This window comes from Phacochoerus africanus, chromosome 2 (genome assembly GCF_016906955.1).
Source record: "Phacochoerus africanus isolate WHEZ1 chromosome 2, ROS_Pafr_v1, whole genome shotgun sequence".
Classification (NCBI taxonomy): domain Eukaryota; kingdom Metazoa; phylum Chordata; class Mammalia; order Artiodactyla; family Suidae; genus Phacochoerus; species Phacochoerus africanus.
In genome coordinates, this window is record NC_062545.1 from 145786399 (window position 1) to 145929860 (window position 143462).

Genomic DNA, 143462 nt, shown 5'->3' on the forward strand with positions numbered 1-143462 from the left:
CAGGCTATACCACAGCCACAGGAACTCGGGATCCAAACCATATCCATGACCCACACCACTGCTCATGCAATGCCAGATTCTTAACCCACCAAGTGAGGCCAGGGATTGAACCCACGTCCTGGGTTTGTTACTGCTGAGTTACAACAGGAACTCCTTGTTTCTTCCTCTTCTTCTTTTTTTTTTTTTTTTTTTGGTCTTTTTGCCTTTTCTAGGGCCACTTCCCCCAGCATATGGAGGTTCCTAGGCTAGGGGTTGAATCGGAGCTGTAGCCGCCAGCCTACGCCACAGCCACAGCAACGCCAGATCCTTAACCCACTGAGCAAGGCCAGGGATCGAACCTGCAACCTCATGGTTCCTAGTCAGATTCGTTAACCACTGTGCCATGATGGGAACTCCTGTTTCTTCCTCTTCTGATGTCAGGCTTTGGACTTTGCTGTGCTTCCATCAGATGGTCCCCTGCAGGCATCAGCAAGATGATGACAACCCTGGATGTCAGGTGCTCAGGCCCAAATCTCATCTTCCTTCTTTCTCCCACAGGCCACATCCACCAAAACCAGCCACTGGTCCCTTTACATGTGTGGTCATTCACTCTCACACATGCATACGCACCAGGCGCCATGTACTCTGCTTCAGGACACCTCCACCTCTCACAGAGACCCACTTCCTGCTTCCCCAAACACCCCCTTCCATATGACACACAGCAGGTCTCCAGTTAAAACCCACATTGGGGCTTCTGGCATGTTTCCCACATCAAGGAATTCTCCGATTCTGGGTGGATGACTGGGTGTCCTGCAAATTTAATTCAATTCTGACACCACCTACCTGGAGAGACCACCAGCTCCAACAGGTTAGGGGCTCAAGCCCACAAGACCACCCCCACTTCAGATGCCAATCCAAGTCCAGGTTGTCACCTGTGCTTCTAACTGGCTATAAATTGGAGGTTCCCAAGATCCCACCTCTTCAGGTTTGATTAATTCACTCAAGCAGCTCACAGGACTCAGAGGAACCAGTGTAATATAAATGGTGTATAAAGGATACAGATGAAGAGGTACCTTGGGTAAGGTCTGAAAGGGTCTGAGTGCAGGAAGTCTGTCCCTGTGGAGCTGGGGTATATCACAGACTAGTAGGTGGATCTGTTCATCAACCCAGAAGCTCATCAAATCTCCTTCTTCAAGAGTTTTTATGGAGCCTAAGCTGCAGCCCTACCCCTCTTCTTTGAGGTCAGTGGCTGGGGCTGAAAATTCCAACCTTCTATCTCGTGGTCTTGCTGGTGACCAGCACTATCCTGAGGGGGTCTTGGGCCTTACCCTACATCACCTCATCAGCATAAGCTCAGGTGGGCTCCTTAGAAAGAACAGAAGACACTCCTGTCACTCAGGAAATTCCAAGGGTTTAGGAGCTCTGCTCTAGAAATCAAGGACAAGACCAGATGCAATTCTTCTTATTCCCACCGGGCCAGTGGCCCTCTGTCCCTCCCACACCCACACCAACCTCCTCCATCTCCAAAGCTTGCCTGTGTCCTCTTTTGCCTGGAAACACTTTGCCCAGATGTCTACCAGCCTCCTTAACTCATCTTTTTCAGGTCCTTAGTTAAATGTCACCTATTCAAGGGGGCCTTCTTGATCAACCCCTTCACAAAGAGCATGCTCTTCACTGAGGGTCACCTTCCCTTCATTACAGTGTTTTTTGTTTTTTAGGGCTTCACCTGCATCATATAGAAGTTCATAGGCTATGCGTCGAATTGGAGCTGTAGCTACCAGCCCACACCACAGCCACAACTCGAAGACCTGCACCAAAGAGCATGCAACACTGGATCCTTAGCCCACCCAGCGAGGCCTGGGATCAAACACACATCCTCACAGATACTAGTTGGGTTCGTTTCTACCGAGCCACAATGGGAAGTCCCATTGTTTTTTTTTTTTTTTTTTTACTTATCACCATCACCACCTGACACAGGGGCTTAGGAGTTCACTGCCCCACCCCCAGTTAAGATACAAGCATAAAAGTGAAGGCTGCCCTCCCTCCAGTGATGCCTGGGAGAAGTGAGAAGGCCCCTTTCCTATGGAGGATCACCAGGCAGAGGCAGGGGAAGGTAATGATGGCCTGAGAGAGCAGCCCCTGGCAGGCCATTGAGAACCACTCACTGTGGTCTCTGAGGGTCTAGGCCACACTGACAGAAGCTTGGAGCTGAGTCACCCTCCCCATAGGCAGCACAGTGGAAAGGAAGAAATCACTAAAGCTGTGAAAGCCATCCAACAAAGGGACCTTTGAGAGGACAAAGCACTGACACTGATGTGTGAGGCCCAGAGCCAGGCTATCAGCTCTTCCTTGCCTGGCAAGCTGGGCAGGACATGCATGCGAAAGGACAGGGTCTGAGGCACAAAGAGTTCTTGGGCCACAGGACCCTACTTCACAGTGGCTGGTGCACCTTGGCCCTACAGTGAACTCACCCCACACCCACCGAGGCAAGCCAGCTCTCATCCTGATCAAATCCATGGTCCTGCAGCCAGTCTCTTGATGGCGGTGAGTGTGGTTTTCAGCACCTTGGACACGGTCTCGGAATAAAGGGAACAGGCCTAGGCCTGGACCTAGAGCAGTGGGTGTCCAGACCCCCTGGGGCTAGCCTAGCTCCTGCAAAGGACAGACTCTCTGGTGCTTTGGCACAGCTGACTCCAGGGTCCCAGGATGTAGGTACCCCGCCAGGTGCATTTTCCTCCCTAGGAGCTGCTGGGCTGACGGGCTCCTCTGTTTCCATAGGAGGATGGTAGAGGGGGGCTTGGGTCCACCTCTCCCTCTCTGACAGGCACCAACCTCCTCCAGGGCAGCCTGCACCCCTGCCCCCCCGCCAGGAAGGCAGTGAGAGGGAGTGAGATTCTGCCAGGGACACACAGGATGCTTCAGCCAGGATGAGGCTGAGCCACCCCCAGGTGTCTCCAGGGAAAACCTCACTGAGGCTGCAGCCCCGCCCAGTGGGGTGGATCAAAGAAAGCTTAGTGTATGAGGATTTTGTAGGCGGCAGCAGGGCTGGCCCCCCACACACACACCTTCCCAGGCCCAGCAGAGGCGGGGTGGTGGGGGCAGGGGGAGGAAAGGCAGTGCTTGCACCCACAGGGTGCCTGTGGCTTTGAAAGCCAGGCTGGGCCCTTTGGGGCTCCTGGGCACAAAAGCCTTTCTGTGTCCCCCATTTCTTGTTTTTAGGAGATGGGCCTCAGTTCAGCCTCCATGTCCTCCCCTGTGTTCCAAGGGGCAGGTTCAGACAGTTGATGATAGGGAAAGAGAGGGGATACAGAGACAAGGGAGGAACAGTCAAAGTAATAATAATGCAGCCTTGGGGCAGGATCCTGGTTCCCCCTCAAGGGCTATATATAATGACATAGGCATTTTATACACCTAAGAGAAAAGTTATATTCCTTATGCTCCACAAGTTTGGAGCCCTTCCTTGTGCTTCTCCCTCTTTGATTGCACCCTAAACACAATTACCTGAGCTAAAGATTGAGCACAATAGCCTGTGGGTGAAAGATTGTAAGCACATAATGTTTCTCAGACACTTTCCTAGTTTGTTCTCATCTCTGATCAATACGCCCTTTTCACAAGTATTGTTATTCTAGGAAAAGTTAAGATGCCGTCACCCAGAGGACCACCACCAGGATCATGCTGAGATCCCTTGAAACCAGCTTCCATGATTAAGATTCCCTGAAAGAAAGAAGAATGCCTGTCTGCCCCAATCCTGATTCTTATCTGAAACTCTGTTCTCCTTTTAGACTATAAAATTCCCCTGCAGTTCCTCCCCAAAGAAGGGCACTGGCTTTAAGGCACTAGCCTGCTGTGGCCTCCTTTGCCTGGCAAAGCAATAAAAACTGTTTTTTCCTCCTTCACCCAAATCTCTGTTTCCGTGTTTCTATTCGGCATGGGTGGACAGAGGCTGAGTTTCTGTAACAGCTGCCCTGGGCATCTTAGTGAGGTCCCCTCCTCCTTCTTCGTGGCTTCTGAAGTCTTGGCTTCCTGTGGGGGTGGGGAAGCATGGAAAACAACACCATTCCCACCCCACCCAAGCACCATGTGTTTCGTGGTGGAGACCTGTCCAGGCAAAGGCCTTATCTGAGAGATCTAGCAAATTACCGGGTAGCCATCGGAGCGGAGCCCAAGCGCAGACGTGTGTGCAGCAGGCTCCTTGTTAGGTTAATTATGGCTCCGTAGCACATGGATACTGGTGTCGGTAGAGAGGGCAGATCCAAGGTTATGTTTTCCTTGTGAGGAGTTTTGCCAAAGGTCCTCCCGCTGAGGCAGGAGGGAGAAAGATAGAGAGAGTGGGGAGACCCCACAAAGAGCCGAGGGGGCTGTAGAACCCACGCTAGCCCTCAAACCTGGCAAACTCAGTCCCCTTTTTCATCTATAAAGTTCACCCTTCTACACGTATGATGCGTCAGAAGCCACTGGCCCCTGAGTTTGGCCCATAGTAATGATATTATTATGTTAATGACATTGGCTTCAAGCTGTACAGAGATCAGCGCATTTCTTCCTGGCAACAAACCCACCCTCTTTTCACAAATGAGGAAACTGAGGCCCCGGGGGATGGCAAGTGACTGCCTAGCTGACTAGGCTTCAGAAGCAGGTTCAGGAAGCTCCTAGAAAGGACAAGTGTGTGGGCTATGGAGGACTGGGGAGTCCCAGCACCCCTCCCTGGAGGGCCAGCCCCACAGGCTCTCAGGCTGCTTAGACCTCTCAGCCCACAGTGCCTGCTCCCCACACACCCAGAGGGTAGTGAAAGCTCCACGCCTCAGGCCCAGGCAGGCCCATGGGTGCGGTTGGTCGGCTGCTCGCTTGGCTCTGGTCCCGTAATTATGTCAGGCGTGGCCCTGGGCCAGTGCCAGGTGACCTACCTGCCGGCCAGGCGCTTCTGCCCCTCCCAACCTCTGCCCTGGCCTCAGTCTTGCCTTCCAGGTACCTCCTGCAAGACTCACCCCCACACCCCTGGAATTTTGTCCCTGGGCTGTCCCTGCCACAGTGTCAAAAGAAAAACATGGACTGGAGGAAAGAGGAGGCTCACCGGGCTCATGGAGGTAGGGAGGGGCCCCTGCACCCCACTCTCCCAAGCATAGCTCAAGATTCCCATGGGAGGCCTCTCTGCCAGCCAAGATTCTGCCTTCCCTCTGCATGTCCAGTCACCTGGTCCCCCTCCTCTCCTAGCACATGTGTCACCCACACAGTTTCAAATGGCTCAGAACCTCCAAGGCCCAGCCTCTCTCTCGAGGCCTGGGAGCTCCCCATGGTCTGGGAAGCTTAGAGGATCCACCCAGTCTCCCAGGGGGGGGCCTGCCAGACCGAGATAGCCAAATGCAGGACAAGATAAAGGGCCCCTCCCTGGGGGACAACCAGGAGTCACTCAGAAATTTGGGGTCCTTCCCCAGGGTCCCTGCATGACCCACACCATCATCCCAGGCCTCAGGTCTTTTAAGAAAAGGAGTGGGTGGAGCTCCCTAGTGTCTCAGCAGGTTAAGTATTCAGCGTGATGCTGCTGTGGTGTGGGTTTGATTCCTGGCCCGGGAACTTCCACGTGCCACAGGCACAGCCAAAAAAAAAACAAAAAAAAGAGAGAGAGATAGAAAAGGAGGAGTTCCCGTTGTGGCGCAGTGGAAACGAATTGACTGGTATCCATGAGGATGCAGGTTCAATCCCTGGCCTCCATCAGTGGGTCAGGGATCTGGCATTGCCATGAGCTGTGGTGTAGGCTGCAGATGCGGCTCGGATCTGGTGTTGCTGTGGCTGTGGTGTAGGCCTATTTGACCCCAGCCTAGGAACTTCCATATGCCATGGGTGCGGCCCTAAAAAAAAAAGGAAAAGAAGAGGAGAGGGCAGGTTGAGCTCCAAATGGGACCTGACAGGCTCAACTGGCCTTGCCCACCTCCCTTCTTTCCTTTTCCTTTCCTTAAATGAAAAGAATGAAGGGGTGCAGCCTTGTTTCCCAGCCTTTGGTCTTCATGGGGAGCTGGATGGGGTGGCAGAAGAACTGGTGGCAATTTGCAGGCCCTCCCCAGACTTCTGCGGAGGTGGGGTCAACACTCTGCTTCACGGCCCTCCAGAGGCCCCTGGGTGGCTACAATCTGAGACCTCCCGGCTCACAGCTTCCCTCTCCCACTCAGACATGACCACCACTGACTCCCTCTGTCCTTCCTCTTGACCAGGCGCTGTGCAGACCCATGGTTCCTCCAGCTAAAAGCCTCCTCCAGCTCCTTTTGTCTAAAATCCACACCAGGCTTATGCCTCGAACTCTTGATCTGTCGGAACTGCACCCCTCACCTATGGTAGGTCTTGGGCATGTGGGAGGCTTTGGAGTCAGATCCCCTTCTCTGCTCACAGCTGGAAGTCCCTGTCCTGGGGGCATCACCATCCAGCAGAGTGGAGGTTATAGATCTTTGCCAGTGTCTGTTCGCCCTACTTCAGAGGCCGCGCCAAGCATCTGAGCAGGGACAACACAGAGCATCCTGCACTCCCGGGCCACTTGAGAGATAAGGGACAGAAAAGCAGTGGGGCAGCTTTCAGAGTAAGGCACCCGGACCTATGCTCCAAGAAGCCACTGTACCCTGCCTGCGCAACTAGACTGTCCCTCCACTGTCCCAGTGTACAGGGTCGGGGTCCATAGGATGCCCTTTCATGGTCCAATTGGTCCATTGCCCAACACAAGGAGGCGCTCAGCCTACCTTCCCTCAGCCAAACCAGGCTGCAAATTCGAGCTGAGTTCCTGGGGTGCAGAAACCCCCACATCCCAGAGATAGAACCCCCCACCCCCACCCCAAGTCCTTTAGTGGGCCTTGCCACACCTTGATTACCCTTTCTGCATCTCTGTGCCCAGCCAAACCAGCTGTCAGCATAGCCCTGCAGTCAGATTGTGTCTGTGCCCTGTGCTGGGTGAGGCCCCTGCCTCTCTAGCACGCAGACCAGGCTTCCTCCTTTACTCCAAGTCTGCACATCTGCCTTTCCTTTTGGAGCAGTACCTCATGTCCCTGTCACCTTCCTGACAAAGCTCTCCATCCCCTAAAGACAGGCCCGTTCCTCCCTTGAATTTGTACGCTCCTCCCAGCCCTGCCACCAAGCCAGGCACACAGGGAATGTGTGAGTCAGAGACCCCTGTTCCAACCGCAGCTCTGCTCCTTATGAGTGAGTGAGTGACACTGGCCAAGTGAGCCCAGAGGACTATTTTCTCACCTCTCAAGCGATGCTTCCAATACATCCTTTATTCCTTCATGTACTCAGTGAACATGAATTACGTACTTACTCGTGTAGCAGACACTGCCTCAGGCACCCAGGAGGCATTTGTAGACACATTCTGAAGGAGGAGACAAGGGATGCCCAACAAAGAAAAGGTACAAGAAATGGCAGCGAGGAGAGAAGGAAAGAGGATGCAGGGGGCTCCTTTCAGATTCTTTTTTTTTAATCTACAGGAGACCTTTGTTAATCCCCAAAGGGTACATGTTATGAACAAAATGTAGAGCTTATTTTAAAATGTTAAAATATTCAATGTAACAGTCACAAATATAAAGGTCTAGTTCTTTAAGTTTTTTTTTTTTTTTTTTTTTGACTGTAGCTGCAATAGTGACAACCCTGGATCCTTAACCCACTGAACTGCAAGAGAACTCTTTCTTTTTCTTTTTTTTTAATTTGGCAAAGAGACCAAGAGTGGTGAAACAGATAAAATGTTTGTTTTTTGTCTTTTTAGGGCCGCTGCCATGGCATGTGGACGTCCTCAGGCTAGGGGTCTAATCGGAGCAACACCTGCCAGCCTACACGACAGCTGCAGCAATGTAGGATCCAAGCCGCATCTGCGACCTACGCCACAGCCCACAGCAACGCCAGATCCAAGCCACGTCTGTGACCTACACTGCAGCTCAAGGCAAAGCCGAATCCTTAACCCACTGAGCGAGGCCAGGGATTGAACCTGCGTCCTCATGGATACTATTCAGATTTCCACTGAGCCACAACAGGAACTCTCTAAAATGTTTTTTTAGAAAGAGAACAGGTGCAGATAGATGCATGGGAGGGCTCAGACAGAGTCAGTTGCCTTTCTTTAAGCTTTTAAGTTCAACTTACTCTTTTTTTTTTTTTTTTTGCCATACTCGAGACATGCAGAAGTTCCTGGGTGAGGGATGGAACCTGTGCCACAGCAGTGACTCCAGCCACAGCAGTGATAATGCTGGATACTTAACCTGCTGCTCCACAAGGGAACTCCTCATGTTCTTTTTTTTTTTTTTTTTAAGGGTCACAGGTATGGCATATGGAAGTTCCCAGGCTGGGGGTCAAATCAGAACTGCAGCTGCTGGCCTACACCACAGCCTCAGCAATGTGGGATCTGAGCTGGGTCTGCCACCTACACCGCACCACAGCTCACGACAATGACAGATCCTTAACCCACTGAGCAAGTCCAGGGATCTAACCCTCATCCTCATGGATACGTCAGGTTCTTAACCGTCTGAGCCACAACAGGAACACCTGTGCTGCTTTTTGATGGGTGCACAGTACTTCCTGGTGGGGATGGCATGCACCCTGGGAACAGCCTGTTGCTTGATTCCCTGGGCCCAGCTCTAAGGGTGCCCTCTCCCTTCAGCTGTGCTGCTGGTACTTGATTGTCCACAGACACCTCCATCTCCTCATCAGTAAACCAGCTGTTGCAGAATCAAGCCTGTTGACACAGGGCAGGGGTGTAGAACAGTGTTTGGGTTATAACCAACAGGACTTGATTAGCAACTCTCATTATCAGGACCCTTGTCTTCCAGGTCAAGCCAGTTGGCTGGGAGGCTCTGCCTGGTATACCACCTTCCCTTTGCTCTTAGAGGGCAGAAGAAGCTGAGCTCTGTCCCAGAGCACAGTGAGGCTGAGCTCAGGAAATGGTGGAGACTAATGAGAGCAGAGGGGGACTGCCTTGGCAGTCAAGGGGTCAGTGCATTTTGCATCAGGGTGGATGCTGGGAGGGGCCCGGTATAATACGGAAGGTGCTGTTTTTTAGAGAGGGTTCAGGGAAGGCATTTGAGTGGAGGCCTGCAGAAAGTGCGAAGGCCCTGGGGAGGGCCTGCTTGCTGTGTGACAGATGCTGCAGGAAGGGCCCAGGCAGATCTGGCTGGGTGGGGGGCAGCGATGCCAGGTTAGGTGGGGTCTAGTGCTGGCTGGGAGTGGGGGGCCATCTGTGGGTTCTCATCACAAAAGGACCTGTCCATCTGCCTCTGAATGGGAAAGGCTTCCCTGGGCTGGGCTGGGAATAGGTTATATGTAGCCTGTCAGTGATGGCTGCTGTCTTAGTTTAGGCAAGAGAGGGTAGAAGCTGGCCCCAGAGTGGCAGCTACAAAGCCTACAGGGTTGGATCTGCTTTTTTTTTTGTCTTTTTGCCTTTTCTAGGGCCACTCCCTCGGCATATGGAGGTTCCCAGGCTAGGGGTCCAATTGGAACTGTCGCCGCCGGCCTACACCACAGCCATAGCAACTCAGGATCCGAGCCGCGTCTGCAGCCTACACCACAGCTCATGGCAACGCTGGATCCTTAACCCACTGAGCAAGGCCAGGGATCGAACCTGCAACCTCATGGTTCCTAGTCAGATTCGTTAACCACTGTGCCACTACGGGAACTCTGGATCTGCTTTTTAAAAAAAATTTTATGGCTGTACCCATGGCATACAGAAGTTCCCAGGCTAGAGATTGAATCTGAGCCACAGCTGCAACCTAGGCCACGGCTGCAGCAACGCCAGATCCCTTAACCCAATGGGCCAGGGATTGAACCCATGACCCAGTAGAGACCCCAGTGCCTGCAGTCAGGTTCTTAACCCACTGCCTCACAACAGGAACTCTGAGTTGGATCTGCTTTGATTGTGAGGCCAAGAGAATTGACCTCTACCCATCTATGTGCTGCAGGACCTAGCTGGGGTCTGGGTGTCCATCCAGAGTGGTTAGCCACAAGCCCACGTCTGTTGCAGGGCCCTTCTGGAAGCTTGTAGGGTGTGTAGGATGAGAGGGGCAACCAAGTCCACAAGTGTGGGCTCTGGGCCCAGGCCCCACTGACCCATGTCTGGGGCTGTGCAGAGACCATGTTGAAATTACATGACCACACTCTTTTTTGAATTTCAAAACATCACCTTGCCCGTGCCATTCTGCTTTGGGTCCTCCCCACAAAATCCCCAGGGGTCCTCTGGACACTATGGCCAGCAGAGCTGCAGTGGCCCTAAAGGATAGGCATGAGGTGGTGAAAGAGACAGTGTGTCTGGGATGCCCTACAGGCCTTTGCAGAGAGCAGGTCACCACTGAGCAGGTGGAGCACAGGGCACATGCAGTCATGGACCAGGGGTACCTGGGCAACTCTGGTTACACAGAGCTAGTGGGGGGTGGGAGTGGGGAGAAAGGGGGCCACACTCACTATGGATGGACAGCCAGTCAGTGGCCTGCTGAGCCGCAGTGCCCCTAAGTGAGAAGGATGGAGTCTGCTTCCTCCATCTGTCAGCATAAGACCAGCTCCGTGAGTGAAAGCACCATAGAATTACAAAGTGCCGAGAATGCACATCATTATTACCCAAGGCTGTGGCATCATTTTTCTACTGTGTGTGTGTGTGTGTGTGTGTGTGTGTGTGTGTGTGTGTGTGTGTGTGTGTGTGTGTGTGTGTGTGTGTGTGTGTGTGTGTGTGTGTGTCCCAGAGTGGATTCAACATACTCTCAGACCCAGAAGGCAGAGAAACACGCAGGGTTGAGGGGATTAGAAATAAGAGTTGCTCAGGTGAGCCAGGTGAGCTGAAGAGGGGGCGAGAGCGTCGCCTCAGGACCATCCCCATCCCAGTCAGGGGAAGTGGGAGGAGTGCAGGAGGCGGAGGGGGCGGGACACTCCAAGGGGTGGGCGGGGTTACTGGGGCGAAGGCTTGGAAGTGCTGGGTGGTGACCACTTTCCTTGGAGCCTGGCGCCTGCAAGGGCAGAACCTCAGAGATGGGCGGTCCCGCTCCAAGGGAGTGGCCGGATGGGAGTGGATAGGGCCTCCCTCCCGCGCCCTGCTGCCACCCGAGCTGACCCGCCCAAACAAGAATCCCGAACCTTCCGGTTTTCTACCAAAACAATCCTCTTTGTACAGCAGAAATTAACACAATATTGTAAATCAGTTATATTGCAGTACAATCAAATTAAATTAAAAGAAAAAGAAAATCCCCTTGCCTGGAGCAGATCATGAGTTCCAGGAACTTACTAGAGCTTTGGGAATGGAGAAAGAGGCTTCTCACGCCCCCTCTCCTCCTCACAGACCACCTCTCAAACCACCCCCCCACCCCGCCTCTAGGAGCCCCTTTCAGCCTGGACAATGCAGTGCCCCCGTCCCCCTCCCCACCATAGCCCCTCCCACATACACCCCTGAAGCCTCCCCCGCAAAGGTATGCTCCACAACTTTCCCACAGGTACATCCCACAGACTCATCTCCCGGTCCCCCACAGCCCCCCGCCCCCTTCACAGCCCCCTACACCCCAATCCCACCCGCCAGCCTCCCCGCAGTCCCCCACAGCCCCCCACCTGGCAGAGAAGGTTCATGGTTCTTGTTTCACCAGCCTACTAAGGGTGAGGACTATCTGCTTCTGGCTGAGGGACCATCTTCCTGGGAACAGGGATGCCAGGAAAGGCTGGAAAAGGACGTGCTCTGGGTCTTTGAGGATGCATGAGATCTGAGTAGAGAAGGCTGTTCCAGCTCAAAGCAGACCAGGAGGAAGGAGGGTGATAAATCCAAGGATAATCCAGAAGAACAGAAAAAGTGTTAGAAGACAGGAGGGGTACAGAAACTTGATTCAGTAAGTCTGCCTCCAACCAATGTGAAACAGACAAGTAGAGAACATGGAGGGAGGAAAATGAGCAATAGAATAACAGAAGAAAACATTTCCAGACTAAAGCGAGTCTTCCATGGAATGCAGGATGAAGGACACAAGACCCACCTGTAGAAGTATCTCCATGAAAGTCCAGAACAACAGTGTAAGAAAAGATTGAAAAATTTCAAAGAGGGTAAAAGTAAAAGGTTCACTGCAAAGGAGTGAGAATCACAGTGGCTCCAGACTTTCCATGGGTAGCAAAGAATATGAGAAAACACAAAGTAATTTTGAACCTAGTTTTGTACACAGGCAGACCTCAGAGAGACTAAGGGTTCAGATCCAAGTGCTGTGAGTCATATGAATTTTCTTCTGGTTTTCCAGTGAATATAATTATGTTTATACTATAATCTATTAAGTGTGCAATAGCATTGTGCCTAAAAATGTATAGGAGGTCTCCTGTGGTGCAGGAGGTTAAGGATCCAGTATTATCACTGCAGTGGCTCTGGTCACTGTTATGGCAAGGGTTCGGTCTCTGTCCTGGGAAATTCCACATGTGACAGGTGTGGTCAAAAAAAAAAAAGTAAAAACAGAAATGATAAATGATTAGCCCTGGAGTGGTAGACTTTTGTGTGTATGTAGTGGAGGGGGGTGTCAAGCATGGGAGGGGGACAAGAGAGACATTTTATCACTACCTGGGTATTATTTGGTTGTTTTATCTTGTTCATATGTATTACTTTGATTGAAATTTGTAAATGTGGGAGTTTCCACCGTGGCGCAAGTGGGTTAAGGATCCAGCATTGCCGCAGCTGTGGCTTGGATTTGATCCCTGGCCTGGGAACTTCCATATGCAACAGGTGTGGCCAAAAAAAAAAAAAAAAAATTCTAAATGTTAAAAATGAAATCAATGGGAGTTCCCATGGTGGCACAGTGGAAATGAATCCGACTAGGAACCATGAGGTTGCGGGTTCGATCTCTGGCCTCACTCAGTGGGTTAAGGATCCAGAGTTGTCATGAGCTGTGGTGTAGGTCACAGACGTGGCTCGGATCTGGCATTGCTGTGGCTGTGGCTGTGGCTGTGACCGGCAGCTATAGCTCTGATTAGACCCCCTAGCCTGGGAACCTCCATGTGCTGCGGGTGTGGCCCTAATAAAGACAAAAAAAAAAATGAAATCAATGATCAAATTACTTCCAAAGTCCTTGAACTTGACAAAATTGTGACACTCCATAAAGCAAAGTAAACACATTTTGCTGTTCTACTCTGTAAAGCGTTTTCATTGGCACTTTCTCAGTTTTAAAACCATCACCAAGTGTATACAGAGCATGCATTCTTTACCGTATTGTATACAGGAAGGGAAGAAAAAAAAAAACAGTTTAAGTATTTACCTAAAGGCACAGTGCCAGCTAGGGTGAACAATAACAGCTCCCCACACCTACCCCTCAAGTGAATACTTCCAGGTACCAGAGCGGTTGACTAGGATCCCTCCCTGCACCCAGAGCCACATCCCTTCCTAGTTGTAGATCAATGAATCTTTCTCTTATTTCAGAGGCTTCCCAGCAAGGAGTTCTGCCCCTTCTTCCCCTCCTGCTGGAGCTGTTCTATTTTTATTTCAGGTCATTGCATATGGCTTATGTCCCAGCCAGTAGCTACGCTCCAGGTGCCAGGCTCCCTGGCAGCCGCCCCTATTTCGGGAGCAGAGCTCTGCCTAGGGCAGGACACGGCCTGGCCACGGCCATCTCGGCAGCTTAAGGCTGCAAGTGGCGCGACAGCCTGCAGGTCTGCCCGGAGGAGCTCGATGACTCGCATGGGCAAGTCCGTGGACCATGTGAAATTGTTTGACATTTCACACTTGGAGCAAATATGGAGAAAGAGACAACCCCAGAGCTCCCAACCACCTAGTTTTAGTCCTAAATAAAGTCCATGTTGAAGGTATGGATGAAAGTCCCTTGGGCCCTCCTCGAGGGCCTTTGTACTCCTGGGCTGTGGGGACCGATGCACAAGGAACAGGGCCTTCACATGCCTCCAGCTCGTACAACCATGCCCTCTTTGCAGCTTTGTGCTGCACTGGTTTAGGATATTGCAAAGCTGAGGCTCTCAGTTCTCATTGCACTTGGACGTATGTGGGGGACTTTGCTCATGTCTGGGTTTTGTTCTTCCCAGGCACTATCAACACCGCTGCTCCACTTTCCCGGGGGGCGGGTGCTCCCCAGCTTACATGGGGCAAGCTCAGCCTCCTGGAAGTGCCATTGTGATTTTAATTCCTGACATTATACCTGAGTAGTTTTGAAAATTTAGAGAGAACTCTCTGGATACAGGACATCGCCAGGCAGAAGCCAGAATATATGCTGAATTTTTCCACTGACTGTTGGGGTTGATAAGGTAGAATGAAAATTTAGAGAATAAACAAAAATAAGTAAATAAAAAATAATCTGTTTTCCACTACCTCGAGATAATAACTGCTTGAGTTTTATGTCTTTTAAACAGTATTTTTGTGCATATAAATATATAATTATAATTACATAGCTCTAGAGAACATTTTTTACAAATAAAATGTGATTATACGCCATATACTGTTTTATAACCTGCCTTTTCATTTAATAATATATTGGATATTGGACATATTGGATGTTACATAGTTTACTTAACTAATCCCCTATTCCTTTTTTTTTTTGGTCTTTTTTTGTCTATTCTAGGGCCGCACCTGCGGCATATGGAGGTTCCCAGGCTAGGGGTCTAATCGGAGTTACACCTGCTGGCCTACGCCACAGCCACAGCAACACCAGATCTGACCCGCATCTGCGACCTACACCACAGCTCACAGCAATGCTGGATCCTTAACCCACTGAGCAAGTCTCGAACCTGCAACCTCATTGTTCCTAGTTGGATTAGTTAGCCACTGAGCCATGATGGGAATCCCCCCGCCCCATTCCTATTTATGCTATTTTAAACATTTTGGTAGTTTTCTCTCAGGCGAGGGTTTGAATCCAAGTTGCAGCTGCAAACTAAGTCACAACTGCAGCAATGCTGGATCCTTTAACCCACTACACCTGGCTGGGGATCAAACTCAGACTTCCTCAGCAACCTTAAACAACAGTGCCACAGCAGGAACTCCCATTTTGGTAGTTTTAATAGATAACTTTAACTTTTGGGGGAGTCCCCTGGTGGCTCAGCGAGTTAAGGATTCAGCATGGTCATTGGTTACTGCTGACGCATGGGTTCAATCCCTGGCCCAAGAACTTCCACATGACCTGGGTGCAGCCAGGAAAAACAAACAAAAAAATCAAAACTTGAACTTGTTACTTACTATTTGCTGCATTAATAAGAACATATGTAATGGAAGTGTGGGTTTTGACCCCCATCCCAGCAAGGGTCCATCACCGCTGGCACTTGCAATTGTGCCTCCCCTGGCCCCGTGTGCTCCACAGCAGAGGATCTGGGGTGTGTTACATTACCGCCAAAGTTCATGCACTAGCAGCTTGTGTCCCCAAAATGGAAGCTTCACATACGAAATTTGCCAGACTGTGGCTGAGAGAGAATGGCAGAGCCCTGGAATGAGCCGCCCTCCTGGCTCTGTGTGTCTGATGCACACAGTTAACTCTCTGGAATGTGCTTATGGTTAGAAACAGCAGGAGACACGAAAGAGAGGGGAGTATTGGATCGTCATCAGAGCCCACACTGAGTACCTATTTTCCCAAAGCAATGATGGATCAATAAGCAGCCCTTGTGTGGCTGATGAGTGTGTTGATGACTCTTCCTAGGAGGTCTAAGGGGAACCCCATTGATTATGCAAATCACCTTGATATTTACTGTTTATACTCACCCTGGGCCCCTGTAGACTTCATAAATAACTCAGTGCCCCATGGTAGATGTTGGAAATGAAAGATACTCTGATGGGAACAGGGCTAGAAATTCAGCCCAGAGTGCAGCTTCCCTGGGTGTCTCACTCCTGTGGAGCCTCGTTTGTGAATGAGGGCAACCACCAGCACTACGGAAAGGAACACAGGCCCTGTGCTTCCACAGGGCAGAAACCTGTGGCCCTGGGGCCATTGCCATGGGGTCTCTGATCCATGAGAATGCAGTCAGGTGCTGTCACCAGGTCAAGATGCTTGGAAGGCTGTAGGCGTGGTGCTAACGGCAGAAAGTTTATCCTGGGATAGAGGAGGCTTGATTGGAGAGACTGAGCCACCCATGTCCCCAGAAAGAGTTACATAGTCTAATCTGTTATTCAAGGCCCTCTGCTATGGAGCCTAGCTCACCAAAGGCCAGCCTACACCCCAAGAGGACTGGCAAGGCCTTAAGGAGATAGTTTGGGATTTTCCCCTGAGAAATACTGTGGCTCTGACCAGGCTCCCCTGCGAATGCAAATCCCTCCCACCTGGGACCTCCCACAGTGGGGCACTCCCTGCCTGCAGACCCTGCAGACCCGTGCTATGTGATGATGGAAATGCCTTGGTCAGCTTCTGCCCTCCAGAATGACATTCCCTCCCCCAGACACCACCCCCCCACCTGTTGGAAGATGACTGCTCTCCGGTTACTCCCAGGCCCTGCAGTCCCCAGAGACCTGCTCCATGCTAGGCTGGCCCTGCTGGCTCTCCCCTATACTGAGTTCAGTGAGATGGTCTGTCCCAGCCAACTCTGGTCAGGGACTTGCTGTCAGCCTGTTGGCTGCTTTGTTTTGTTTTTGTTTGATGTTTGTTTGCTTTTTAGGGCCACACCCACAGCATACAGAAGTTCCCAGGCTAGGGGTCCAATCAGAGCTACAGTTGCTGGCCTATGCCACAGCCACAGCAACCTGGGATCCAAGCCACATCTGTGACCTACACCACAGCTCACGGCAACACCAGATCCCTAACCCACTGAGCAAGGCCAGAGATCGGGATATGAGTTGGATTCCTTTGCACTGCGCCACAATGGGAACTCCCCAGTTGGCTGCTTTTAATTCTCTCCCCCATACTCACCCACAGCACCGCACCTTACTGCCTTACATCTAACCTTTTAACCCAAGTCCTGATAAAAATGCAGAGGGGGTGGGGCCCAGGAGTGTCCTGGGGCTGAGCCCGGTGACACAGTCACTGCCCAGTCCTGAGGTCCTGTAACCACAGATCCTCCCCCCAACACCAACTGCTTCTGCTGTTTGTGGACATAACCTAGCAGATTTGTTTTTCAAGCACCAGGAAAACCTATTGTTTACTCTCTTCCTTCTACACTATGGGGCAGGGGGTGGGGAGGAGGGGGTTGGGGGGCTCTCCTGAGATGGGGGCTTTCTGATGCCAGCCACTGTCTTCGAAAGGAACCCCAGCAGAGCCCATAACCTCTTTCAAACCTTAGCAGTGACATCACAACTGATGGCTGCTTTTCCCCCCAAATATATAATGACTGCTCCTGCAGCATATGGAAGCTTCCGGGCCAGGGATTGAATCTGAGCCACAGTTGCTACCTACACCACAGATGCAGCAACGCTGGATCCTTTAACCCACTGCACCAGGCCCGGGATGGAACCTGAGCCTCCACAGTGACCTGAGCCACTGAAGTTGGATTCTTAACCCACTGTGCCTCCTGTCCTGTCAATATTTTTTAAGCATTTGGGCTCTCAGTGGCTCCATGTTGCTTGCTGCTGTCTGGGAGTTCCTTATTTATTATTATTATTATTATTTACTCATGCCTACAGAGTCCCGGGGCCAGGGATTGAACCTGTGTCACAGCAGTGACACACTGGCTCTTTAACCACTGGGCCACCTGAGAACTCCAGGGCATTCCTGAACAGTCAGGAACTATCTCCAAGAAGGTACAAACATGGCTGTCCTCGTGAAATGCTCCAAGACTGGGCTCCAAATATCTGGGCACTAGAAAGACTGGTTTGGAAATGTGTGTTTGTTTTCCTGACAGTTCAGCGGGACCTGGGGCCCCTTCTCGTCCCAGCCCTCTTCCTTAGTCTGTAACGCAGAAAAACAAGCTTTCATCAGGAAATGCCTGCCAGCGGAGAGGAAGCTTTAGGCAAAAGCATCTTGGATCAACTGCAAATGTCTCCTGTCGTTACTACTACTTTAAATGTCTTCATTGTTTTCACGTAGTAGCCTATGAACAAGTCATAAAGAAGCAGTGGGTCTGTGCCTGGTGGGGCAGCAGCACAGCTGCGGTTCAGGCCCCCTCCTGGCTCCTCTCTAGGGCTGTGGGCTCTCTCCCAGCTCCCAGTGGCCAGACCCTGCTTCACGGAGAGCTGGGGCAGTTAATGGGTTCTAGTATCAACATACACCATCCTGCTCCCTAGACCCGGGGGACACCTGTCCCTGTCCCCATAGTGCCAGATTGGCCCCAGGGCAGTGTGCTTTGAGGTCAGCTTTCACAGTGGGCCTCGGGGACTTAGGTGGCTGCATACAGGGCACTTTCTGACTCCAGGCAGAGGGGTGAGGGAAGCAGCCACCTGGCTGAGGGACAGAGTGGTCCAAATGCCTTTCAAACCTCCAAGGCCCATTCTGGTGAAGAGAAGCTGCTGCGGCAGAGGAAGCTCAGTTGTCTATGGGAAGTCTTAGGGACAGCCTTGCAGCCCACAGGGGAACCTGGGGATTGGATTTGGGAGGTTGAGCTTTTGGGGGGTAGGAGGAGGATGGGCTGAGGGGTGGGAAGGCGAGACCAGAGATGGGTCCCAGGGAGAAGGCCAGAAAAGCACGTGCCCCCTGCAAAGCCTCCTCTCCTAAGGCCTGCAAGTTCTAGGCTGGTGTCTGCCTGGCGGCAGGTTATATGCAAGGCTTGAGCTGGGGCATTTTGGTTTCCTTCCCCTCCTCTCCCAGAGCCTCTCCAGGGCATGCCTGTCAAAGGACCAGCTCTGGCAAAGAAAATAATGAATCATAAATTTTATTTCAAAATGTAAACATCACTAAACATGCATACACGTTAAAACAATAAAATTTACAATTTTTAGTTAATTTTTTTCTTTTTGCATAGGACATCATTACAATATAGAATCTATGCCTTACAAAATACATACAAAGTTTTATCCGAGCAAGCCAAGGCCAGACTGGAAACTGTACAACTGTAATACTTCACTGTAGTGATCCAGGAAAGATGAAATGCAGTCTTCGGAAGCATGATGTGGTGCTGGTTATAAAAACAACAAAAAACGTTCCTACAGAAAAGGAAAATGTGTACTTGATGGAAATGGTCTTGGACCCTTGGATTCTACCTTGGGATTTTGGCAAACAATTCCAGAGAAGCTCCATCAATGGCTTTGGACGGGGGAGGGGCTGTCTGTGTGGAGTCCGGGTGGCTGTGGGCGCAGCACTCGCACACAGTAGTTCCGGCCCCTTGGGAGCCACAGTTGGCCCGTGCCGGACAATGTACAGCTGCTCAGGAGAGTGATGCCTTCCAGCCCTCAAGGTCCTTGGGACCTGGCACAAGGGACTCTTCAGAGTGTGGCCTGGGGGCAAAGCCTCCCAACCACAGACCCAGAGACAGGCACCCTGACCCAGGAATGGATGCTGCCCCATCTAACCAGTGTCTGAGCCACCGTGGGAGGTGGTCTCCTGCTCCATGGGGGGCAGGCTGGGGAGGGAGGGGTCCAGCACAGGCACCCCTGTGCTGAGTGGGAGAGACAGCCTTCACCCAGGCCTGTGGATGCTTAGCAGGCATTCAGTTCACACACTTGGTTTCCAAAGGAGCATGTGCAGCAGCCTGTTGCCATGTCACTGGGAAGAGTTCCCCAATTCTGGGAGAAAGTTGCTCTTGCATTCCCTTCCCTGCCCCCATGCTTCCTGTGCCCCCCCCCCCCCCCCCGCCCCAGGGGAAATGCATGGTGCACAGGGCAGGGAACACCACTTTCTCCCATCCTGTTCATCTTTAAATACAAGTAGTATGGTTTTAAAGCTGCATGAGAAGGGCAGAGGCTGGGCAGGGCCAGGTGGCACACTGCAAGTCCCATATCATGACAGGGGGTCAGTAGAAACCAAGTGTGGTCCCCGAGGCTCATGGCTCCCACCAAATCCAACTCTTCCAACAACTAAGACAAAGAACAGCAGGTTGGGGGGAGGGCCTCTCCCTAAACAAGGTTCAGCATTTATCAGTAGTAAGCTGGATTGTGCATCCAAATTCTGGTACAAAATTCTCTGGAATGTGTCTGGGACAAACCTTTGAAACCCAGCCTCAGAATCAGGAAAATCAGTTATAGGATCTGGCTTTTCCCAGGGCAATCCTGAATTCAAAGAAGTGTCAGCCCACATGATTTTAGCTTTGGAAAATAAGTCACCACAATCATACATGGAATCTTTGGAGAGCAAAGATGTGGGTGACCTGCAAAGATTTTCTTACAGGTTGCAACGTGACCGATACATCAGGGCCCTTCAAATCTTTCAGTACTGAGTCTTTGAATGACTCTGTAAAAAGGGTTTAAAAAAAAAAATCAGTGATAGCTGTCTGAAATAAAAAAATTCAGGTAGCCTTGTAAACACAGCCGAAACCAGGAGTTAAGAAATGAGGGGACGCTATTGCTCAGATCATGCTTCCCTGTGGCACACCCGCTTGCTGAGATCAAGGGGCGAGTCCAGGGAGTGCTCTGACCCTGGGCAGCCACCTTAGCACCTGCTTCTGGCAAGAAAAGCAGCCGGGTCTTCTGGAGACGCTATGCTGGGGGCAGAAGACGAATGGAGACCCCACCTCTGTCCCCCTTCACTTGGACCACAGAAAGCCACCTGCCCTGTCTACATGTCCCAACTAGCAGGCTGGGGGCCACCTGTGGCCTGGCTGTCCCCACCTTCACATCACTTTCCATGGTCTGGGGACCCCAGCGCTGTGATGTTTGCACCTGGAGGCTGCACCCTGGCGAATCCTGCACCTGCCCGGATGCATGGCCTCAGAATAAAAGGGAGTTTTCCTGCACCTCAAGGGCTGCAGGTGGGGTACAGGTAGGGCACCTCCAGGACCGCATCCCCATCAAGGGCATCACTGCCCATTCCTATGTAGCACCCAACAGGAGAGGACCCCAGGGTCCTTTGTGGAAGGGGCTTCATCTTCCCAGATGGCTGCAGGCTTGGATAGGCATATGGAGAGCCGACAACCCTAATATGATTGATGCAGAAAGGGCTTCCTTGTTTGGGGCATGGCTAAAGCCAGTCTCTCCTTTTTTTTTGAAGGGGAACCCCTCTTTCACTCCGGAAACCTTCATCTGGAGATCTCTGCCCCTCGGGCCTGCTTGAGAACTGGGGTCAGCTGCAAAATAAAGGTTTGTTTTCACTATTGTTTCTAAGGAGTCCTATGTGTTCCTCACACTGAAGCCAGCAAGCATGGCCATAAACCAGAAAAATGAAAGACCCTGAAACAGACCCAGGCTGGGAAGACACTCTACATCCTAGAAAAAATGCAGGCTGCTCAAGAGTTCCCTGTGGAACTGCTTGCTGTGGGGGCCTGGGCGAGGGCAGCTCTCCAGGGCCCACCACTCTCTTCCACATGCACTCCCCACACCCTGATGATGAGATGCCAGCAAGAGCCCACTCGAACCTAGCCTGAGATTCATGGAGTTTTCCCACCCTTTAAGTGAGATAAATTTTAGCCCCAGATGAGTCAGGACAGCCTGCTGGCTAGTGCCCCAGGCCAAGTGCTGGGCGTGCTGGGCAGGAATTCCCTCCAAGTGCCCCAAATCAGAAGAACAGTGGCCCATCTCCCAGGCCAGGCCAACTTTGGAAGGACCGCACCCTGCCATTAGACCAGAACTACTTTGGGAATGAAGACGCGCTCATCTGCCAAAAATAGCCAACACCTGCATATTTCTGTTTTAAGGCAATGTTACCCTTCCATCTACCAGACGGAACAGCCCTGGGTCACTTAGAGGAAAAATTAAATTAAGTGCTCTCTTTGGAAACAGCAAACGCCCACTTTCCCTCCCCCACCCCCCATCCCACCTCTAAAACAAACCAGCTCTTCTTTTATTCCAAGATGACTTGGTTTAGAGTCCTTTTCCCCCTTTCTATGTGCAGAGAGACGTGGGTTTAGAAAGTCTCCATCTGCAGTGCAGTGGGCAGGTCACAAGGAGACACCTGGCCCCTCCAGGGGATGCACCGTGTGGCCTCCCAGAGACACACAGGCCCCTCTCCCTGCCTTCGGGGACCCATGGGCAGTGAGCGCACCAAAGGACTTTGGAATAAAATTCCTGAACTTGGAATGTGAGTTCCTGAGTCATGAAATGTATTTCAGAGTGTGGCTTTCTCTGCCCCACACAGAAACAACTTTGGGAGGGACCTCCGAGGGCACTGCTGGACCTCTCTTTGGATCCGGGCCCAGGTACTCAGGGCACTGCTCTGTCCCATGTCCGTAGCATATCCCGTTCTCTCTCCTGAACCAAATGCAAGCAGGGCTGTCATGCAGCCCAAACAGAGCCAGGGCAGCCAGCTCTGCACCCAACCAGGTGCACATCCCACACTATTCCCACCCACAGCAAGAACAACGCTACTGCCCAACCTAGTACCTATCATGCTACTCAGAAGCCACCATCACACCACTGGCCAATCCCAGGTGACACAGAGTAGAGTGAGAAATGGGGGCCCAGAATGTTGCAGATGGCAGACTGCCACCCCTGGTCACTATGTACAGAAGGCACCCATCTACTCTGGAGCTGCCCAGAAGCTATGAGCACCAGCTGAGCTGGGGTCTCTGGGGCTTCTCTGTGCTGCACCCTTCTCCGTGATCAGGTAGGGGTGGAAGCAGGATGGCCAGAACCAAGGCACTCTGGGCTCAGGGAAGCCCACTTACAGCCCTCTGAGGTCCCAAGGGTCATTCCTCCTTATCAAAATGAAGAGAGGTCTCTGTAAGATACCCCATGTCCTTCCCAAACCCACACCCTTGCCCCAACACGTCCACACACACACCCACACCCACACACACACTGTCCAGGGGACTTTATTTACAGGCCCCAACTCCCTGGAGGAAGGGAACTCCCTGGGCAATGGGCAGAGGAGTCCACAGAGGGGCACGCTAGAGCCCAGCCTGACCCACCCAGGGTCTGGGCTCTGGGAGAAATGTCCAGGATCTCCACCCCTCCTCTTTTAGCATGGGAAGGCTGGCAATGGGGCCCCTGCACCCTGGTGCCCCACAGGCAGGGGGGAAGAAGCCAGAGAGGAGGGAGGGGTCCAGGGCACAAAGAGCTTGTGGAGAAGCTGGGGGTTCGCTAATTCTAAGATGGGGACACAATGGGTCTGAGAAAAGTGTTTCCCACAACTTTTGTCCAGTGTTGCCCCCAGAAGAAAGAGAAATGCACATTCTCCGACCTCATTTCCTATAACATGCGCCTCGCCACACCCCCAAAGTCCCAAGTCACAATGTTCCAGTCTCTTGGCGTGGGACAGTCTCTCTGAAGTGCCAAGTGTGGTTACACGCACAGCTCCGCACATGGGAGAGTGGCCCACCTCTATCCACCAGGTCAAACAACGGTGTCTTGAGAGCAGGGGTGGTCTGGAGAACATGGGAACTGGATGCACCAATGACACTTCCCTTTGTGGAAGGCCAGTCAGAGAACGTGGTATAGTGGTGGAAGGTCCCCAGTGACTTCTGCAGGAACACAGCAACGGGTGGCCCTGTGCTTGAACCACCTCAGGGCTTGTACCCCTGGCTATGTGGATATCAGACCGAGCAGCAGCCTGCCGAACCCGAGCTTGCATCTGCTTCCAGCACTGCAAGAGGCACCCAAGAGAGGGCCAGGACTTCTGCCCACTCCCTGGGGAGTGCTCCTTTGCCCATCATGGCGTAAGTCCCTTTGAGCCGCCTGTATTCTGAGCCTGCACCGGCTTCCCAGGCTGAGCCTGGGCAGGAGGACAGGAAGAGAGAGCTAGGCCCTGCTCAGGGGTCTGCCCTGGAAGCACAAGGTCAGTAGCCAAAGTTGCTCTACACTGCCCACCGGCTGACCCGCTGCCCACGCTGAGCTCTGCCTGCGCTGCCTTGCCCCAGTGTGTGCCCGAACCTAAAAGAAAACTCCAGAGTGCAAATCTATGTACAGAGTAAGGCGGCAGGAAGGGGGTGTCCTCACTGACCTCGTGGAACATGTCCATCCCTGAGAAAGGGGGGGTTCAACACCGCTGAATCTCACCTTCATGGTATGTCTCTTGTGCAACTGTGGATGGTGTTTTTTGGAATTTTTTCGTTGTTTTTTTTTTTTTACAAATTTACTTTGACACCTGAGGTGAAGAAAATTGTTTTTTTCGTTGCTGTCGTTGACTTCATAAAGTTCTCTCTATTCTTATTACAAAAGGAAAAGACACAGAATCACGGGAGGAAATGAGAGCATCTGCTCATGGCTGTCGTGAGGGTCAGCGGGTCCTCAGGCGGTGCCGCGGGGCGGGGCCATGCCTTGGGACCGGGGGCGGGGGGGGGGGGGCCCACATCGGGCGGGGGAATGGGGCAGTGCCTCTGGATGGGGCGGGCTGTGCCGCAGGACCCGCACCGCCCCGCCCCACCCCGCCCCGCGGGTGCTCAGGGCGAGCTTGCCGGGCTGATGGTGGGGCTGCTGGCGTCCGAGCGGCTGTAGTCGCTGAGCGAGCCGGTCCGAGAGCCCCCGCCGCGCCGTTGCAGCATCCCCGGGTGGAAGTTGGCGTGGCGGCGCGCGTGCTTGGTCAGGTGGTCGCTGCGCATGAAGCGTTTGTCGCAGATGGGGCAGCTGAACTTCTTCTCGCCTGTGTGCGTGCGGTAGTGCCGTGCCAGCTCGTCGGAGCGCGCGAACTTCTTGTTGCAGTCCTGCCAGCTGCAGGCGAAAGGCCTCTCACCTGAGGGCGAAAGGGACAGAGGGTCAGCCTTAGCAACCATGCAGCCAGCTAGCTACACGACCCCCGGGCAGGCCACAAGACCCCAAACCCACTCCTCCCCACCCCTCCTTGTGACCCTCTCTCCGTACTCCATTTCCACCAGCCTCTGCAACAAACACTTCAAGGCAAAGGTGTGGGTGCCTGCGCTCTCCCGCCTACACTGCGGATGGAAGCAGACATCTCCCAGGAGAAAATGGCAACATCTCAGGTGCTGTGGCCCCTCAAGTACACTGCAAAGTGTGCCACCCAGCACCCTATGCAGGGTTAACTGTCCCTGGTGTTGACTTAAAAAATGCACAACCTTAAAGATTTTTTTGGGTTTTTGTTTTTTGTTTGTTTTTTGCTTTTTAAGGGCCACACCCAGGGCATATGGAGGTGCCCAGGCCAGGGGTCGAATCAGAGCTACAGTGGCCGGCCTGGGCCAAGCCGCAACAACGCCAGATCCAATCTGCATCAGTGACCTGCACCACGGTTCACAGCAACACCAGATCCTTAACCCACTGAGCAAGGCCAGGGATCAAACCTTCATCCTCACGTATGCTAGTCAAGATTCCTTTCCATTGAGCCACATTGGGAACTCCCAGAGAATTAAGTTTTACTTGGGGCAAAATTAGGACCTAAGCCCGGGAGAAAGCATCTCAGGTAGGCCTGAGAAACCGCTCTGAGAAGGCGAGTGGATAGCTAGGATATATTGGAGTTTTTGTAACAGAGTGAGTAGTAGGAACAAAAGAGGTCTGGGCTCACTGAAGTCATTCCTTTGCTATGCACCTTAGCTAATGGGGCCAGAATCCTGAGTTTCCACAGCCTGCGGGACTACCGGCTCTCACCCTTGGAGGTGGCTGCATTTGCAGAAGACTGAAATACGAGGCAGGAGAAAATAATATCAGTGTATATGATAAAGGTGAGGGGGAGGTTCCTACAGCCATGCAACATATTTTACAAAAGTTTGTTGCTGGTCTCCTGAAGGTTACTACTAGTCACAAGGAGCAGACATTACCGTGAAGGATTTTTGTGCGTTTCTAGATATGAGAAGATGAAAGAACTGGGCACGTAAAATCTTCTCCTAAAAATATCTGATTATCTGAAGACCTGTTCTTCCAGTTTTCCGAGAGCACTGAGATTCCTGATCTCCACCCTGAGCTCCATTCAGACTGTGCTGCAGGTTGGTAGCTGCAGTGGCTCAGGACTTAATCCATGTAGAGGCTGATGTCAAGTGCCAAACTTCAGTTCATACTGGCCAGCGGGGAGCAGAGGCCCATCCTTGGGCCCCAAGAATGGGAGCCAGGAAGAGAGGGTGGAGTGGTCTGGAGTGCTCATATGCCTGTGAGTTTGGCTATATCACCCTGACCCCATGGAAAGGCTACTCCAGAGCCCCTAAACTTTGCAGGGCCTGGAGACAATTCACAGAAGTCAGTGCCCACTCACCATTCAGACCCTCCTCAGTCCCCTTAGACTCCAACTGGAGTTTGTTGCTCCTCCTCTCAGAGAAGTTCCAACATGACTACCAAGCAGCAGAGACGGAGATGGAGTGGTGACAGAAAACATGGCTGCCCAGAACACCCAGGAGGAGGAGGTAATGATGGCTGGCTACAGTCATGACCTCGCCCCTCCCTCCCAGCCCTTGCAAAGAGCAAGGAACAGGCCAGCCTTTAACCCCCATTTCCCCCCACTGCAAACTCTGAAACACACACACATACACACACACACAACTACACAGGGAGAACCAGCAGGGGGTTCTCGAATCCCAGAATGCAGCCCTTCTGGCACTGGGGTGGCCACACAACCACCCTTCCTGCCTTGTCTTTCCTCTTCCCTCCTAACTCTGGCCCTGAAGCTGAGAACAGGTCCTTGAAGCTAGCCCACCAGCGCTCAGCAGAGGAATCCATACCACCTACCCCAAATGAGCCCATCAACCTTAAATATGAATAGACACCCAAAGATGGCCAGACAGCCAAGAAAAACCAGTGGCAGGAAACAGAAAGGCCAAGAGCAGAAAAATCACTGACTCCAGAGGAAAAAGAGCAAAGCCAGGAAACAGAAGAGAATACTAACCTAAAATTTCTAATTAGCATTCTTGAATAAATTTCAGACATTTTATGCATAAAGCATGCATTAAGCAAACAGGATACCATAAAAAGGATATTCAGAGAACCAAAAATAGTGTTTAGAAACTGAGAGTATGGTTGCCCAAACAAAAATTCCATAGAAAAACTGGAAATATAGTCAAGGAAATATTTCAGGAAAAAAACAGAACAAAAAACAGCTCTAGAAAATATGTGAATGTCGTTGTGTTCTCTGTCTCCCAGTAATGCTGAAGCGGACAGCTGTGTATGGCTCTTTTTGTTCTCTTCTCCTCATTGATTATATTATGTTTGGGACAGAACAGTGCGTGTGTGGGGGGCGGGGGGAAAGTGCTGGTGGTGGTGGGATTCAAAGTCAGGTAGGAGAGCAAACCATCATTTCCCAAACCTGTCTGATAGTTACAAGCAGTATGAGCTAAAAGTTCAGAGTCACAGGGAAGAAATCTTGTAGGTGCAACATCTAGCTAACAGAGGGCATTGAATAAAAGAACAGAAGAAAAACGGGAGAGGAAATTACCAAAGAAACAATAGAGCAGTATTTGTCAGAATAAAAGAGAAGACAGGAAACTAACATGGAAAGGATTTTAGCACAGAGGTGTGCAGGATACTGCATAAAGGCTCCTGAATACTAGGTAAAAAGAGGAGATTGCAAAACATACTAGAGAGCTGGGGGGAACAAATACCAGGTCACCCATGAGGGAACAAGACTGGGACAGACACCAGACTTCCCATAAGTCACACTAGATTCGAGATGACAGAGTAACAGAGCCTTCCAAACTTACCTCTTATACTCCAGCAAAAATAAGGAAAAACTGAGAAGTCAGGGAAGCGAGTGAACAACAAAGGGTCATCCTAGGACAAGAGTGAGGGAGAGACCTGGTGGGCCACTGGATCAGTGGAGCAGGGATCACAGAGGGATCTTTCTTCTTTTCAAGAAGAAAGTGAGTTCTATGCACCAGAGTAGGATCAAGAGGCCAAAGAAATTTCAGGACACAGGGAACATAACATACATACTATGCTTTGGTTAAAAGAAAAAATAGAGGAATTTGAAAGCCCAGGAACAACAGAAAATGAGCAAGAAAACTGGCTAAATCAGAAGAAAACTAAAATGCCACATGACTATGAGCAATGGGAAAGAGCTCTGAGCCAAGCACTGTTTTAGGGGCTTTTTTTTTTAAGGACCACAGGTGCACAGCACATGGAAGTTCCCAGGCTAGTGGTCAAATTGGAACTAGAGCTGCCAGCCTACACCACAGCCACAGCAAAGCCAGATGTGAGCTGTGTCTGCAATCTACACCATAGCTCAAGGCATCGATGGATCCTTTACCCACTGAGCAAGGCCAGGGATGGAACCTACATCCTCATCGTTTCCGCTGAGCCACAGAGGCTTTTTTTATATTATTTACCCTTCTCAACAATCTCATGAGGTGGCAGAAGAGAATGTAGTCCCAGTGAACCTTCACACTTGTTGCCAGTGTTTAGAATTGATATTATAACTGACTCAAGGCCCCAGGAGAAAATGTGGATTTAAGGTAGGAATATACATATGTGCAATCAAAAGAAAACTCTAAGTAAGGTTAAAGTTTTAAGGATAATCAAGAGACCAATTAAAGATAATAGTACAACCACCAATTCAGGAGGAGGTGGGAGGAGGGGTAGGAACGAGGTTAATCCTTAAATTCCAGGATAGGTAGATAATAGCATCTAAATTTGATAGAATGAGAAACAGCAATAAAATCATATAGTTTTATTTATGGCAGTAACCGCTCAGACACCTAAAATCAGTAGTATTGGTCCCTAGGGAATAAGGCTTGATTGGGAAGAGGATTTTTTTGTTGTTATACTCTTCTGTGTTATGTGCTGCTATTGTTGCTTTTGGGCGGGGGGGGGGGGGAGGGGGGAGCGGGCACACCCATGCCATGTAGAAGTTCCCAGGCCCAAGATTGAACCCACACCACAGCAGTGACCCGAGCCCCCTCAGTGACAGTGCTGGACCCTTAACCCTCTGCACCACAAGGGAACTCCCATATTATGTGTCTTCAAAAAAAAAAAAAAAAAGGAGTTCCCGTCGTGGCGCAGCGGTTAAGGAATCCGACTAGGAGCCATGAGGTTGTGGGTTTGGTCCCTGCCCTTGCTCAGTGGGTTAACGATCCGGCGCTGCCATGAGCTGTGGTGTAGGTTGCAGATGCGGCTCGGATCCCGCGTTGCTGTGGCTCTGGCGTAGGCCAGGGGCTACAGCTCCGATTCGACCCCTAGCCTGGGAACCTCCATATGCCACGGGAGTGGCCCAAAGAAATAGCAAAAAAAAGACAAAAAAAAAAAAATCATATGCATTTACTTCTTTCATAATGATAAAAAGTAATGTTTTGGAATTCCTGTTGTGGCTCAGCAGTAACGAACATGGCTAGTATCCATGAGGATGAGGGTTCAATCCACGGCCTCACTCAGTAGGTTAAAGGATCCGGCATTGCCGTGAGCTATGGTGTAGGTCGCAGATGGAGCTCAGATCCTGCATTGCTGTAGTTGTGGTGTAGGCCAGCAGCTGTACCTCTGATTCAACCCCTAGCCCTAGAACTTTCATATGCCACAAGTATAGCCCTAAAAAGACCAAAAAAAGAAAAAAGAAGAAAAAGGAATGTTTAACTCAAATTCTTTAAATATCTAGCACAAAACTTTCCAAATCATATTCAAAGAAATATTAGAATTTTAAAAGTTGTTCATCAGTTCCAGGGAAAAAAAAATCCTGTCAACAAAAAGTGTGAGAAATGCCGCCATGAATTCCCCTCTAGGAGATTCACAACATACACCTGTCATTAAGTGCTTGAAAAGGTCCAGCATGAAACAGAGTGGTATCCTTTCTTGTGACCGGGTGCTTCAGGTCTGATACATAAGATTCAGTCCCTCTCTCTGCTGTGTAGCCACAGACAAGTGTGCCTCACTGCCCATAATGGGGTAAAACATGGCCCTACTGGAACATGTGTTCAAGTCCTAATCCCTGGAACCTATCAATGAGACCTTATTTGGAAAAAAAAGTCTTTGCAGATATAATTAAGGTAAGGGATCTTGGAGTGAGACCATAAAGATTAGAAGAGAAAGGGAAAGGACTTCAGGGAGAGATATGCCGACAGGCCAAGGAACTTGAAGGATTTGAGGGAGCTACCAGACACTAGGAGAAGGAACTAACACTGCCAACACCTTGATTTCAGACTTCTGCAAAACGTTGAGAGAGTACATTTCTGTTGCTTGAAGCCAACCGCTTCTGTGGTAACTGGTTACAGCAGCCACAGGAAATGAACACAGTACCCCATCCTCATAGTGGGGTCCAGTGGTGCATCTATAGGGCTAAACACACCCAGCCCTTGGCACTGTGCCTGGTACACACCAAATGCTTACACCTGAGATGTTAGCTACTACTATTGCTCTTATCTATTATTCTTGGTTTTCTCAAGCTTTGGGCCTGATGGGAGGGGGGGGGAAGGAGGAGAGGGACAGAGAACCAACCCAAATTCAGATTTGGCTTTGCTTCCTAATAGCTCTGGGTCCAAACTGGGAGCTTGTCCTTTTCAGGGTTCTTTTGCCTGAAACTCTGGGAGGTATGTTGGATGGATATAATTAGAGAGGGTTGTATGATCCTATGGGGGCAGAGAAGGGCAGCCTCCAGCAGGATGGGATGTTGGAGCCAAGCAGTTTGGTGGCAGAGGTGGGGAAAGCCCGGCATTGCTACCATGGCCAGCACGCGGCTCTCAGCCTGTCTGGGCATTGGCAGCATGACACTTTTATTGAGCACGAATGCGATGTCTGGCCCTAGGGATGTGCCTACGATGCCCCAGATAGGGTTCTCCCTGCTTCATTCTCTATTCTTCTGTTAGCCCGTTCCAGGCAGCCAGTAAACTGGTCCATAGACAGACGAATAAACCATTCAGAAGCTATGATTCATGCTGGCATGGAGTAGCACCGGGTCAGGCTCAGCTGGCCTCTGAATGGTGACAAGCAAGCAGCACTCAGGAGGCTGACAAGGAGCAACCAGGAGAACTGCACATGGGTGGGGCAAAGGCAGTCTGGACAGGGAGAGAACAGAGTCCTCCAGGACAGTACTTCTCACCCTTTTAGTGAGGAAGCCAGGGAGTTTTGTTTACCTGACTTATATCCACTGACATTTATCATATTAGAAATTAAAACAAAAAATTAGACTCAAGCAGATTCCAGTAGCTGTCAGAGGGATGATGTCTTCACACATCATGGAGCCATGGAACATTCTACTGTATTCTTTTGAGAGAATGAAGGGCAAATGATTTTGTTATGAAAATAGTTCTGGCCTTATGGCTCCCTGGAAGGGTCTCAAGTACATGCAGGTGGCTCTGGGCCTCACTTTGAAAACTGCTGCTGTTCCAGAGACTGACCCCAGGTGGCGCAGGGCTGAGCTGAGTGAGCACAGGGGTGGGGAGTGCCCCCAGGGTGGGGGGAGAGTCCACCTGGTGCACTTAACAAACCTGAGCTTCTTTCTCACCAGGCTCAGATTCTGCACCTGCCTCATTCTGGCATGTGTCAGAGGAACAGCAGTAGTACCACAGGACTGCCACGAGGAGTGTGCTCCAACCAAGGCAGACCTGACCTTGGCCCTCTCAGGAAGGGAGCCCAGGAGGCCTGCAGGCAACTACCGGCCAGAGGATGGTGAGAGGGCCTTGTGAGGGGAGGCAGGGTGAGAGGAATGGGGCAGGGTGCACTTGGAGTGGGTGTGAAACCAGAGGAGGGCCAGGGTCACTGTGGGGGTCTTGGGGACCCAGAGACTGAGGGAGGGCCCAGCCATGCGGGATGGGTGGGTACCTGCTTGGGTGCTAGGCTCAAAGGAGCCAGTAGAGAGGAACGGGGATAACTGCGGGAGCAGGCTGAGGGCTTGCAGGTGCTAGACTTTGGGGGCGCAGTGTGGGAAGTAATTGGGAGCGGGGCCTGGGGGGGCCACAGGGTGGGGAAGCGGGGAAGAGATAGTGGGGGGGCACGGGGAGGGGGCAGTTGGGGGCACGGGGCAGGGCTCAGGGCTTGCAGGGCAGGGCGGGGGTTACATAAATGTTCCCTGGCGCCCAACGAGGCGGCAGAGAGCGGTTGCCTCATCTTATCAGGGAACACGGCGTCCCACACTCTTGCCCAAGCCGCAGGCCTGGGCGGGGACAGCATGTTCCCTCAGAGAAGCCACAGAGGCGGGAGGAGCATGGGCCCGCCTCTTGCGGGGCCCCGCCCCAGCGCCCCCAGCCCCGCCCCCTGGCTGCCCTCCCCTCCTTCCTCCTCCCCTGTCAGGTGCAGCTGGGCTGCTAGTGCGAGTGTTCCAGCCCTCACAGAATCCGCAGGGGGTGAACCCGGCTCCGCCCTTCCGTCAAAGGGCGTACTCCCTGTGACCTCCCTTGCCCCATCCAGCCTTGGCCAAACTGCCAGCCTCCACAGGTTGTGAAGGGACCCCTCCTGGCTCCAAAAGCCCCTACAAAAAAAGACCATGGTGGTTCTTTCCTGTCTGAACCTACTACTGGCAGCTGGGGATGGGGTGCAATTTTTACTTCTCAGGCTTGCCTCGGGCTGAGACAGCCTAGGCTCCACCAGCCCAGGCTCTGGGGAGCCTGGCTGAACACCAAGGAGAAGGACAGGCATCTCTGACCACGATCCCTGAGCGAGAAAGGCAGATGAATCCATCCACTTAAGGGTGCCCCAGGTCCCAAGAGCAGACCTCACTGAGCACAAGGATGTGTGCCTGGGGGTAACAGTGAAGGGCAAGACTGGTCCGGACAGTCAGACGGAGGCACATGGAAAGGTCCCCACAGACAAACATCTGCTCCCAGACCCCAGGCCCCAGCTATTCTCTGCTGGCAAGTGGTCTGTCATTCATCAATGGTTAGTTCTCGGCTGTAGTTGCAGGCATGGGGCCACTTCCAGCTCTTGACCTCAGAATGGCCATGTTCTTCACTCCTGGGCCCACTCTCCACGCTAGGGCATCTATGCAGATAGCCAACCACTGGGGCTGAACAATTGCTAGCCTCCCAGGAAACCCAGGTGGACAGCAGAAAAGCCCGTCCTCTGTGGTGGGGAGCTGACTTCCTATTTTCTTTAGGAGGCCATTCAGCTACTCTTCTGGTAGTGTATAGACCCACATGGAGCTGACACATGGATGTCCTGTCTCCTGGGAAGTCCAGCTTGGAAGCTCTGACCCACCATTGAAGAGGGGAAGAAGGTGAGGCGAGAAGACAGAGCTGCCCTCAGTGGGGTCCCCTCTCATCCAGTGGGGGCCTCAGCAGAAGAGTTGATTTGAGCCCCACCCCGACTTCTACACTCCACTCATTTGTGGATGGCCTCATCTCACAGTTACTGTGAGGGTTACGTGGGAGGACACACATGCTCAGAGGAGATATGCTCTTATCACTGGTGGGGCTCCTGGGAGTATCACCATCCCCAGCTAGACACCAGCCAGCACTTCTCTTTGCTGGGACTGCCTGGTCCTGGCCTTGCTCGGGTGCTGTGGTGCATGCATATGGCTGATCACTTGCTCGTCTACACTCTCGCACGTGCCAGGGCTGGCAGGATATGAAGAGAAGCCACACCTGGCTGAAGCTGGCTACACACCTGCACTGGTGCAGGTTGGATCCTTGGCTTGGGATCTTACACATGCTGAGGGTGCAGCCAAAAAAAAAAAAAAAGTTCTATGAATCAAAGTTGAGAAGACTTATGTGAAAAGATTGATAAATTTTGATTACAAAAGTATAAAATGTGTCTCCATGGACAAAATCACCATAAAGAAAGGCAAAAATTAAATAACAAACTGAGAAAAAATTTTTTGTCTTTTTTAGGGCTGCATGTGCAGCATACAGAAGTTCCCAGGCTAGGGGTTGAACTGGAGCTATAGCCATCGGCCTATGCTAACAGCCACAGCCACGCCAGATCCAAGCCTGGTCTGTGACCTACACCACAGCTCATGGGAATGCTGGATCCTTAATCCACTGAGTAAGGCCAGGGAGTGAACACTTGTCTTCATGGATACCAGGAGGGTTCGTTACTACTGAGCCATGACAGGAACTCCCGGACTGAGAAAAATTTAGCCGCAGCTCTTGTTGCAAGGGGCTAATCTCCAGTATAGGAAGAGCTCACAGAAATTAAAAGGAAAACACAATACCCAACAGAAAAATGGGTGAGGTCTATAACTGACAGTTCATGAACAGGAGGTAAAATGACCCTCTCTAACAGCTGAAAAGATGTTCAACCTCACCCATCAGGAGACAAATACAAACAAAACCCCAGACACCCTACTTCTTCCCCAACTGGGGTGCTGAGACTGTGGGAACAGGCGCTCCCAAGAACAAACTGCCACAGGCTCTAGAGAGGGCAACTTGGCAATAACTATAAAAATGACAAATGTATGTATCCTCTGAACTCACAGTCAACTTGGGGAAGCTATCCTACACCTGCACATGTGCAGAATGGGGCATGCACCTGATTACTCAATGAAGCAAAAGCTTCGGAACAATTCATGCCCTTCCATGGCCCACTACATGAATCACAGAGCACTCATATGAAAGTGTCTATGAAGAAGGGGTGAATAGGTTCTTTCGGAATTCATAAGGAAAGATCTCTGAGGTACAGCATTGAGTGAGGAGGGCAGGGTTCCAAACAGAATGGGCACTCAGGAGAGTAAGTATGAGTGTGCACGTGGGCATTTATTTGCTCACATTTCAGGGATGCCCTCGGAGGGCACCTAAGAAAGTGGAGCAGAGGTTGCCTGGGAGCAGAGGGCTGGGGGGCATGGAAGGCAAGGAGAACATGCAGAATTTTCTTTGGAAAACTATTTAAATCTCTTGGATTTTGAAACACAGAGTGTATGTACCCATTCAGAAAATTTAAAACAAAAATCTGTAGCAAACTAGGAAATGGGAGCCACAAATAACACACGCTGAAAAGCAGGTTTAAGTGAACAGCACGTGCATTCCCAGCCAAGCCCTTCCAGCCACCACCATTGGATGGCATATTTCAAAGCACATCCTGAATACCAGCCCAAAAGCTCCCCTCAGAACTTGACAGGGGGTGGTTCTTAGAGTATGAGAAACTCCAAACTATCAATTAAGTCCAATCTACCTTTCTAGAAGGAGCTTCCAGGGCGGACTCCAGGGAACCCCTTTCTATACAGGCCAGGGTCAGGACAGACCATCTCAGAGATGAGACTGAGGTCAAAAGTCAGAGTGACCTCACCCAGGTCACACATTGGCACAGCTGGGCCCCTCTCCACTATGGAACAGGAGCCCCCGTGTCATACCACAAACCGTTTGGTTAGAGGGCAATCTGATAAATGGTTTCACAGACCCAGCCTTACTTAAAGACAGGGATAAAGTACTCCAACAGCAGCAGACCCAGGGCCGTTAATCATGTGCTGGAGGCCCCCCAGGCTCCTGAACACCACACTTCTGTCACAGAAGTCGCTCTGTCTGTGTTTCCACATGGTTTGGAATCAGCCCAGCCCGGGTGGACGGGGCAGGTGCCAGCTGCTATCCTCCCTCCCCTCACGACCCGAGTGAGTTCACCGCATTGTCAGGATGCAAACCCCAAGTTTAAGGCAGGAGAATCAGTGTCCTCTGCCGGGGCCTGGTGAGGAGGTGGGGACTGGGCTCCTGTGCAGGTCTCTGGGAAAGGGCAGGGTGAGCATGGGTTGGGGAAGCGAGTGCAGCCTGAAAGAGCCTCTGGCAAGCTCCATGGGGATGTGACGTTTTGGGTGGCAGCAGTCACTGGCAGCCATACAGAGAGGTCCACAGAGATTCACACAGCAGCCAGACTGCTCCCTGACACAGACAAGCCCTGGGCCAACCTGGGGCCGCCCACACTACCCCTGCCCCCAAGAAGAGGACTTCAAGGTCAGCTAGGGGCCCTGGGAGAGTGTGATGGTCCCCTTCCCATGCCATTGGCCCGGGTGTGCAGTCAGCCACCCTGCTCTCACCCCAGGCTCTCCGTAGAGCCTGTGGCAACTACTCTGGCCGCACTTCCTCTTCTGTGTCCCCTCCCCCAGCCCTCATTGCCTCACTCCTCTCCCCTCCCCTGGCCTTTTGGGTGGGCCTTGCCATCAGGGACTCAGCCATACTACTGGACCTACTACTCAGACCTCACTCACCTGGAGAAAGGCAGGGGTCAGGATAGACCATCTCAGAGATGGGGACTGAAGTCGAAAGTCCAAGTGACCTCACCCAAGTCACACATCAGCATGGCTAGGTCCCTCCCCACTGTGGACCAAGAATGGCTGTGGCCAGCTGCCCACACTGACCTCAGCCACTAATGTCCCAGGTGAGAGCAGAAGAGGGATATTGCACAGAGGGGGCCTGGAGGCCCAGCAATAGTCCACGGAAACTTCCTTGGTGCCCTGGCTCCCCAGGGAAGGGCCAACATTGTGAGCAAGTAGCCACATGGCTCTTCCGAGGGACTGAGTGCCCGGAGGTGGCACCCTCCAAACCACAGGGCCCGAGCTCTTCCTCTGGCCCACACCCACACCTGGCCTGCTCCAGGGCCATGAAGCAGGCTGCTTCCCTCAGTGAAAAAAGTCACGCGGTCCAAACAGAATAGAGCCAAACAACTGACTCTGAAAAGAGCTGACTTCATAAAGCAAATAAGTTAGGATAAAAATGGGTAAGCCACTTTAGTCCTAAAATGCCTTAGGTTTTTGAGGAAGCTGATACCAAAAAAAAAAAAAAGTAAGCCACTGACCTACCTTTTCTAGAACAGTTGAAGATGCTGAGGAACTATTCCAGACTCCCAGGAAGGAGCCCAGGAGAACTCCTGGGCCCCTCCTTTAGCAGCCCAGGTCACCAGACCTACCAGTGCCAGGCTAGCCTCGGCCACTTCGGGCAATTTATACCCAGTTTGGTTTGCAAAGAACAGACACTGGAGCAATCAGCTGGAGGCCTTGCCCCACAGCAAACCTGGGTCCTGTTCTGTGCACCCCAGGCTGCACACATGGCGGGGAAGGCCGTCTGCCACCCCCCAATCCCCTCCCCACCTTAAGAGATCCAAGCTGCCCACTCTGATGTGGGGTGAGAGGAAGAGGGCTCTCCGGGGCCTTCAGAATCAGGGACCAAGGCCAGCCCCAGCCCCTCTCTGTCACTGGCCTGGCCAGGGCCTGACCACCATTTCCCCTAAACTATCCCTTCCTTCTCAGATCCTGCCCAGCCCCACTCTGGCCCAGCCTGGAAGAGGTCTCTAAGAGAGCTGACCCTGAGGACACAGGCCAGGAAGGAAAGCAGGAACCGCTCTGTAGTCCGCATCCCGTGCAGGCCTCCAGAAGCCCCAGAGCTGGAGTGTCCCTTCTTCAAGAGCTCTGCAGGGGACTGATGCCAAGAGAGGGGTCATTAGAAGCTGGGGCGAGGAGCTACCATCATGGCTCAGCGGTTAACAAACATGACTGGCATCCATTAGGACTCGGGTTCAATCCCTGGCCTTGCTCAATGGGTTAAGGATCCAGCATTGCTGTGAGTTGTGGTGTAAGGTCACAGATGCGGCTCAGATCCTGCGCTGCCGTGGCTGTGCGCAGGCCAGCAGCTACAGCTCTGTTGGACCCCTAGCCTGGGAACCTCCATATGCCATGGGTGCGGCCCTAAAAAGGCAAAAAAAAAAAAAAAGAAAAGAAAAAGCTGGGGCAAGTTGCCTGGGCAGGAATGCAGCCCTGTACTCTGCCTCCTTGTCTGCCAGGAACCTGAGATGGTGCTCCTTGGAGTTGCCCCCAAGGTCATTGGAACCAGGTTTCACATGTTTTGGGGGCGGGGGGCAGGGGGGCCAAGGGAGGGTGACCATGGAGCTGGCCTGGCTATCTTTTGGAAGTCTAATAAACCACAGAAAGGGGTCCTCTTAAATGCAGTTCCATTCCCACAGGCCAACCAAGAACAGAGACCACTAAGCAGCTGAGCCCCATGCATGCAGGGGACGCACGTGCTGCAGGGCTGTAACTGCAGGAAGGACTGCGGTTATCTTGGGAAGATGGGATTCATGCTTGATTGCCCTTTTTACATTTGGATAGTTTCCAATTGAACTTCTTTTTTGTAGTCAGAAAGAATGTGGTACAGTTACCTCACAACATTGATGTGTACATACGTACCTATATATGTATACAGACATTACAAACATCTTTTACAAATAACCTCCTCACCCAAACTGCAGTTCACTAACTGGGCCTGCTTCCATGGAAACCAGTGCTCTGGCCTCTGCTGAGGGAGTAGCAACTAATTTACAGGCATGGGGCATGTGCCTGGGAAGGTCAAAAGAACCACATGCCAGGAATTTCATAAAGGTGTTTTCCCTGCTTTGGCTAAGGGTTACAAAACATATTTGAAAATTTCCGTTCCCAAGGTCCCCTTTCAAACAGCAATAATAAAATACCAATGGTTTCTGCCAGCAGGCAGCCAGTAGCCACTGCAGACAAGGTCTCTGGAATCCGTTTGCCCCCCTGTGTCACACACACACACACACACACACTCTCTCACTCTCTCTCTCTCTCTCTCTCTCTCTAACCACAACTGTGTATTTCTTTGTATTCAGGGAGGGGTAGCTGCTATGGCACGGATTGGATCCCTAGCCCAGGAACTTTACATGCTGAGGGCAGAGCCAAAAAACCCCCCAAAAGACAAACAAAAAAAATTATTAAAAAATAAAGAACATCCAGAATATACAAAGAACTCTTAAATCTCAACAATAATTGAACACTTGATTTTAACAATGAGCAAAAGACCTAAACTCAAGTAAGTAAGACATACAGATGGCAAATGCTATGAGAAGTACTCAATATCATTTGTCATCACGGAAATGTGAGGAAAACAATGAGACGGCATTATACACCAATGAGAGCAGCTAAAATTCCCACAACTGACCATACCAAATGCTGGAGCAGCTGGAACTCTGGTTCACTAGTGTTGACAACGCAACATGTATAGTCATTTTATGAGATGGACTAGAGGTTTCTTATGAAGTTAACCAGACTCACTATGTAACCAGCAATCCCCCTCCTAGACACTCCACCGAGAGCAAGACCACTGATTCTTAATCGGCCAACACGGGAATTTAGTGCTTGCTGCAGGTGACTGGATGCATCCATACAATGGAGCACTCTTCAGGGATGAAAACTACTGACCACACACACACAAATGGATGCATCTCAAATACATCCACGTCTATACATGGTATGATTATTCATATGACATTCTGTGAAAGGCAAAACTGTAAGGACAGAGAATACAAGAGGGGTCGGAGGGGTTGGAGGATCAGGAAGCAGCTGACAACAAAGGGGAATTTTTAGGGTGATGGAACTGTTCCGCCTGGGACTGGGATGGTATCCAGATATAAGACTCTACATTTGTCTAAACCCACACACTGTGCTTCAACAAGAAGGCACTCTAATGCATGCAAATGTTTAGCACAGAAAGGAGGCTGGGGAATCCCAGGATGGAACACAGACTGGGACAGCAGCCTCTGGCCATGTTACAAATATACAACATGGCCTCTCAGAAGGTGCTGACCAAAGGAATTACACTTAAACAAAGCTCTAGTTTCTCATGAGAGAAGCCAGGGTAGGCAATTCCCAAACTGCTTCACTTGTATGCTGGGGCTGGACAAACAGGTGAGCGCATGGTGGGTGGGAGCCCATGTCTCACTGTTGGAGAGGGCAGTAACAGCGAAGCAAGGGGGGAGAGTCCTTCCTTGAGACATGGCTGTGAACATAAGCATAATCCCATGTTCACACAAAGGGATAACTGAGTAAAGTTATAAGGACACATCCATGTTTGGCTCTGTCCAGACAGGGACACCCCATGGAGCAAGGCACACCTGCAGCCCTCAGATCTTGGTTTCTAAATACTATTTTCCAATAAAAGGATACAGGGATCCTCAGAGAAATGGATGAGTCCAGGACGGGAGTGGGAAACACACAGAGGAGCCTGCATCATCTCATAATGCCAGAAAAGTGAGGAAGTGGAGAAGAGCCAAAATGATGGGGCAGGTCCAAGGGACCGAGGAGACAACCTAACAGAGTCCTGAGCCAAGACAGGAACGTCTGAGCAACAAAATAAACATTAGCAGAAAGTCACATGGATATCACTCTCCTACCAATATGAAGTGATGAGAAGAGCATTTCGTTTTTCCCCAAAAGCCATAAACCCAGTCTCATCCCAAGAAAAATGCCAGACAAATGCAAATTGAAGGACATTCTACACAATTCCTGGCCACCAATCCCATAATTGTCAAGGTCAGGGGAAACAAGGCAACTCTGGGAACCTGTCCCAGCCTAGAGGAGCCTAAAGAGAGCTCACAACTAGAGTTTCAATAATGAATTACGGAAAATCTATTTCCCTCATATTTTGTGATCACTGCAGCAGTGACCACACAATTTATTTCTGAGTGCTAAGTCAGTACTTCTTAGACAGTGCAAAGGGCTAATATAGCCTCACTTGTTGGGGAGAAAAGTTAAATGCTGGAGAAAGTGTTTTCTGAGGTTCCTTAGATGCAAGAGGGGTTATGAGCACTGGATCACACCACAGTCACCTTTGCCAACCAGACACTCTGCAGCCCATTTTGAGGACAAACATGTAGGAGCTGCCTGGTGACTGTGGCAGAGAGAGCTAAGTGTCCACTGGCCAGGTCTTCTTTTTATAGAGAAGACAGCTTTAGCTTTTGCAACAGCAATACACCAGCAGAAAACACTTCCTTCTCAACTCCCTGGCAACTAGGATTGGCTTTGAGAACTGATTCTGGGCAATGAGTTCTGGATAAGCCCCTGGATCCATTTTCATTATAGAGAGAGCTATATCTCCTCAGCTTTTCATGCTTGCCTGAAATATGCCCTCCCCACTTAAAGTATGATCTCTCTGCCTACACTGAGTCCTTCTTGCCTCAAGGATGTCCTTTCTACTTAGAGTGTGACCTCCCCTATCTGGAGTGAGTCCCAGTGTTGCAGGACCAGCAGCCGTCATGCAATCACCAGCTTCAGGGTTAGCTCTCTTCTATTCTTGAACAACTGTAGTCTTGTTTGCCCTAAGCTACTGCTGGCTGGAGCTTTAGCCATCCTTCCTGAATAACACCGCTAGATGAAAGGAGGGCCTTGGCTGATAGTACTGGACAACACAGTGTGAGGCGGCCAGGGGAGCCTGCAAAGGGAAGGTGTTTCCCTGCCACCAAGGGGCGTCCTCACTGTACCCTCTCAATTCTCCCCAGACTTCCCTGCCAGAGAGGAACTCTGGATAAAGATGGCAGATATCTGCCTTCCAGTCCCCACATCCCTCTAAAATGAAAGAAAAGAAATATTAAAGGACATAGGAGGAGGGAAAGAAGATAACAATAATAATTAGGAAGCTGGAAATTAGAAAGCAGACAGAAAAGCAAAGAAGTAACTACATTTACTCTGTGCACTGCGCTCCGCCCCGCCCTCCCTGCCAGAGACTTATGAGCCCCCAAAAGTGGAGGATACAGGGGGGCTGGAGGAGGGGCCATCAACGTTAGTGAAAGACGCAGTGGACACACCACGGTCCTCTCTGTGCCTCACACGCAGCTGCCTGCCTTTCTGGCACCTGCCAAAGACCACCTGACTGTCTGAGGTCAGTGGAGGTTGGGGCTCTGGCTTGGAGACCTCAGACACAGCTCAGGCCAGAGTGGCCTCCTGAATAGGGGCCTGAGGAACAGTTCACCTGTTCTGTGCTGACACCCACAGCCTCACCCACCTGCCCTCCCAGGGCTGCAGCCAGGGTACACCACCAGGCAGGGCTGGACCCCCAGGCAGCTCCCTGCCTCTGGGCCTCGCTTCAAGACATCACCGACCATCAGACATTTGAGAAGAGCCTCTGACTGGAGGTGGGCCAGAGATCCACGCTGGCAAGCAGGAAAGGCAACCTGGGGACACAGAGGTGGGGAGAAGGAAGCTCCTGAGCTGTTACTCATGCTCAGAGCTAAGAGAGTACCTACGAAGCAAGAGCAGAATGCTCTTTTAAAAAGGAGACCCAGGGAGTTTCCACTGTGGCTCAGTGGGTTAAGAACCCGACTAGTATCCATGAGGATGCAAGTTTGATTCCTGGCCTCATTCAATGGGTTAAGGATCCTACGTTGCTGTGGCTGTGGTGTAGGCAGCTACAGCTCTGATTTGAGCCCTGGTCTGGGAACTTCCATATGCCACGGGTGCGGTCCTATGAAGCAAAAAAAAAAAAAAAAAAAAAAAAGAAAGAAAGAAAGAAAGAAAAAATAAGGAGACCCAGACACATGAGTCTGAAAGCAAGGACACAGCACAGGGATGTGGCAGAGATTAAAATCCCCACCCCAGGGTTGCAAGAAAACATTGAGCAAGTCCCACAGAACAAAAGCAAAAGAACAATAAATGGATGACAGGAAGACAAAGGTAGGAAAAGGGAAGGGGCAGCCTAACAATTCTGAGTCCAGGTGAATGGAGCCCCGAGGACACAGGTGGGCTGTCATCCAAGATGGCCATGCTCAGGACAGAGCCTAGGCCAAGCATCTCTGCCCCAACCAACTCACAGCCTTGCTAGAGTCCCACACTCACTGGAAGGCCCTCGAAGAACAGAGCACAAAGGTACTTAATATCAAGAGTCAAAAGAGTCATGGTGACACCTCAGCCTTCTCAGCAGCCCTAGCAGAGGCCCAGGATGGTGCAGCCAAGCCCTGTGGGCAAACCCAGAGGCCAGGGACCAGACACGGCCTAACACAAATCAAGTGCAAGGCCATGAGCCACATGCTCCAGGCTCCTGCGCCTCTTTTAGGCTCTACCCAAAAGCAGAGGTGTGTTTCAGGAAAACAGAGCCTGAACGCTAGGGAAGGGTCCTGGGACAGCAGTGACAATCAGTCCAGGGCCCTGAGATGTCTGGAGAGGAGGCAGAGCCATATGACCAGGGGTGAGAGGACAAGGCAGTGACAATGGCACTGAGAAAACCAAGCAAAAAGGACAACTATTAATTTGAAGGAAAAGGAACATGTGAAACCTGGGTCACCTGCAACCTGCGTTTACTTACTCCTAACTGGCTCTGAATATGATGCTGACCTAATCCAAAATGTCTTATCTTGGGCTGCAGGATGGGGGTGCCAGAGTGTACTTCACCACCATCCCAGGAAGTCAGCAGACAATGCCCCAAACTGTGACCTGCAGAGAGACTTTTGAGCGTGCGGTAGGCAGCTGCCACCAAAGAGGCCACTGAAGACACTAGCACTGCTACCTCCGGGACAGAAACATAACCTGGTGCCCGTCCATCATAACAACTGTGTGGGCCTTGGGCAATGGGCACTGCCACCCGCACTGCTCCAATTCACGTTTAAAATAATCTACAGAGGAGTTCCCGTCATGGCGCAGTGGTTAACGAATCCGACTAGGAACCATGAGGTTGCGGGTTCGGTCCCTGCCCTTGCTCAGTGGGTTAACGATCCGGCGTTGCCGTGAGCTGTGGTGTAGGTTGCAGACGCAGCTCGGATCCCGCGTTGCTGTGGCTCTGGCGTAGGCCGGTGGCTACAGCTCTAATTCAACCCCTAGCCTGGGAACCTCCATATGCTGTGGGAGCGGCCCAAGAAATAGCAACAACAACAAAAAGACAAAAGACAAAAATAATAATAATAATAATAATCTACAGAGCAGGACAACTCTAACATTCTCAGCAGCCTAGGCTTTTCTTAGAGAATCACTTTGCTGATTCAGACTAAGGGTATCACCCTCTTCAGAAGCCATGGAGGGTACAGACCAGCCGAGGCCGAGGTGAGAGGACACAGCACGTGTTTGCTCCTCCCTGCCCGCCCATATCATCCTGAGAGTACTTTCCATTGTTTTTGTTGGTGGTGCTTCTGATTCCATAAAAATTCATGTCCAGAGAGGCTCAGCGTTGACAGAGTGGCTGTGTCCTGGATGCCGCCTTCTCCCTGCAATGTGGTTTGGACTGGAAGAGAAGGGGCAGGAAGCGGGACCCAGCCCATTTCCCAACTACGTCATCGTCTAGGGGCTTCAGGCTTTGGTTTTCCTTATTACATGTTACTCAGTGTTACTCTAGCATGAGACATGCTAGACTCCATGAGACATGCTGGACTCTGATTTCTGAATGTGCGGCCCTGATAATACCAATGGATGAAATGATATGTCTGGCCTCCCCTGCAAACAACCAAGGGCAGCGGGGCTAAAGCAGGCCCTGCTCCCCGAAACTTCTCTCTCTTCTCCAGTAGGCCTGGCCTGGAGGCCACTTTGTTCACTGGACTTCATCCCTCCTCTGGTCCCTGAGGTCCACCCTCCTGGGCCCTGGACAGACCATCACAGCATGTCCCCAAGGTGCTGGGCGGAGACTGGGCCTGGCCACGCCAAGTGTCACGTCTGACCCCAGTCTGCAAGTCCCCTTGGCTCTGGAGGCTGGGACTCAGGGCTGTGGGAGGGGTGGGTCCCAGAAGCAGCCTGGTTTCTGTTTAAAAGGAGAAATAGACTCAGAAGAGTCCTTCTTCCGTCCTGCACATTGAGGCCGTGGGGGTGCAGGGTCCTCCTCAAGAGGGCCTGGGGTCCCCATTGTAGGCCCCAGGCCACCTCTGCTCCCTGCCAGATCGCTGCTGTGGGAACTCTGGCCGCAGACACCTCGGGGCCCCCCCTTCCCGGTGCTATTCTTGGTGTGTGTCTCCCTTTGGGGGAGGATAAGGGTGGAAATGATGGGAAGCTAAAATTAGCAAACGGCAAACAATTGAGGCCAGGAATCTGAGGTCAGCTGAGGATAACCGTTTGTTTTCTGTGGCCCTGGGGTGGTTTGAGCAATAAAGGGAATTGAAAATGAAAACAAATCTGGAAGCAGCCCAACCCCTGCCGGGACCAGGCCAGACACTGGCTAGCCTGGCCAGCCGGGGGTGGGCGGGCCAGATGGCAGGGACTCTGCCCAGCCCAGCCCAGCCCAGCCCCTCCCAGGGCTCCCCTCCTCCCTTCCACGGGTACTTCCTGCTGCTTCCTCTGGGCGGGCCTTCTCTTCTACAGCAGAAGAGCACCCTTTGCGGCCGGCCACGGGTTCCCTGGGCACTAGCCTGGCTCTGACTTTTCCAGTGAGCACGGTCAAAGTGACTGTAAAACCCCCTTGTAACCAAGGCTACGAGCCCCTGCTTAGGTTCCATTTGCCTTTTCACTGGAGTCAGTAAAACTGCCTGGAGACAGCCCAGGAAATCTGGGTGGACTGGGTTACACAGTTCAACCAGGCAGAGGCCCTGACCACAGCTAGGCGTGGTGGGAGGCAGACGCCTTGACCTGACTGCCCCCAGGGGGCCGCCTGCAGACTGACAAGGGGAGGGTGGCCCAGAGCTGCCCTCCCTGAAGAACTGCAAATGGCTGCCCTAGAGGTGGCGCCCAGTGGTCCTGGGACTTGGAAACAAGGCCCTCCCTCACTTTACTAAAGCACCCAGGGGCCTGGAACACAGAGGCCACGGAGAGGCCAAGGCCAGAGGGTGGCGCTCCTGTCCCCCAGACAGAGCAATCGCCAGAGCCGGTCCAGGGGACAGCCAGGATCTGGAGGGCCAGAATCTGGAGCCACCATCATGTGTGCCCTCATCTCAGTCATGAAAGCTGCCACAGGACGCGTGACCGACCCACATTCAACCGGTATGGGCCTCAGAAGTACTAACATTTCCAGAAGCTCTGACCAAGGCCCAGTCAGATGCCATGCTGGCCACCAGGCCTGTGCACTCAGAGCAGGGAGTCAGGGGACCTTGAGAGGCAGAATGGTGGTGCCCAGGCGGAGGGCCCCTGCTGACACCAGCACTAAGAAGAGATGGAAAGCCCCGCCCAGGCATGGTCTGAACCCCCAAAACAGAGAAGTTTCCAGGGCTACCTTCCTAGGCCCAGGAGATCTTGGCATCTGAGGCCAGACCACATGCCTTCTAGCCCTGAGGGTCCAGAGGTGGGGTGCACAATAGGGCAGTCTGAGGATCCTGGGGCAAAGAGGGGGTCTGGGGCTTTGGTGAGGTGAACTCTTCCAACCAGCCAATCCTGCTCACCGCAGAGCCTGTGGTCATCTGGAGAGCACCCTTCCTATCAGGGTGCTGGGCCAGATGCTCTCCTGCACTGCTGGTAGGTATCAGACTCATTCTTTCTAGAAGGCAATCTGCCCCTAAATACACATTCCCTTGCAATGCAGAATGTGACAGTGTGAGAGAGCAGAAATAAAATGACTTGTGCAGAACACTCCCAAGTTTTACATTAAAATTCACAGAGGCAGGAGTTCCTCAGTGGCTCAGCAGGTTAAGGATACAGTGTTGTCACTGCTATGGCACAAGTTCGATCCCTGGCCTGGGAACTTCTGCATGCTTCGGGTGAGGCCAAAAAATAAAAAAATACACACAGGCAAACGTGTTAACAGTAGTGACTTGTGAGGGTGGGATTAAAGTGATTGGCTTTTCCTCCTTGTTAGATCCTTTATCTCACTGCATGGGGCTGTAGAACGAACCTACATCCTGGTGCTACAGAGATGCTGCCGATCCCGCTGTGCCACAGTGGGAACTCCTCAACTTTTACAATCAGAAATAAAAACAAATGCAACAGGAGTTCCCTGGTGACCTAGAGGTTAAGGATCGGCATTATCACTGCTGTGGTTCGGGTTTGATCCCTGGCCTGGCAGCTTCTACATGCAGTGGGTGTGGCCAGAAAAAAAGAACTAACAAATGCAACAGATTCAAATCACAGTCTTCCAGTAAAGCAACTTCTCATGAGAAACAGGAACACACACTCATATCTAACTGGTCCCAGAGCAACAAAAGCTAGTCAGAATATGGGTGGGGCACACATTTTCCAACCGTTGACTGGACCCAACTTAGGAGCAACCATGGGGTCCAGGGATGGCAGATTCGGGTCATCTGAAGAGGCACATCTACCTCTTGGACGTCTACCAACGTTCCCCACTGGTGCTTCTACTCTCAGCATCATGATCATGTTCCTATAGAAAGGCCACTCAAAGCTAGGCTCCTCACATATTCAAAACTGCTGCAGCCCCACAAGCACCCTGAGACGCCTGCTGTAGGTCATCTCAGAGCCTGATGGGCCTCGTCTCCTTCGCTGGCCCCAGCCACCCCACGGCCCTCCTCGAGGGCCATACCTATACCGAAGCCACCCTGCAGACCCTTTGAAGTCAGCTTAGAGGCTTCCTTACATGCTCAACCACTTTCTCTAAAGACAAGTGGCTAAGAAAGGTGCAAAACATCAGCCCTGGGCCTCACTTCTTTTACATCACATCCTGGGGACATAGCTACTTACACCCCAAAATTTAAACATTTATGAAGACAGAACCCAAGTGGCATGCCCTGCATGGAAGCTCACATTCATCCCCCGAGATCTGTAGTGAGATGAAGCTCACAGATGTCCCCATGCTGTTGAGGCACAGGTTCCGAACAGTGGGCCTGTATGACCCCTGGGATGATCCTCTCCCATACCAGGACCCCTCAATCCCTGTGCCCACTCCCCAAACCATGACCTGGGCAGACCCTTCCCCTTCCTGGCCTGTAACTTGCATACTGGCTTCAAAATAAAGCCCTCAGGCCAGACCCCTCTCCAGGCTCTGGGAGCTCTGGGGAAACCTCTGAAAGGCCTTGCTCGGTGGAGAAGAGCCACGTCACCCAGCCACAAGTTCTGCAAGAGCTTCTCCCAGGACTTGGCGGCTTCTCTGAGCACTTCTGGTTCAGCCAAGGACACGTGGCCGACCACTGGTTCTGCTGTCCAGCTTTAGGGAGTTTCAGGGATGCTAGACCTTGTCTGCTTTTGTTAATTCACACCCAACCCCACAGTTGCAGGAGGGGTGTCTCCAGGCTCAGGAGAGAAGCTCCCTGCTCCTGACCCCTGTCCTCCTGGTGGAGCCCTGGCCTGGACCACACCCACCCTTCTGGGGCGGGGGAGGGAGGGGTGCTGGGCACCCATTTCCTCCTCAGGTATCCACTAGGCAGCGCCACATGCTCATGCAGAAAGAGGCCTGTGCAAGCATCAGAGGAGAGGCGGCAGAACAGAGGCTGGCAGAGCTCACACCATCCAGGGCCTGGAGCCTGAGGTCCAGGATGGGGCACAGCACAAGACAAGAAAGCCCTCAATGCCTGGCCCCCTGGATGACAGCCACTCAACTGACCAGAGGGCTGCTACTCTCACTGTAGCCCCCAGGGGCATATGCTTCCCACGTGGGCCAGGCAGACTCTGGGAACACACGCCTGAGTCAGGACTGCACACAGCGGGGCACTGGAGGGCATGGGGCAATGGCATGTCTGCGTCCCAGGATGCCTGCAGATAGAGTTAAATCATTGACTTCAACCCTCAAAAGCCCCTTTGAGTTGGGGAGTAGGCCTGCAGAGGACACAGCTCCCCACAGACAGTCCTGGAAGGTGCTAAACCCAACGGCAGCCACCAAGGCTCCAAAGCAGAGCACAAGGCATGAAGGCCTGGCGTGTAGTCTGACCAGTGCCCCTGTGGGAGAACTTCATGTCTGTGGCTACGCCGGCCAGGCCAGGTGCCAAGAGGGCTTCCTGGAGCTGAATGCAGGTGAACTAAAGGTTCACCAGAGGTGAGGACAGGGCCAAACAACTGCTCTGAGAGGTAAAACTGGGTGCCACTTCATCTCTTTTTTGAGCTTTACTAAATTTTTCAACATTGTTTGCAGTCGACGTATCATTTTCAACAAAAATCTGTGTGCCTGTGTGCCTGTGTGTGTGTGTGTGTGTGTGTGTGTGTGTGTGTGTGTGTGTATGTGCCATGCATGGCTCTTCTCTTCCCAGAGAGCTCTAAGGCTGGGCTGGCACAGCTAGGCCCTTGGGTACTGCTATCACTTCAGCACAAAATCAAGTCTGTCAGAGAGGGTAGCAGGGCTGCTAGCTGTGTCCTCTTCTCGACTTGACCCTCCCATGGGCAGCCTGACATCCCACCAAGTCCTGTGTGTTTTCCACTTTCCTCCATCAGCAGGGAAACCTAGAGCTTAGGTCTCACCTTTAGAAACAGAGGGGTGCCCTGAAGAGCAGGAAGAAGCCGCTAGAGCTGAGGCCAACTCATGGGGGTCATGAAGGCTGGGATGCAAACGCTCAGGCACGAGACAGGCTGCTGCAGATGCAACTTCCCTCCTGGTCAGGAGGAGCCAAGAGAGCACCTAAGCCTCCTCCCAAAGATGCCCACAGAGGGGCATGCACATAGACCCGGGGCCCAGAGGCTGGGGGCACAAAGGACACCATGACCAAGTGCCTGGGTCATCCCTGTCTAGAAACTGAAAGGTCTGGGGGTGCAGGTGGTGCCTTTGTGTCTTCTTCCAGTTGAAGGTAATGCTTCTGAAAGAGAAGGCATGGGGAAGTGAGCTGTTGTGACAAGGTCACCTCAAGGGAAGCTGGGGTGTGGGGGGCAGGGGTGGTCCCTGGCCGGAAGCTCAAGAGGCCTTGAAAGGTCAGGCACTTGGGTACGATGTGAGGAGAAAGAAGAGGTGATAGCAGAGCTCCAGCAGGACCAGAGGCTGTGGGGGCTGAGCCGGAGCCAGGCTGCACCAAGGGAAGGTGTGCAGTGGGGAGTGGTCCCATGCCTGTGACTCCAGGGAGGACCCAGCATTGATGCCAGTGTGGGGGTGGGGGGAACTGAATACCCACCTTATTTCTCACCAAAGGGATGGGGTCAGTGCCAGAGAGAACCAACCTGGGAGAGAAGGAAGGTGGCTGGTGCCGAGGAGAAGCTTGAATTCAGGTGTGTGTTTAGGGGGGCTGTGAGTTTCAGGAAAAGGATGGAGAGGAGTCCCCTTGTAGTGTAGGGGTTAAGTATCTGGCATTACCACTGCTGTGGCTCAGGCTTGATCCCTTGCCTGGGAACTTCTCCATGCCGCAGGCACACACACCCCCACCCCAAAAAAAGGAAGAGGGTACTTTCTGGAACCACAGATGGGTGATCTTCCCAGAAGCAATTAAGCCCAGCTCACTGGCCTGGTGTTCTGTGCATGGGGACAGGCTGGAGGCTCACTAGGGTGCTGGCCTCGGCATGGGGGGACCTCTGCCAGAACAGGGGCTCACACCGCACACACAGGTGCTTGGGGGTTGAGCTCCCTTTGGGTTCCATCACAAGCAAAGCCTGCTCTCTGACACTCTTCTTCTAGAACTGGACCAGAGCACAGGCCTCACAGTGGTGCAGCAGGGGCCATGACAAGCAGGGAAGGGGGCAGCAGAGCCCCTAGGAGGGCCACCCTTGTACATGGGAAGGTGCAGATACCAAGTCCTGCAGCTAAAACATGGAACCCTCCCACAAGGTGGCCAAGTGGACACCCTGGGTCAGCAGTGTCCTGCAAGAGGCCCCCTCACAATAGTGACACCTGCAGGCCGGGTAGGGTGTTGCCCAGTGGCCCTGCCAGCCACCAGTGAAGGGGCCAGGGCAGCAGGGCAGCTCAGCTTTCTGGCTCTGGAGGCCCCACCTGCTCCTCATGCTCAGGCTGAGTACAGGGTGGGCACCTAGGCCCAGACCTGCCAGAGAAAGCACCAGCTCCATGGGGCAGGGGAGTGTTGGGGGAGGGGCACAGGCCTCCCAGCCCAGAGCAGCTTATAGGATGAGGCCACATGGCACTGGCCTTGCAGACATCAAGTCCTCAAGTGGTAGAAGCACCAGCCAGAACTGAGGCGCCTTCATGGCACTTAGGGAATAATGAAGAAACCCCATAACCCCTACCCTGTTCCCTGACATGCCCACAAATGCAGCATTACACACTGGTCTGCGTGCCACTGGCCAGGCCAGACCCCAGCCCCAGGGCTGTCACCTGACCCCCAGCCACGTTCTCTCCCCCCTCTTAAAGAGCCCAGTGCATCTCAACTGGGCTGCAGGTTGGGTCAGGACCCCACTGCCCGAGGATTTCGGACCTCATGTCGGCCTACTCTGCCCCTCGATATGGCCCTGGTCTCATCCTGCCTCCTCCTGCCAGATGGCAAGGGCCCAGCCCAATCACCCCGGGGAAATTCTGAGTGGCCAGGGAGGACGTCAACCCCCAATCCAGAAGCACCTGCCCCAGACCTCAGGCCCCAAGGGTTAGCCACACCTAGCTCACTCCTCTGACTGCGGTTGTGGAGATAGAACCTTGTGCCAGCCTTGGGGCAGCTGGTGCTGTCCTTGGGGGCATGGAGAGTGCCCAGGAGGGCCAGCCACTCCTCCCCTCTCACCTACCCCTGCCCCAGCTGGCAACCCTCCCAGCTCTTTTTCTGCCCTGGAATCCATTGAGATGTTGTTGACAGAAATGTTCAACTGCCTCAAGGGAAAAAAATCTGTAAACCCCAGAGCCAGAACTCATTCTCTACATTCTTAGAACACATCCTGTGACTGGCACGTTTGGCTCTGGGGAAGGGTGTGGCAGGACAGCCCAGGCCTCCAGAGCTCTCCCTTCTCACCAGAGGAAACAGGCCCCTCAGTCCAGGCTCTGGAGCAGGGGGTAAACCCCCATGAGCCAGGCCCATGTCCATGTGGCAGGAGCAGGCCGTCCAGGATGGATGCCCCACGCCCAACCAGGGCACAGAGGAGCTCATCTGGCAAGCGAGCACTTGCCCAGGCTGCTGCCAGTTTCCAGCCTGGCTCCCAGTACCCCAGCTCCCTCACGGATGCCCCGCCAGCTGGACTCACTGACACAGCCAAGCCATAACCCTGGCCTGAAAAGAGAGGTGATGGCTGTGATGGAAATGCTCAGGGAACTACTCTGCTAACGCCCCAGCCCTGCTGCAGGTAAGGGAAGAGAGCAGATGTCTGCACAGGAGGGAGGGGAGCAAGACCTGCCTCTGGGGCTGCAGTAACACACTGTGACCACGCAGGCACCAGGCACAGTGGGCAGGGTCCCCAGGAAGTCAGAGAAGGCAGAGGTCTGGTGCCCTCACAAGTGATTCTGAAACCTGGGCCAAGACACCAGTCCCAGTCCTGGGAGCCAAGGCGCCCTCAAGCCATCCACCCCAGGCCTTTGCAAGACTCCATCCTCCACGGAGTCACAGCAGCCAAGGTCAGAGGAGGCAAAACCCAGGGAGCAGCTCGGGATCTGCTGGCCAGCTCTTAACAGCTCTGGGCAGTGTAAGCAGAAAACTCTCCCAGGTCATTTCCTGCAGTTGGAAGTCATCCCCTAACATGTGAACCCAGTTTGCGTCACTGTTGAGCACACATGCCCTGTGGTGGCTGAAGCTCCTTCCCACTGTCCCCAAGCAGGTGAGCAACCTAAGGGCAGGAGGGCGGTTTTCTGGGCGGGGCTCAGTGCCGTGCAGCTGGGTGGGCTGGGGCCGCACAAATACAGAGCTGCAGGGGTGCCACACCCAGCTCAGAGGGGTGGGGTGGGGGACTCTCCACCCCAAGGGCCTCGTCACTGTAGCAGAGCAAACAGGGCGGGGAAACAGCACAGGCCTCAGCGTCCTCCTTCCGTGCGAGCAAGCCCCTGAAACAGCCCCTGCCCCACCCAGACACTCACAAATGTCCTCTGAAACAACTAGATGCCAGGACAGAGAAGGGACAGCCATGCTGGAGCCCAGGTGTCACCTCAGAATAGAGGCCCTCAGCTCTCACACTCATTTGTGTTTTCCCCTCAGACCACAAAAGAAGCATGTTGGTGCCAAACACTTACGCAAAGATGAAAACCTAGTAGGAAAGTGGCATGAACTGTGGGTTCCACAGCTGAAAAGCCAGCCTCAAGAATGCTCTCAGACTGATAAGCAATGAGATCTTGCTATATAGCACTGGGAACTACATCTAGTCACTTATGATAGAGCATGATAGAGGATAATGTGAGAAAAAGGACTGTGTATATGTATGTATGACCAGGTCAACCTTGCTGTACAGCAGAAAATTGACAGAACACTGTAAATCACCTATAATGGAAAAAATAAAAATCATTAACTAATAATGATAATAAAAGAATGCTCTCAGGCTTCTCTTTAGGAAACAATTCTCACATCTGCTAACAGAATTGCAGCCCCAAAAAAGACAGAAGAAAGAGGGAAATCCACAGATGGCCCAAATCTCATGAAAGCAATTACCCTTGTAAACAAGAGGCTGGGAGCTGCTGAGGCTAGTGACCACGGAAGCCATGGAACAGCAACCATCAGGGCTGGGCTGAGCATGATTCCCGGGACTCAGGATGGCACTCTCCACCTGAAGGAGCAGCTTGTACTGCAAATGAGGTTTCTATTGTTTGACTGAAGATGCTGCCAGTTACCAAGGCCATCACGGCACCAGGGCCTCCCTGAGGGGTGGGAACCTCTCCCAAGACAGCCCACTTCTAGAAGTCCCACCAGAGCACCCCATGGATCTGGGTGGAGTTACCTGGCAGGACTGGCACAGCTACTCATCGCCATGTCAAAAAACCAGTGACACCCAGAGGAGAGGAGGTGGAGGCGACACCGCTGCTCCTATCCAGGCAGGTAGGCACATCCAGAGCTGCTCTGGGGATGGGAACTCAGGCTTTCATCTCAAGGTTCCAGCTCAGTGGCTTCTGCTCTGTAATTAGTCTGGCCTGGAATGAGTGGCTGGTCCCTGGTAACAAAAGAGGCTCACCTGCATAGGACCAAGCTCCCTAGTCTGAACATGGCCACAGGCAGTGGGTGTCCATAGCAACAGGATACTCTGAGCTACACTGCACAGCCTTTCTCTGGCCCAGGACAGGCTGGGACACAGCTCACCCCATGTGCAGAGCCGCAGGGTAGCACACAAGACTCACCCACACACATACACAGACAACCCCCCCACACCATGAAAACCCTAAACACACCCCCACATATATGCATACATGGGCACAACACACACGTGCACACACTCTACTGGGTGCCTTGTACACACTCTCAGAGGTCAAAAGTTAGGGTGCCCCAAACCTGCTTCACAGCTAAGAACCTGTAGCCAAGCTCAATCTGTTTTCCCTCCAAAGCCAGGAGTCCTCACCAACACTGCATTTAGCCTCTCTGTTTAAATATGCATAATCAGGCAAAAAGGTCTTTGATAAAAATGAAAAGTCGAGAGGCTCCTAACAGAGGTTACTAAGACACAGCACGTGTGGAGTCAAGCTTCCACATGGCAAGGCCGAGAGACACAGCAATGACACAGGACTCAAAGCTCAGGCTGTCAGGTCTTTAAAAAGGGCATGGGCACTGGGAACTGGACAGAACCCCTACAGCCCCTCAGTAGGGAGATGCTTCCAAGCAGCTACATGCGTGGGGTTGGCAGGGAGGCCAGAGGGAGGGCCCACAAGGCAGACCAGCAGATTTCAGCCTGTCTGTGAGAGGGAAGGGAGCCAGGAGGCCCTGCACACCCACAAGGAAGATAGGCCCCTGGACACAGGCCTGGTGTAACCCTGCAAAGAACCAATTGGGCCAGCACCACTCCTGATAAAACAAGTGAGTTACTAGGCACCTCCTTGTGGAGACAGGTGACACTGTAGGAGGTAATTTATAGACAGAAGGAGCAGGGCCTCCCCAGGAAAAGGGCACAGCCTGCGGGAGAGCCTGCCACTGAGTCTCACCCACAGCAAGGCGCCCCCACCTGGCCAGACCCTCCCACTGACATGGGACACCCAGCCGGGCCTAGGTTAGGCTTTAATAGCAAACACCAAAGTGTCACCTTGTACCAAGGTATAAACTAGTTCACACCTTGGCCTCCCAGCACCTGGTGGGGAGAGCACTGCTTGGGCTCAGACAGATTTACCGATCTGTCAGGCAACTTCCAGATGCTATTTATGGGGATGGGAACATCCTAAGATGACAGCCTCCCTAAAACTCTTCATCCAGCTTCATCAACCTCAGAGTCAATATAGTCCTGGTGCAGTATTTACATAAGCCCACCCCCCACCGCCCTGCAGCCAGTGGGGCCCTTTGTGCCACCCCCACTCTGCTGCGCCATGGCCTCTCCACGGTTTAAAAGAAAAAGCCCATGAATCACTGGAAGAAACAGTCCTCCTATGAAGGGAATGTAAGTGTTTATTAAGAAATTATAGGAACCAGGTCAGGCATCTTGGTGTCTTAGTCACTCTAGCTAATTAAAGGGAAAAAAAAATCAAAATAGAAGCCCATCCTAGACACTTGAGACAACGAGAGCTTCTCTTGCCACAAGCACTTTGAGCCCTGGCTAGCTGGTTGCCAAGGCGACCAAGTGTTTACCTCTCCCTCTGCTGTGTAGGAGGATTCAGACAAACCAGGAACAGCTAGGCCACTGCCTTCAATACCCCAGAGAAAGGGCTGCCAGGGTGTCCCCCAGGAGCCTAGAGGACAAAGGAGGAAGCCCACGGCTGATCCCCCAGGCTGAGCCAGGGCCACAGCACTGGGAGGGGGTTCTCCACATCCTCACCCTCCTCTCCCAGAGCCTCCTGGGCCTTGCTCCTTAGCACACCTACCTACCTGGTCCTGAGGACTGGTCAAAAATGTGCTTAGATCCCAGGTGTGAAGAGAGGAGGGGGAAGGGGGGGAGAGGGAGAAAGGGAGGAGGAAATGTGAGGATGGGACTTGCCAGGCTGGACCCTCAGCTGGGCAGCCAAAGTGCTTGGCTCAGGCCTGTCAGGCCAGCCACAGCCAGATCCTCCATGCCAGGCTGCTCCTCCATCCAGAGCAGAATGGCCCCAGAAGGAGTGCCTCTTCGAGGCCCAGGAATTCACACCCTCCAGTTCTGCTCCAAGGTCCCTGCTCCACCCTGAGGCCAATCCTGCCCCGACAGCCCCCAGCTCACATAGGGCAAGGCCCCCACACCACCACGTGACAAATAAACGACTCTGTTGCAGCAGAAGCCACCTGGCCAGATCCCCCCCAAACCAGCTTTCTTCTAAAGAAATTGTCCTGAGCTTTGGCATGAGGCTGACACACATGTGCACACTCTCAGGTAATAAATACACACACATGTGCAAGCACACACACATAAATATCTGTCTCCTGAGGCCCCATGCAGTGCTGAACGTGTGACAGGAGGAGCTAAATATGAGAAGGAGTTAGAACACCTGGCTCATATTTCAGGGAGATAATCAGGTAAAGGGAGAGAAAGGTTGAAATGAGTAAATTTAAGAATGATGCAACTTGTCCACAGCAGGATGCTGACATGGAAGACCCAGCCAGGTATTAGGGAAGGACAGCTTCAAATCAACACCTGTAGGAAGCCACGGCTGAATTTCCTACAAACCCCTAAGGCCTGACAGCAACTCAGGACAACCACTGTGGGCTCGCCAAGAGCCAACGCAAAAGCTAGAGGCCTCGTCAGTAACTGCTGGGACCCCACCTACAAGAGGGCAGGGCAGAAATGCTAGATGACATTTCATCATCATAAATGATGGCATCCCCCAAAGTCCTTCTGATGTTCCCAGAGAACATTATGGTGCCTCAGGCCTAGCAACAAAGTAACTTTAGAAAATAGCATTTGCCATGTAAGCAGCCCAAAGGGGATGCTCTGGAAAAGGTAAGGAAAGCTGGGGAAACCGCCCTGAGCACCCAGGGCTGCAGGAGCTGGAGTCCCTGGGGGCGGGGGGGGGGGGGTCCCTCCTAACACTACACCCACCTGTTCTCTGGGATGAAAATGGCAACTGACAACAAATACAGGGAAATCCTTCCAGAGTGGGATGTGAGTGAGACCTCAGTGATAGGACAAAGGGGACCTGGGAACTGCCCAACCAGCCATGCTCATCAGCATGCCCACTGGGAGGGGACCCTGGGTGGAGACAAGGAAGCCACCCACAACCAGTAGGCTAACCAAACATGGCCGGTTGGGGGACAGAGAACAATAGGCAGAAGTCAGGGAAGCAGGCTGAGTGAGCCAGCTGTCCATCACTTGTTACACAGATTAGAATCCGTGGTGACTATGTAATTAATTCACATTTATCATTCCTCCTCCAGTGAAAAATCTATGGAGGTTTGTTACCGATAAGATGCCATGGTACTAACTCCCTGCCACCCAGACCCTCCTCCTGATCTCAGATATGTTTTTTGGGGTTTTGTTTTTGTTTTTGTTTCCTTTTTAAGGCTGCACCCGTGGCATATGGAAGTTCCCAGGCTAGGGGTAGAATCAGAGCTGTAGCTCTGCTGGCCTACATCACAGCCACAGCAATGTGGGATCGGAGCCGCATCTGCGAACTGCACCACAGCTCACAACACCACCGAGTGAGGCCAGGGATCAAACCCGCAACCTCATGGATACTAGTTGGATTCGTTTCCGCTGCACCACAATGGGAACTCCCTCAGACACGGTTTGGAGCAGCTCAGCCGGCCAAAGGCCCAGGCAAAACTTCACTTCCTGCCAAGGACACGCCTGGGCCCCTGGGCTCCTCCCCTGCTAAAGGGCTGAGTGCTGAGGCTTGTGTATGCCTTTTCTGTTTCCTCTCTTTCCCAACACTTCCTTGCAAAAACCTCTATTCTTGATCTGCCATTAACTTTAGCTTCTTCTTTTGGCTCCCAAACAAGTCCTTTATCCTTTTTTACCCCCAGTGAGCATTTATATAATAAAAGAGTTTAAAACAAGTGAAAAGGCTCAGAGAAGGAATTTATAGGGGGAGGAAATTCCTGTCCTGTATGACCTCCTTAACCCAAGGTGTGAGAAGCCCCATCCTGGACCTCAGAACATCTGCCAGGCTGCCTGGCCATCACCCTGTCAAGCTCCTCTGTGTCTGTGTGGTGGCCCTGGGTGGGAGGCAGGAAGCCCCCTGAACTCCTCTGAGCCCACTTTCCTAGCTTCCACACCTAAGCCTCCTTCCCCACAGTGCACCTCGGGCTCTAGTTCTAAGAGACAGGCCTATGCACTGTGCCTAGAGACCACAGGTTACCCACCCATGCAAGGCAGGCCACGCTCCTGTGGCAGAAGCACAGGAACATTTAATCTAAGGGATCGAGTCTCAGCACTTTTGCGAATGGGTCACCTTGGGACAGACTGGCCAATGGCCACGGAGTGCAGCCAAGTTCCTGGTTAGCAAGTGTTTTTGTGTGATGAACTTCAAAAAAGGAGAACAAACAGACCCCCCCCATACACGCCCCCCCCCCCCCGCACAATAAAAACCTGGAGTGTGCCCCTCTTCTGCTTGTTCAGAATGATGTCAGTGCACACTGGTCCAGGCCACCCCAGCCACGCACACAGGCTCAGCCTCGGAGTTGGGGGTAGGGCTGGGCCCCAACACATAAAACTGACCATGGAACCAAAACTAATGCTTTCCACATGAACAAGCCCAGGCTTGGAGGCTCAGGTCGGCCACAGCAACAGGCAGGATACCATGTACACACATGTGTGACCAAGTGAGAGCTCTGGACTGGATGAGGATTTCTGTCCTATGTTAAGTGCCCAGTGTCAAATCCTTCTGCAGAGTGACAAGTCCAGTCCCAGTCTCTACTACATTGGCCCAGCGCTTGACTCTGGGAGCATCTGTCCCCACCACCCCGTCCCAGTCTCACTGCAGCAGCCAATTCTGAGCCACCATGCTGGAGTGTACACTCAGAGATTTATTCCCACCTTGATGGGAAACTGACTTCTCAAGAAAATACTCTCATCTGGGGCTATGACAGGAAAGAAAAACAGGGTCAGGTATGTGGACTTAGATCAATATTTGCATTTTTTGGAGTTCCCTTTGTGGCTCAGCAGTTAATGAACCTAACTAGTACCCATAAGGACACGGGTTCGTTCCATTCCTGGCCTCATTCAGTGGGTTAAGGATCAGGCATTGCCATGAGCTGTGGTGTAGGTCACAGAAGCGGCTCGGATCCTGTGTTGCTGTGGCTGTGGTATGGGCTGGCAGCTAAAGCTCTGGCTGGACCCCAAGCCTGGGAACTGCCATATGCTGCAGGTGCACCCCTAAAAAGCAAAGCAAAAAAAAAAAAAAATTGCATTTTTTTCTGGAAAGCATGTGAAGACCCACCGGACATTAAGGGTGTCACTGGCTGCAGGCTACTCCCAGGCCTGGGAGATGGATCACCAGGGGGCACAGAGCCCAGGTGTGGGTGGGCCGATCAAGAGGAACACACCCATAACCACCTCTTGAGCTGCTATAAATACCATCTGGAAACATGGGATTCAATGTAAAATTACGGTATCTTGTTTGTTTAGGGAAGGGAGCTCCTGAGACTCTCTTGCGGTGCCCTTTGACTTTAAAAAGACTTCCAACAACAGAACCTGAGAAACCCAGCACTGTCCAGCCAAGGAGGCTGGAGGATGAACAGCAGCCTAGCATTGTGGGTCAAGCAGGCTGACTAGTAGCACCTGGCCCTCCAAAAGACCATGGTCCCAGAATGTCACCTCCCAGGATACTTACTATCAAGAGGAGAACATGCCTTTATGATGGAGAAAGCTGGAAGATACCCCCCACACCACGTGACACAGCCACATGGCAACCTGACATCGTGTGACCCTGCCGGGGTGCATGAGTGAGTGCCCAGCATCATCTGTGTTGCAGTTTTGACCAAAAGTTGTTTAAATTGGATCTAAACATGAGAAAACAATGAGACTGATTAGATTGTAGGATGTTCTACAAAGACAACTGGCCTGGATCCCTAAAATGCCAATGCACCAAAAGACAGAAAGATGGGGGACTCTTCCAGACTAAGGGACACTAAGTTTGTAATTAACTGCATCCCAGAGCCCATACAGGCCATCTGGGGATCATGGGGAAACTGAATATGGACTGTATGTTAGATAGTGTTTAATATACAGAGAGAAAGGAGGCAAAAGAGGGAGAAAGTACAATATTTAGGGAAGGCAGGAAGGAGGGAGGAAAGGATTTTTTTAAAGTGTGACAAAAGGTTACACTTTATGACCAGCAGAAGAGTGTATGAATGCTGTACTATCCCTTAAAGTTTCAGAAGTAATAAGAATCTGTGGGGAAGCAATGTGCGAGTGGCACCTGGGCTTCTAACACCACGAGGTCCCTTCTCACCTGCCTGGACCCGGGTCCAGACAGGCACCACGGGCACACCCAAACTCAGAGGCAGGGCTGCCCAGCATGAGCCCCAGTTCCACTTTCATCCACTGTGCAACTTTGGGCATATCTCTTAACCCATCTGAACCTGAGTGTCCTTATTTAAAAACTAGTAGTAGTAGTAGTGGTAGTAGTAGTAGTAGTAGTAATGCCTATTTCATACGGTCTTTGTGAAGATTAAGCAGCTGACTACAAACTACTACAAACAGAATGTCCAGATCCGGCAAGCAGTGCGGAAGGGTTAGGCACAACGTGAAAGCTGAGTGTGTCATTCTACAAGTTTTTACTTTAAAAACTATTCTCTCTGTATACTTAAAGCACAGACCAGACACAATTTCACAGTGTCCCAACAGCACAAGAGCTCTGCTGGGAATGTCAGACCTCAGGGATGACAGGAGGACAGAGCAGCCTCTGCAAGACAGCTCCGTGCCTGCTCTAGTGCTGTTGGGGTTTCTCGAGTTACACATTTAAACACGTGTGTACATATTAATAACCCTTTGGTTTGTTTCTTCCCCTGCTTTCAGGCATCATCAGTGTATCTCACCCCTTCCCCTTTTGATCTGTCACATCTAGGAATCAAACAACCATCTGGATTCTGAGTAAAGTAAGAGCAAAAAGGCTCTAGGAGTTGGGGGAGGGGTGGCATCATGAGTGGGCTTTACAACACCTCCTCTGAAGGGGCAGGCCCCACAACTCTGTTGGTTTCAGAAGTTTGAAACCACACACATGGCCTCTGGTTAAGTGAAGTGTGGTCCATTTTCAGCCAGGGGAGGGAGGGGTGCAAAGGGCATTCCACTAGCACCTCGCCCCCTGCAACGCAGGCTGAGCTGGGGGCTCCTGGGGGCACACCTCAACATGGCAGGGGCTGAGGGGTAAGCCAAGTCAATAGCCGGCCATGAGGCGTGAGAGAATAATGATGGTTTTGTTGAGGCTGTTTTAAATATTCTCAATATGATGCTTTCACATGTACAAAAGGAGGACTGGGAGAAGTTAGAAAAAAAAAAAAAGGCAGCCAGGCATGCAGCAGGAACTTCAGCACTGGGGAGACCAAGATCCGTCAAGCTAAGTCAACACAATAGCTCTACATCACATTTAAATGCCACCTATGCTTCTGTCCCTAACACCACCAGGTCTCAATCCTACACAAATGTCAGCTGGACACGAAAACACACACCAGAGCCCATTGCCCCAGGGCTTGTAACAGCAACCAAGAAAACCAACGTAGCTGTGCTTTCAGCAGATAAGAAGTTGGGTCAATTATAGTATAGAAGTTTCTGTCATGGCGCAGCAGAAACGAGTCCAACTAGGAATCATGAGGTTGCGGGTTCAATCCCTGGCCTCACTCAGTGGGTTAAGGATCTGGCATGGCCGTGAGCTTCGGTATAAGTTGCAGACGCAGCTCGGATCCCTCGGATCCTGCATTGCTATGGCTGTGGTGTAGGCTGGCAGCTATAGCTCCAATTTGACCCTTAGCCTGGGAACCTGCATATGCCATGGGTGCAAATAAATACATAAATAAAATAAAATAAAATAAAGATGAAAGGAGAAATTTTTAAAGGGGGGGGATTATGGTATGGTCGGAAAGCCACACCTTGGAGTGAGTACAATGCAGCCAAGGAAAAGCATGATGTCTCATTAAGCAAACACACAGGACAGAAACCTTGGTAGAACAGGTTGGTTGGTTCCTAAATGGGTCTTTTTAAATGATCTACTCTGTGGACACACATGCACACATACACAAAAATCCATTAAAAGAGCCTGGGAAGAGACACACCAATATAGGGTGACAATGGCTAACTGGGGGGGGGGGGGGGCGTGGAGAGCTTGCACATTGTCTACACATTTCTGTACTATTTGAAGAGTTTCACAACAGTCCCACAGGCAGAGTGGACCTGTGGGGGAGCAGGGGCAGGAGATGCTGGCATGGCTGCATCCCACTGTGTCTTCCACATAGTGCTGGCCCTCTGCCAGCTTACTTTCCCTGGGTGAAGGAGATCCCAGCCAGCCACTGTCCACTCTCAGGCTGGCTTTCCAATGCAGCTGCACCAGGGAACACCTGCAAGGTGTCTGGGTAAGTGGTGTGTCTGGAACCATGTTCTGAAGCCAGAGCTTGTGTTGGGGAAGAGGACCTAAATGCTTGCCCCTACTATTTAATCTCACTCAGGATTGAATCCCCTATTTAGTGGGTCAAGAGAAATTTCAAACAAACCCTAACCAAATTATGACAGAAAACAGCTGAGACAATGCAATCCTACTCTACTTTCCACCTCCACCCCAAACAGGGCCAGGTGACCAGGAAATGCAGGACTACAGGAACTCCAGAGCTACAGCAGGGAGGGGCTGTGCCCAGCATGGAGTCCACATTTCCGGTAGGGCCCCCAGAGCTGCTGAGATGGGTCCAACCCAAGCAGGGTGCAAGGAGATGTCTTGGCTACTGACGCTGGAGGGAAAACAGCACAGAGACATTCTGAAAACAATTATTTGTGGGAATAAACAGGAATGTATGCGGGCCATGTCTGCCAAGAAAGACTGGGCCCATTAGGGGCTCACCAAGCTCCACCACCAAAGACAACAGGCAGGAACCTCTGGACATGGGTCCTGGCCAGCTCAGGGGTGGGTCTACCCCCAGAGGGATCCACATCTTTCCAAGTCCTTGAATTTTCAAATCAAATTTCAAAGCCCTTCAGCCTCCAAGAAAATCTGCTCCTAGTCTAGGTAGTCCCCAAAGGGAGTCTTAGCAAACCTCCCAGGGCCTGTGGTAGGACATTATGATCAACCAAATAACAAGTGGCTCGACTTTGTGGCTTTGTTTTATTTATCATGCGTTTGTTGTGACATCAACAACTACCTAAATGTGACAGAGGGAAATCAGTCCCCAGGATGATTACTGGGGGATGTGAGTCAGGGATCACACTGACACAAGGGTAATGAGGCTCTCCCCATGCAGTTGGTCAGTGGTGGGAGATCAGAGTCAAAGTTGACCCTAGGACCACCCAATGGATTTTCACATTGTTTCCCTCAGGGCTTCCAGGTAGTGAAAGGAGATCTCACCAAGCATTACGGACAGCTAGGGACTGGTGCCTGGTCACAGAGCTAGGCAGAGCAAGCTGCCAACTGCCTCCTTGGTTAAAGGAGTTTTGGTATTCATGGTCTGCCATGAAATGTCTATGGGGGGAGTCCCCAATGGAGTGAAAGACCTGCTATGACCTGAGCCACTGCCTGCAAAGAACCCCCCACCCCCACCCAAACACTCTGGGAACCCACAAGTGAAGATCTGCCGCATGGGTCTTCCCAGGCAGCCTTTTGAGTCACCCCCTGCAGCCAGCTGGCTTAGCTTCTCCCTTCTGTGAGCTGTCTCTGCCTCCTTTATAAACCCCACTTACTTATGCTCTGCACACCTGAATCAGGTTGCAAATGGGCTTCCAGATGCTCTAGGCCAGAAATAGGTCTTGGTTCATAATAGGATTCACCTAGGGCACCATTAAACTACAGTCAGCCGCTGGGACCTGGAAATCTGCATTCCCAAGGGCCCCAAAGGAACCCTGAGCACTCCTGACTTGGAGATCTACAACTGCTCTGGCAGCTGGAGTTTCTGCACACCTGGAGGACGGGCCAACTCCCTGCTTTAACGACAGGCATGTCACACTCCAGGCGGAGTATGGATTCCACCCTCTTTTGGCTGCCTCGGGTTTCCTAGGCATCACAGAGAGGCTGGCTTCCACCCCACTGCGAGGCATTGTTTCCCAGCGTTCCTGCCCCAACTATCACCCCTGCCTTGTGCCGCGAAGGGCACAAGGAGCCTGAACCAGGGCTGGTAGTGGGGGGGGGTGGCCAATCGGGAAGGCACCCTCAGGCGAAGGCGCGGGGGAGCCCCGCCCCTGGGGCAGTCCCTTTGCAATTCAAGAACCTGGTACCGGGTGCTGCGGGGTGGGAGGCCACAGTAAAAACAAGCTGAAAAAGGGTTTTCTAATCAAGTTCCCAACCCCATACCGGCCACGTCCCTCAAGCAGCACTCAACCGCAGCCACGCCCCAAACGCTGCCCCTTCCCGGGACTCAGGGTCCACCAGGCTGGGAAGCTAGCTTGGCCCCTCCCCCACAACCACACCCACTCTTGCAGTAACGTCCCCACCACCTCCTGAGTCCACACACCCCTAATTCTGACTCAGAAAGCACAGAAAAGGCCCCACCTTCACCCGCGACCCTGCCACGTGGTTTGAGGCGGCCACAGCGTGGGACCAGAAATTCGGGGAGGAAAGGAAAGCCTCGGAGAGGAAAGTTCGTGGGATCCAGTTCTTGACGCTTACAAACCCTGGGCCGCCTGAGTTCTAAATTTACAGGAAGAAAAGAGCCTTTCAGCTCTAGGTTTTTGAAGACTGCGTTTTGTAAATCGGTTATTTAATTAGCTTGTGGATTATTTTACAAATGAGAAACCTAAACCTTTGATAACAAAGTAACGGTATAAGGGTTCTGAATTAGGTAAGACTTAAAAAGAGTCACCCAAGAGTTCGCGTGACCTCAGAGGATATACACGATTCTTTCAACCAAACTGAGAGAAAGATTAGAACAATTAATTAGAAGGTTGTTTCTACTTTTGTGTTTAAAAAAAAAATAACCCCAGAGGAATTAACAACAACGTCCCGGGCCCGCACTAAGGGAAATGCTGCCTGGGGGTGGGGGTCGGGGTCGGGGTCGGGCGGCGGTCCGCGGCACCCAGGCCGCCGATTCCGGACGGCCGCCCGCCCCCGTGCAGGTGCTGCCTGCCCGCATCCGGCCCTGGCAGGTGAGAGCGGGTCTGGGAGGAGGGCGGCGCAGAACGACAGACTGGAGGCAGAGCGGTCCTTTTAGGAGAAAGCGCCGACCAGCCGGGAGCCCCTGGAGTCCAGCGCGCCTCCGCCGCCGGATGGGCGGGGTTCCCACAAAGAGCCGCGGGCAAGAACCCGGGACCGCCCCCCGCGTCGGTCGCCACTAGCTCTGGTTCCGACAAATTAAACCTTAGAGCGCTGGAAAAATTACAGGAAGAGGAGAACGAAGAATGTGCCGAGCTGCTGGAGGGAGCCCTGTCCCCGCGTGAACTTCGCCCACCGCGCTCCCGAGCCGGCCCCTCCCCGCCGCTCCCGAGCGCGCGCCCAGCCGACGAGGGAGGAGCCAGGCGAGGACACCCCTCCCCCCCGGCTCCCGGGCGCCGCGGCCGCCCACCTCCCCGGGCGGCACCCGCGGCCCCCACTGCCCCCACGCTGCTCGCCCGCACCTGCCCGCGCGCACCCCTGCCCAGATGACGACATTCGCCCCCGCAGCCCCGCCCGAGCGCACCCGGGGAGGGGGCGTGCCCGGCGGGGGCGCGGTCGCCGGGCGGGCGCCGGCAACCAGCGCCAGGACCCGCCTCGCGCGGCTCGCTGGGTCGACCGCAACCCAGAGCGGCGGGGGAAGGGGCAAGGCCCTGACCACCTCCCGCGCCCAAGCCGGAGGCTCCGGGGGCGTGTCTGGGCGACCCGCACTAGCCCAGGTCTGCGTGAGTGCCCGGGCCGCCCCACTGACCTGTGTGAGTTCTCAGGTGCGCCTTGAGGTGCGAGGATTTCCCGTAAACTTTCTCACAGCCCGCATAGTGGCACTTGTGCTTTCTCTGGGGGGACTCGAGGTCGGCGCGACTTCGGCCCCGCCGGCCCCTTTGTCTGAGGCTGGGCTCGCCGCTCCCCGCGGGCCCCGGCTCTCGCTCGGGCTCCAGACCCGCCTCAGGCTCGGGCTCGGGCTCGCTCCACGCCGGGCTAAGAGGCGCGGCCGCCGCGCCTCCAGCACCGGGGGAGGCGGGCTCGGGGGCGGGTGGCGGCGCGGGCGGCAGGCGGCAGGGGGTCCTCGCCTTCCGGGCGGCGGCGCCTTCTCTGCGCTCCGCCGAGACGGGTGCCGGTGCTTGCTGGTTAAGGTCCGCCAGGATCCGCGCCACTACGAAGAGCGAGGCGCTGTCTTTGCCGTCGCGGCGCTCCTCGACGTGGGGCAGCGTGGCGGCGACAGCGCCCGCGCCCTCGGGTCCCGGCTCCGGCCCCTCTCGCGGCCCGTGTACGACCGCGCGGCTCGACATGGACACGAGGCACTCGGCGGCGAAGTGGTCCACATAGGCGGCGGCTGCCATGGTGCGGGCTCCAGCCGGCAGGCGGGAGACTGCTAGTCGCTGCGAGTCGTCAGCAGCGCATCCGCACCCACGGCCTCCGGAGAGCGGGCGGGGGGCGGGGGCGCGGCGCGCCCTCTCCGCCGGCTGGGCTGGGCGCGCAGCCGCCTCTGCCGTCACCCGCGCTGCTCCGCGTCTGCTAAGCGCCCGCCCGGCTGGGCACCTCAGAGTGAGCGCATGGGGGGCGCGGACGAGTAGGGTCCCCGGCGCGGCGTCAGTGGCGGCCTGTCCTATGGATGCCGAGCGGCGACGTTAGGGACGACCTCCCCGAGCCGTGGCCGCAGCCTCGCCGCGCATTGTGGCAGGCGGGACAGCCGCCGTGCGCGCCGCGGCTCGGTGTGGGCGGCCCGGCCCCGGGGGTGGGCGGGGCCGGGGCCACATCTGGACCCGACGTCAGCCCCCAGCCACATCCTGGCGGCGCAGGTTACAGGCGGCGGCGGCGGCCGCAGGGAGCTGCGCACGCGGAGGGGGCGGGGATCCCGGAGCGCGCACCGGCGGGATAGCGGTCGCGTGCCCGCGCCTGGTGAGGGGGCGTGGCTGAGGACCAGGGCCGGCGCCATTGGTCCGTGAGTACTCAGCCGGGCCAATCCGTACAGCCAGAGGCTCCCACCAGGCCTTGGGGCCTGCGCGTGCCGATGGGCGTGTCCTCTCAGCCGGCGGGAGGAGGAGCGGAAATTGGAGCCCGGAGTCGGGCACGCTGACGCACGACGTCCGAGGCGGGCCTGGGCGGGGCCGTTCCCCCTCCCCTCCGTTGCGGGGACCCCGCAGGGTATTTTCCTGCCGGAGCTTTTGTACCTTGACTGCCTTGAACCTCGGCGCGGTGGCGAGAGCTCGGGAGGGCACCCCTTTGTCCCTCCAGCCCCGCCTGTGTCGGGCGCGCCTCGCAGGGCTCGCCTCGCTTCTCCCTTTCTCCTCCGGAGCGAGGTTTGCCCGGCAAGGAGGCGTGTCCGCTAAGCCCGGCGGGTTTACTGGCCCCGCGTCGGGCCTGGACAACCACGGCGCACACCGCTGAAACCAGGTTGATGGGTGGCCGCGCCCCGAGACTCAGGCCGCTCTCCGCCCTTGGTTCCTGCCCAGCTGAGCCCTGGGCCCTCGGCGCGGCCAGCCCGGGAGCGGTGGTCTCGTGTGGGGCGAGGTCGCTCCCGCAGGAGGAACCGCAGGAGGGCGGCGGGGGACCAGCGCGAGCCGCGCTGCCTTTGAGCCCAGGTCAGCTGGAGCTTGGACTGGCCCAGGCTGGTGGCTAGCCTGGCAGCGCGAGTGATGTGACCACTGCGTCCTGTGTTCGCAAGAATTACGTGCCTGGGCGCCGGCCGCGCTGCTCAAGGAACGTGGGGTCCCTCCCTCCGCCTCCCCTCCGCAGGCCGGCTGCCAGCTTCTGCAGGCTGCCCTTCTCCCGCGGCCGTCGCGCAGGCTTCAAACGCCACCGGCTACGAGGGCCCCGCCCACCGCGCCCCACCCACCTAAGGTCGGGGTCTCTGGGAGGAAGTGCTCTGCTGCCCCGCCCCGCCAGCTTTGCCCTTGGCCCTCACCTGCGCCTTCATCCTCTGTCGCGTGGCACCCCCGCGCTCTTCTCCTGGCCTAGACCAACATCAAAGAGGCCGGAAAGGAGTGCAAGCCCCTGACCCCAGGAGACAGGCTGGAGTCCACAGTTCCTAGTTCATTTCTTAATGGACGTTCAGAGGAATCAGCTGCCCAAGCAGGGAGCTTGTAGAGGGAGAACAGCCCAGACAATAGGCCCCTGTGGACTGGAGAAGAGGGGTGGGTGGGACAGAGTCAATCGCACAAAATTAAGAGCAGCCATTTTTCACCGAATTAATTTTGGGCTTGGGTAGAAAAATCTCCTTCCAGGTCACCAAGGAGCAACTGAGATGAGAATTTTGGGTTCCATGTTACTGTGACCTGTAAACTGGTGTGGTCGTTTGAGTGCCCTGGGTATCTGTAACAAAAACTCGGAAGTTCCCTCTCACCGGGAACTACACAATATGCTCACTGGGAAGACTACACAGTACTCTACGGTGCGGTGGGTTCTGCTGTGGTGGGTTCGGTACTACGCCAACAGGGTCAGGTTCCTCTAAGAGGGTCTCCTCTTGGCAGGAGGTAATCACTCTTATCCCAGACAGATTGTGTTGATGACATTTAAGAGACGTGTGTTCTGACCAAGTAATGATTCAGAATGTTCCTCCAGTCCCACCACATGTCACAATTCATCTCTGTAAGTATGGGAATGGCCCTACACTGACTTACCAGCAGCGCATCCCCTCCCCTTCCCCCTCTGGCTAGGATTCTGCCCAGTCTAATTAGGTACCACCTCTCCATTTCTCTTCTGAGACTCCCCAGTCAGTACACACATTGGCAGGCCTCCTATGAGTAGGCACAATTCTAGGCACTGGGCTACGGCCATGGACAAGACACCTGCCCTGTGCAAGGGGAGGCAGGTCTGGGTCAAAGGTCCTCTGCACTGACACCCCCCCCCACACACACCCATCCACGGCCAGAAACCAGACTCACTGAGTGTTTTGACTGTGCACCCCTCCCCCCCCAACCCTCCCACCGCCTGGCATTCTGGAGGCAAAACTCAGCCCCTTAGCTTGTTTCTCAAGGATCTGCAAAGGAAGCCTCAGGCCTAGCAGCATTTACCCCAATCCCACATGGGAGTATTTTCCGGATACATACGTTTCTCTTTTCCAGAGGGAAATCTCACCATAACTTCAGGCCCATGTTTTCCTTGCTAGATAGGATTTTGACAGAGGTGGCTTCTTTATGTATGAGGGTGGGTGAGATCAAGTGTCAGATGGAAAAAACAGAATAAACAAAAGCAGGGTGGGGGAGATCTGCCCAGAGCAAGTGGATGGAGATGTATGGGGGAGGGGGAAGGGCGTGAAAAGGCTGGACTGAAAAGGGGGCTGAAGTTTCCACTGAAGGTGGTTGGGTTGATGGTTTGTGTTGACTCTAACTTCTGGAGCCTCCTGAAACAGCAGAAAATTGGCTTGTCGTAGGGCAGAAATTAGCAAGAATGGAGCAAGCAAGGGAAGAAGTAACTGCAACATGATTTTTGAAGTTAAAATTTTTAACAGGCCTGAGAAAATGAAATCTGGAAATGGTAACCAGGAAGGAGAACCAAAAACAAACTCTGAAGTTCCCAGAAGGTTCACCTTCTGGATGTGGCTGTGAATGGGGGCTAAGATAATAATTGGCTGAAGGTCTTCTTAAGAGATTCCCAGATCCTCTTCCCCATCTTAACCACAGACTGGATGTCTATCATCTATAGAAGGTAAAAGGGAGCATATTGGGCTAAGTGATACCAAGTACAATTAAGTGCAGAGGTGCCATAAGAGGAACAGAGGGGTTAAATGACCCTCAAAATATGGGAAGCTGACACATGCTCCAGCTCTCTCTCTAGGTTTTCAGAATACAGGCTGCCAGGACTCTGGAAGAGTCTTTCTTGGGGCATTAGACCAGGCCAAGGGAACCACCTAAACTTTCTGACAACTGCAGTTGCCCAGCTGAACAGCCAGACCACCCTAGAGTGCAAAACACTGTTAAGGAGCCCGGACATGCGTGAAGCCTCTAATTGCCCTTTCATAGGCAGCCAAAGCTGACCTGGCATCTCAGGAAAGACTGTGTTATGACATCTAAAACCCTAATGGATTTTTTTTTTTTATTTTATTACTATTTGGGGGGGGGGCACCTGCAGCACCTAGAAATTCTCAGAAGTGCCCGGGCCAGGGATTGAACCTGACCCACAGCAGCGACAATCCTGGACCTTAAGAGCTAGGCCACCAGGGAACTCCCCCAATAGATTCTTTTAAAAGCAACTTGAAGAAAACAGAGACTGTGCTGACAAAATTATACATCAACATGATTATCAACAATGTTGTCAGAGAAATTAAAATATGGCAACCCATGAAGGGAGGACATATACAAAGAAACATTCAGAGAACCAGCAAATGGTGTTCTTGGAAATTTAAAGTGGCAGAAATGAAAAAATCCTCAAGAGAGGGATTGGAAGATCAAGTTGAGAAAATCTCCATGAAAGCAGAACAAAAAGGAACCGGAAAAACAGGAAATAGGAGAGAAGAAAGTTAAGGAGGACCATTCAGAAAGCCCACTGAGTTTCCGCTGTGGCTCAGTGGGTTAAGAAGCTGACTAGTATCCATGAGGATGCAGGTTCGATCCCTGACTTCACTCAGTGGGTTAAGGATCTAGCATTGCCGTGAGCTGCAGTGTAGTTTTCAGACATGGCTTGGATCCTCCATTGCTGTGGCTGTGGCATAGGCCAGCAGCTGCAGCTCCAATTTGACCCCTAACCTGGAAACTTCCGTATGCCACAGGTGTGGCCCTAAAAAGAAAGAAAAAGGAAGTTTATTGATCAAATAATATAAGAACCCCAAAAGAGTGATCAGAGAAACACAGCAGGGATGGGGGGAAGGACGGGAAGTCATCAATGAGCTAATCCTTAAGAAAAATCTCCAAAACTAAGGAGCATATGTTGAAAGGGCCTAAGGGGAGCCCAGTGGGAAAAAATAGTCCTGTCCCAACGCACATCACCATTCGAGTTCTGGATAATGGGGACAAAATATGTCCTGACATTAGAAGCAGGTCACATGGAGACAGTCAGGAGTCATAATGGCTGTGGGCTTCTCCACAGCAACAAGTAGGAGTTAGAAGGCAAGAGGCAACCTCTTGGGAATCTAAAGGAAAATTATTCTCCTATCTTCATTCACCCAGCCAAAGTATCATTAGAACTTTTAGATAAATGAGGTCTCAAAAATTTTACCCATGTGTTCTTTCTCAAGGTAGGATGCTCTCAGAGGTAATGCTTCATCAAAATGAGGAAATCAACCAAGAAAAGGGAGGTGTGTGTTCCAGGAAGGAGGCACTCAACACAGGAGGGAGGGAAAGGGCACAGGAGGTGACCAGGCCAGGCTGGGGCCCATCAGACGCTCCCTGAACACTTCTTCAGGAGGCAAAATAGACAGGATCCCTGTATCCATCAAGAGAAGTTGGCCCACCCTGCAGTACAAACCACCTGCAAATCTCAAATGTTTGTTTCTAGCCATGCTATGGGCCTGTAGGGAGGTGCCTGGGGACACCCAGTTTGACGGAGCAGCCTCTGTCTAGAATGTGCTTAGACAGACATAACACACTGTATCCCTCCCCAGGTGGAAAACCTTCTAAATCCTGACCTAGAGGCCAGAGACAGAAATTGGTCCAGCTCGGAGTTCCCATAGTGGCTCAGTGGTTAACGAATCCAACTAGGAACCATGAGGTTGCGGGTTCGATCCCTGGCCTTGCTCAGTGGGTTAAGAATCCGGCATGGCCGTGAGCTGTGGTGTAGGTTGCAGACACAGCTGGGATCCTGTGTTGCTGTGGCTCTGGCATAGGCTGGCGGCTACAGCTCCGATTGGACCCCTAGCCTGGGAACCTCCACATACTGCGGGAGCAGCCCAAGAAATGACAAAAAGACAAAAGAAAAAAAAAGAAATCGGTCCAGCTCAAGATCTTGGACTTCCATGGGCAACTCCTTTGCTCATGCAGTACCTGCATCTAGCTCCTGTGGTTCTTCTTGGTCTAGAGACCTCTGATAAGTTGTCTTTGCCCCTCCTGCCCCACCCCCAGCCTCAGGACACCATCCCAAAGCATAGTGATGAAAAGGAACATACTAATACCACAGCCCAATTCAGAAAGGGGAGGAGAGGGAGATACCCACCAGACAGTGTCCACAGCAATTTTGAAATCCTGTTGTGCAGACATTGACCCTCATCCTGCTATAAGTATGTGAATTGTCCCAGTCCTGCTCCCTGGGAGGCTTGTAGGGTTCCTCCTCTTGTAGGGTTCCTCCTGCACCATCTTGTAGGGTTCCTCCTCCACCATCATCCTACTTGGCTTCACGGGGTGGAGGAGGATCAATGGGAATATGTCCTGCTTGAGGGCTGAGCAGTTTCTCCAGCCTGCTTCCAGCTGTAGAAGCTTAGAGATGAAGGGTTCTCAAGTTCCAGCCACTAACTCTATTAATGCTCATACATGGTTCCTTTGGCCCTACCAGTTCCTCAAAAATCTGGTTAATATCTTACCTAATCTGCTCGATTCTGGTTTGCTTCATTGTCAATGGCCACTCTCACAGGGCTTTTTAAGACATGCTTCTGTCTCAGCTTAATTGCAGTTTCTTTGAGCCTTTGAGTCCTTGATGGTAGAGTAACACCCTTAATTCCCTAGTTTTTGAAATTTATCCCAAGCAATGATTTGCCAAACCTTCTACACTGGATTAATGATGGCCATCCTTCCAGCCTCCACAGTCAGTGTTCTCACAGCCTGCCGGACCAGCCTTTAAACCAATGCCACATGCCTTGTTTTCTTTTTCTCTTTCCTTCTTTCTTTCTTTCTTTCTTTCTTTCTTTCTTTCTTTCTTTCTTTCTTTCTTTCTTTCTTTCTTTCTTTCTTTCTTTCTTTCTTTCTCTTCTTTCTTTCTTTCTTTCTTTCTTTCTTTTTCTTTCTTTCTTTCTTTCTTTCTTTCTTTCTTTCTTTCTTTCTCTTTCTTTCCTTCTTTCTTTCTTTCTCTCTCTCTCTCTCTCTTTTGTCTTTTTGCCTTTCCTAGGGCTGCACCCTCAGCATATGGAGGTTCCCAAGCTAGGGGTCCAATTAGAGCTGTAGCTGCCAAACCTACGCCACAGCCGCAGCAGCACAGGATCTGAGCCGTATCTGCAACCTACACCACAGCTCACAGCAACGCTGGATCTTTAACCCACTGAGCAAGGCCAGGTATCAAACCTGCAACCTCATGGTTCCTGGTCAGGTTCGTTAACCACCGAGCCACGATGTGAACTCCTGCCTTGTTTTCTTTTGGAGCAGTTCCCCCTCCTGGTTTCTGTTCTCTGTAACAGTCAGGCGCAACTAAGTTATGCTACACTAACAAATAGCTCCAAAAGTTCAGGGACTTCAAATACTTCAAGTTTAATTCTCAGGGCCTACAGGGTTAGCTGAGGACTCTGCTCTGTAGTGTGACCCAGATCGTTGGATCAGCCCCTCTTTGGTCACCATGGCAGAGGGAAGAAGGACTTCCTGGAAGGTCTTATACTGGCAATGAAATGCTTGGCCCAGAAATGGCACACATCACTTCTGTTCTTAGCTGGTCTAATGAACCATCCTATTCACAGGGAGTTAGGTGCAGACCCTTGATGTCCCCAGAAGGCAAAGAGTTGAGCTAGGCAGGGAAGTAGTGTTAGTTTCCACAAAAACTGATGTGACTTGAGAGGCTATTGAGAAAACTGGCAAAGAGTTTGGGTGTTGCATTAATGGTAAATAGATAGAAAAGTAAGGGAACAGAGAAGAGGATAATAAAGAGAACCAAAGGAAAGTCCATTGTCATGGACTACTTGGCTCAGTTGCAGAGGGTGTTTCCATAATGATCATCATAAACATGGAGCATTGATCTAATGAAGGAATGGGGCCCCCTGGGGTATGCATGTGGGCAGAGGTGGCTGGAGGAAAGGGAACCAAGTCCACACCTACATCCAAAGAGGTCACCTGACAGCACCTCAGACTGAGACCCCAGGAGGTGGCAGTGTGATCATGTAGGGCAGGCAGAAGTACACTGTGGCCCCCCAAATCCTCACCCGTTGTGTCCACACCTCCTTCCAGTCAGTCCAATGGCAACCTAGGTGTTTCTATGAAGGGCTTTTGCAGATGTGAATTAGGTGCCAAATCAAATGACCTTAAGATGAGGAAGATTATCTGGGTGGGCTGGACCCAATCAAACAAGCTGTTTCATCTGGGTCTAGGGGTTGGTGGTGGGGAGGTCAGGGATATTAGAATTGTGAGTGGGATTTGAGGCATGAGAGATTCTCTGTTGCTGCCTTTTAAGATGCAGGGGCCACATGACAAGGCACACTAGTAGGTGGGAGTGGCCTCCAGCTGATAGCCAATTGTTAGGAACTGAGAACCTCAGTCCTACAACCATGGAGAGCAGGATCCTGCCACAGCCACCTGAGCTTGGTTGGAACAGGGCCTCAGTCTCAAGAGGAGAACATCACTCAGGCTATACCTTGGTTTTAGTCTTATGATACAGAAAACCCTGGTTCACTATGCCCAGACTTCTGACCTTCAGAATAGCCAGGTTATAAATAAATGTTTATAGCTAAGACTGTGGCAATTTGTTATGCAGTGAAAGGAAACAAACGCACATGCTGTTTGAGTCATGGAAATGATCAAGTAAAAGAGGTCTCTGGGAGGGGGAAGGAGGGAAGGGGAAGGGGTTAGGAACTGCTGTATTTCACAACCTTCCAGCTTTAAGCTACCTGCATGGAGAACTTTGATGTAAGGAAAAACATTTAAAAGATTGTGTCAAAGACTACCAGCTGCCCAGGATTTCCTGTTGTGTCTCAGCAGATTAAGAACCCAAATAGTATCCATGAGATGAGGGTTCAATCCCTGGCCTCACTCAATGGATTAAGGATCTGCATTGCCACAAGCTATGGTGTAGGCTGCAACTCGGATCTGGTGTGGCTGTGGTGTAGGCTGGCAGCTGCATCTCTGATTCAGTCTCTAGCCTGGGAACTTTCATTTGCTGCAGGTATGGCCTTAAAAAAAAAAAGACTACCAGCCACCCAATTGGTTTTGATGGAATGTTTATGTCCTCCCAAAACTCCTATGTTGAAACCTAACCCCCAATGGGATATTAGGAAGTGTGTCTTTGAGGGTCATGAGGGTGGAGCCTTCATGAGTGCAATTAGTGCCCTTATAAAGGACCCCCACCACCACCACTGCTTTCTGCCAAATGAGATGGCAGCCATCTACAAACCAGGAAGCAGGTCCTTACCAGACACTGAAGATGCTGGTACCTTAATCTTGGACTCCCAGCCTCCAGAACTGTGAGAAATAAACATCTGTTGCCTATAAGCTGCCCACTCTGTGGTATTGTGTTATAGCAGCCTAAACAGACTAAGACATTCACACAATCCTTTGCCTCTTTCCATGGCAGTGAGCAAACCACACTTCCCACACACCTGCGCAGGTAGCTGTGACTGGATAACTAAGTTTCCAGAGTAGGAGGATGAGCAGAGGGGCTGTGGGTCTTTAAGAGAATGGGTCTCTCTCCTGCATCTTCTTTTCCCTTCTGCCAGCTGAATGCTTATGTCAATAAAGCCCTGGGGAATGATGGAGTCACAAAACAGAGGAGCCTGGAGCTCAGAAAGCTGGCCAAGTGTGCTCCAAGATGGTCACTGTGTTTGAGCCATAATAATCTGCCTGTTACTTGAGCTTTCCCTATCTTCACTAATACAAAGGTGGGAGGGGGTAGAGGGGATAGAAGGAAAAAAGGAGAAGAAGGTGTGTGAGGAGAGGGCTTCATGCCAGGTGGTAGGAAGTCTGCAATTTGTTCTATAGTGTTCTTCTCTGTGACTTGCTTCCTGGTGGCAGCCAGGCTGTGGGGGGCCAGCTCTGGGCATCATTCTTCTTCCTTCCCAAGGCAGCTGCTGTCTCTAAGTCTTGCATCTGCTCATGAGCCGTGGCTGAGGGTGGCTGGTGTTGGACTCCCTCATATGTTCTGATGCTCAAGGACCCCACTCACTGAGGGCAAGCGGTGTCCTCTTCATCCCACCCAAGTGTCACTTGAGAGTTACAGAGTGTCCCCCACACTCTTCTACTTGATTCTAACTATCTTCCAGCTTACAATATCATAAAGAATCATTTCACCTCCAAAGATTTTGAGGAGTTCCCTGATGGCACAGGAGGTTAAGGATCAGGCATTGTCACTGCTGTGGTGTGGGTTTAATCCCTGGCCCAGAAACTTCCACTTACCACAGGCACAGCCAAAATAAATAAATAAATATTTAAAAAGAAAAGAATATTTTGAAGTTCCCTTGTGGTGCAGTGGGTTAAGGATCTGACATTGTCTGTCACTGCAGTGGCTGTGGGTTTGATTCCTGGTCTGGGAGTTTTCACATGCCATGGGTGAGGCCAAAAAAAAAAGAAGGAAAAGACTTTGAGCCAGAGCTTTTCCATCCCTCAAGGCTAGCCATTTCAGAGTTGAATGACTGGATGGGGATCTTCTGATCCAAGCCTTCATTGTAGTCACCAATGGCTTGCCATGCTAAAGGGAGAACAAGCCACTCTCTGTTGTATGACATGGGGGTGGACCAGAAAACTTTTCATGTTGTATTTCCCAGTGGTCCTGGAGGGCAATATAATTCATCAGGGCCCAACTGATGAAAGTCAGCTTCACATCTGGTGCATATTTACATGGGGCACAATTAAAACCAGAAATGCTCCTGAAATCCAGACATGAAAAGATAGGAGTTCCCATCATGGCTCAGTGGTTAACAAACCTGACTAACATCCATGAGGACTCCAGTTCAATCCCTGGCCTTGTTCAGTGGGTTAAGGATCCGGCATTGCCATGAGTTGTGGTGTAGGTCACAGACATGGCTCGAATATGGCATTGCTGTGGCTATGGCGGAGGCTGGCAGGTGCCCCTCTGACTGGACCCCTAGCCTGGGAAACTCCATATGTCAAGGGTGTGGCCCTAAAAAGACAAAAAGACAAAAAAAAAAGGAAAGAAAGAAAATCAGAAGAGATATTTACTGGGTTGGCAACAAATGTATGAAGAAAGCATGTTAAAATGATGGATTGTCCCTTCCGGGCTTTGCTGGAGTAGATGCTCCCACTCCTGAGCACAACTGACTCAGAGTACGATCCCGCCTTCCTTCATACTGATCTGGGAGGGTTTCTGGTCTCCATGGTAATTGTCTGTTCTTTTCTTTTCTCTTCTTTTCTTTTCTGCTTTTTAGGGCTGCACCCGTGTCATATGGAAGTTCCCAGGCTAGAGGTCAAATCGGAGCTGTAGTCACCCGCCTACACCACAGCCACAGCAATGTATGATCTGAGCCGTGTGTGTCGTGTCTGTGACCACAGACCAACTACACCACAGCTCATGGCAACGCTGGATCCCTGGCCAACGGAGCGAGGCCAGGGATCTAACCCACATCCTCATGGATATCGGTTGGATTCATTTCCCCTGCGCCTCAAGGGAAATTCCAATTGTCTGTTCTTTTATGTATGTGTATGAGTATGTGTTCCCCCCCGCCCCCAGGACTCGAAAGCCCTGGTTGTCTGCCATTCATAACTTGGGATCCCCTCCGTGGTGTGTTTTCTGGGTTAAATGCTGCATTGTATCCTTTGGAGTTGACTCTGAGGTTCTTGCCCAGCACCAGTCAATAACAGTAAGTCCCAACTTTCAGGAACACTTCAGAGCTCCCCTGACACACTGGCAAGCATGGGGATGACACAAGAAAGGGGGCTCTTTCCTGCTCTACAGGGGAGAAAGCTGAGCCTCAGTTGGGGAGAGATTTGGTGGTGCCCTGACCCCAGCCTCTGGGAAGCCAGCTAATGAATGTGAGGACTTAACAGATCAACTAAACAAGAGCCAGGTTAGTCCATTCCAGGCTCTCAGGGAGAATCCTGCCTAATGAGTATTCCTGTTAATGGGATTGGGTGGACTGGTCAGGAGCAACGTCAGATAAGACTCTTTAATTCTTGGCTGTGTAGTCCTAGTGGTGGTGCAGCAGAAACGAATCCAACTAGTATCTATGAGGATATGGTTTCGACCCCCGGCCTTGCTTAGTGGGTCGGGGATCTGCCGTTTCCATGAGCTGTGGTGTACGCCAATAGTTGTAGCTCCAATTCCACCCCCTAGCCTGGGAACATCCATATGCTAAAGATGCAGCCCTAAAAAGCAAAAATAAATAAATAAAAACTTTAGGAGTTCCCATTGTGGCTCAGCAGTTAACAAACCTGACTAGCATCCATGAGAAGGCGGGTTCGATACCTGGCCTCGCTCAGTGGGTTAAGGATCCAGTGTTGCCGTGAGCTGTGGTGTAGGTTGCAGATACGGCTCGGATCCTGTGCTGCTGCGGCTGTGGTGTAGGTTTGGCAGCTACAGCTCTGATTGGACCCCTAGCCTGGGAACCTCCATATGCCGTGGGTGTGGCCCTAAAAAGACCAAAAAAAAAAAAAATTTTTTTTTCTTTTTTTTTAAATCCTTGGCTGTTTTCAAGACTTAGAAGGACGTATGGACGGAAGGATGGCTGACAGGATGCAAGGGGAGCAATATTCTTTTCTGTTAGTGCTAGAGGGAGTCCCAGAATATTACTTAGGTGTCATCAAATCCCAGAAAGTGGGGCTGGGTCATGCTGCTCACACTCAGGTGGGCTTTTCAATAGGGCACCCATGGTCTGTTGTCACCTTCAGGATCCATCCAGATCACAGATTTGGCTGGGATGTGGTGTTGCCATGGCTGTGATATAGGCCACAGCTGCAGCTCTGATTTCATTTGACCCCTGGCCTGGGAACTTCCATATGCTGCAGCTGTGGCCATAAAAAGAAAACAAAACAAACAAACAAACAAAAAAAACAACCAAATGTAGTATAACTTTGTTCTTTCTACTTGAGGTTCTTTGAACTAGAGGGCTCAGATTTGGGATTTGGATTTGGTCTTTGGTCTGAAAATTCTTTCATATGTAAAGCAGAAAACTGCATCAACAAGGGCTATTGATGTTCCAGAAAAAAAGAGAGAGAAAGAAAGGGAGGGAGGGATGGAGGGAAGGAAGGAGGGAGGAAGGAAAAAGGAAAGAGAAAGGAAGGAAGAAACAGAGAAAGAAAGAGAGAAAGGAAGAAGAGAAAGAAAGAAATGAAGGGAGGGAGGAAGAAAGAAAGAAAAAATGTTCTCCCTCAAGGAAAAGGAGAGTTGAAAATGAATTTGTTTTAATCACATTAAAACAAATGTCTGAGAGCAAACATGAGGCTGCCATCTCCAACCAGAAGTCATTTCCTGAAAGTCCAGGAATAATTCCCACTGGAAAGGGCTGACGTAGGTGCTTTGAGTGGTCGGCGCTGGGTGGTGGTGGGGGGGGGTCACCATGAGGTGGCCCTCCAAAGGCTCCTGTCCAATGGGACAAGCATGATCCCAGCTCTGGGCCTGCCCTGGACAGTCCTCCACACAATCCAGTGCCTCAGGGCATGCAGCCACTTAGGAAACAGGTCCTCAGTGAATGAGGACACGTTCTGTTGTGTTTTCAATGTCTCCTTTAAGGACCTTTATCTGCCCATGTGCCATTTCGAAACAGTAACTCCTGGACCAGCTGAGGGGGAGGAAGCCAGGCTAATCTGAAGCAAAACAGTGGTGCACACAATTCTACCAAGAGCAGCTTCACTGCCTGCTGGCCACACAGAGAGGTCTAGATTGTACAGGGGCTGTTCTGGAGGAGGCTGCAGTGCTGGGGGGATTCCCTCTTCCCTGCTTCAGCTCCCCAAGCTGAAGGGGAACCCACTCTTCAAGGCAGAAATTGTTGCAATATCGCAAAGCAGTTTAAAATATTGTTGCAATATTGTTGCAGTTTTTAAAAATGGCCAAAAATGTGTTGACATGGCTCCCACTGACTCTGGTCAGCTGGTGACTGCTTCAACCTATAGTGAGCAGTGTAACCTCCTCCTGGCTGTCTTGCACTAAACCCCATCCCCCACTCCAAGCTCTGTCTTGGAGCCCCAAACTTCTGTGCAAGAAGTCCAACCACTCTGATCTGGAAGCCAGCCTGTGGGGAAGAAGTGACTTGGCAGGTGGCCGCATATCCAGCCCCCAACTCCAGACCTCCCAAGCATCAGTGGAAAAGAAACAAACTGTCCCTTCTAGGGAGTTCACCTGTGGCTCAGGGGGCTGAGGATCTGGCATTGTAACTGCAGTGGCTCAGGTCGCTGCTGTGGTTCAGTTTTGATCCATGACCAGGGAGTTTCCACATGCTCCAAGCCCAGCCAAAAGCAAACAAAAAACAAAGGAACAGGAAACTCCCTGGCCTCACTCAGTGGGTTAAGGATCCGGTGTTGCCGTGAGCTGTGGTATAGGTCACAGACGTAGCTTGGATCTGGCCTTGCTGTGGCTGTGGTGTAGGCTGGCAGCTGCAGCTCCGATTCAACCCCTAGCCTGGGAACCTCCATATGCCATGAGTGTGGCCCTCCAAAGACAAAAAACAAAAAACAAACAAACAAGGAACAAAAACACTCCATCTCTTCTGGGTCCCATCAAAATTCTTGACCCACAGAAGCAATGGTTTTTGCTCTAGGCTATTACATTTAGGGTTATTTGTTAAAGAGCAATAGTAACTAAAATAAACATGGTTCCTGACAACCAAGAAAATACTGACCTAGGGTTAGATGGAAGGAAAGGGATCTCTGGAGTTCTCATTGTGGCTCAGCAGTAATGAACCCGACTAGTACCCATGAGGACTTGGGGTCGATCCCTGGCCTACTCAGTGGGTTAAGGATCCAGCATTGCTCTGGCTGTGGTGTAGACCAGCAGCTACAGCTCAGATTTGACCCTAGCCTGGAAACTTCTATATGCCACGAATGTGGCCCTAAAAAGACCAAAAAAAAAAAAAGTAAAAATCTCTCTTTTGATACTGGGGAGAGAAAAACCAAAATGGTGGGCTTTGGTCTGAGGTCTGGACTCTATGAATGAGCTAAGAGGTTTTCAAGGGACCTATCTACTTTGTGTTTGACTCTGGGACTGACTTGGAACTCCCCAGCTCAGGGATAACTCAAACTGGTGAGCTCTCTGCTTCCTCAGACCTTCCTCTGATGGTTGGAGGTTGGACACCTAACTCTATGCCACACCTCTATCAGCACATGACCCATTTGGGGTCTTTGCAACCCAGCATCCTCCTCAGGAAGAAGACTGGGACTATGGCTGTTCCCCTCTGACACACTGTCTAAAATTCTATGCTTCAATAGCATCCTTATCAAAACATTATTTAATTTGAAAAATTTTCGAAAGCTTAAAGAGTAAAAATTGCCAATAATCTTCATTCTCTTCAGAAAAAGAATCAACTCTTTTTTTTTTTGTCTTTTTTAGGGCCACACCTCAGCCTATGGAGGTTCTCAGGCTAGGGATCAAATCAGAGCTATAGCTGATAGCCTATGCCACAGCCACAGCAAAGCCTCATCTTTAACCCACTGAGCAAGGCCAGGGATTGAACATACGTCCTCATGAATGCTACTTGGATTCATTCTGGCTGTGCCACAATGGGAACTCCAGAAGAATCATTTCTTTGGAGTTTCTGTGTGGCTCAGTGGGTTAAAGATCTGGCTTGCAGTTTCCACTGTGGTGCAGCAGAAAAGAATCCGACTAGTAACCACGAGGTTTCCGGTTTGATCCTGGCCTCTCTCAGTGGGTTAAGGATCCGGCATTGCCATGAGCTGTAGTGTTGTTTGCAGACACGGCTCAGATCTGGTATTGCTGTGGCTGTGGTATAGGCCTGCAGCTGCAGCTCTGATTCAACTCCTAGCCTGGAAACCTCCATGTGCTGTGGGTGCAGTCCTAGAAAAAGCAAAAATAAATAAATAAATAAATAAATAAATTTTAAAAAAGTAAAAAAATAAAAAGATCTGGCTTTGTCACTGCAGCAGCTTGGGTTGATGCTCCAGTGCAGGTTCAATCTCTGGTCTAGGAACTTCCGCATGCCACAGGCGTGGTACAAAAAACAAACAAAAAAACCACCTCATTTCTTTGCTCTTTTCTGCCACCTTTTCCATCTATAGATTTACTCATTTTGACAGTCATTGCTAATTGTTTACTGTGTTAGTTGGCTACTGCTACATAGCAAAGTACCCCTAAATGTAGTGGCTCAAGATAGCAATAAATATTTACTATCGCTCACAGTTTCTATGGATTTGGAAATGGCTAAGCTGGGGGATTCCGGCTTGGGTCTCTCTGATGAGATTATAGTTGTGACGTCAGTCATCTAAAGGCCTGATGCATAAGTTCTCTGGTGCCTCAGCTAGTTAAGGATCTGGCATTTCACTGCTGTGGCACAGCTCACTGCTATATCGAGGGTTTGATCCCTGGCCCAGGGAATCTTGTGTGCCATGGGCATGGCCAAAAAAATAAATAAATAATAAGTGAAAAAAATTAAGGCCTGATGGGGCTGGAGAATCTGCCTCACCATGATTCATTCACTTGGCTGGAAGGTCAGTCCTGGCTGTCTACTGGGGGCTGGGAGTTGGGGAGGCAGTAAGCTCAGCATGGGCTGTGGGGCTGGGGCCGTGGATCCTCTCCAAGTGGCCTCTCCATATGCTGCTTAGGCTTCCTCACAGCAGGCAGGCTGGCTTCCAAGGGTGAGTGTCCTAAGAGCATAGTACTTTTAAAACCTGGCATCCAGAAGTCACATGGCAATACTTCCGCAATATTCTATGGACTGGGATGGTCGCAAGTCCCACCCTGCTTCAAGGAGAGGAAACATGGACACCAGCTCTTTTTTTTTTTTTTGTCGTATACCCGCGGTATATGTTGGTTCCCAGGCTAGGGGTCTAATCGGAGCTGTAACCGCTGGCCTACAGCAGAGCCACAGCAATGAGGGATCCAAGCTGCGTCTGCGAACTACGCTATAGCTCACGGCAACACTGGATCCTTAACCTACTGAGTGAGGCCAGGGATCAAACCCACAACCTCATGGTTCCTAGTAGGATTCATTAACCACTGAGGTGTGACGGGAACTCCTGACACCAGCTCTTGATGGGAGAGTAGAAAGATTCTAGAACACGTGGGGTAGGAGGTATTTCTGTGGCAGTCTTTTTTTTTTTTTTTTTTTTTTTTTAATTTTTGGCTGTCCCTCAGCATGTGGAGTTCCCAGGCCAGGGATTGGATCCCAGCTGTGGTCTCCAGGTAAGCCACAGATGCAGCAATGCCAGATCTTTAACTCACTCTCTGGGGCTAGGGATCAAACCCTCCCGAGATGCCACAAATTCCATTGCGCCACAGTGGGAACTCCTCTGTGGCATTCTTTAGGAAATAAAACCTGCCACAGAGAGTGAGGGTGCCAGAGGTTGGCTGGTGTCTAATTCTCTTGAAGTTCACAAGGACACTGGGGAGGGCTGAAATGCTCCAGCTCAATCTCCCTTGCTGCCTTCCAGGAAACCAAAGTTCTTTTTGAAAAAAAGAGGTGTGATTTCCTTTGAAAGATAAGGTATAATTTCATAAGTGTCAAGGTGAGATGTCTCCATTTCTAACTGTAGTCACTGTGGAATCTGGGCCCAGGGAGACAGAGATTCCAGCAGTTCAAGATTCGGCTCCTAGAGTTCTCTGGTGGCTCAGTGGGTTAAAGATCCAGCATTGTCATTGCTGTAGCACAGGTTCAATCCCTGGCCCAGGAACTTCCACATGCTGTGGGTATGACCAAAAAAAAGAAAAAAAAAAAGAGTCGGCTCCTGAGATGGTACCCAAGGCCTCTCCCCAGACAGATGTACGGAGAGTGACCCCCCTGCAGAGCCCTGCCACATTCCAAATGTGTCACCCAGGGCCTCTGCAGCAGAGACAGAGGAAAACTAAGACCGCTGCTCTCCCCAGCCTCCCTTGACCTGGGCATGCCTCTGACTCCACTTGGACCAATGGGATCTAAAGATAAATTTGATGTTCTGGAAAGCCTAGAACAGAATCTTGCTACCTTCCACTCTCTAAGTACCTGCTGCCCAGAATCTAGAGCCTCACTGGTGCTCCAGGAGCCACCCAATCCCAATCTTGACACTGCCTTAGTAAAGGAGAAAAGGGAGCACCTTGAAATCTGGCTGTGCTGGGCTTTCTGCTATGCAGCTGGCTGGCTCTTTGGCTCATAGCCCCCTTCCCACAACACCTGGAGTGGGTATGGTGGACATGTAAGCAGAGCCCTGGGGGCTTCTCAGGAGAGGTGCCAGAGGCCCAGAGCCTGGGGAAGCACAGCCATGTGACACAGGACAGGAGAGCGACATGGCTGTTTTCTGGGGATGGTGGTGACAGCCCAGGGCAGCCAACTCCCCTTCTTTCTCAAGTATTGCCATGCACATCAGCTCTTGCACCCCAGGCTTCCTGTCACAGTGACCTCCATGTGGCTCAGCTTCAGCTCTGCTGACCTTGAATCTCCAGGGATAGACCCTCCCAGGAGGAGACCTGGTGGTCAGATGGACAGACAGCAGGCTGCCCAAGAGCCCTGGTCAGCAGAGCCGCTGCCCTGTGAGTATCTGGGATCTGCTCCACTACAGGGAGAGATGGGGAGAAGCATGCAGCTGGAGCCATGGGGCTTCCCAGAGGGGCCACACAGCCAGCAGAAGGGTCAGGGGCTGGGTTAGAGTCCTACCTGGACCATCTCTACTACTTGGCATCCTCACCCTAAAATTGGAAACATCCTCCACCATCACAAGGTTAGACACTCAGAGTTAGGGAGGGCTCTGGATGATCCTTGGCCCATCAAAGACACCCACCTGTGGTAGCAGAGGAGGCTAGAGGGCAGGCTGTGGGCAGAACCATGCCAAGACTGTCCGGGGATGCCCTCAGACTCAGGGGGTATGTGTAGCTGAGGGCCAAACAACTCCTGCTTTTTTCCCTGACACTTTCCTTTGAAAGTTTTCACCCTGAAAGAGAAGGGCAATAAGCATTCTTTATGCAGATTCACCAATTGTTGAGCTTTTGCCATGTTTTATTTTATTTCTCTCTCCATATATCTTCCTATATTTACTTTTTTTTCCCCCTGAATCATTTGAAAACAAGTTGTTTCCTACTATATGGCTCAGGGAACTATATCCAGTCATTTGGGATAGAACATGATGGAAGATAACATAAGATGGAGAATGGGTATATATGTATGACTAGGTCACTTTGCTGTACAGCAGAAAATGACACATAATAAATCAACTCTACTTCAATAACAAAAATAAAAAAATAAATTATTGTCTTCATGACACCTTATTCATATATTTCTTGAAATAAGGACTTGCTCCTTGAGAGACCACAAAGCCATTAATGCACTTAAGAACTTTGTCATTCACTTATAACCATTACATACTATGCAAACCATATTTAAATTGTTTGCAATGCTTTCACACTCTTTTCTTAGCCAAACATCTCTTCTTTGTCAACCAAACTGAGAATGCCACACTCCCACCTAAACACACCCTAAGGAGGTGTTTTTTTTTAAGAACTTGCCCACCTTGGCACTGGGTGGGAGCAGTGAGGGAGTTACCATGGACCATATCCCATTATTCCCCCGCCCCATCCTCACTTGGCCCTAAAGGGATGGAGCTGAGCCCAGCAAAGGCACCCTGAGTTTTCCTGCCTTTAGGGAGTTTAATCTCAAGATCATAGCCCTAGGCCCTTACCCTCAGCTATGTCAAGCCATAAGGCTGCCCTCAAGCCCACAGCCATCTATAGCCCTGTCCCTGCTTTGTCATCATCTCATTTCTTCTTATAAAGACACAAAAGAATATTTGTCTCCTCCCTTGAACTGCCCTCCAAAGGAAGGGGATTATGGCTGGAAGAAATCAGTGATTATTAGCAAATAGTTTACATTTGTCCACCCACGGATAACACCAAGCACTCTTATCTGGTCCTCATCATGGCCCCACACTATTGACTGAATGTTTGTGTCTCCCCCAAATTCATATGTTGTAGCCAATGTATTAAGGAGGGAGGTAATTAGGTGTTGATGAGGTCATGAGGGTGTAGCCCCCACAATGGAATTAGTGCCCTTGTCAGAAAAGGAAGAGACACCAGAGCTTTTTCTCTCCCAGGTAAGGACACAGCAGGAAGATGGCTGTCTGCAAGCTATGGGGAGAATTCTCACCAGATATTAAATCTGTCCACTCCCAGCCTCCTGAACTTTGAGAAATTAGTATGTGTTGTTTGAGTCACCCAGCCTATGGTATTTTGTCACAGTAGCAGGAGCTGACTGAGACACTCTGTTAGGCAGGGATAACTTTCCCTCTGAGAGGCATAGGGGCCACATGAAGGCACACCCAGAGCCTAGGTCAGAGCTCTGTTTGGATTCCAAGCCCAGTTGGTCTAACCCAGTTATAAATGCTTTGGTTGCATGTAATAGAACCCAGTCAACATTCACTTAAATAAACAGGGGTCTCCCATAAGAAGATGATGGGGCTGGAGAAGTGGGTCAGGGTGTCCACTTCTCACTGCCCCTTCCCCATCCTTAAATGTTAGTGTTCTGCTCTAGAAACACTGGTCACTTCTCCAGATCTGTAACTGGGATTGGGGGTTGGGGCTGGGGGGCGGGGGCAGAACCATGTGACCTATACCCTCTGTGAGAAGCAGCAACTTTCCTAGAAGACTTCTGCTTCCTCTCAGCTAGCCATGCCAGCCTCTGGGTAGATTGAGGATGCAATTCCCTGGGACACATCATATGTCACCACCCCAGCCCTTGTCACAGATGCTGTCCTCTGATTGAAGGTGTTTACCCACTTGGGACCATCCATGAATTCATTGAAATTCACAGTGCTTCATAAGGTTTAATTGGATACCTAGCAAATGGACATGATCTGATATGTGGTGCTTATTTTCCCAGTAGGAAGGGTCAGAGGGTAGGGTGTTTCTAATTCCATACCTCTGGCCCGCATCTGAAATTTTCCAGAGTTTTCATGGTGAGGGTTGCTGGCCTGTTCACTGGAGGGATTTTCAGGCTCACAGAAACCTTGGTGGCTGTGACCTCCCAGGACTCCCTTGCAGGGGCTGATGGAGCCCTTGGATCTCCGGGCTCAGCCCCAACTTCCCTGGCTGATGGGTGTCATCTTGCCTACGGCTGCTTCTTCCTGTTATCAAGACAGTGGTGGAGTTTCCGTCGTGGCTCAGTGGAAATGAATCTGACTAGCATCCGTGAGGACACAGTTTCCATCCCTGGCCTCATTCAGCGGGTTAAGGATCCAGCATTGCCATGAGCTGTGGTGTAGGTCACAGGCAAGGCTCGGATCTGGTGTTGCTGTGGCTGTGGCTGTGGTTGGTGGCTATAGCTTGGATTCCACTCCTAGCCTGGGAAACTCCATGTGCCCATAGGCCGTGGGTGTGGCCCTTAAAAGCAAAAACAAGAAAAAGACAGAGGTGCTGGGCTCAGGCCTTCACGGGAGTGAGGAAAGTGGGGAAGGGATGCTGTGCTGTCCATGCTCCCCAGACTCCCCCAGCAGGACCTCAACTCTTCCCCCCAGGAATCATAAGCACCCTTTACCTTCCTTGGGCTTCTGGTTCGTTGGGACTGTGGGAAGCCCAAGAAAGAAATCACAAGGAGAGAGGAGAAGGGGGCCCCCCGGGGTGTCTGTACAGATTGTCCATATACCTTGGGAACATGCCACAGCTTTGGGGGCAACTCCTTCCACCCAGCTCTTTCCTGGTTCTACTTATCTGCACCATGAAGACCCTGTGTGGTCTTACTCAAGGCCCTTCCCTACTCTTACTTCCCTGAGGGGACCCACTGCCCTTATGGTTCTGTTAGCTCATACCCTTGACAAGGCCACATGCACCGCTGGGGCGTGTATGTGCATTAGTGTCTGTGGCCAGAGGGACTCTCACCTCTTCAGGTTAGCTGGAGACACAGAGTTAAATGTTTCTTGAGAAAGCCTGAGCAGATGCAGTGTTCTCATTGGAATACAGTTGTAAAGTCAATCTAATTCCACAAACGGCTGATTGCAGGCACTGATGTGTGACTTCCAGGCTTAGTGCCAGGACTGCCAAAACGCAGACGCTCACAGCCAGGACAAGAGATTCTGAGCAGAGGGAAGGCGGCTGAGCTCTAGGGAGCTGGGAGGAGTTTCCTGGGAAGGTGAGGTGCATGCAGGGCTATGTAGGTTACAGGGTTTGTCCATGGAAGGCTATCCCAGGACCAGCAAGGTGTGCCCAAGGGTCGGGACGCTCTGCCCAGCTGGAGAACAGTGCTCCTGGAGACGGGTGATGCCTGCTGATGGCAGGACTCTGGGGAGCTTGGCAAGGGCAGAGGGCCAGGTGCTGGGGGAGTTCCTGACACAGATGCTTGCCCAGGCAGCTGGGTGCTCTAGGTGGGCAGGGGCGAGGAAGGGAGAAAAAAGGTTGAGATGCTCAGAAAGGAAAAGGAGAAGAAGGGGCTGGGGCCTCAGGGGCAGCCGAGAAGAGTTTATGCTGAGAACCTGGGTTCTTGGCTCTGCTGTGTGACATTGGCCTGGCTGGTGAAACTCTCTGAGCCTGCTTCCCCATCTAAAAAGACTGTTTAGAGTGGGACATCAAATAATGTCATGCTCTAGCCTGGATATGGCACCTACCATGTAGCAGGTGCATGTCTCATGGCAGTTTTTATCCCTCCCTCCTTCCAGTCGAGGGTCACCATTAGTCACTGGGTGACCTGGAGACCTCATTTCATCAGGCAAGGTCAGGGCCCTCCCCCAGTCCTGCTCCTGGTGAGGCCCTGGGCCTCTGGGTCTGACCAGGGCCATATTCTTTGCATGGGTGGCATTTGCACCTCAGAGCCTGGAGGTCCCTGGGTGGTGACGCAGGGAGCAGATGCTGGCAGCTGCCACCGGCCCCACAATGTGGCTTTTGTCAGCCAGGGTGGGTGTACAGCTCGGAGGACCTGGGCAGGGAAACAATCCCCAGGCTCGCCCTAGCATTGCTGCCAGTGGTTAACAAAGCCTCCGGGTAGGGCCCCACTTTTGTCATGCAGATGATGCAGGGGGGTCCCAGTGTGCTCTCCTCCCACTACAACCTCTTTGTGATGCAGATGAAGAAAGGCCTCTGGCACCGGGCTGGGTGTTCCTAGTCCTGAGCAGGACTCTGCCCGACTCCACCATCTGCCCCAGCCAGGCTTAATGACCACTGCCCCGCACCAGGCTAGCCTGGTACCTGGCTCTTGGGGACTCTCAGTTCAGCCAAGAAGTGCTAGGACCAGAGAAAAGAAGTGGGGGCCGGAGGCCCACCTCAAATTGTATAACCAACCAGCCAGGAAGGATGAGACCAGGCTGCAGGGAGAGCCTCCTCTGGGTACATAGCAGGCCACACTGGCAAGTGGGGGACAGCATCTGAAGTGGGCAGCCTGGTGGGCAGAGGTACAGCTAGGGCCAAGGCCCTGATATGGGGTGGCCAGTTCTAGAAGGAGACTGGCTGATGGAAGGAGAGCCCACCCCCAGACACCTGTGCTTTCGCACCCGGAAGAGAAGAGCCTGAACCCCAGATTGACAAAGTCAGGTACCCTTCTGGCCCCACCACACAGTAGCCTAGAGAGTGAGTCAGCAAATTTCCAAATTTCTCTAAGCCCATTTCCTCCTGTAAATGAGGGTGGGAACAACCTCTACTTAGAGTCATGGTGAAATGAAATTAGCTAATCCAGATAAAATACTGAGTTCAGGAGTTCCTTCTGTGGCTCAGTGGTTAATGAATCTAACTAGGCTCCATGAAGACATGGGTTCGATCCGTGCCCTCGCTCAGTGGTTTAAGGATCCAGTATTGCCGTGAACTGTGGTGTAGGTTGCAGACATGGCTCAGATTTGGCATGGCTGTGACTGTGGCCAGCAGCTATAGCTCCAAATCAACCCCTAGCCTGGGAACTTCCATATGCCATGGGTGCAGCCCTAAAAAGCAAAAAAAAAAAAAAAAAAAAAATTAGCTCAGTGCCCAGCACTTAATAGGCATGCAATGGCTGCTAATGATGGACAGAAATTTGGCAATATTTACCAAATTTAGAAATGTGTGCACCGCTTTCCCTATAATGCCACTTATAAGAATTTACCTCACAAATGTCCTCACATGTACAAAATGACATACATTCGAGGTTATTCTTTGAAGATTTATTTAGCAGAGATTGGAAATGACCCAACCGTCCATCTACAGGGATTGGTCACATGGATTATGGTCTGTACACTCACATAATAATCCTTTCCAATGGAAACAAGAATGGGCGTGCGAGCTTGCATGCTGTTACAGGGGACCTAACTGCGCAGGAGCTTCCAGGGGTAAACAAGCGTCCTGCAGGCAAAGTCAGTGCCCTATGAAAAAAAATGGGGGGGAGGGTGCATCACAGGGGCCTAGGGTCCATTGGCACAGAGAAGAGGGAGGGGGTGCTAAGAAGGGTGGCCTGCAGCACACACACACACCTAGAGGCGGACATTCTCTCCTGCAAAAACAATTGTCTTGGGGCAAGTGGCGCAGGCAGTGCTGCAAGGATGGAATTGCAGGACCGGTCACCATAGCAACAAAGGGCAGCTGTAGTTTTCAGAAGGCTGGCAGTGCCCCAGCATAGGAAGAGGCTGCAGGCCCCCAGCAGGGCTGCCTCTGGGCAGCACCTCAGTAACCCTGGGTGTGCATGTGGTCATAGCAGTGTGACTCTCGATCTGACCCCTGACACTTCTGCACCTCGGTGCCTGGGAGGAGAGATGGAATGAAAGGCTGTTAACCTCCCGTGGCAGGCCCAGAGGGACGGCCTCATCCCTTTTCTGTTCCCTATCGCCCTCATTAGAGAGGGCTGTGTGCAGCCCTGAATTTCTGTCACCAAAGCATCTTCTAGATAAATAAATAACAACTAGGGAAGAGGAAGAAGGCACACTGCATTTCTTTTGGGCAGGAGGCTTTCCAGCCTGCTGCCCAAAGAGGTTACTGCCTGAACCCAGGTGTGTCCCCACTGGGGACTGTGCTGTCCACTTGCTTTCCTGGCCTCTTGCCCCCGCCCCCCGCCCCCAGCCCTTCCAGCTTTAACTATTTGCAAAGTCATTCTACCACCCTGGCCTACCCAGGAAGGCACCACCCCACCCTGACTGCTGACCTTGCCCTATGGCCTTAAGCCAGCTTCCCTGGAACAAGGCTAGCTGTGCGGGGTTGGGGGGAGGGGTCTGATCCTAGTGCTTAGCACCTCCCAGTCTTAACCCTACTGGGAAGGGCAGCCGGGGTGGAGGGGAGGGAGTGGGGAGGTGGGGGAGGTGGAGATCTCTGACCTCTGGGCGTGGCAACACTAGTTCAGAGGGCAGCCTTCCTTTGTTCATATGGGCCCAGGACACACAGGGCTCTTTCCCCTGTTGAGACTAGCCATGCAGATCAATACAAGGGGCAGGAGCAGGCCTTGGGGTTGTCCTGTCTGCTTCTCTCCTCTCCTCCTGCCCTGCCCCCTCTGCCCCTGCCTGGTCGGATCAGGCTGGCTCCAGGCCTCTGCCTCTCTGTGTCCCCTTCTCGCCTCCACAGCTGTCCCGCCCACACAGCACAACCTGCCCATCAGCCCTGCCCTTGAGGTCTGCCACCCGTTCTGGCAGCCACTCTCCCCACCTTACTCCACTGCTAGCTCTGCACACCCAGTATGTGATAGCTACTTCAGTTATTACGAATAACAGGCAAAGCCATAAGATGCTCTAGGTCAAATTATATCTTCTGCAGGCGGCTTTGCAGGAGGCCATCTTGGGTCTTATTCACTCTCTTAGGTGCACTTTGAGGTGGGGGAATGGGTTTGGAGAAAAGTCTGAGACTCTTCCCCTCAAAGTGTGAACTGCTATTCCTCTTTCACAGGCACCTGTGCTAGCATGTGATCACCAATCACTCAGGGAATAGTTTTATCTTCAGCAGAAGGATTCTAGGGGGCAAACTGGTTTGAGTGGCGAGGCTTTGGGGTAGCCTGAGGTCAGCGGCCCCTCCATCCCCCAGATGCCCCTCTCCCAGCCAGATGGGGCCTGGTGAGTCTCAGGGCCTAGGGCGTTGGCATAACCACACATCTGGACAGGGTGATTCCTGCGGACTTGGCTTCAGGTGGGGTGAGGACTGTCCACAGTCCTGTGTAAGATGTGGTCTCCTTATGCTGTACAAGAACGACAAATACATCCCCCATGGTCTTGAACAAACTGAGAATATCTGCCCAGCCAAAACCAAAAATATTTTGACAAACTAATCATCTGTCATTTAGATGTAAGATTCTATTTTAGGTTGAACCTGTTTAAAGATTATATTTCTTTCATTATATATATGTGTGTATACACACACACACACACACACACACACACATACATATATATACATATAGGCCATGCTCAGAGCAGACAGAAATTCCTGGGCCAGGGATGGAGCCTGAGCCACAGCAGGACAACTCCAGATCCTTAACTCACTGAGCTACCAGGGAACTCCATCTTTCATTCTAAAGACAACCTAGCAGTGTGATCCTCCTATGGGCACTTTGTGGCTTTAGGACTAGTGTTTGCACTATTGGAGCCCCATGGCCCTGTCTGAAATTCCAGGGAGTGGGCTCAGTCCCTGTTGAGTGAGACACTCAGCTCAGTGCATCCACCCAATCCAGGAGAATTTCCTCCATTCCCACCACCACCACCTCCTACCCAATTCTGAGGGCATGAATCCCCCACCTCCATCCAGTTCTTTTTTTTTTTTTTTTGTCTTTTGAGGGCCACACCCATGGCATATGGAGGTTCCCAGGCTAGGGGTTGAATTGGAGCTCCAGCCACAGCTGCAACAACATGGGAATCAAGCTGCATCTGTGACCTACACCACAGCTCATGGCAACGCCGGATCTTTAATTCACTGAGCAAGGCCAGGGTTCGAACCTATGTCCTCATGGATGCTAGTCAGGTTCACCAACCGCTGAGCTACGACGGGAACTCCCACCCAATTCTGAGGGCATGAACCCCCCCACCTCCACTCAGTCCTGAGGGCAATAGCCCCCATGCTTCACATCCAGTCTTGAGGGAGGTCTGACTTTGCCTTGAGAGTGGGTGCTGTCATTGTCCTTGTGTCTGACAGTGGAAGCCTTGGAACCCTACAGAAACAAGGTCCAGAAACCAGTGTGCGGTCTCACTTCTGGGCCCAGAGCCTGAACTCCCTTAGTGCTGGCACCCCACCCCAGTGGAGTCCCCAGTGACTACTTCCAGGGACATCAGTGAGAAAAGCCAAGTGAACAACTTGGCTTTCCCTCGCAGGAGTCTCCCTGACACAAATGAGAACAATGGCTTTGAGAGGTGGCCTGGGCCTCCCCTTGTCACCTCAGAACTGCTGGCCTCAACTCACTGCCTTCCCTTGGGCTCCCAAGTGCTCCATGGCTGCACTGGGGCAGTGACTGCAGGTCTTCGGGGAGGAACCCAGGAATCCCACTCGGCAGAAACTCATTCCTGGGAACTGGACCCTCACTGGACTGGGGAGCAGTGAGGGACCCTCCAGCCTGGCCTGCACAGGTGGCCATACTGGGCATAATTTTTTGTTCTGGGGTCTTCTCTGCCCACCCACTCACCCAGCCACCTGGGGCTTCTTCCCTTCCTTTGCCCACCTGACTTCCTCCCAGGATGTGGCTTCTTGAAGGCGGGGCCGGGCCCAGGGTCCCACTGTAGGGCTCATGGCATTCAGTGGAGGCATGCCGGCTCCCTCGACCCAACAGTGCCCTTGCCGCCTCCCCCAGGTACACAAAAAGTTCTGGACTGGATGGGGGATGGATTTTCCAAGCCTAGAAGCATCTCTCCACTTACCTCTTCCTGAATAAGGAGGTCGCAACAGTGAATTCCTGAGGAGCATTGAGGGGCTGAGTATCAAGGACCCTCAGGGCTGAGCCCTTTCTCCAGTGCTCTAGAAAAGTCCTGCTTAATCATCAACAGGTTCAAATCTTTGGGAGAATCAGACCTAGGTAGGAAGGCCTTTTTTCGTTTTTTAAAAATGAAATGATGCAAATCCAGCCCAAGAAATATCTGAAGGTATTGCTTCTTAAATGAAGCTTGATGTATTACCATGTCATTTGAAAAGTAGAACCAGAACAGATGCCTTACTTTCCTAAGCATTTCAGTGAATGAAAAGCAATTTTCCTGCTAGGCCTTTTATGGAGAACCTGGTACTCCCTCCCTCCAGGAGGCCTAATCCGGTGGGGACCCACTTCAGTCCTGGTAAGATCTCAGGCAGTTGGTTTGGTCCTATTAAAGCCTTGTGGACTCATCCCTAACAAGCAGGGGACAGTCAGTGTCCAATGGACAAGGGACAGCTGTTTTTCTCAAATCCAGGCTGAGTTACTCAGGAAAGAGGCATCTCCTCCCCCTCCCACACCCCCATGCTCTCTTAAAGAGGATGCCAGGGAGTTCCCGTCGTGGCACAGCAGAAACGAAGCTGACTAGGAATCATGAGGTTGTGAGTTCAATCCCTGGCCTTGCTCAGTGGATTAAGGATCTGGCATTGCTGTGAGCTGTGGTGTAGGTCACAGATGTAGCTCAGATCCCGTGTTGCTGTGGCTGTGGCGGAGGCTGGCAGCTGATTGGAACCCTAGCCTGGGACTCTCTATGTGTCATGGGTGTGGCTCTAAAAGCAAAAAAAAAAAAAAAAAAAAAGAGGACAGCCAGGTGGCAGGGCAGAGGGACAATGTGGGGAGCCCATCAGCACTGCCCTGTCCTTTAAGGGAAAAGCTGAGGAGGGATCTTCCTGCCTAGGGTCACAGCGGGGCTTTCCTGGCTCTGGCCCAGTTCCCAGACCTGTTCACATGGGCCGGGGGCTGACCAGGGCGGAGATAAAAGCAGACAGGGCACTGTCTTTGCTGGGTACACACTTCATCTCTACCCAGCCTTGCTCAGCCATTCAGGTGTCAGCGAGGAGCCCCAATAGTCAGCCCCTCCCTGATCCAGAGGGGAGAAGTCCTGGGGCCTCGTGAGACCCCCCCCCACCCCTGCCCAAGTGTCAACTCTGGAGACTCAGGCCTCCCCTGCCTGAGGGCTAATCAACTGCTCTGCCTAAGGCCCAGCCAGGCCCAGACTATGCTGTGGGGTCAGGGTTGGGGCCACCATGAACCAATTTCTTTCTTTCTTTCTTCTTTCTTTCTCTCTTTCTTTCTCTCTTTCTTTCTTTCTCTCTCTTCTTTCTTTCTTTCTTTCTTTCTTTCTTTCTTTCTTTCTTTCTTTCTTTCTTTCTTTCTTTCTTTTCTTTCTCTTTCTTTCTTTCTTTCTTTCTTTCTTTCTTTCTTTCTTTCTTTCTTTCTTTCTTTCTTTCTTTTTCTCTTTCTTTCTTTCTTTCTTTCTTTCTTTCTTTCTTTCTTTCTTTCAAGGGATGAAAATAGAGTGGCCAACGTTTTCTTTGTCAGTTAAAGGTGTTATGATAAAAAACAGCTTTGGAGTTCACTTGGGGCCCAGTGGGTTAAGGGTCTGGCATTGTCCCTGCTGTGGCTTGGACTGCTGCTATGGTGTAGGTTTGATCACTGAGCTGGGAATTTCCACATGCCATGGGGGCTGCCAAATAAATAAATAAATAAATGGATAAATAAATAAGTAAAGCTTCTGCCTACTATATTGCTTTCATTTAAAAAGAATGATTTTATACCTGAAAAAAAATTTTTTTTTGTCTTTTTAGGGCCATACCTGCGGAATATGGAAGTTCCCAGGCTAGGGGTCAAATTGGAGCTGCAGCCACAGCCACAGCAAGATGGGATCCGAGCCAAGTCTGTGACCTACTCCATAGCTCATGGCAACGCCAGATCCCCAACCCATTGAGTGAGTCCAGGGATCGAGTCCGTGACCTCATGGATACTCATCAGTTTTGTTACTACTGAGCCACAATGGGAGCTCCTGAAAAAAATATTTTAAAAAATAGATGCATTCAGCTTTATAAAAATTAACCAGGCTGCCCTTGCTTTCTCATTTTACCTGAGACCAGGGGCTCTGTTGGGAACCCCAGAGGCAGGCTCAGTTCACCTGGCTGAGTGGCCTGGTGATGCCAGGGCACCCAGCAGGCCCTGCTGGTTGAGGGACTGATGGCCAGGCCTCGGCTCAGGTGGCCCACTCCGCAGGCTCATTCCCCCACAGAGCCCCAGGGGTCCTCGGAGGCAACCAGGCCAGTCCAGGTGTTTTCTGGACAGCACCTGGTCCAGGACCCTGGAGGACAGGGCAGGGTACATCCTCCCTCCCCAGCCTGGCATCTCTGGCTTCCAGGGCTGGCATTGCAGGCCAGCCAGGGATGCCCCAGACATGTGGCCTGTGTTGGAGCCAGCTGCCACACAAAGCTGCATTGTGGGCCTCCGTCTGGGGGGCAAGCACATGACAGCAGAGGCTGGGGGGTGGGCTTGACGGGTATGCCCCATTGCCTTCTTCCTAGTCAAGACTCTGTGTGTGTCCTTGTATCTGACCCCATGAAGCAGGAGCCCACACCAGATAGGGTTTGGGGGACTCCAAGGACAGGATAAATAGGAGATGGTATACCCTGAAGGACGTCTTTGTCTGGGGTCTTTAAGCTGGGCTGCTCCTGGGCTCTCTCTGCCCAGCACCTAGACATGCACTTCACCTGAGCCATATTCTTTGGCCTCTGTCACTGACCCCTTCTCCATGAGAGGGCCTCTGTATCTGGCAGCCTCAGAGCCTTGGCCCCAAGGCACAAAGTGGGGCTGTGGGTCACCCTGGCCAAGGGTTCACTGTGAGCCAGAGCCTAGATCCCTTCCCAGGGCACAGGGGGTTCTGATGTGAGGCCCCCAGCCTCACCACGCTTGCCACCAGGAAGAAAACAGAGCTCCCAAACTCAGGGCCCCAGCCACCCAGAGATGACTGTGGCTTCCACACATAACAGGAAAGAACAAGAACACTCTGCCTGTGTCCGCTGATGTGCTCAGGGGTCTCACAGTCTGCAAACCAAACCAACCCAAGACACCCCAACCACAGAGAAGAGTGTCTTCCGGGACCAAGTGTGCCCACCCACCACCGTATCCCTTTCCGTCCCAAACGCTGGAATGACGAGGAAATTATTGAAACATCTTCTACACAATGGAATACTACGCCATTGAAAAACTTACAAAAGACCCCAAACCAATATGAAAAGCATACACCCCCACCCCCAGCTATTTCTCTGCAAGACTCTATCTTGGTGAAAGGCCCAGCTCAGACTTTGGGGTGCTTCCTAGTGTCCCCCCTGCCCCTTGTCCTCTGTCACACACCGTATGAGGGCCAGAGCCCCTTTTAGAGCCTTCCTCCGGGTGGGTCCCCTCTCCGTGGTAGGACTGCCCAGGGCCTGCACCCCTTCTAGTTCTGCAAATTCCCTGCCAAATGTCCATACCTTCTTCCATAGTTTTCGGGGAGTGGAGGCAAAGGGAGCAGGTGGAGCTGGGCCAGGCTGCTTCCCTGGGCATCCAGGATGCTCCATTTGGGTGGTTGTGTGTCAAGGTGAATGGTAGAAGGGGTTACATCAACCGTGTGTGTCTGGCTTGACTGGTCACTATCCCAGATTAGGATGCAGAGCAGGCTGGCTTTCCTCTGTGCCTGGCCCTGCAGGCCTGAAGGATGCCTTGTAGCTTTCAGATCTGCCTGAGCTACGGGCCACACACCCCAGCCCTTCTTCCACTGATGCTACCACAGAGGCCAGATTTTGCTCCTTCTCAGAGGCTCTGCCTGCAGAAGGAGCAGCTCTAGCCCAGAGCCACAGGCCTGCCCTTGCACCTACCTCACCCCATCCCAACCCACATACTCCAGGCTTTAGAAGTGACCTCTCTCTTTGCCACCCCCCACCCACCTCCATTCCCTTCTCCCCACTCCTGGAGACTGGAGAGCACAGGGGATTGCCTACCCACCCAGTTTGAGGCTGGTTTCTTTTTCTTTCTTCCTTCCTTCCTGCCTCTCTTCCTTCCTTTCTTTTTTAAAAATATTCTGTCCATTATTTAGCAAACAGACTTTTTTAAAAAAGTTTTTTTGAAGTATAATTGATTTATAATGTTATAATTTCTGTTGTACAGAAAAGTGATTCAGTTATACGTGTACACGCATCCATTCTTTTTCAGATTCTTTTACTATAGATTATCAGAGAATATTGGGTAGAGTTCTCTGCTACACAGCAGGTCCCCACTGGCCAATCATTCCATAAACCTCAGGATGCATATGCCAATCCCAAACCCAAATCCTAAACCCCAGTCTATCCCTACCACACACCTGTCCCCTTTGGTAACCATAAGTTTGTTTTCAAAGCCTAGGAGTCTGTTTCTGTTCTGCAAATAAGTTCATTTGTATCCTTTTTTTAAGATTCTACATACAAGTGACATCATATGATGTTTGTCTTTGTCTGACTTACTTCACTTAGTATGATAATCTTTAGGTCCACCCATGTTGTTGCAAATAGCATTATTTCATTCTTTTTTATGACTGAGTAATATTCCTTTGTATATATGTACCACATTTTCTTTATCTATTCCTCTGTCAACAGACATTTCAGTGGCTGACAGACTTTCAAAAAAATAATGTATTTTTGGCTGTGGCATTCAGCGGCTTGATATGGGATCTCACTTCCTAGACCAGGGGTCGAACCTGGGCCAGCACTGAGTCATAACCATTATACCACCAGGGAATTCCCGCCTCTCTCCTCTCCCCAGTGACTTGAGGATCAGGCCTGATGGTCCTGCCAGCTGTTCTACCTCATCCTCCATCCTGTCCTTCAGTGAGATGTGAGCTCAAGTCTGCTGGGAGTGCCTGGACAAGGCTTCCTCTTTGATAAAATAGACTCACAGACTTTGCCATGTCAGAGTGGCACATCTTTTACCGGCTGAGGTGAAACCACACCCTGAGGAGGGCCAAGTCTGGCAGAAGGTGCCCACTGCTGCCCTTGTCTCTCTCTGCACTTCCTGCCATGAAAAGGTCCGTCTCTGGCTGCACTGTCCAGCTGGAGCCTTGCAGCCAAATGTGTACCCAATGGGTAGCACCGCCCCCTCCCAGGACTGCCCCTCACAATGCATCCCTGAGGGTGGAGGTCACCTCTTACCCATCCCCCTGTCCTGCCCTTACCATCCCTGCCCTGGCTGCAGGCCAGCCACATCCAACAGAGTTTGCTGAAACAATGCATTTCTTGTAAAACATCCATGGGTGAACCTGCTTGTTTTGTTGGGCAACATCCTTAAAATCCATGCGGTATTAGATTTCTGAGCTAGGAAAACATTTCTCTCTCTAGAGATTAATTAACAGCTTCTATTACAGTCCAGCAGTCTCTTATGCATGACTCCAAAATCCAAATATTTCTAAAAACCAAGACTTTTTCCATAAATTACTGGCCAACTCATTTGGTGGCAAAACCTGACCTGGTCATCTATAAGGAGAGTTAAAATCTTAGAGTGAATATTTACACATTTTACCACAGAAACAAAGGCACCTGATAATGGGTTGCTGCCTTGATTTTGTTAGGGTGTCGCTTAATATACAGTATATTATTCCTGGTCTGAAATCCAAATGTTCTGAATTCAAAAAAACTTCCTCCCCCAAGGGCTTCTGATAAAGAATCATGGCACTGCAGTAGGTAGAAAGAACTTTGTTATACACTTTATTTTCCTTTTTTTGCCCTGGCTGCTGAGGTCAGATTTAAATAATTAAACTTATTCACAACAACTAGCTTGTGTCTAAAGTTTCTTAGTACCATTATCCTGTCTTCTTATAACCTGCTTTTCAAAATTATCTGTGCTATACAGCTTTCTTGAATTTGTGTCTTTTATGTTTCATTTAATCCGCTTCAATTGATTATTATTTAAATATTATTATTGAAAATGAGTATAAACTTATCACACGTGAGCGAATCCAGAGGATTCTACAGACTGTTGGGACAGATGGTCTGAGTCCCTGTGTGCCATCCTGCCTCCTGGGGGGTAGGGATTGGGGTGGGGCCCGACATGAGTAAGATTGTGTCTCTCTGTGCCTGGCCGCTTGCCCAGGGGAAACAAGAGACCCTCCCCTGTCACCCTTGACCTCAGTCCCGGTGGCTTTTCAGTCAATTCATCCACTCTTGATTTACACCCAGCCTCCACTCAGATGCAGGGACAGCCCATTTCAAGTCAGTAATGATAACTTGCTCACAAATTTGCACTGTTGACAAACTTCTCCCCAATTCTACCCCCAGATCCATCTTGCTAGAAAACCTCAAAAATATTGTTTGCACAAGTCATACATAGGGAGTCAATTTTCATGTAAAACTATTTGTGTGGGTATATAGATAATAGGGTCCACATGCTTATTCATTATAATAACAAAGGTGCTAAATGATGAGGATTATGGGTGATTCTTTGATTTTTTTGACTTGTCATTATACTCTAAATTTTCAACAATGAATAAGTATTACTTTTGTAATAACGATAAGGAATACAAGTTCATTCTTAATCCTCTTTGCAAATACTATTATAGAGCAGTTTCTTAGGGCATGGCAGCATTTTTCCAAACCAGAAGCTTCTCTGGATCTTCAGAAGACACTTTCAAGTGGTTATGCCAGAAATTTATCTTAAAATGCAATCCAACTGCACAAAAATTACTCAGTTTCTTTTTTAATTTTTTATCTTTTTCTTTCATTTTCTTCCCTTTTTTCAAAAAAAACATTTCAATATAAATTTTTTTTTTTTTTTGGCTGTATCCTTGGCATGCAAAAGTTCCTGGGCCAGGGATTGAACCTGGGCCACAGCAGTGACAACCTCATATCTTTAACCTACTGAGGCACAGGGAACTCCAGTTGATTTTTTTTTTTTTTTGGCAGTTAAATTTTTGACACTGTCTCCTTCATCGGATAAGTTTTAAAAAGTTATTTAGAGCTTCGTCCACATGACATCAAAGCAGTCAGATAATTCAATAATTCCACTAGGAATAAGCAGACTTTCATTTCTAGATATGACAGAGCAATTGGCATTAGCCTAGCCCTTCTGCTGCAGACAAGTTGAAAACTGGGAAGAAAACCATAGAAAAGGACTGCTTGCAGATATTGGACAACAGGCAGTGCAGGAATTTAATCCCTCAGAGAAGCTAAACAAATAACACCAGCCCCATAATCTATCTGGCTTTTTGCCTGCAGGCATTTACTGGACCCCAGTGCAGGGAGGGGACCCCAGCAGAGAACAGCAGTCCCATTGAGCTGGAGAGACAAAGATTGGAGTTTGGGGAAGCTGAGGAAGCTGGAATTTATGGAGTAGAGAGCTGAATAGGAGGGATCCAGGCAGAAGAGGAATTCAGAAATCTGCAAATGGTCCCTTTGCCTCTGTGGATGGACCCAACTGTGTACCTGCGGCTGGGGGTGGGTTGGCTGGGCTGGACCAAGACAAGCACAGGTTGCTGGAGCCATTGCAATCCTGAGTGTGTTCACACAGGATGGGAAGTACTCCAGTTCAGACCAGTCAGAGCAGAAAGTCCTCACTGAATCCTGAATTAATTCAAGAGAGACCTGAGAAAGGCCACCCCTTAAGAAAAGGGCTGAAATGGCCATAAATCTGTAACTGCTTCTCAGTTTACACATGAGTTTTGAGAGGGTGAAGTTGATGAGAAAAAGGAATTAAGAGCTTGTCAGAACAAAATGTAGCACTCTTAAAGAAAAACAATGCAACAGACTTTCAGAAATATAATATTCTCAAGTCCAGCATTCAATTAAAAATTTTTGGACATGCAAAGTGGTGGAGAAATGTTACTCATAACGAAATGTAATCCGTAACCAAAAGAAAAGTGAGTAAGTAGTGAAAGACCAAGAAGTAACAGAGATGCCAGAACTGAGTTGGTGACTTTAAAAAAACTATTACAGGAGTTCCCTTGTGGTGAAGGTGGTTATGGGTCCAGCTTTGTCACTGCTGTGGTTTGAGTCGATTCTGTGGTGAGGGTTCGATCCCTGGCCCAGGACTTTCCTCATTCTCCAAGCATGGCCAAAAAAACAAAACAAAAAAAACCAACCAAAAAACCTATTATAAATACATTCAAGAATTTAAAGAAAGGGAGTTCCCGTCATGGCTCAGTGGCTAATGAACCCGACTGGGAACCATGAGGTTGTGGGTTCGATCCCTGGCCTTGCTCAATGGGTTAAGGATCTGGCATTGCCGTGAGCTATGGTATAGCTCGCAGGCGCGGCTCAGATCCCGCGTTGCTGTGGCTCTGGCATAGGCCAGCGGCTACAGCTCTGATTGGACCCCTAGCCTGGGAACCTCCATATGCTGCAGGAAGCAGCCCTAGAAAAGGCAAAAAAAAAAAAGACAGAAAGAATTTAAAGAAAAATGAAAATATGATAAGGGGAGACACTGAAACCATAAAAAGACAGAAACAAATGGAAAACCCCTAGAGTTGAAAAAATACAATATGTGAAATGAAAAATTCACTGGGTGGAGATTCCTAATCTGTATCAGATGGAATAAGTACATTTTATCCTGTCTCTCTATTAATAAAATTATGGTTCCTGGACAAATGTGTAGAGCAGGTATCTGGGGACTCTGAAAAGTACCTGGTGGAATGGAGTTCCTGCTATGGCATAGTGGGATAAGAATCCTATTGCAGTATCTTGGGTGGCTGTGGAGGTGCAGGTTTGATCCCCAGCCCAGTGCAGTGCGTTAAAGGATCCAGCATTGCTGCAGCTGTGGCCTAAGTTGCAACTGCAGCTCAGATATGATCCCTGGCCTGGGAACTTCATATGCCACAGGGCACCCCCCCCCCAAAAAAAAGAATATAAACAAGAAACAAATGAACGTTTCAAAACTGAAAGCTACGATAAGTGAAAATTTAAAAATTCACTTGTGGGCTCAATACCAGAATGTGAAACAAAGGAAGGGGTCAGTAAACTTGGAGACAGAGCAATAGAAACTCCAGATATGAAGAATATAAGGAATATAGTTGATGAACTGGGTCTCAGGCTCTTTGGGAACAATATCAAAAGATCTTATACTTGTACCATTGGAATGCCAAAGAAGAGAAAGACTGGAGTCTTGAAATAATATTGGAAGAAATCCTGGCTGAAAACGTCCCAAATTTGGCAAAAGATATAAACACAGACTCAATAAGCTCAGCAAACCTCAAGCATGATAAACAAATTCATGACCTAAACATCATACTAAAACTGCTAAATATAAAGACAAATGAAAAAAATCTTTTTTTTTCCCCCCCGCTATGCCATAGCATGTTAGAAGTTCCTGGGCCAGGGATAGAACCCACTTCACAGCAGTGAAAACACTGGATCCTTAACCTGATGAGCCCCAGGGAACTCCCCCCCAGTGAAATATTTATAAATATAACAAACATGCTCAAGATCTTTATGCTGAAAACTGCAAAGCACTGATGAAAGAAAGAAGACCTAAATAAATATGGAGATGTGACATGCTCATGAATTGGAAGGTTCAATATAGTATATATATGTCAGTGTGCTTGAAATTGATCTCCATATTCAACATCATTCCAGTAAAAAATCCTAGCAAGACTTTATTTGTGCAAATATTTTCACTCTCTACTTCCAGAACATTTTCATCACCCCCTAAATAAAACCTGCAGATACTATCAGTGACTGCCCATTCCCTGATACCCCAGTCCCTAAAGACCACTAATTTCCTTTCTGTGGTCTTGATTTGCATTTTTCTGATGGCATTTTTCTGATGTTGAGCGTCTTTTCTTATTCTTATTGATCATTTGTTTGTCTTTTGCATATTTGTGTATTTGGAAAAATTGCTATTCAAATATTTTGCCCACACTATAATTAATTTTTTTGGTTGACGTGTGTATGTTTGTATGTGTGTGTATACACTGATCTCTTGACACTTATTAAATATATGAAGTGCAAAATCTCCTCCTATTCTATGTACTTTTTACTTTGTGATAGTGTCCTTTGAAATAGAAAGGTTTTTAAATTTAATGAAGTCCAATTTATCTTTTTTTCTTTTGTTGCTTGTGCTTTAGACATCATATCTAAGAAACCATAGTCTAATAGCAGGTGGTAGAGATTTATGTCTATATTTTCTTCTAAGAGTTTTATAGTTCTAGCTCTGACATCTAGATCTTTGACAGATTTTTTAATTTTTATAAATGGTATGACATAAGGGTACAAATTCATTCTAATGCATGTGAAAGTCCAGTTCTCTCAGCACAAAAACTATTTCCCCCATTGAATTGTCTCAACATCCTTATTGAAAATGACTTACCCATAAATGTATAGGTTTGTGTCTGGACTATTAATTCCATTAGCTTGATCTATATGTCTATCTCTGTTCCAGCCCCTCATAGTGTGTGTTACTACAGCTTTATAGAAAGTTTTGGAATTAGGAATTGTGAAATCCCCCAACTTTGTTCTTCTTTATCAAAATTATTTGCCTATTTTGGATCTTTGTATTTCTCTATGAATTTTAGGACCAGCCTGTCCATTTTTGCAGAAAACTCAGTTGGGATTTTGATAAAAATTGTGTTGACTGCAAATCAACTTGCAGAGTATTGTCATCTTAATAATATTGTCTGGAGTTGCCTTTGTGGCTCAGCGGTTAACAAACTTGACTAGGATCCATGAGGTTGTGAATTCGGTCCTTGGCCTTGCTCAATGGGTTGGGGATCCAGTGTTGCCGTGAGCTGTGGTGTAGCTCGCAGACATGGCTCAGATCCAGTGTTGCTGTGGCTATGGCGTAGGCCAGCTGCTGCAGCTCTGATTAGGCCCCTTGCCTGGAAACTTCAATATGCCACAGGTGTGGCCCTAAAAAGCAAATAATAGTAATATTGTCTTCCAGTCAATGAACATGTATATCTTTCCACTTATTTGGGTCTTTAATTTCTTTCTATAATGTTTTGTAGTTTTTAGTGAACAAACTACACTTGGATTGTTAAATTTAATCCTAAGTATTTAATCCTTTTCGATATAATCATAAGCTGAATATATGTTTACTTTCATTTTCAGATTGCTCACTGCTAGCGAGGCAATTGATTTTGTATATCATTTTTTTTTTTGTCTTTTTGCCATTTCTTGGGCCACTCCCGAGGCATATGGAGATTCCCAGGCTAGGGGTCTAATTGGAGCTGTAGCCACCGGCCTACACCAGAGCCACAGCAACGCCGGATCTGAGCCGCGTCTGCAACCTACACCACAACTCAAGGCAATGCCGGATCCTTAACCCACTGAGCAAGGGCAGGGACCTAACCCGCAACCTCATGGTTCCTAGTCGGATTCGTTAACCACTGCGCCACGACGGGAACTCCTGTGAAGGATTTCTAATAATTTTCTTTAAGCATTTGGTAGAATTGACCACTGAAGCCATCTGGTTCTAGGCTTTTATTTGTGGGAAGTTTTGTGATCACTATTCAATCTCTTTAGGTAAGTCTATTCAGATTTCCTATTTCTTCTTGAGTAGTTTCAGTAGTTTGTGTCTTTCTAAAAACCATTTTACCCTAGATTATTAAGTTGTTGGTGTGCAATTGTTCATAATATTCCTTTATAAACCTTTCTATTTCCAAAAAGTCAGTAGTAATATCTCCTCTTTTATTCCTAATTTAGTCACATGAGTTCTCTATCTTTTTTTTTTTATTGTCTTTTCTAGGTTTCCAGGCTAGGGGTTGAATCAGAGCCGTAGCCACTGGCCTATGCCACAGCCACAGCAATGTGGGATCCGAGTCATGTCTTCGAGCTACACCACAGCTCATAGCAATGCCGGATCCTTAACCCACTGAGCAAGGCCAGGGATCGAACCCACAACCTCATGGTTCCTAGTCCTTTACATATCATCAAAAATGTATTCAAAGTTGATCACAGATCGAAATATAAAATGTAAAACTCTAATCTTTCTAGAAATAAATGTAGGAGAAAATTTCCATGACCTGTGGTTTAGGCAGAGAGTTCTTAGATATGATATCAAAGAATAATCCATTTAAAAAATGTAAATTGGAGTTCACCAAATTGAAAACTTTCACTTTGCATAGGTACTATTTAAAAAATTAAAAAGACAAGCTACAGGCTTAGAGACAATGTTTACAAATGACATATCTGACATATATCCAGAATAAACAATGAACCCTTAAACTCAACATTAACAAACAGCCTAGGTTTTTTTTTGTATTTTATTATTATTATTTTTTGTTTTTTTTTTTAAATTACTTAATACATTTTATTAGATTTATAGGTGTACAACAATCATCACAACAAAATTTTATATCATGATACAACCTAGTTTTTTGGCGGGGGTAGAGGGACATGTTCATGACATGTGGAAGTTCCCAGGCCAGGGATCGAACCTATGCCATAGCAGTGACCTGAGCCATTGAAGTGATAATGCTGGATCCTTAACTCACTGAGCCACAAGGGAACTCTTACAATGGAGTTTTTTAAAAATGGTCAATACCAGGTGCTGGTGAGGATGTATTCATTGCTGGTGGGAATGTAAAGTGGTCCAGCCACAGTCTAGCAGGTTCATATAAATCTAAGTATTTACATTTACCCTATGATCTAGCAATCCCACTTTTTTTTTTTTTTTTTTTTGCCTTTTAAGGCCACACCTGTGGTGTAAGGAAGTCCCCACACTAGGGGTCAAATTGGAGCTACAGCTGCTGGCCTATGCCACATGGGATCTGAGCTATGTCTGCCATCTCTACCATAGCTAATGTCAACACTGGATCCTTAACCCGCTGAAAGAGGCCAGGGATCAAACACACCTCCTCATGGATCCACGTCAGTTTTGTTAACCGCTGAGCCATGAAGAGAACTCCTTCTCTTTTTTTTTCCCCCACTCTAAGCAGAGAAGAAAAACTTAGGTTCATGCCTGTAATAAATGTTTACAGCAGCACTTTTCGTAATCACCAAAAACTGGTAACAAACAAATGTCCAATAATGGGTAAATGGATAAGCATCCATACAATGGAATTCTTTCCAGCAATAAAAACACAGAGTTATAGAAATATGTAACAACATTGATGAACCTCAAAGGTATTAATCTAGGTGAAAGAAGCCAGGGTCAAAAATTATGTACTGTGTGATTCTATTTATATGATGTTCTAGAAATGACAAAACTATGGCCAAAGAGAACAGACCAGTGGTTTCCCAGGGTTGGATGTTGGGAGAGATTCTGACTAAAAAAGGCAGCCTAAGGGAATGTGGGGGTAGATGAAACTGTTCTGTATCCTGATAGAGGTGGTGGTGAAGTAAATCTATATAGGTACTAGCATTCACAGGACTCTACACCAAGAAAAGAAAAGCCCATTGCACTGTGTATTAATGTTAAAAACCAATAGACCTCTGAAAAACAAAGACTGAATGCTCATAACAGAAGATGAAACATCCAGAAGAAAAGACAGTGAAGCTGGGGAGTTCCCGTCATGGAGCAGTGGTTAACGAATCTAAGAACCATGAGGTTGTAGGTTCGATCCCTGGCCTTGCTCAGTGGGTTAAGGATCCGGCATTGCTGTGAGCTGTGATGTAGGTCGCAGATTCGGCTTGGGTCTGGCGTTGTTATGGCTGTGGTGTAGGCCGGCAGATACAGCTCTGATTAGACCCCTAGCCTGGGAACCTCCATATGCCTCAGGAGTGGCCCTAGAAATTGCAAAAAAAAAAAAAAAAGACAGTGAAGCTGAAGACCAGGTACTAGAACTACCTAAAGCACAGGAGGAAAAATGGCTGAAGGAGACGAACACACAGACATGTGGAGTAATATTAAGGAGTTAAAGTTACCTCTAATTAAAATCCTTGAAAGGGTCATGGAAAGATAAAATACATGAAGAGTGATGGAAAGTGTTCCCCATTTGATGAAAAATATAAACACACAAATCTAAAGAGTGCAGTGACATCTAAGAAGAATCAATACAAAGAAAATCACAGCAAAGACCATTTTATTCAAGTGACTAAAACCTGTAATGAAAAAATCTTAAAATCAACGAGGAATAAAAGATACATGATGTGTGGAGAAAAAAAGATAAGAATGCCCATCAGAAACAATGCAGGGCAAAAGACAGTTGAATGAATATCTTTAAAGTTCTGGGAGGGGGGTACTATTAACATTTCGGCACAGAAAAAAAATTTCCAGAAGAAAGTTGTCAGTTTACAACAATAACATCAGTATATTAGGGGATTTGTTATTTATGTGGTGGTAATGTATCTGATAACAAAGGATGGAAGAGGGAAATGGAAGTCCATGATGTTAAGTTTTACATCTTATTTGAGCAAGTAGAATATTACTTGAAAAGTTAACAATGAATATTATAAATCTAAAGCAACTAGTAAAAGGATAAAGATAATAGGTTTAGCTAATGAGCCAATGGAGGAGATTAAATGGAATATTTAGAAACAGAAATTAAAAAGAGGGGAAAAAAGGAAACAGATGGAAAGAAAAGACAAATAGCAAAATGGAAAATTTAAAGCCGGCCATGTCAATAATTCAAAAAATAAATGAAACAAATTAAAAAGCAGAGAATGTTGGGAGTTCCCCTTGTGGCACAGCAGAAAGGAATCCAACTAGTATCCTTGAGGATGCACGTTCATGCTCTGGCCTCAGTCAGTGTGTCGGGGATCCAGCGTTGCGGTGAGCTGTGGCGTAGGTCACAGACCCCGTCTGGATTCCGCGTTGTTGTGATTGTGGTATAGGCTGACAGCTACAGCCCTGATTCGACCCCTAGCCTGAGAACTTCCATATGCCACAAGTCGGCCCTAAAAAAAAAGAAGCAGAGAATGTGTAATGAATTTTTTTAAAACCACTCAAATAATATCTGTAAGAGGTACACTTTTTTTTTCTGTCTTTTTATCTTTTTAGGGCCACACCCACAGCATATGGAAATTCCCAGGCCAGGAGTCTAATTGGAGCTACATCTGCTGGTCTATGCCACAGCCACAGCAACACTGGATCCAAGCCACATCTGCAACCTATACCACAGCTCACTACAATGCAGGATCCTTAACCCAGTGAGCAAAGCCAGGGATAGAACCAAGTCCTCATGAATACTGGTTGGGTTTGTTAACCACTGAACCACAACGGGAAATCTGATAAGAGATACACTTTTAATATCAATTCCAGAAAGGTAAACAGTAAAAGGATGGAAAAATATGTATTATGCAAATACTAGTCATGGATAATTTGAATTGCTTCCTTAATACCAGATAAAGCAGATTTAATTTTATTTATTTTTTATTTTTTGCTTTTTTAGGGCCTCACCTGTGATATATGGAAGTTTGCAGGCTTGGGGTTGAATCAGAGCTGTAGCTGCCAGCCTACACCACAGCCACAGCAATGCCAGATCTGAGCCACATCTTCGACCTACACCACAGCTCACAGAAACAGTGGATCCTTAACCCACTGAACAAGGCCAGGAATTGAACCCTCATCCTCATGGATACTAGTTGCATTCATTACCACTGAGCTACAATGGGAATTCCATCAGACAAAGCAGATTTAAGAAAAATAGTACTAGAAGGAGTTCCTGCTGTGGCACAGTGGACTAAGGATATGGCATTGTCTCTGTGGTGGCAGGGGTTTGATCCCTGCCCCGGAACAGTGAGTAAAGGAACTGGCATTCCTGAAGCTGTGACTTGGATTTGATCTCTAGCCCAGGAACCTCCATATGCTGTGGGGGCAGCTGAAAAAAGAAAAAGAAAAAGAAAAACAAAACAAAGCCCATTCACCAAAAAGACCTAAGCATCTACTATGGATGAATTGTTTCTCCTCCCGCACCACCTCACCCAATACATATGTTAAAGCCTTAACCCCCACTGTAACTCTATCTGGAAGTATTTAAGTCTATTTAGGAAGCAATTAAGTTTAAGTGGGTCAGTCTTGATCTTGGACGTTCCAGCTCCAGAATTAATGTCTATTGTTTAAGCCACCCAGTCTACGGTATTTGTAATGGCAGCCCAACTAAGACACCATCTTAAATGCATATGCACATACTAAGAGAGCTTATAAACACACTAGGCAAATATGGACAGAACTCAAAAGAGAGACAAAATATATAATCTATAATTACAGCAGGCAATTTCAACACAAGACACACCGAAAGCACTGAGGATACAGAAGGCTTGAACAACACTATTGCCCAACTTGACCTCATTGAGATTTAATTGCACAATAGCAGAGGCATATTATCTTCATGTGCACATGGGGCACTCAACCAAACAGACTGTGTGCTGGGTCACAAACCAAATCTCAATACCTTTAAAAGGGTTGGAAATAGTACAATACAATGGAATTCAACTAGAAATCAATACCATACAGGTGCCTGGAGAGTCCCCATCTATTTGGAAGTTACACAAGATACTCCTAAAAATTCCACTGGTCAAAGAACTAACAGGGAGGATTAGAAAGTCTTTTGGACAGCATGAGTGAAAACATAAGCTTTCAAAAATCTCAGGATACAGTTACATAGTGTTTGAAGGGAAAATTAGGGCTTTAAATACTTGTATTAGAAAGGAGAAAGGTGGGTGACAATGGTCTTCAGTGACACTTTGGGAGAGGCGTAAGGACAGCACACGACAGGCGGTACGGGAGAGCAAGGGGTCAGGCACAGAGTCTGAGCAAATAGAGAGCCAGAGAGATGAGTCAGTGCCTGGTGGAGGGGGGCCTTGGGGGCCCGAGGTCCTGAGTCTGAAGATGGAGTCATGCTTTCTAGTGCCCTCTGCCACCCAAATGCCCAGAAAAGCCTGAATGGCAGTTTGGCTGGGGCCTAGAGAGGCGGTTAGAGCTGATGAGGTGTGGGCAGCTGAGACCCGGGGTGCAGGGGGCTCAGGCGCCCAGGCCGAATCTCCCTCCTGCAACTGCCCGCCCCTGCTCTCTCATCTCTTCTCTCTGAGTGGAGGCGGGCGGGGGCTGCCCATCCGACCTCACAGTGAAGTCTGAATAATTGATGTCCCTGTCTAATGTTTCACCCAATTGTCATAAAGCAAGAAACACAAGCCCAGTGTGCAGGGAATGAGGCTCAGGACAAAGGGCTGTTTTCATCGCCCCCTTTCCCCAGCCTCAGGTCTGTGTGGCTCTCTCTCCAGCACATGATCTATGACAATCGTCCTGTGTTCTCCCACCTCCCTGGGGGAGCTGAGGGAGGGATTCTGCGGGAGGCAGCTCCCCCAGGACAGGCGGGGGGGGCTGCCTCCCCGCCCCCGCCCCGGCATGCATGTGTCATCTGGAGCGTGTGCCCAGCTGTTGCTGGCTCCCTGCTTGGTACCGCCTTCTCTGCTGAGAGCTGCTGCACAGCCCCACAAACACAGAGTTCTCACCCAAACACACTGTGCAGATGGGGCCCCAGGGCTTGCAGGCTGTGTGTGCTGGGGCATGGGGTACGTGGGGAAGGGGGTGGAGGCATGTCCTCAGGACCCCCTGAGCTCCAGGCAGAAGGCAGACAGTCCAACCCCACTTGGATTTCTGGCACTGGAGGCACATTCGTCACACCCCAAGGGGAAAATGTGCAGTACCTGAAGTGCAAACACAGTTCCATGATCTGGGGGCAGGCGACGATCAGACCTCTTCTGAGCTGGCACCCATGGCCGTGACAGCATGTCTAGGCCTGGTGGGGGTTGCACGGGGGTGTCGATGACAATCTGGTCACTGTTGGAACTGCAGGACCAGGGCTGGTGGGGCGTGGCATGGCTGTGTTCTCTGCAAGGTTTCCCAAGCCAGTCATCTGGATTATGTTGGAAAAGCACAGAAATCCTTGCTTAGCTCAGTTGAAGCCCCCTCTCCCTCAGTGAAGAGCACTGGGCTCTGGAGTCATTTTCATAGGTTTGGAGCTCTGAGAAAGAGGTGGTCCATACCTTTTCCAGATGCAGAAGGGTACATACTGGAAAGAAAGTAAGGTTCGTTGGCCAGTTGTGGGGAATCATGCCGGGCACATGGGGCAGCCTGCAAACCTTGCCTGGGTTTCTGGGCAGTGGGGGATGAGAAAGGCCTCCAGGATCTCCAGATTGTGGGGCAGAGCTGAGAGCCAGCCCCTGGCAGAACCAAAGTACAGAGCCCTTTGTTCAAAAAAGAAGAAAAATCCTCTTCCGTTCTTCCATCATCTCTCTTTCAATCTATCATAGGTTTTAAAATTTTCCTATTTAATATTGTACTCCCTTGGACTTAGGGACAGTTGTGCGGTGAGTACGGACCCTCATAGGTGCCAGGCTCTGCCTTGCATATCTGTGCGTGGGGTGTATGTGCCTGATTGTTCCTGTATCCCACCTGTGGCCCCTGGGGAGTGGGCAGCAGAGAACACCAACTGACCAGGGAAGCAGGAAGGAAGCTGGCGGGGTGACCTCTGCACTTACCCCACTGTCCTTTTGACTTCACTTTCAAAAGACAGATTCAAGGATAAAACTCTTAAGAATTTCAAGGAGGTGACTGCAGAGCCTTGAATCCCAAGCACAACCGCCTTCTGAGCGCTGGGCCAGTGCAACTGTGTGGGTGGCGCCCACCCAGCTGGCTCTGTCTGCTGGGGCCTTTAAAGCCTAAGAGTGCTGGGCCCCCCGCCTGGGGGGTTGTTGCAAAACTGGCGGGGGGGGGGGGGGCGGGTCTTGGTCAAGCCTTCACCCCAGGCAGCCAGAAGTAACCATACCTCTGGAGAGTCAAGTTCAAGGCAGAGGGAAAGCCCAGTTAAAGTGGAGATTGGAGCAGGCATCAGGGAGTTCCACTCAGATATTTTATAGACAGCCACCACACCCACCCACCCGCTTGGGAAAAGGACCACCCAGGATGATCCCCCTCCTCAACCCCACCCCTTCTAAAGACTTGCTGACACAGTGGGTACAGAGGCCAGGCCCCTTCCCCATCTGAGGCCTCAAGTGCAATGACATCCTGGGTCCTTCCCCCTCTGCCCAGTCCTGCCCTCTTCCCTCCTTACACGCTCGTGGTGCATCTTCCAGGAAGAAGACTCTAGTGTGAGCACTTGCCAACAGCAGAGAGTTGGGCCCCAGGCAGTAGGTCAAGCCCACCACAGCCGAGGGTGAGCCCAGACACAGCCCAGGGGTCACGATCTGCCGGCTGGAGAGGTGTGAGGGACATGGGGCCAGGGGGCCAGGCTGCCCTGAGACCACTGGTTATGGCAGAGAGACGATAGACCAATTCAGCCCCAAATGTAAAAGCCAGTGGCCTCCCTGGGGCATCTCAGGACACATGATCTCTGGCAGGTGGTGGGGTTTGGGGATAAAGGATACGATGGATGAGGCTTAGAAGTTTCTCCCAGGAGTGGCAGACTCTCGCCTGGGAGGGTGACAGCCACAAAGTCAGGGCCCTGAGCTGGAAGGAGTGGAACACTGGTGGGGGTGGGGGTGGGGTAGAGGAGGAGCCAGTAGATCCAGGCAAGAACCTGGAACTTCAGATCCCTTGGACTCGCAGGTCTGCAGGCGGCAGTGCCCCACCCCCACCCCATGCTGTTTGAAGCACATGCCCCTGGTGGCAGATGTGGAAACAGACAATGTCTCCCTGGGGACCTACCCCCACATTCCCTCCCTCTGGCAGACTGACTGTATGGTTAAATCCCAGTGCGGCCAGACGGGGATGGTTTGGACCTTGCTGAGGGAGGGAAGAATTTAAAAATTTTTGTTTTTGCTTTTGTTTTTGTTTTGGCCATGCCCCTGGCATGAGGAAGTTCCCCTGAGCCAGGGATGGAACCTGGGCCACAGCAGTGACAAGGCCGGATCCTTAACCCACTGAGCCACCAGGGAACTCCAACTTGTTGTTTTTTATTGTGATAAAACACACATAATATCAAGTTGCCATCTTAACCATCCTTAAGTGTGTAATTCAGTGGTATTAAGTGTACTCACACTGTTGTGAAACTATCATCACCATCATTTCCAGAAAACTTTTCATCTTGCAAAACTGAAACTCGGCACCCATTAAACACCAATCTCCTCATTCCCCCCTCCCCCAGTCCCTGGAAACCACCATTCTACTTTCTGTTATAAATTTGTCTGCTCTGGGGACCTCACGTAAGTGGAATCCTCTACTGTTTGTCCTTCTGTGCCTGGCTTATTTTCCACTTAGCATAATGTCTTCCAGGTTCATCCACGTTGGAGCAGATGTCAGAACCGGTGGCGGGGGTGGTGTTACGCCAAAGTCATGCAGGCTCAGGCCGGCCCTGGCAGGACTGGGTCCCAAGGTTGTGGGAGCGAGGAGGGCCAAACATGGATAAGGAAACACTCTGTGATTTGCACTTCACACCCCGGCAGGGACCCCAGGAAAGGGTGCTCTTCCTGTGGCCAAGGATGGCTCCTGGAAGGCAGGGAGAGAAGATGGCCCGCACTGTCTGCTTGGGACCAACAGCTCAGAGTGAGGCAGGAAACTCAGGAGGGGCTGACAGACCCCCACTTACCATTAATGTGACAAAGAGGGTGCTAAGGAGGGGCGCAGTGCATTGCGTGTGCTGCTTCCTGGGGGTCTGGGCTGACAGTGGAGGTTGCTGCAGGGACCCCATAGCATTGGAAACAACAGGGTCTCTGTGGAACAGAGGACAGATGGCGATGTCAGAAGCAAGGGGAATTCAGTGATTGCAATGATTTCAAGATTGGAGTGGCAGCTGCGGCCCTGCCAAGCAGACAGCCAAAGAGGCGGTTCCCAGAACTCAGATCCACGGAGCAGAGTGGGATGGACAGTCAAGGAGGGTAGTGCCTAATTTATGCAATAAATAATACCCAGGATGGGAGTTCCCATCATGGCTCAGTGGATTACAAACCCCACTAGTATACATGAGGAGGCAGGTTCAATCCCTACCCTCGCTCAGTGGGTTAAGGATCCAGTGTTACTATGAGCTGTGGTGTAGGTTGCAGATGCAGCTTGGATCCTACGTTGCTGTGGTTGTGGTGAAGGCTGGCAGCTGCAACTCTGATTCGACCCCCTAGCCTGGAACTTCCATATGCCACAGGTGTGGCCCTAAAAAAAGCAAAACAAAAAAAACAAAAAAAAAACCCAAACAGGATGGATGATCAGGAGGCTGAGAGCAACCAAACCATGAAGCCTGAGCCAGTCATCAGAGCCAGAGCCCAGCTTGAAGGAGAGGCCAGCTCTGAGGGTGGCCCCCCACCCCATGGCTGGTGTTCTCGGTGGTGACTCCTGGCCTTCCCAAAGGAACCCTGGCCTTTCACTGGGTGACCATGCACGGGGAGAAGGGGAACACAGGAAACTTTTCAGGAATGTTGCACACAGGCTCTGAACTGATACTCATGAATGGAGCCCAGGGGGTCACTATGGCAGAGGAGCAGGTGGGATCAGGGCTCAGGTCTGGCTCAGTGGCCTACTGCACCATTTCCCCACTTTCCCATCAGATCACGAGCACAGAGTTTCTTGGCTATCAGTAGACCCTACATGGTTTCCTTAACCTGTCAGATAAGAGTTGTCAGAGTGAGAAGGGCCAAGTGGAAGCCCCTGAAACTGCTCCCTCCCTTGGCCAGGACAGGAGATCAAAAATAGTACCACATCCCATGGGGCGCAGCAGAGGTGAGTGGTACCCTCAGAGAAATCCAGTAATTCAGGAGTGGTGGCCCCTGTCACATCCCCACTAACTCACAGGTCTGGAGCCTACAAAAACTACATCTTTGGAGTGTCCTGGTGGCTTAGTGGGTTAAGCATCTGGTATTGTCTCTACTGTGGCTCAGGCTGCTGCTGTGGTGTGGGTTCCATCCCTTGCCCTGGAACTTCTACATGCTTCGAGCTCGGCCACAAAAGCCCCCAGCCAAACCAAAACCAAACCAAACCAAAACACAACACAGCTAGATCTTGAATGGCAGATTATAGTGATGTTATGGACTAAGTTATGCACCCACTCCCTAACTTCTTATGTTGAAGTCCTAACCAACTATGTGATGGTGTTTGGAGATGGGGCCTTTAAGAAGTTCATTAAGATGAGAGAGGGCTGGTATTTTTTTTTTTTCTTATTCTTTTTGCTTCTTAGGGCCACGCTGAGGTATATGGAAGTCCCCAGGCTAGGCATTGAGTCGGAGCTGCATCTGCAACCTACACCACAGCTCAAGGCAACACCCAATCCTTAACCCCACTGAGCGGGACCAGGGCTCAAACCTGCATCCTCATGGATACTCATCGAGTTCACTACTGCTGAGTCACAATGGGAACTCCAGGACTGGTATTTTTATAAGAAGAGGAAGAGACACAGAGGTTTCTTCTCTCTCTCTGCCTGTTCTCAGAGGAAGGCCGAGCAGGGTCACAGTGAGAAGACAGCCGTCTGAAAGCCCAACAGTTTCACCAGAAACCAAGCGCGACAGCATTTTGATCTTGGACTTTCAGCTTCCAGAATGTGGGACAGCACATTTCTCTTGTTTAAGCCAATGAGGTCTTGATATTCTGTTAGGGCAGCCCGAGCAGAATACACAAACTTCTTTAAGTAGAAGCCTGATTGCAGTGGCAATGTCAGACTGTGTGTCTCGCAAAGAGCAGATTAACTGGTTCAAGTGCCTGTGAGTGCTGTCCCTTTCCTCTCTGTGCCATGGGGGTGAGAAGCAGTTTACTTTTGTGTTTGGGAGACAACAGTACACATTTACCCAAAGCAGCTTGGGCTGTCCAGTCATTTCATGAACAGATAATTCATGTACTTTGATTTCTTATAACAAATGGCTTGTTTTCCAGGTACATTGCAAGAAGAGTCAATTGGTTTTGCTTGTCAAAAAAGTGGGATAAAAAGCACTCGTGCCCCAGGGTAGGTGAGAGTTGGCTGAAAGGAGGGCGTGCTGGGACTGCAGGAAGGGCAAAGGGGTCCAGGAAGCCTGCTCACTGGAGTCAGTTCCAGGAAAGCAGCCCCAGGGGAGGGGGCACTGCAGAGGATCCAACCATGTGAGGTTCTGAGGACAGGGCACCCTCAGCAGGCAGGGGCAGGGCCCTGGCCTGGCAGGAGAGCAGGACAGGTGCTGTTCCAGTCCTGGGGATACTTTGCAGATTCAGCAGGCAGACCCCAGAGAGTGCTGGGACAGGTTTGGGTAGGAGAGCATTGAACATGATCCTGGGTGGAGCCGCACACCTACAGAGCCACTCTGTGCTGGTAGAAATGGGGCCCTGCCTCTGTGAGCCCTAAGGTCCAATCTTGGAGCACAGGGCCCGTGGGCAGGGTCCTTGTAGGACTCCACTTGTACAGTGACATCCAGAACCCATGCAAGGCACTCCCAGAGGGCTTGGCCTGGAGCTTGCCTGGATATTTGTGTTCTGATGGGCTTCTCTGGCGGCCGCCCCACTTTGTCTCTGCTGCTTACAAATGTCCAGGTGTAAATTGCCGCCCCCTTCCTCTACAAACTCTCATGCGATGTCCCCACATGGGGTGGATGTGATGAAGGGGCAGGGCTCACACACCATTGGACATTTACGCTGAGCACTCTTTCCCCACTTCCACCCAGACCTCCTCACCTCCCAGCCCTGCCTGTTTGCACCCTGGGTTGGGGGTTGGGTGACAGCCCCTCCTTAACCCCCTGTTCTACAGGGGTCTCAGAACAGCCAGCAGCCGCACCCCAACCCCTTCCCTTTACCCTGGGCTCATCTAACCATCACTTCTTCCAGTGGGGAATTTCAGAGTCAGATATTAGGATAAGAAAAATGTTGCTTTGGAGAGTTCCCGTAGTGGCTCAGTGGAAATGAATCTGACTAGTATCCGTGAGGACGTAGGTTTGATCCCTTGCCTCGCTCAATGTGGCTACAGCTCTGATTTGACCCCTAGCCTGTGAACTTTCATATGCTGCAGGTGCAGCATTAAAAAGCAAAAAAAAAAAAAAAAGAGAGAGTGACTTTGGGAACCTTGTTCCTTTGGTAACGAAGCAGGAGGTGGCAGGAGCACCACATGTGGTGAAGTGGGAGCCCACCCACCCTGCATCAATCCCCAGGCCTCATGTCTCCGAGAAGTGCGGGTGATGAGGCTGACATGCAGTTCCTCCACCACCCCTTCTCCACCTGCTCTGGGACCCCGCCCCGGCCCTGAGTGGGCCCCACCATGAGCAAGAGGTGCCAAGGGTGGAGGGGCCCCAGGGCACTCACATCACCTGTGGCAGTGGCAGCCTCGGGATTGATGTGTCCCTTGGCCCCCTGTACCCTCACTGCGGATGCTCTTGGGGTCCCCCTGCAGTGTTCCCCTGCTTCCTGCAGGCCTCTGGCTGGCACCCCACCTCATAAGGATTAGGTACAGAAAGTATCTGGCTCTCTTAACCCCAGCACAGGGGCCCTAGAGGGGCCTGGCCTCCTGTCTCACAGTTGTGGTGGGATTTGTGGGTCCTTGAGGCTGCCGGGTGCCGGGAGAGCCTAAGGGCAGTTCGGAGAGCCTAAGGGCAGTTCCGCAACCCTCGGTGACTCAGCCAGGGGAGGGCTCCAGGCCCCAGCGCTCCTCAGTCAGGCCCTGCACACATTACTCCTTTCTGTTGTTTGTTTTGAAATTTTGAGGAAACCTGAAGAGAATCAATAGATGCATGTTTTCTTAATGTAGGCTTTTACTTCTTCATGCATTGGTGGAAAGTTCATTTGTCCAAAAGATTCAGGATGCTATGCCAAGCATTTTCTCTGCAGGGTCCTGGACACTTAAGGCTCCTAGTGACCACGTCCTAGAAAGAACATCCCAGATCAGCAGGGTGGATAAGCCCACATGGCCTGAGTAGCCCTGGAAAGAGCAGCCCAGGGATGGAAGAAGAGCCCAGGGGGTGGGGAGGGATGCCTCACACACCCCAGATTTACAGGGGAGGGGCCCCCCAGCTGGGCATCTCTGAGGACAGAATTGGGGCCTCTGGGGCAAGCTGCAGGGTCCTTGCATCTGCATGAAGGGCAGAACTGCAGTCCACAGCTGCACAAGCGGGACAGGACTGGCAGCCGAGGAAGGTGATGGACAGGATCCCCCAGCCCAGCAGTCAGGATGTGGGGGAAGAGCCTTCTTCCACCCCCACGTCTCCTTTAATGCACCCAGGGCTCCATCAGGTCTGGGGGGCCCTGGGAGCTAAGGATGGCAGTTTGGTCAACTGAGCGGGGTCTGGGGTGGGATGGTCTGCCTCCAAATCCCTATTCCTTGGCTGACTCTCCTTCTCAGCTGGGATGGTGGTGGCACTTCTGTAAAAGGAAACTTCCTGTTTTAGAAAGAGGGATCAGAAGCCGCATGTCCACCCCAAGTTTTCGTGAGAAGGAAGCAGGATGACAAAGGCAAGGCTCTCAGCTTCTGCCCTCAGCAGGGTCTGTCTCAGTGGAGCCGCACAGGCTCCGGAGCCCTGTGAGGCTGGTCAGAGGGGAGTGGGGCCCAGCAGCCTCTGCAGCACAGCCTTGGCCTCCGAGGAACCAGCCCCGAGAATCCATTGCAGCTCATCGTGAGGAGGCAGAGCAGAGCCTGTGTGGCCTCACAGAGCAGATCAAACTCCAGGGTGGCTGCAGAGGCTCCTCCAGACTGTCTCTGAACCCCAAAGGATCTCCCCAAAGGGAGCAGCACTGAGGTCCCTCTGTGTGCACACAGGTTTCTAGACAGAGCTGATGCTCTGAGCTTCTCCACCAATGTGGGCAGGACCGCAGCAGGAGCCTTGGGACATCTCTGGAAACTACTGGAGTGAGCTGGGTGTCCAGGGCCCAGGAGGCAGGAAGCCCTGGGGGCAGGATGCATGGGGTTCCTGAGGCCTGGCTACCCCAGGCAGGCAGCCCACTGTCTGGATCCTGCCTGGACTTCTACCAACAGCCACACCCTCCCTAGCATGGCGGTTTAATCTTTTCTTTCTATTGCCAGCAACCGTGCAGCCCTCTGCAAAGGCCTCTGGAAGGCTGCCCTGTATAGCTACAAGTCCAAAGTTCTCGGCCTGGCAGCCAGGTCTCTTACTATAACCTGGGCCCGCCCAGCTCTGCCAAACCAAATGGGCTGCAGCTCCTGGAAGGCAGAGCACCACTGCTCTTCCCCTTCCCTGGCCTCAGAGCTGGCCCAGCTCCACAATGGGAGGCCTATCTAACCCACCCTCTGCAGACTGTGAGAATCACATGCAGCCCTAGCCTCTCCAGCTGTGTCCACAAGCCTGCAGGCTGTTTCGTCCTCCACACCAAGCTTGGCATTATTATTTGCTTCATTTTGCAGTTGAGATTTCTGAAGCCCAAGCAGAAAACTAGGAAGGCTGGAGCTGGAATTGGAACCTGGGCCCCCCTGGGCCTTCCTGGTGGGTGGAACATCAGAGAAGCCCATCATTCCTTTGCTCTGGGCCAGCCGGCCACATCTGGGCCTCTTGACCAAGCTTCACGACCTGGAGTTCAGTGGCTTATTTGCAGTTCCATGCCAGGCACTGGGCCAGGCTCAGGAAGCAGACATAGGCATGCCCTACACCCTTCATGGACATGGCAAGGCTAAAGGAGCCAGGGGAGGGCAGGGCAAACAGGGTCCAGGCCACAGCCCTGTTAGCCACAGAGTGTGAAGCATCTGGCCCAGTCTAGAACCTTCTTGCCTGCCTCTTTTCCATGACCCCAAGGCCTGTGTTGGTACCAACTTTGCCGCCATGTAGGGGGACACCTTGGACAGTCAGTCTGGATTCATCTTCTGTCCTTGTGCTGAACTGTCAGCCTGAACCATGCCTGGGCCTTGGCTAGGTCACAAGTTCATTTTCTCAGCGGCCTGCTCTACCAAGAATTAAGAACCTTTGAGTTCTTAAATATGGTTGTACTTCTAAACATTGACTCCCGAGATTTAAATGGTTTTAGTGTCTTCTGGGAGGGCTAAACCAGCTTCCAGCTCCCACCAAGTTCACATCCCAACAGAAGACCCCTGCCTCACAAGGAGTCCAGTAATATCCATCCTGAGAGCTTTACAGCATTGCCAGGGGGAACTCAGACTCACTTTGTGTTTTCAAGAGTTCCCCTGCCCTGTTCTTACCATGCGAGGTGACCTGTGCATGGGAATATAGGTACACAGGTCAGCTATGTCAGGAGGAGAGGACGTCAAGGTAAAAACAAGAGTCTGTTTGCTGTTGGCTCCCTCCCTGCTTTTTGTGCTTCCTTGGAATTTCAAGAATGCTGAGAACTACATCTCCCAGACTCCTTTGCAGCAGATTTGTGTTAGAAAGACCCTGGAAGAAGGTGACAGGTGAGAGGCAGAGAGGAGCCAACTTGCTGCTGGCTGCAGCTTTGATGGTGCCAGTGGGTGAATCTTTGACAATAGTCACCTGACCTTGACTGGGGTCAGCTTGACTGTGTTCAGTTGGCAGTTGGGCTGAGCACCTGGTAGCCTGTGTGGTTAGCTTGGGCTTCCTCACAGCATGGCAGCTTTGGGGAGCAAGACTTCTCATGTGCTATGAAAGGTGAGTGTGTACCCCCAGGGGGCCAAGGGAGTGGGCAGAACCCCAGGTAAAGGGTAGAGGTGACTTTTCCTCAGCTCAAGACTCAGTATCAGGGCTCACAGTGCACTCTTGGGGGCCCATCCAATGTACACACCTGGGGTAGTGAGCTCTGAGCTCCCATAGGCTCACAGATGCATCTGGTGTCTGGCAGGGGTGGGGAGGCCCAGAGGGTAGCCAGCAAGCAAAAGCAGTGCTCTCTAGGGGAGGGGGCCACAGGGACAAGAGCAGCAGGAAGTGACAAAGACTCTCTCAAAGACTCTCTCCTTGAGCACACTTCAGCCAGGCTGCTCTGACTAGGCTTCAAACTTGACCTGTAAAAACTGCAGACTCAGCACAAACGGCTTCATCCACTCTCCCCACCGTCCACACACACTAAGGCACTTGACTAAGCCCCAGCACAGATCTTAATAGCTCAAGGCTGCAGGTCTAGGATGATGGCTCAAGTTCCTGCCTGAGAAAGCTCAGTGCCCCCTGGAAAATCCATTTGTCCCAGTCAAACTCTGGTGACAGGAAGAGAGGCCCCTAAAACCCTTCTGAGAGTAGTTACTTCAGAACACTTGTAAGTCCTTTCTCTGCCCTTCGAGTCTCCCACCGCTGGAGCTGGGAGTTGTTTCTTTGAAATGCAAACATTCAGGGAGCTGTCCTGCAGCACCCGCCTGGAAGGGTAAGAGCCAATTCCCAGGTTGGGGTGGAGGGGTCTTGGTCTAACTTGCACCGCTGCCCTTTGTCCTAAAGACACAAGAAGGAAGAAGCTCTTTTCTGACCCAGAGAGGCACCAACTTAACAAACCCTGTGGCCTGGTCCGTTCCCCCAGTGCGCTTCAGCCTTTAAAAAAATTGCCTTCCTCCCAACCCCAACCATGGCTTTGGCTGGGTTCCAACTTTGTTTATCTTTGCCAGAGGCAAGAGGCCAGGACAGGACTCACTCTCACTGTTGGCACCTGTCCTGCATGTGCCCCCGCCCATCTTTAAGGAGCGTCTGCAAAGTTTGGGGACACATAAAATATGCTACTTTGTCATTTGACAGAATAACATCTGACTTTTTTGGCTGAGAGAAACCTTTTTCAGGACCGTACTCCACCCCTCCAGACCCAAATCTGTCATGAAGCAGGCATTTGATAAGATTCTCTCTGAACTGGCTGGGTTTTCCTGGGTCTGTAGCTCGGGGCATGAGTTTAGATTAGGGCCACCTTCAAGCACACAGGGCAGCCAGACCCAGGGCCAAGTTGCTGGAGATCTGGGTGGTCAGCCCCCCACCGCTGCACCTGCCCCAGGCTTCAGCCTTAAGGTACCCAATGAGTAAAATGGCCCAAGGCAGAGGGCAGGGGTTAATCCAGTCCAACTCAGGTGGGAACTTCTGGGCCACCACTCTGGGGACACAGCACAGTTGTCCATCCTTCAACTGAGTAAAGGGCCTGTGAGTTTAAATGACTGTGGACATGAGACATATATATGGAAATATGGATGCCAGCCCCACCAGGGTAAGCTCCTGTGAGGGGGGCACACACAGCTCCAGGGGATGGAAAGCCCCTGGGTGTACAGACGTGTGTGTGCCTGTTGATGTGTGTGTGCACGCATGCACAGTTACCTGTATGTTCCTGTGAAGTTGTGCAAGTTCAGCTTCTGCATGTCTGGTGGCCACCAGTCTCAGGGGTCTGGGTAGGGCTGAGAAAGGAGAAATACCTACAGGCAGAGGCCAAGGGAATGGGGACAACTGTTCTGGCAGCTCCTGAGAAGTCAGAAGGGCAAGAGGCAGGTCTTTGGTAGCTTAGTACCTGGCTCCTCTGGGGTAGGCTGGTGTGGACCTCCTAGTCCTGCCAGAGGCTGGGCTCTCTCATGCCTGCGGCACCCACCCCACCAGAGGCCCTGACTCCTGAAATGTTGCACCTGCAGAGAATGGAGTAGGTCTAAGCCTGTTGTGGAGGGCGGTAGGGAGCAGGAAGACAGCCCAGAAGGCCTCCTTCTGCAAGGAGGGCAGCCAGAGCTGGGCCAGTTGACCCCAAGAGTGGAAACCTACAGATTCGCAGGATAAAAGATGGGGGACCCCACCCCAAATGACAAACAAAATAGGTGCCCCTGCTGAACCACCAGAGGATCCTTCTGAGGCCTCCTAACTTCTGGAGCGCCCCCTGTGGCCTCCTCTCTCCACTGCCTGCCTGGCGGGGCTCCATGCAGAGGGTCTATCCTGTCTCCTGGGGCCCAGCTCTGTTCTCAAGAGCAGCGGCCTTGGGTCCCCAGTGTGCCCAAGAGCCCTGAGGTGAAACTGCAGCATCCCACACCTGGGGGCTGCTTTGCCCCTCACCCAGCTCCGGCCTCAGGGCAACTGTCAGCGCAGCCAGAGAGCTGAGCCCAAGTCACAGTCTTCAAACAAACTACACTCTTCTCCATCAGAGGGGGGGTTTTGGGGACTTGAAAAACAGTCCTTCTCTCCTTGCTGTGTAGGCAATGAGACCAAGGCTGAACCCTTGGGCCCAGCTGCAGCTAGAGCTGTTTTTCTCTTCTTGTGGTTTCTCCTTGGGGTTAAGTAATGTTTCATTTCTCAGCATAACGACCAACGCAGGCCTCTCCCCACAGTATCAACACAGCCTGACGGGTGGGGAAACTGGGGGGCTGCACCAGCCCTTGGGTCCCCAGGCTCCTTACTAGTGAAGGAATGAGAGACCCCAGTGCTCTCCCAAGGCGTTGGGTGGAGGGAGAGGCAGAGGAGTGTTCTAGAAAGATTAGGACACGGTGAATGCCAAACACAGCGGGCACCACTCCTGTGAGAGATGTTTATCACCAACCACACGGCACCCGTGTGTTTCAAAGGGAGAAGGTCCCCTGCTCTGGGCTGGCACCCCTCTCCTCTGGGAGGGTCCCCTTCCCCATTCCTAGGCCTCTTGCTATGAGGAAAACAGCTTCCCGAAGCCTCTGCTGGCTATCTGTCCTTTGTAGGGGATACATTCCTGACTGCAGGGAGCCCCTGGAGTGCAGAGGTGGGGGTGGGGTCCCTTGACTCCCACGCCCCAGCTCCCAAGGAATGCAATCCATTGGGTTGGGGTGTTGGGGGTGAGGTGGGGGGTAGAGGGTGGGGGGTAGAGGGTGGGGGGTGGGAGGGTGCTTGCAGCACCCAGAGTCTGGAAAGGGGGAGAGCAAAAGTAGGGTGTGGATTCTGCAGGCGAATCTGCAGCCTGACAGGTTATTTGTCACTGGCCACGGTGCAGGGCACTTCCTGAAATGTGCAATCCTTCCCTGGCAGTTCCCCTCCCCCAGGTTCACACAGGGTCACCCACAGGCCTCTCCTCCCTGTGGTGCTCAGAGGCTCCACCCCAGTGCTCAGCCCAGGACAGGGAGCTCCTGCCAGAGGCCTGGGGACCCTGCAAGCCCCCTGAAGCTGCCACCCCTCCTTCCCTAAGTGACCCCAAGCTGGGGACCTCACAGCCATCCTCTTCCCCCTTCTCAAAGCCAAAAGGTTCTAGGTCCTACTCCCTTTGGATCTTAAACCCATAACTAAATTCAAGCCTCTGGCTGCCAAGTGCATAGTTTTTAAAGGCAGCCATGGGAGGGGCCTGAGAGGGGCCGCTGGGGAACATAGGTGCTGGCCAGATAGGGTTCCTGGGCACTAGGGCCCCCAGAGAAATGCAGCCTGGGCCACTATCGAGGGAGCCAGGATACCAACTGGCTCCCACCCTGTGACTGGGGGTTGAAATAAGAAGAGAGACCAGTTCAGAAACCTGCAACCTCAGTGGGGTTTCCGTTCAGCTGGCATTTACGGAACTCTGGCTTTGTGCCAGGACAGCACTCAGCACTGGGAAGGTGCCAAGAGGAAGGGGGCCAGATGCAAGGGGGTTGGGGATCCCAGGTCCCCAGCCTGCCAGCTGGTGAGGGCAGGGGGAGGTCCTGTGGAGGTGGGGGAGGTCCTATGGAGGTGGAGGAGGCTGCTTCTGCGGAGGGAGCCTTGCAGAGCCGAGGCCTGGGGGGTAGGGTGGAGTGGGGTGGGAGTCTGAGCTTATGCATCATGGACAAAGAGACCCTTTCAGGTCCCCAGTCAAGAGTGACAACTGCAGGCCAGAGGTCCCAAAAGATGTCAGCAGTAGTTCTGGCAGAATTTAAAGGCTGGACTGCCATGGCCTTCTAGGGGGATTCACAAGGGCCTTTCTGAGATGTGGAGTCAAGTGAAGAGAGTTGGGAAGGGCATTCAATTTCAAGGTAGAACTACAATCCCAGCTCTCATGCTTACTGCGTGTAGGATGCATGTGTTGTGAGATCAACTTTTCTGCAGACCCTGGGGTCTTAGAGCTCAGGCCAGATTTTCTAGAGGAAGAGAAATTCTGGGAAGATCTGTGCATGATCTAGGTCTTTTGCAAATAACCATTTCTAGCTGGCTTTACACTAAAAGGGGAACTTAGGGCAAGAAAACCATCCTGGAGTTTCTAAGAGTCCAAGGGCAGGGATGGCGGGCTCTGGAATGGCAGCCTGGGACCTGGCCTGGGGATTTGGGGGACCCAGGGTCCCTTTACCCCTCTACTGGACTCTCTCTGCATTTATATTTCTGAAAAATGATCTGGGGTCTCCTGGGGCCAGTTCCATCCTCCTGAGGAGTCTCTGGTTGTCCTGGCTTGGGTCCGGCTCCCATCCCAGGGCCAATAAGTGTGGCTGGTGTGGGGCAGAGTGACACTGGGGACATTACTGTCTTTACAGCAGAGCTATTTTTACCCCCAAACAAAATCCTACCTGAACCTCTAACTATGCCAAAGGCATCCCTGTGGATGGCAGGCAGATGACCCCAGGGAGCCCAGGGGCCACCATGCTCACCTCCTTCCCTCAGTGAATCCAGAACCAACCCTCAGAGCCAGTCTGAGAAACGAATAGGTTTCTCCTCCCCAACACAGAGCTCTTCCTCCTCCCCCAGGCTGCCATCACCTCCCCCTCAACAGCCCGTGTCTCCTGGGTCCCTGGGGGGTACACCCCAGCCTCCTCAGATTCTGCAGGGACCTTGGGCACTGGGAGCCAGAGCTTGGAAATGGCCACTCTGGGCAGCACATGGAGGGGCTGGTGATGAACTGGGTCAAGGGCACGCCCACTGAGCTGGCTCACTTCTCCTCCATCCCTCCACCTTCCAGAAGCCTCCTTCTGCCCAGAACCCTGCAGGACAAGGGGCCCAGAGCTCAGCCCCCTTCCTGAGGCTGCCGCACATGCCGCAGTCAGGAGTCCCTTGGCTGCCCACTGCCACTGGCCCATGCCACTGTTCCTCTTAATGGCACAGCAGTTTGATGGAGGAAACAACCTGCAGAGAAGCCAAAGGAAAATAAGTGCCATTGCTTCTGCGATGTGTGAGGCCACTTGCATTATCTATTCACCCCAACAATAACCCAATCTTTATGAACCAAAAGACCAGAGTCTGGTCAAGTCCTCAAGGTCACACAGCTGGTAGCTAGCTGAGCAGGAAGTTTAAACCAGTTGCCCAAGACTCTAAAGGCCTCACTTTCTGAAGCAGCTCATCCAGAATAGCACTGTTAGTGGCCAGTGGAGGACAGAGATCTAGGTCTCCCGCGTGGTTGCTGCGATCACACAATGAGCACGTTCCACAGCTTAGCTGGTTCTGGCCACACATCTCCCTGCTTTGAGCCCCCCTGCTGTGCTCTGGAAGCAGGGAAATTAGGCCCCCGTCAGCCACATCTGTGCTGCTTGCCTTTCTACAGCTTCATGGACAACTCTGATCTCCTTCTTCGCCCAATGCCTGGAATTGTGCTGCTTGGGCTCCCCTACCCAAGACCTCATTTCCTGGCATCTCCAGGCACCTGCAGTGCTCTCTTCACAGAAGGCTCTCCCCCTCTGCAACCCCAGCTGTACCCACACTCCCCCTAGCTAGGCCGGTATTGGGGCCTGTGATAGGTCGAAGGAGGTGGGATGGGCTGAATTGCGTCACCCCCTCCCCCCAATACATGTGGTGAAGTCATAACTCCCAGTACGTTGTATTTGGAGAAGGGGCCTTGAAGGAGGAAATTAAGGCTAAATGAGGTCACAGTGGGCCTTGGTGCCCTTATCCAATCTGACTGGTGTCTTTGTGCAAAGGGGAGATTAGGACAGAGACGCACATAGAGGGATGACCGTGTGAGGACACGGGGAGAAGTCAGCTTTCTATAAGCCAAGAAGAGAGACCTCAGAGGAAACCAACTCCACTGATGCTTTAATCTTGGACTTTTGGCCTCCAAAGGGGCAAGAAATTAAATTTCTGTTGCTTAATCCACCCAGCTTGTGGCACTTTGCTATAGCAGTCTTACCAGACTAATGCACAGAAAGGTGTTTAGAAGGTGTGTGTCCAGGACCCTAGATGCACAGCATGGGGAGGGGCTCTGGACTGAGGCTTGGAGAACAGGGTGGAGCTGGTTCCAACACAGGGCTTGGGGTCCTTGGGAAAATCGAGTCATCGGTCTTGGCCCCATAACTGCTCATCTCACAAAGCTGGGGTGACCTCCAACAAGACAATCCAGGGGAAAGCCCTACAAAGACTGGCGAATCACCTTTCCCATAATTGTTTCTCCTTCGCCGTTGGAGCAGCCGCTCAAGTTAGCAAAATGCACAGACGATGACTAGGAATCACAAGGGGTGGATGGTGCCCTGCTTTGTGAGTCCTGCAAAAGACAGGGGTCATGGCTGCCACCCCTCAGGCTCACACTGGCCGGAGGGACCTCCTGAGCCTTCAGACCCAGCAGTGGAACTGACCTGCTCCATCTGTGGGCCTGGGTGTCTGTGTTAAGCCAGGCAAGCTACACACAAAGGGCACCAGGATCCGGCCCTAGCCCCAGGGAGGGACTCTGGTTTGGAAGGCATATGCACTGACTGTCCATCTGGTTTCCTAGGGCTTAGGATCTCAGAGAGAAAGTAAAAAGGAAAATGCATAGAAAAGTCCAGAAGCAGCTGGCCTGGACCGACAGTGAACAGCCTTCCACAGTAATTCTGACAGCAGCAGGAGAGCACATCTTTGGGTCAGAATTACTGTCTACCCCTGCAACTTGAAGCACTGTTGATTTGGAGGTCTTAGCCCTTGGTGGGTGGGGGCGCCCCTCCCACAGCACACAGGACCGGAGCCGGGCTGAGTGGGAGATGGAGACTGGCCACGCTGCAATCCTCAGGATCCTCTACCAATGGTAGAGGAAGGAGGACCCTCTGCTGTCTGGGGGCATCCACCCCAGATGGCCAAGGGGAAGCTGGAAGCTGCAACACACATGGGCAGGAAGGACTAGTCTGGGAGCCACAGGAGGCTCTGGGGCACTTCTCAGGTCCTCTTGTCCAACCACAGGGTCAGTGAGAAGGTCTGACAACAGCCCAGCAGGAGACAAACCTTCCCAGGTGAAGCTGCATGGGCCGCCAGGTGAAGGGCCCACCAACTGCGGTGCAGACCTGGGGAGCCTCCAAGCCTGGGAAGTTCCAGTTGCCAACAGTTCTCAGGACTAGTTATAGAAACCAAAACCAGCAGCCACGACACATACTCCTTCCTGTTTGCTGTTGTATATATATATACATACATATATATATTTTTTTTCCTCCTCCTTTCCCTATTTTTAAAATTTTGGTAAACTCTTTCTTGAATGGCAGCATAAATATAGACAAGTACACCAATGCCAAGGGCACAGCCAGGGGCATATAGAGAACATACCTGTACCTCCTCACCCAGATCTATCTTCCTCTGTGGTGTATATAGTAAGGAGATGGCTCATGCTCATAGCTGTGAAGGTTCTTCTTCTTCTCCTCCTTTTTTTGGGCCACCCCTAAGCGTGTGGTGTTTCCTGGCCAAGGATGAGATCTGAGCCACAGTTGCAAGCTACTTCACAGCTTTGGCAATGCCAGATCCTTAACTCACTGTGCCGGGTCAGGGATTGGACCTATGTCCCAGTGCTGCAGAGATGCCACTAATCCCCTTGTGCCACAGAAGAAACGTCAGAAGGTACTTCTCTTGAAAATGAAGCATTTGCTAATCTTTTTTTTTTTTTTTTTTTTTGTCGTCTTTTTAGGGCCGTACCTGAGGCATAGTTCGTAAGCGTAGTTCTCAGGCTAGGGTCGAATCGGAGCTGTAGCCGCCGGCCTACACCGCAGCCACAGCAATGGCAGATCTGAGCTGTCTGCAACCTACATCACAGCTCATGGCAATGACGGGTCCTTAACCCACTGAGTGAAGCCAGGGATTGAATCCACATCATCATGGATAGTGGTCAGGTTCGTTACTGCTGAGCCACAACAGGAACTCCCATTTGCTTATCTATTCTACCGTGGATGGGTATTTGGGTGGTTTCCAGTGTTTTGTTACTACCAGGTGATGCTGATATGTCTATCGGTGAAGGACATAGGCGTTTCTGTCAGGAATATGCCTAGGAGTGGAGCTGCTGGGCCCCAGGTGTGCTGATGCTCAGCTTCCATGACACACCTGTTTTCCAAAGTGAAGGCACCAAGTTCCACTCCTCCCAGTAGTGTGTGAGCTTTCTCCGTCCCCACAGCAATGCTGAGGAATCTGGTTTTCCATGTTAGCCTTTCTGGTGTGTGGATGCTAGTACTGCAATATAGCGTTAAAAAAAAATGTATCGAAGTGTCATTGATTTACAATGTTGTGATAATCTCTGCTGCACAGCAAAGTGATTCAGTTATATGTACATATATTCTTTTTCATATTCTTTCCATTGTGGTTTACTACAGGATATTGAATATAGACACTGAATATAGTTCCCAGTGGCACCTCATTGTTTGCATTATAGTTTTCTTTAAAAAGACTTTTTTGTCTTCTTCTTCTTCTTTTTTTTTTTTCTTTTTTCTTTTAGGGCTTCACCCACAGCATATGGAGGTTCCCAGGCTAGGGGTCTAATAAGAGCTGTAGCTGCCAGCCACAGCCACAGCAATGCCAGATCCGAGATGTGTCTGTGACCTACACCACAGCTCACAGCAATGCCAGATCCTTAACCCATTGAACGAGGCCAAGAATAGAACCTGAAAGCCCACGGTTCCTTGTTGGATTCACTTCCACTGTGCCACGATGGGAACGCCTAAAAAAAAATTTTTTTTTAATGGCTGCACATGTGGCATATGGAAGTTCCTGGACCAGGGATCTAATCTGAGACCCAGGTGCAGCCTATACCTCAGCTACAGCACTGCCAAATCCTTTAACCCACTGAGCTGAGCCGGGGATCGAACCTACACCTCCACAGCAACCCAAGCCACTGCAGTTGGATTCTTAACCCACTTTCACTATAGAGGAACTCCCTACAGTTTTCTTTTTATAAAATTTCTCTTTTTCTCTCTCTCTTTCTTTTACAGCTTCATTGACATATAATGTATCTATTTAAAGTGTCCAATTCTGGAGTTCCCTGGTGGCTCAGCAGGTTACAGATCCGGTGTTGTCACTGCTGTGGCCAGGGTTTAATCCCTGGCTTTGGCACTTCTGCATCCTGCAGGAGTGAAAAAAAAATAAAATAAAATATCTAATTCAGAAGTTCCTGTCGTGGCGCAGCGGAAATGAATCTGACTAGGAACCATGAGGTTTTGGGTTCGATCCCTGGCTTTGCTCAGTGGGTTAAGGATTTGGCATTGCCGTGAGCTATGGTATAGGTCGCAGACCCCTATCCTGGGAACCTCCATACGTTGAGGGTGTGGCCCTAAAAAAAAAAAGACAAAATATCGAATTAAATAGATTTTAGCTTCTTCATACAGTTGTGTAGCTACCACCACAATATTAGAACATTTTTATCACCCATCAAAAGAAACCTCATACCCTTTAGCTATCAGCCCCCAACAACCTATGCCTCCAAGCCCCTGGCCAACACTAATCTATTTTGTCTCTGTAGACTTGCCTATTCTGGACCTTTCATATACAAGGAATTATATATATATAATTTGTGACTATATATGTACATTTTGTGACTAGCTTCTTTTGAAGAGCTTGGTGGTTTCAAGGTTCATCAATGTTCGCTAGAGCGTGTTAGTCCTTCATTCCTTTTTATGGCCAAGTAATAGTCCACTATATGAATATATAAATATACTACATTGTGTTTAGCCATTCACTGTTTGAAGAGCATTCAACTTGCGTCTACCCTTTGACTCTTGTGGATAAGACTACGGTGAATGTCCATATACAAACTGTTGTCTGGATATACATTCTCATTTCTCTTGGGTGTATACCTAAGAGCAGAATTGCTGGGTCAAATGGTAACTCTATGTTTCACTTTTGAGGAATTTTTAGACTGTTTTCCAAAGTGTCTACACCACTTAACATTCCTACTGGCAACATACACAAATTCTGATTTCTCTGTATTCTCACCGTCATTTGTTATTACCTGTCTTTTTGATTATAGACATCTGGATATGTGTACAGTGACATCTCATTTGGTTTTCATGCTTTTGCAGTTTTAATTGGTGTTTCCTTGATGACTAATGGGATAGGGCACATTCTCATATGTTTATTGGCCACTGGGACATACTCTCATGTAGTGTCCTCTCAAAACTTCAACCGCTTTTTCCCTCTTGGTTTGCTTGCCCTCTTCCTGTTGATTTCTAGGGGTCCTTTTATGTGTTCTGGCTATGAGTCCTTTGTCATATACATGTGTTGCAAACATCTTCTCGCAGCTGTGGCTTGCCTCTTCACTCTCCTGAAATCTTTTGAACATAAACTCTTCATTTAAAAATAGTAGGTCCTGCAGACAAAAAAAAACAATAAATAAAAATAGTAGGTCTTGGAGTTCCAGCTGTAGCTCACTGGTAACGAACATATCATCCATGAGGATGTGGGTTCAATCTCTGGTCATGCTTGGTGGGTTAAGGGTCCAGTGTTGCTGTGAGCTGTGGTGTAGGTTGCAGATGCAGCTCAGATCTGGTGTTGCTGTGGCTGTGGTGTAGGCCCACAGCTGTAGCTCTGATTTGACCCCTACCCTGGGAACCTGCATATGCTGCGGGTGCAGCCCTAAAACAAACAAATAAATAAATAAATAATAAATAATAATAGTAGCAGGTCCTAGGAGTCCTGTGGCTCAGCTGGTTAAGAACCTAACATAGTGTCCCTGAGGATGCAATGATCCCTGACCTTGCTCAGTGGGTTAAGGATCTGCGCTACCATAAGCTGCAGTGTAGGTCGTGGATATGGCTCGAATCTGGTATTGCTGTGGCATAGGCCAGCAACTACAACTTTGATTCAAACCTAACCTGGGAACTTCCATATGCTGCAGGTGCGGCCATAAAAAAGTCAGTCCAGGAGTTCCTGCTGTGGCATATCAAGTTAAGGATTTGTCTTTGCGGCACCTGTGGCATAGGTTGTAGCTGCAGCTTGGACTGGACCCCTGGCCTGGGAACTTCCATATTTGCCATGGGTGCTGCTGAAAAGGGGAAAAAAACTCAGTGTACATTATACATTTTCTCCTTCCTCTCTTCCCATCCCCCTATCTTCTTCTTCATCTTCCTTTTTGTGATCTCTTCAGAGAAGTCAGAAGCCCTGCCCACAGTCCTTGTAGACGTCAGCTTTACCATAATGGTCAAATTCAGTGGCGACTTCCTGTTCCAAGTGTAATTTTCTTTCTTTCTTTTTTTTTTTTTCCCCCAAGTCTAACTTTCAATGATGCTCCCTCCCAGGCAACGCTGGCTGATGACTGAGTGATTGTGAGGCCTCTGCCACCACCAGTATGGTACTGGTCAGTGTCCCATTGTCCACTGTGTTCAAGATCAAACAGATGGGAGTTCCCGTCATGGCTCAGTGGTTAACAAATCCGACTAGGAACCATGAGGTTGCGGGTTCGATCCCTGGCCTTGCCTTAGTGGGTTAAGGATCTGGCATTGCCGTGAGCTATGGTGTAGGTTGCAGACACAGCTCGGATCCCGAGTTGCTGTGGCTCTGGTGTAGGCCAGTGGCTACAGCTCTGATTTGACCCTTAGCCTGGGAACCTCCATATGCAGCGAGAGCGGCCCAAGAAATGGCAAAAAGACAAAAAAAAAAAATCAAACAGATGAAAAACCCCTTTGGAGCCCCCACTTGGAGAGCTTGATTGAATCAGCCTGGGTCCAGTCAGAAAAACAGAAACCTCTCTAGGTGTTTGATGCAGAGGGAAGTAAGACAGAGAAGTGGCCACAAAAGTGTGGAAGGATGGGAGAAAGGGAGAAGTCAGGGCCAGCAGACACGGGGAGGAAGGGATGATATCAGATGTAAGAAGCACAAACCACAGCACAGTATTTGTTTTTGAACCGGACTTGACTCTTACAACTGAATCTCTTTAGCTCCTGTACACCTGAAAATTTACCCCAAACTCCTGGGAATTCCTTGCCCATTATAAGCATTTTAAAACAGTGAACCTGCTCACAATAAACATGTGACATCTCTCCCTCTGAAATTTCTCCATACTTTAATCAGTTGAGCACCTCTCAGTTCTGGTATCCCCCAGATGATAATAAGAAGCAAAAATCATGCCTCACAACATGACAGATAGCATACACCACCTTCAAAAATAGTTAAGGAGTTCCCTGGTAGCCTAGTGTTTAAGGATCCGGCGTTGTCACTGCTGTACATGGGCTCAGTCTCTGGCCAAGGAACTTCCACCTTCCCTGAGTGTAGCCAAAAAAAAAGTTAAGAGTGATTATCCAATTACTAAGGAGTGGAATTGAGGGTGGCACAAGGAGCCAAATTTATCCACGCGTCAGGAACTTAGGTGTCCTATGGTGACAATGTGCTGTTTTGAATAGCTCTTGACAAAGTAAATAGATTCAATGACATTATCTCTGGTTTGGTTCACAATCAGAGTATAAGAGGGTAAAAGAGTGAAAGGAAAGAGCAAATATGGAGTTCCTGTCATGGCTCACTGGATAACGAACCTGACTAGTATCCATGAAGATTCGGGTTGTGTCCCTGGCCTTGTTCAGTGGGTTAAGGATCTGGTGTTGCTGTGAGCTGTGCTATTGGTTGCAGACATGGCTCGGATCCCGTGTTGCTGTGGCTATGGCTGTGGCTGGCAGCCATAGCTCCAATTGGACCCCTAGCCTGGGAACCTCCATGAGACACAGGTGCGGCACTAAAAAGACAAAGAAAAAAAAAAAAGAGAGAGAGAGAGAGAGAAAAGAACAAATACGTCTAAAAGACATGAATTAGGAAGCCACTTTCATAAAATAATATATGGTTTTGATCATTAAATATTCTATGCAATGAATGTGAGCACTAGAGCAGGGGTCTGGCCAGAGCCAAAGCACTTCTGACTAGAGGTCACAAAATTTGCTCTGTGAAAGGAAGCAGTTGTGTGCTTCTAAATGCTTTCACCTTGGATCTGGAGCCAGAAATATGGTAAACATATATTGTAGAAATTAGAATTTTAAAAAGCATATTACTTTGATTGCTAAAAAATTAAAATTAAAAAAGAATTTTTAGGAAGTTCCCATTATGGCCCAGCAGGTTATAAACTGACTAGTATCCATGAGGATGTGGGTTCAATCCCTGGCCTCACTCAGTGGTCTAAGGATCTGGCATTGGTCACAGATGCAGCTTGGATCCCACACTGCTGTGGCTGTGGTGTAGGCCGGTGTCTGCAGCTCTGATTCAACCCTTAGCCTGGGAACTTCCATATGCCTCAGGTGCAGCTCTGCAAAAAAAAAGGATTTTAAAAAAAGCACTAATATCCTTGGATTAGAGCCCAGACCTTGCACCTTCTGCTGCCCTGTTGGAGGACCTAGGGCAGTAGGAGAAGCTGGGCTGTGGGAGAAGCTGGAGATGGGGAAAAGCTGGGGAGGGTGAGAAGCTAGGGATAGGGGAGAATCTGGGGCTGTTGCTTCTGGATCTTGGAGTGCTGCAACTGCTGATGAAGGTGCTGCCTCTGCCAGAGGTGTTGGGGGTCCATGATCACCCAGCTGCTGCTTCTGCTATAACTACCATTCTATGGGAGCAGACACCTCCTCTTCCCTCCTTCCAGGCCTCCCAGCAGGACCTAACAAAGACACCAAGGGCATGGAGCTTGGGAAAGGAACCCCAGGGCAGAGCTCAGAGGGCACCCACCAGCACAGCCTCCCTTGCTGCCACTCACAGGCCGGTTCTCAGCTGCGTCATTAAGTGAGGTTCACAGCCCATTTTCCACAGGGGACTTGCTAAGCCCAGCACACTTCCCTGCCTTGGGGCTGCTGGTTTCTGTTCATCTTCCTCACTGGAGGTGAGTTTCCAGGGCAGATGATGTACCTAGGTTGGGCCCAGGCCATAGACTTGGTGTTTGTTGAATGAATGAGTGAATCAGAAGTGAAGGAATAAGGGGTCTGTCCTTGGGAAAAATGAGTGGTATATAGCGGTGTTTTTCTCTCTGGATGTCTTCTTTTCATGCTCCCAAGATCCTAGAGCCCCTTGTCTCAACTCCTGGTCCCTACCACCACCCTCTCTGCCCAGCATGTCCTTCATGTCTGGACCCTGTGCCTGGTGTTTCAGGGACCTGTGATTGGCACCATGTTGTCAAGGACCTATTTCTGAGCCTTGCAGCATAAAATACAGCTGGCTATTTATAGCCAGACTATTTATAGAGTTTATGGAAAAATATTTTTATATTTTAACAAATTTGGAAAATCTGGGTATAAGCAGATTTTTTCTTTTCTTTTCTTTCTTTTCTTTTTTTTTTTTTTCTTTTTAAGGCTGCACCCATGGCATGTGGAAGTTTCTAGGCTAGGGGTCGAATCAGAGTTGCAGCTGCTGGCCTACGCCTCAGCCATAGCAACTTGGGATCCAAGGCACGTCTGCAACCTACACCACAGCTCATGGCAACACCAGATCCCCGACTCACTGAGCGAGGCCAGAGATCAAAGCCACATCCTCATGGATACTAGTTGGATTCATTTCCACTTGCCATAACGGCAACTCCTGGTATAAGCAGATTAAACATGATTTTTTTTTACTCTGAGATAGTAAACTTTTCAGATCTTTAATATGATGTGATTGTCCAGGAAAGGCACACATTAGCTGGGTTCCTCAAGCTTATGTAATTAAAAAAGCCTTCTATTTATCCATCTATTTAGTTTGGTAGTTGGCAAAATTTGACTTTAAGTACATTTAATTATAAAAATTTTGAACAGCAACATATGCAGATAGTGTGAAATTCAAGGGCATTCCCTCGTGGCCTAGTGGTTAAAGATCCATCGTTGTCAGTGCTGTGTTGTGGGTTTGATCCTTCATCCCTTGCCTGAGAACTTGCACATGTGGAAGTTGCCACAAAAAAAAAAAAAAAAAGAAGAAGAAGAAAAAGAAATTCAATAGACAGAAACAGAATACTATTCAGTCATAAAAAAGAAAGAGATCCTGGTGTTCCCTCTGTGGCATAGTAAGTTAAGGATCCAGTGTTGCCACGGCTATGGTGTAGGTTGCTGCTGTGGCTTGAATTCAATCCCTGGCCCGGGAACTTTCATATGCCTTGGGTGTGGCTGAAAAAAACAGGAAAGATAAAAGGAGGGAGTTCCTGTTGTGGCACAGTGGAAGCAAATCCCACTAGTATCCATGAGGATGTGGGTTCGATCCCTGGCCTCGCTCATTGGGTTAAGGATCTGGTGTTGCTGTGAGTTGTGGTGTAGATCGCAGAGGTGCTTTGGATCCCATGTTGCTGTGGCTGTGGTATAGGCCGGCAGCTACAGCTTTGATTCGACCCCTAGCCTGGGAAACCTCCATATACTGCGGGTGCAGCCCTAAAAAGCAAAAAATAAAATAAAATTTAAAAAGTGAAAAGAAGGAAATCCTGCCATTTGCGACATGGATGGAAATCAAGGCCACTGTGTTAAGCGAAGTCAGTCAGATAGAGCAAAACACACAACCTATGATTCTACATATATGTGGAGTGAAAACAAACAAACCAAATTCACAGAAACAGAGAACAAGATGAGTGGTTGCTGGAGGTGGAGGTGGGGGATGGGCAAAATGGGTGAAGGCAGTCAAAAGATACAGCTACCAGTTATGAAATAAGTAAGTCCTGGGAATGTAATACACAGCATGGTGACTGCGGTTGGTAATACTTTATTGTGGATTAGAAAGCTGCTAAGAGTGAGTAGATCTAGATCTTTAGAGAATAGAGTAGTTTTTATGACAAGAAAAAAAGTTGTGACTAATTGCGCCGACAGATGTTAACTAAACTTCCTCATATATGCAGATATTCGTGGAGTTCCTTGATGGTGCAGCTGATTAAGGATCCACTGTTGTCACTCCTGTGGCTCAGGTAACTGCTATGACACAGTTTCCCTAGCCTTGAAGCTTCCTCTTATTGCAGGCATGGCCAAAAAATTATTCGAAATATATACAAATATCACATTTCACAATATATACAAATATGAAACCATTGTGTTGTTCACCTGAAACTAATACATGTTCAATGTCAATTATATCTCAGTGGTGGATAAAGAAAAAAGAAAAAAATGGACACAAGTAGATGCACAGGAAAAAATGGGTCCTGCTCTCCCTCTGGCTATGCAGGAGCAACTGCTGCTTTGTTTCCTCCAGGAGAGGAGGTATGGCTGGTCCCCCAGGTATGAGGCTTCCAGGAAGCTGTGGGTGCTCCCAGGAGCCCTCCCGGTGATGGTGAGCCTGATAGGGTGGCTGCTGCTGTTCCAGCTCTATCCAGGTGGGGACGCACACTGCACTCTTTGCCTACACTTCAGGGGCCTGCAGTCTTGCCCTGTGCTCTGTTACCAGAAGCTTCTGGGCCCCTCACAGCAGATCTGAGAGATCATCAGGCATCCCCTTGTCTGCTTCTTACTGCAGCTAATTTAGATCCTTGAGGCGTCCTCTGGGATGAAACACATCAGAAACAGTTCTACATGGTCGCCTTAGGTGGCCTTAGGATTTCTTACTTCTTTGGAAGAAGGAGTTTCTTAGTTATCACCCCAAGAACTGCCTGAGGTGTTGCCCCCCACTGTTGAGTAGAAGAGCCTCCCTTCTTATTGGGAAAGATTTCCTCAGACTGGGTTGGGAGGGACACTGGCATATGATAGAGGATGGTGAGGAAGTGGGTATGGAAAGGGTGTTTTAGCTGTTTCTGTATAATCAGTTCTCCTCTAGCCCAGCTCCTTAAACTCGCACACCTTCACCTTTATCAGGCCCTACAGCTTCTCTGGGTTTGCGACTTAGCTGGAGATTCTGACTCAGCCATCCTCATGAAGATGTGGTCAAGAGGCCAGCCAGGGTTGACCAGAATCATAGGCAAAGACTGCCAGCATCCAAATGAGGCCCATTGGGTCCAGCATCCCAACCACATCACCCTGACATGGGGCCGGAGATGGCGGAGAACCCTGGGCTCTGCTGGGTTTCACAACCAAATCTTTTCAGTGGCGGGGTTGCGGGGGCGGGGGCGGGGGTGTGTGTGTGTGTGTGCGCCAGCCACGCCAGACTATCCAGCAGGGGGCAGTACAGCAAAGCTGAAAGGTGGACACGCCTTTGGCCCAAATCCCATCCCTCAAGACAAATTTAGTGCCTGCAAACACCTTGGGTTGCAGGGCCTCATGGTATAGCTGGAGAGCGAATCATACCCAGGAAGGAGAGACAGGAGAGTGCCTGCTGGCCCCTGGAACAAGATCAAATACTGGAGCCCAGCTCAGAGCTGGCAGTGCAGGTAAGGGCGGGGGGAGAGGATGTGGATGCTCCTCAGTTACTTACTGTCAGACCTCCTCACATGGGAGGCTGGGAACCCACACTCAGTTAAAAGCCTGGCAGCAGCCAGGGCTCTGGGTGCACACCATAATTTCCTTTTGTCCTGGCTGGTGGATCACAGGGAAGACTGCTGTCACTGCTTCCCTGCCTGGAGTTCTGTAGACAACTATCCAAATGGTGCAATTTGAGGGATCACCCCTGACCTGCCAATATTTGGGGAAGGGTGGTTTTAGACAGCTTTGGTTGTTGCATCATTTATTTTAAATGCCAAAAATATTTAAAATACATATAAAGTGTTTTTATATATGTTTAGTTAACATATATATAGTTGATATACCAAGTATCAATATATTTGGGTATTCATTTAGCATATCATTTTATAGTTTCTTTGTCTCCCTGTCTTTTCTCCCTCTTTATTTTTATTTATTGTGTTAAAAAAAATTTTTTTTTTTCTTTTTAGGGTCACACCAGCAGCATATGAAGTTCTCAGGCTAGAGATTGTATCAGAATTGTGGCTGCCAGCCTACACCACAGCCACAGCAACGCAGGATCCAACCCACATCTGTGACCTACACCACAGCTCAGGGCAACACCAGATCCCCAACCCACTGAGCAAGGCCAGGGATTGAACCCCAATCCTCAAGGATAATAATTGGTTTCATTACTGCTGAGGCTCCATGGGAACTCCTTTTCTCCCTTTTTAAAGAATGCTTTTTTCATTCTAATCTTTCAGTGAATATCCTAGAAATTATACCAAGAATTCCTTTTCAAAAATTGAGATAGGAAGTTCCCTGGTGGTGCAGCGGCTTAAGGATCTGGTGTTGCTGCAGCTGTGGCACATGTCGCTGCTATGGCACAGGTTTGATCCTTGACCTGGGAACTTTCACATGCCGTGGACGCAGCCAAAAAAAAAGTGTTCTGCCTCAGTGGAAGTTAAAGACAGATTTTTCTGTATTAAGATCTTGCTCTATTAAGAATTCATGGGTAAAGAGTGAAATAGTGGGTGAAATGGCCATAAAAAAAATTGAGATATAATTGATGTATGACATTGTATTAGTCTCAGGGATAGAACATAATGATTCAATATAAGTATACATTATCAAATAATCACCACAGTCAGTCTAGTTAACATCCATCATCACACATAATTACCATTTTTTCTCTTGTGATAACTTTTAAGATCTACTCTCTTAACAATTTTCAAATATACCATACAGCATTTTTAGCTATAGTCAGCATGCTGTATATCACATCCCCAGGACTTATTTATTTTATAATTAGAAGTTTGTACATTTGACCCTCTTCACCCATTTCACCCACTATTTCACTCTATACTCTTCACCCATTAATTCCCTTTTTTTTTTTTTTTTTTTTTTGTCTCTTTAGGGCCATACCCGTGGCACATGAAAGTTCCCAGGCTAGGGGTCGAATCGGAGCTGCAGCTGCCAGCCTACACCACAGCCACAGCAACAAAGGATACGAGCCAAGTCTGTGACCTACACCAAAGCTCATGGTAACACTGGATCCTTAACTCACTGAGAGAGGCCAGGGATCGAACCCGAGTCCTTATGACAACTAGTCTGGTTTGTTTACCCCTGAGCCACGACGGCAACTCCCCACCCATTAATTCTTAATACAGCAAGATCTTAATATAGAAAAATCTGGCTTTACTTTCCACTAAGGCCAAACACTTTTTTTTTTTTTGGCTGCGCCCATGGCATGTGGAAGTTCCCAGGCCAGGGACTGAACCTGTGCCAGAGCAGTGGCTTGAGTTGCTGCAGTGACAACCCTGGATCCCTAACCTGCTGAGCTAAAGAGAACTCTGACCTTGGATGCTTGAACTCCATGCTTGACATATGTGTTTTGCTGTGTAGAACTTCAATTCTGTTCTGATTTTCTCAACCCCACCTGTTAATGCTAGGGCTTTCTACAGTCAATGGTTATATTTATTTGTCCTTATACCTTTCTTCTACCTCAAGCCTTCATCTGAGATCTCTTTCCTTCTCTCTGAAATACATTTTTTCAAAACTCCCTACAGTCACCAAGTAATAAATCTCTTCATTCTTTATTCCATCCTAATCTTTTTTTTTTTTTTTTTTTGGCCCTGGCATGCAGTGCCTTGAATCAAGATCTCAGTGCCCCAGCCAGAGACTGAAGCCAAGCTGCAGAAGTTAAAAGTGTCGAATCCTAATCACAAGACCACCAGGGAACTCCCATTCTTTTAAAAATTTATTTATATATTTTAAAAATGTTATGGTCTCACCCATGGCACATGGAGGTTCCTGGGCAAGAGATTGGAGGGAATCCGAGCCACAACTGCAACCTAGGCCGTAACTGTGGCAGTGCTGGATCCTTAACACAACCCTGGTTGTATCCATCCTGCCCTATTCAGGACCAGCCTTAGGTCCTGAAACCCCTGGCATGTCCTTGGGAGATGCAGCTAGCTCCCTTCCATCAAGTTTTCCTGCCTGTCCTGGTGTCTGTGTGGCCCTCCATGGCTGGTCAGGAGCCAGTCTTAACCTTCCATCCGCCCCATCTCTGACTGCTGCTGTGACAAAACCTGGGACAGGACCCAACCAACAAAAAAGCATGGCCACCAGCAGCTTATAATACTCCTCTCCGCCCTCGGGCCTGTGGGGAGAGGGCGGGCCATGGTGATGGGACAACACACATTGTTTGGGGGCGTTGCGGATACAGTACAGATTATTTTTAGCAAATTGTTCTGACTTAGTGAAAAACCTGAAAGATAGTGTTGATAATCATCCTTATTTTAGTGCCACAGATGGCACTGCTATAATTAGATGCTTGTTTCTGGGTGATTCTGCCGTTCCCACGAGGAGACACCTTGCTTGGTGCAGAAATGCATCCCTGAAGGTTGTCTTTATTGTTCCATTTGGGGCTCGATCTTTTACTCTTTATCCTTAACAACATTAAGGCTTGTGAGAAAAAGTAAATTATTCACATGTCTTTCAAGCTAATATTAGCCTGAGCATAAATGGGAGGTTTGGGCCTTCTTTTGTTCTCTGATCCTAGTGACAACTGGGAATTATCCCCTGCTGCCTGTCTTACTCCTCAGAGGTACTTCCTGGGCCCCCAGCCAAGCCAGGCTCCATTATCTCTTTCTACCCTGCACTTTCTTTCATATCAGTGTTTGTCACTTGTAATTGTGAATTTATCTGTGAGACCCTTGGAGTAATGTCTGTCCCCACTGCTAGACTGTAAGCTCCACAGGGAAAGGACTGGGGCTCTCTGTCCTGTCACCAGAGCCTAAGATGGGGACATCAGTGAAATACCACCACCAGAGATGGGTGTGTACCACTCCCAGCTCTCCTCACCATCCCCCAACTGTGGGCTCACTGCTCAGGCCCCCCTGTGTAGTGATAAGCAATTAACAAAGCCCAGCTTCCAGCAGAGGCATCCTGAGACTCTCATAAGGAATGTGAATGAGATAAGGCTGAAAAGGGTAAAGCAGATGTGAGCTGATGCTTCTCCCAGTAGAATTAGGGTTAGGGCAGTTGGAGAGAGGAGAAACTAACTGGGAGTTTTCTGGGAGCTGGTTGGTGTCTCTTTTAAGACCTGGTCATGGCCATATATTCCAAAGCACAGAGTCTCCCATACAGTAGGTGCTCAATCAATGTATCTCCCATTACCACCCGTGGAACCTCTAAGATGGCCTTCAACCCTCCTGCTCCTGGTACTCACACCCTCATGCAGGATCCTCCCACACTGTGGCAGGACCAACAGAACACAGAAGTGATAGTGTGACATTTCCAAGATTAGGTCATAAAAGGCACTGAAACTTCCTCCATGGTGGAGCTCTCTGTCTGTCTCTGTGTCTCTGTCTCTATCTTTCTATCTGTCTCTCTCGGATCACTTGCTGTGGGAGAGGCCAGGTTGTGAGCAGCCCTTTGGAGATGCCTATGGAGTGAGGAACCGAGGCCTCCTGCCAACAGTCATGTGAGGGACCAGGAGAGATGCTCCTCCAGCCCCAGTCAAGCCTCCAGGGACCACTACCCAGGGCAACAGCTTGATTGGAACCGCAGCACCTATTGGTGCTACTCTCAGATTCCTCATCCTCAGAAACTGTGTGCTGTGATGCATGATTGTTGTTTTAAGCTATTCAGGTGTGCAGGCATTTGTCACATAGTGTAGGTAACTCATATACCAGCCAACTGCACCTCTGTCTCCTGGCTCTGCTGAGTCAGCTGGGAGTGCCATTCTTCACAGCAGTGTACCCCCCTTCCTTCTCGCCATTTTTTTCTATTTATCAGCCTTCCCTGTTTGCTCCAGCCCTCTGGCCCTGGCACAGAAAGAGTCACCTACAGGGGTGAGCATAGACCATGACAGAGGGAACGGCAAGGCTCCAGGGAAACCAGGGAACCTCATAATCCTGACCCCTGGCCTGAGAAGGAGACTTGATCTTGTTCCCCTCACCCCACCCTGGGTCATCCTCATTTCTTTTTCTTTTTCTCTGTCTTTTTGTCTTTTTAGGGCCGTACCCGTGGCATATGGAGGTTTCCAGGTTAGGGGTCCAATCTGAACCGTAGCCATCGGCCTATGCCACGGCCACAGCCACAGGGGATCCAAGCTGCATCTGCGACCTACACCATAGCTCACAGCAACACCGGATCCTTAACCCACTGAGCGTGGCCAGGGATCGAACCTGCATTCTCATGGATGCTAGTCAGGTTCACTAACCACTGAGCCATGACAGAAACCCCCATCCTCATTTCTTAACTCCTTCCAACCCCCTAACTCTTCTCCCCGCCATCCTTCCAATCCCACTGCAGGGGAATCTTGCACCCCTTATTTTCTCCAAACTGCCTGAAGACCATCTCTCTCCTAGTTCAGTCCTGATCTTTTCCCTGCATCCCAGTACCAGTCAGTGGCTGATACATTTTGGGAGGCTATATTCCACCACCAATTCCAACTGAGGATTCCTGCACAAAAGAGAAAGGAAGGGCTCCTATTGGCTGCTCAAGCCCAGCACTACCACCCCAGGGCACTGACCAGATGGAGACCACTTCTATTGGATAAATGCCCCAATTCTTCAGAGTCTCTTGCACCCTCCCACTGTCGACCACTTCCCGTTCCTGTCCCCACACCCCATTCTGTAACACACCAACTAAGACAGTGGATGATCCATCAGGGCTTCCTTCTCCTTTTCTGATTAAGTTTTCATATTTGAAAAACTGATCTCCACATGTAGCATGCAATCCAGAGAGTTTAGGCTCATGGTGAAATGCAGTCCTCTGCCTGCTCTCTTATCCCATAGCCTCACTCCCTAATGACTGCGACTTTCATTTTTTCAATTTGCTTCTGAAAAAATAAAGATATGTGCTTTAAAAAAATTATTAGATTTTGAGATTATTTTTGACTTTCTGTTATAATTGTGGAGGATTCAACACCTGTAGTCCACTGTGCTCCCACTTTCCTCCCTCGCCCATCATCCTAATGTATCTTTAGATCATAATTTTTGGTTAAAGTAATAGTCAGCACTTACATTACCAGGACTA

The 143462-nt window shown here is 50.6% G+C and overlaps 1 protein-coding gene across 1 annotated transcript; it reads right to left on the reverse strand.

The window, feature by feature from the left end:
* Positions 1–18641: 18641 nt before the first annotated feature.
* On the reverse strand, positions 18642–66962 carry KLF13 (KLF transcription factor 13). The gene is made up of 2 exons (XM_047766868.1): positions 65054–66962; positions 18642–24542 (listed from the first exon to the last, which is right to left on the reverse strand). Exons 1-2 carry the CDS (start codon positions 65640–65642, stop codon positions 24253–24255), a joined length of 879 nt encoding a protein of 292 aa, XP_047622824.1. The 5' UTR covers positions 65643–66962; the 3' UTR covers positions 18642–24252.
* Between the last annotated feature and the right edge of the window lie 76500 nt (positions 66963–143462).

Coding starts and splice junctions, on each gene's coding strand:
- KLF13 (XM_047766868.1), bottom strand. CDS start 65,642: ATGGCAGCCGCCGCCTATGTGGACCACTTCGCCGCCGAGTGCCTCGTG. Junction 24,543..65,053: donor GCACCTGAGAACTCACACAG/GTCAGTGGGGCG, acceptor TTTCGCCCTCAG/GTGAGAGGCCTTTCGCCTGC.